General features: G+C 44.3%; 1 protein-coding gene across 1 annotated transcript; it reads left to right on the forward strand.

Annotated features, from left to right (window-relative positions):
- Positions 1–55,611: 55,611 nt before the first annotated feature.
- On the forward strand, positions 55,612–105,053 carry NAF1 (nuclear assembly factor 1 ribonucleoprotein). The gene is made up of 9 exons (XM_066573571.1): positions 55,612–55,730; positions 58,243–58,730; positions 64,646–64,784; positions 71,683–71,776; positions 76,193–76,275; positions 83,041–83,201; positions 97,235–97,286; positions 103,510–103,612; positions 104,152–105,053. The coding sequence occupies exons 2-9, from the start codon at positions 58,243–58,245 to the stop codon at positions 104,601–104,603; spliced, it is 1,572 nt and encodes a 523-aa protein (XP_066429668.1). The 5' UTR covers positions 55,612–55,730; the 3' UTR covers positions 104,604–105,053.
- Positions 105,054–121,896: the final 16,843 nt, after the last annotated feature.

Consider the following 121,896-nt stretch of genomic DNA (forward strand, 5'->3'; position numbering starts at 1 on the left):
CTGCTACCTAGAGTAGCCAGCGCCAAGTCTGGCTGTGGTAGTGCAATTGCTAAACAGGCAATTCCGAACACAAAAATGTTAGAGGAATTAAGCGTTATCCAAAATGTGTTTGTAAAAAAATTAAAGTTAGGTTTGAGAGGTTATATGGGAGAGGGGTGGGGTTTGTGGGATAGGGAGGGAGGTGGTGGGGGTTCGTGGTATAGGGAGGGAGGTGGTGGGGTTTGTGGGGTAGGGAGGGAGTTTGTGGGAGGTAGTGGGGTTTTTGTGCGATAAGGAGGGAGGGTGTGTATGGGATATTTATATGTTAAACTTGGCAATGTTTTAAGAGTATTCCGTTTCCAACAGGTTATCCCCTAATGGTGCCAATTGCAATAGTGCGCCCGCTTAATGTCCCCAATAGCAATAGTGCACCTCCTTAATGGCGCCAATAGCAATAGTGCTCCAATGGTAATATTGCACTATTATTTTTGGAGACATTAACTATAGTGGCCTGAATACTAATAGTGCACTCTCTTAGTGGCCTCAATAATAGTGCATCCCCAATAGTAATAGTATTTCCCCTTAGTGCCCTCGAGCAGCAATCATGAGAATTAGTTTTACTCACTGATCCTGATTCTGTGTGTTAAATCTGTATTGGCTCGCTGCTTATCTGAACTGATTACCCATTACTGACTCCGGGGCTTGTTGTTTTCTTTGTTGCCTGCTTACTCCACCAGTCAGCGACTGCTCTGGAGATGCAAGCTAGGGATTCGTAGCAGCGGAGTCCAGATCCCTGTACAGGGGTTAAAGGGTGAAAACCTACGGTCCCTAGCCTCTGCTACCTAGAGTAGCCAGCGCCAAGTCTGGCTGTGGTAGTGCAATTGCTGAACAGGCAATTCCGAACACAAAAATGTTAGAGGAATTAAGCATTATCCAAAATGTGTTTGCAAAAAATTAAAAGTTAGGTTTGAGAGGTTATATGGGAGAGGGGTGGGGTTTGTTGGCAGGGGAGGGAGGTGGTGGGGGTTTGTGGGATAGGGAGGGAGGTGGTGGGGTTTGTGGGGTAGGGAGGGAGTTGGTGGGAGCTAGTGGGGTTTTTGTGCGATAAGGAGGGAGGGTGTGTATGGGATATTTATATGTTAAACTTGGCAATGTTTTAAGAGTATTCCGTTTCCAACAGGTTAGCCCCTAATGGCCCCAATTGTAATAATGCGCCCACTTATTGGCCCCAATAGCAATAGTGCGCCCCCTTAATGTCCCCAATAGCAATAGTGCACCTCCTTAATGGCGCCAATAGCAATAGTGCTCTAATGGTAATATTGCACTATTATTTTTGGAGACATTAACTATAGTGGCCTGAATACTAATAGTGCACTCTCTTAGTGGCCTCAATAATAGTGCACCCCCAATCCCCCAATAGTAATAGTATTTCCCCTTAGCGCCCTTGAGCAGCAATCATGAGAATTAGTTTTACTCACTGATCCTGATTCTGTGTGTTAAATCTGTATTGGCTCGCTGCTTATCTGAATTGATTACCCATTACTGACTCCAGGGCTTGTTGTTTTCTTTGTTGCCTGCTCACTCCACCAGTCAGCGACTACTCTGGAGATGCAAGCTAGCGATTCGTAGCAGCGGAGTCCAGATCCCTGTACAGGGGTTAAAGGGTGAAAACCTGCGGTCCCTAGCCTCTGCTACCTAGAGTAGCCAGCGCCAAGTCTGGCTGTGGTAGTGCAATTGCTGAACAGGCAATTCCGAACACAAAAATGTTAGTGGATTTAAGCATTATCCAAAATGTGTTTGCAAAAAATTAAAAGTTAGGTTTCAGAGGTTATATGGGAGACGGGTGGGGTCTGTGGGCTAGGGAGGGAGGTGGTGGGGGTTTGTGGGGGGAGGGAGGTGGTGGGGTTTGTGGGGTAGGGAGGGAGTTGGTGGGAGGTAGTGGGGTTTTTGTGCGATAAGGAGGGAGGGTGTGTATGGCATATTTATATGTTAAACTTGGCAATATTTTAAGAGTATTCTGTTTCCAACAGGTTAGCCCCTAATGGCCCCAATTGCAATAATGCGCCCACTTATTGGCCCCAATAGCAATAGTGCGCCCCCTTAATGTCCCCAATAGCAATAGTGCACCTCCTTAATGGCACCAATAGCAATAGTGCTCCAATGGTAATATTGCACTATTATTTTTGGAGACATTAACTATAGTGGCCTGAATATTAATAGTGCACTCTCTTAGTGGCCTCAATAATAGTGCATCCCCAATAGTAATAGTATTTCCGCTTAGCGCCCTTGAGCAGCAATCATGAGAATTTGTTTTACTCTATGATCCTGATTCTGTGTGTTAAATCTGTATTGGCTCGCTGCTTATCTGAACTGATTACCCATTACTGACTCCAGGGCTTGTTGTTTTCTTTGTTGCCTGCTCACTCCACCAGTCAGCCACTACTCTGGAGATGCAAGCTAGGGATTCGTAGCAGCGGAGTCCAGATCCCTGTACAGGGGTTAAAGGGTGAAAACCTGCGGTCCTTAGCCTCTGCTACCTAGAGTAGCCAGCGCCAAGTCTGGCTGTGGTAGTGCAATTGCTAAACAGGCAATTCCGAACACAAAAATGTTAGAGGAATTAAGCGTTATCCAAAATGTGTTTGTAAAAAAATTAAAGTTAGGTTTGAGAGGTTATATGGGAGAGGGGTGGGGTTTGTGGGATAGGGAGGGAGGTGGTGGGGGTTCGTGGTATAGGGAGGGAGGTGGTGGGGTTTGTGGGGTAGGGAGGGAGTTTGTGGGAGGTAGTGGGGTTTTTGTGCGATAAGGAGGGAGGGTGTGTATGGGATATTTATATGTTAAACTTGGCAATGTTTTAAGAGTATTCCGTTTCCAACAGGTTATCCCCTAATGGTGCCAATTGCAATAGTGCGCCCGCTTAATGTCCCCAATAGCAATAGTGCACCTCCTTAATGGCGCCAATAGCAATAGTGCTCCAATGGTAATATTGCACTATTATTTTTGGAGACATTAACTATAGTGGCCTGAATACTAATAGTGCACTCTCTTAGTGGCCTCAATAATAGTGCATCCCCAATAGTAATAGTATTTCCCCTTAGTGCCCTCGAGCAGCAATCATGAGAATTAGTTTTACTCACTGATCCTGATTCTGTGTGTTAAATCTGTATTGGCTCGCTGCTTATCTGAACTGATTACCCATTACTGACTCCGGGGCTTGTTGTTTTCTTTGTTGCCTGCTTACTCCACCAGTCAGCGACTGCTCTGGAGATGCAAGCTAGGGATTCGTAGCAGCGGAGTCCAGATCCCTGTACAGGGGTTAAAGGGTGAAAACCTACGGTCCCTAGCCTCTGCTACCTAGAGTAGCCAGCGCCAAGTCTGGCTGTGGTAGTGCAATTGCTGAACAGGCAATTCCGAACACAAAAATGTTAGAGGAATTAAGCATTATCCAAAATGTGTTTGCAAAAAATTAAAAGTTAGGTTTGAGAGGTTATATGGGAGAGGGGTTGGGTTTGTTGGCAGGGGAGGGAGGTGGTGGGGGTTTGTGGGATAGGGAGGGAGGTGGTGGGGTTTGTGGGGTAGGGAGGGAGTTGGTGGGAGCTAGTGGGGTTTTTGTGCGATAAGGAGGGAGGGTGTGTATGGGATATTTATATGTTAAACTTGGCAATGTTTTAAGAGTATTCCGTTTCCAACAGGTTAGCCCCTAATGGCCCCAATTGTAATAATGCGCCCACTTATTGGCCCCAATAGCAATAGTGCGCCCCCTTAATGTCCCCAATAGCAATAGTGCACCTCCTTAATGGCGCCAATAGCAATAGTGCTCTAATGGTAATATTGCACTATTATTTTTGGAGACATTAACTATAGTGGCCTGAATACTAATAGTGCACTCTCTTAGTGGCCTCAATAATAGTGCACCCCCAATCCCCCAATAGTAATAGTATTTCCCCTTAGCGCCCTTGAGCAGCAATCATGAGAATTAGTTTTACTCACTGATCCTGATTCTGTGTGTTAAATCTGTATTGGCTCGCTGCTTATCTGAACTGATTACCCATTACTGACTCCAGGGCTTGTTGTTTTCTTTGTTGCCTGCTCACTCCACCAGTCAGCGACTACTCTGGAGATGCAAGCTAGGGATTCGTAGCAGCGGAGTCCAGATCCCTGTACAGGGGTTAAAGGGTGAAAACCTGCGGTCCCTAGCCTCTGCTACCTAGAGTAGCCAGCGCCAAGTCTGGCTGTGGTAGTGCAATTGCTGAACAGGTAATTCCGAACACAAAAATGTTAGAGGAATTAAGCATTATCCAAAATGTGTTTGCAAAAAAATTAAAGTTAGGTTTGAGAGGTTATATGGGAGAGGGGTGGGGTTTGTGGGATAGGGAGGGAGGTGGTGGGGGTTCGTGGGATAGGGAGGGAGGTGGTGGGGTTTGTGGGGTAGGGAGGGAGTTTGTGGGAGGTAGTGGGGTTTTTGTGCGATAAGGAGGGAGGGTGTGTATGGGATATTTATATGTTAAACTTGGCAATGTTTTAAGAGTATTCCGTTTCCAACAAATTATCCCCTAATGGCCCCAATTGCAATAGTGCGCCCGCTTAATGTCCCCAATAGCAATAGTGCACCTCCTTAATGGCGCCAATAGCAATAGTGCTCCAATGGTAATATTGCACTATTATTTTTGGAGACATTAACTATAGTGGCCTGAATACTAATAGTGCACTCTCTTAGTGGCCTCAATAATAGTGCATCCCCAATAGTAATAGTATTTCCCCTTAACGCCCTCGAGCAGCAATCATGAGAATTAGTTTTACTCACTGATCCTGATTCTGTCTGTTAAATCTGTATTGGCTCGCTGCTTATCTGAACTGATTACCCATTACTGACTCCAGGGCTTGTTGTTTTCTTTGTTGCCTGCTTACTCCACCAGTCAGCGACTACTCTGGAGATGCAAGCTAGGGATTCGTAGCAGCGGAGTCCAGATCCCTGTACAGGGGTTAAAGGGTGAAAACCTGCGTTCCCTAGCCTCTGCTACCTAGAGTAGCCAGCGCCAAGTCTGGCTGTGGTAGTGCAATTGCTGAACAGGCAATTCTGAACACAAAAATGTTAGAGGAATTAAGCATTATCCAAAATGTGTTTGCAAAAAATTAAAAGTTAGGTTTGAGAGGTTATATGGGAGAGGGGTGGGGTTTGTGGGCAGGGGAGGGAGGTGGTGGGGGTTTGTGGGATAGGGAGGGAGGTGGTGGGGTTTGTGGGGTAGGGAGGGAGTTGGTGGGAGCTAGTGGGGTTTTTGTGCGATAAGGAGGGAGGGTGTGTATGGGATATTTATATGTTAAACTTGGCAATGTTTTAAGAGTATTCCGTTTCCAACAGGTTATCCCCTAATGGCCCCAATTGCAATAGTGCGCCCGCTTAATGTCCCCAATAGCAATAGTGCACCTCCTTAATGGCGCCAATAGCAATAGTGCTCCAATGGTAATATTGCACTATTATTTTTGGAGACATTAACTATAGTGGCCTGAATACTAGTAGTGCACTCTCTTAGTGGCCTCAATAATAGTGCATCCCCAATAGTAGTAGTATTTCCCCTTAGCGCCCTTGAGCAGCAATCATGAGAATTAGTTTTACTCACTGATCCTGATTCTGTGTGTTAAATCTGTATTGGCTCGCTGCTTATCTGAATTGATTACCCATTACTGACTCCAGGGCTTGTTGTTTTCTTTGTTGCCTGCTCACTCCACCAGTCAGCGACTACTCTGGAGATGCAAGCTAGGGATTCGTAGCAGCGGAGTCCAGATCCCTGTACAGGGGTTAAAGGGTGAAAACCTGCGGTCCCTAGCCTCTGCTGCCTAGAGTAGCCAGCGCCAAGTCTGGCTGTGGTAGTGCAATTGCTGAACAGGCAATTCTGAACACAAAAATGTTAGAGGAATTAAGCATTATCCAAAATGTGTTTGCAAAAAATTAAAAGTTAGGTTTGAGAGGTTATATGGGAGAGGGGTGGGGTTTGTGGGCTGGGGAGGGAGGTGGTGGGGGTTTGTGGGATAGAGAGGGAGGTGGTGGGGTTTGTGGGGTAGGGAGGGAGTTGGTGGGAGCTAGTGGGGTTTTTGTGCGATAAGGAGGGAGGGTGTGTATGGGATATTTATATGTTAAACTTGGCAATGTTTTAAGAGTATTCCGTTTTCCAACAGGTTATCCCCTAATGGCCCCAATTGCAATAGTGCGCCCGCTTAATGTCCCCAATAGCAATAGTGCACCTCCTTAATGGCGCCAATAGCAATAGTGCTCCAATGGTAATATTGCACTATTATTTTTGGAGACATTAACTATAGTGGCCTGAATACTAATAGTGCACTCTCTTAGTGGCCTCAATAATAGTGCATCCCCAATAGTAATAGTATTTCCCCTTAGCGCCCTTGAGCAGCAATCATGAGAATTAGTTTTACTCACTGATCCTGATTCTGTGTGTTAAATCTGTATTGGCTCGCTGCTTATCTGAATTGATTACCCATTACTGACTCCAGGGCTTGTTGTTTTCTTTGTTGCCTGCTCACTCCACCAGTCAGCGACTACTCTGGAGATGCAAGCTAGCGATTCGTAGCAGCGGAGTCCAGATCCCTGTACAGGGGTTAAAGGGTGAAAACCTGCGGTCCCTAGCCTCTGCTACCTAGAGTAGCCAGCGCCAAGTCTGGCTGTGGTAGTGCAATTGCTGAACAGGCAATTCCGAACACAAAAATGTTAGTGGATTTAAGCATTATCCAAAATGTGTTTGCAAAAAATTAAAAGTTAGGTTTGAGAGGTTATATGGGAGACGGGTGGGGTCTGTGGGCTAGGGAGGGAGGTGGTGGGGGTTTGTGGGGGGAGGGAGGTGGTGGGGTTTGTGGGGTAGGGAGGGAGTTGGTGGGAGGTAGTGGGGTTTTTGTGCGATAAGGAGGGAGGGTGTGTATGGCATATTTATATGTTAAACTTGGCAATATTTTAAGAGTATTCTGTTTCCAACAGGTTAGCCCCTAATGGCCCCAATTGCAATAATGCGCCCACTTATTGGCCCCAATAGCAATAGTGCGCCCCCTTAATGTCCCCAATAGCAATAGTGCACCTCCTTAATGGCACCAATAGCAATAGTGCTCCAATGGTAATATTGCACTATTATTTTTGGAGACATTAACTATAGTGGCCTGAATATTAATAGTGCACTCTCTTAGTGGCCTCAATAATAGTGCATCCCCAATAGTAATAGTATTTCCGCTTAGCGCCCTTGAGCAGCAATCATGAGAATTTGTTTTACTCACTGATCCTGATTCTGTGTGTTAAATCTGTATTGGCTCGCTGCTTATCTGAACTGATTACCCATTACTGACTCCAGGGCTTGTTGTTTTCTTTGTTGCCTGCTCACTCCACCAGTCAGCCACTACTCTGGAGATGCAAGCTAGGGATTCGTAGCAGCGGAGTCCAGATCCCTGTACAGGGGTTAAAGGGTGAAAACCTGCGGTCCTTAGCCTCTGCTACCTAGAGTAGCCAGCGCCAAGTCTGGCTGTGGTAGTGCAATTGCTAAACAGGCAATTCCGAACACAAAAATGTTAGAGGAATTAAGCGTTATCCAAAATGTGTTTGTAAAAAAATTAAAGTTAGGTTTGAGAGGTTATATGGGAGAGGGGTGGGGTTTGTGGGATAGGGAGGGAGGTGGTGGGGGTTCGTGGTATAGGGAGGGAGGTGGTGGGGTTTGTGGGGTAGGGAGGGAGTTTGTGGGAGGTAGTGGGGTTTTTGTGCGATAAGGAGGGAGGGTGTGTATGGGATATTTATATGTTAAACTTGGCAATGTTTTAAGAGTATTCCGTTTCCAACAGGTTATCCCCTAATGGTGCCAATTGCAATAGTGCGCCCGCTTAATGTCCCCAATAGCAATAGTGCACCTCCTTAATGGCGCCAATAGCAATAGTGCTCCAATGGTAATATTGCACTATTATTTTTGGAGACATTAACTATAGTGGCCTGAATACTAATAGTGCACTCTCTTAGTGGCCTCAATAATAGTGCATCCCCAATAGTAATAGTATTTCCCCTTAGTGCCCTCGAGCAGCAATCATGAGAATTAGTTTTACTCACTGATCCTGATTCTGTGTGTTAAATCTGTATTGGCTCGCTGCTTATCTGAACTGATTACCCATTACTGACTCCGGGGCTTGTTGTTTTCTTTGTTGCCTGCTTACTCCACCAGTCAGCGACTGCTCTGGAGATGCAAGCTAGGGATTCGTAGCAGCGGAGTCCAGATCCCTGTACAGGGGTTAAAGGGTGAAAACCTACGGTCCCTAGCCTCTGCTACCTAGAGTAGCCAGCGCCAAGTCTGGCTGTGGTAGTGCAATTGCTGAACAGGCAATTCCGAACACAAAAATGTTAGAGGAATTAAGCATTATCCAAAATGTGTTTGCAAAAAATTAAAAGTTAGGTTTGAGAGGTTATATGGGAGAGGGGTTGGGTTTGTTGGCAGGGGAGGGAGGTGGTGGGGGTTTGTGGGATAGGGAGGGAGGTGGTGGGGTTTGTGGGGTAGGGAGGGAGTTGGTGGGAGCTAGTGGGGTTTTTGTGCGATAAGGAGGGAGGGTGTGTATGGGATATTTATATGTTAAACTTGGCAATGTTTTAAGAGTATTCCGTTTCCAACAGGTTAGCCCCTAATGGCCCCAATTGTAATAATGCGCCCACTTATTGGCCCCAATAGCAATAGTGCGCCCCCTTAATGTCCCCAATAGCAATAGTGCACCTCCTTAATGGCGCCAATAGCAATAGTGCTCTAATGGTAATATTGCACTATTATTTTTGGAGACATTAACTATAGTGGCCTGAATACTAATAGTGCACTCTCTTAGTGGCCTCAATAATAGTGCACCCCCAATCCCCCAATAGTAATAGTATTTCCCCTTAGCGCCCTTGAGCAGCAATCATGAGAATTAGTTTTACTCACTGATCCTGATTCTGTGTGTTAAATCTGTATTGGCTCGCTGCTTATCTGAATTGATTACCCATTACTGACTCCAGGGCTTGTTGTTTTCTTTGTTGCCTGCTCACTCCACCAGTCAGCGACTACTCTGGAGATGCAAGCTAGCGATTCGTAGCAGCGGAGTCCAGATCCCTGTACAGGGGTTAAAGGGTGAAAACCTGCGGTCCCTAGCCTCTGCTACCTAGAGTAGCCAGCGCCAAGTCTGGCTGTGGTAGTGCAATTGCTGAACAGGCAATTCCGAACACAAAAATGTTAGTGGATTTAAGCATTATCCAAAATGTGTTTGCAAAAAATTAAAAGTTAGGTTTGAGAGGTTATATGGGAGACGGGTGGGGTCTGTGGGCTAGGGAGGGAGGTGGTGGGGGTTTGTGGGGGGAGGGAGGTGGTGGGGTTTGTGGGGTAGGGAGGGAGTTGGTGGGAGGTAGTGGGGTTTTTGTGCGATAAGGAGGGAGGGTGTGTATGGCATATTTATATGTTAAACTTGGGAATATTTTAAGAGTATTCTGTTTCCAACAGGTTAGCCCCTAATGGCCCCAATTGCAATAATGCGCCCACTTATTGGCCCCAATAGCAATAGTGCGCCCCCTTAATGTCCCCAATAGCAATAGTGCACCTCCTTAATGGCACCAATAGCAATAGTGCTCCAATGGTAATATTGCACTATTATTTTTGGAGACATTAACTATAGTGGCCTGAATATTAATAGTGCACTCTCTTAGTGGCCTCAATAATAGTGCATCCCCAATAGTAATAGTATTTCCGCTTAGCGCCCTTGAGCAGCAATCATGAGAATTTGTTTTACTCACTGATCCTGATTCTGTGTGTTAAATCTGTATTGGCTCGCTGCTTATCTGAACTGATTACCCATTACTGACTCCAGGGCTTGTTGTTTTCTTTGTTGCCTGCTCACTCCACCAGTCAGCCACTACTCTGGAGATGCAAGCTAGGGATTCGTAGCAGCGGAGTCCAGATCCCTGTACAGGGGTTAAAGGGTGAAAACCTGCGGTCCTTAGCCTCTGCTACCTAGAGTAGCCAGCGCCAAGTCTGGCTGTGGTAGTGCAATTGCTAAACAGGCAATTCCGAACACAAAAATGTTAGAGGAATTAAGCGTTATCCAAAATGTGTTTGTAAAAAAATTAAAGTTAGGTTTGAGAGGTTATATGGGAGAGGGGTGGGGTTTGTGGGATAGGGAGGGAGGTGGTGGGGGTTCGTGGTATAGGGAGGGAGGTGGTGGGGTTTGTGGGGTAGGGAGGGAGTTTGTGGGAGGTAGTGGGGTTTTTGTGCGATAAGGAGGGAGGGTGTGTATGGGATATTTATATGTTAAACTTGGCAATGTTTTAAGAGTATTCCGTTTCCAACAGGTTATCCCCTAATGGTGCCAATTGCAATAGTGCGCCCGCTTAATGTCCCCAATAGCAATAGTGCACCTCCTTAATGGCGCCAATAGCAATAGTGCTCCAATGGTAATATTGCACTATTATTTTTGGAGACATTAAAGGGGTTGTCCCGAGGCAGCAAGTGGGTCTGTACACTTCTGCATGGCCATAATAATGCACTTTGTAATGTACATTGTGCATTAATTATGAGCCATGCAGAAGTTATAAAAAGTTTTATACTTACCTGTTCCGTTGCTGGCGTCCTCGTCTCCATGGTGCCGACTAATTTTCGCCCTCCGATGGCCAAATTAGCCGCGCTTGCGCAGTCCGGGTCTTCTGCAGTCTTCTATGGGGCTCCGTGTAGCTCCGTGTAGCTCCGCCCCGTCACGTGCCGATTCCAGCCAATCAGGAGGCTGGAATCGGCAATGGACCGCACAGAAGAGCTGCGGTCCACGGAGGAAGAGGCCATCTTCAGCGGTGAGTAGAGAAGTCACCGGAGCGCGGGGATTCAGGTAAGCGCTCCGGTGAGCTTTCTTTACCTCCCTGCATCGGGGTTGTCTCGCGCCGAACGGGGGGGGGGTTGAAAAAAAAAAAAACCCGTTTCGGCGCGGGACATCTCCTTTAACTATAGTGGCCTGAATACTAATAGTGCACTCTCTTAGTGGCCTCAATAATAGTGCATCCCCAATAGTAATAGTATTTCCCCTTAGTGCCCTCGAGCAGCAATCATGAGAATTAGTTTTACTCACTGATCCTGATTCTGTGTGTTAAATCTGTATTGGCTCGCTGCTTATCTGAACTGATTACCCATTACTGACTCCGGGGCTTGTTGTTTTCTTTGTTGCCTGCTTACTCCACCAGTCAGCGACTGCTCTGGAGATGCAAGCTAGGGATTCGTAGCAGCGGAGTCCAGATCCCTGTACAGGGGTTAAAGGGTGAAAACCTACGGTCCCTAGCCTCTGCTACCTAGAGTAGCCAGCGCCAAGTCTGGCTGTGGTAGTGCAATTGCTGAACAGGCAATTCCGAACACAAAAATGTTAGAGGAATTAAGCATTATCCAAAATGTGTTTGCAAAAAATTAAAAGTTAGGTTTGAGAGGTTATATGGGAGAGGGGTTGGGTTTGTTGGCAGGGGAGGGAGGTGGTGGGGGTTTGTGGGATAGGGAGGGAGGTGGTGGGGTTTGTGGGGTAGGGAGGGAGTTGGTGGGAGCTAGTGGGGTTTTTGTGCGATAAGGAGGGAGGGTGTGTATGGGATATTTATATGTTAAACTTGGCAATGTTTTAAGAGTATTCCGTTTTCCAACAGGTTATCCCCTAATGGCCCCAATTGCAATAGTGCGCCCGCTTAATGTCCCCAATAGCAATAGTGCACCTCCTTAATGGCGCCAATAGCAATAGTGCTCCAATGGTAATATTGCACTATTATTTTTGGAGACATTAACTATAGTGGCCTGAATACTAATAGTGCACTCTCTTAGTGGCCTCAATAATAGTGCATCCCCAATAGTAATAGTATTTCCCCTTAGCGCCCTTGAGCAGCAATCATGAGAATTAGTTTTACTCACTGATCCTGATTCTGTGTATTAAATCTGTATTGGCTCGCTGCTTATCTGAATTGATTACCCATTACTGACTCCAGGGCTTGTTGTTTTCTTTGTTGCCTGCTCACTCCACCAGTCAGCGACTACTCTGGAGATGCAAGCTAGCGATTCGTAGCAGCGGAGTCCAGATCCCTGTACAGGGGTTAAAGGGTGAAAACCTGCGGTCCCTAGCCTCTGCTACCTAGAGTAGCCAGCGCCAAGTCTGGCTGTGGTAGTGCAATTGCTGAACAGGCAATTCCGAACACAAAAATGTTAGTGGATTTAAGCATTATCCAAAATGTGTTTGCAAAAAATTAAAAGTTAGGTTTGAGAGGTTATATGGGAGACGGGTGGGGTCTGTGGGCTAGGGAGGGAGGTGGTGGGGGTTTGTGGGGGGAGGGAGGTGGTGGGGTTTGTGGGGTAGGGAGGGAGTTGGTGGGAGGTAGTGGGGTTTTTGTGCGATAAGGAGGGAGGGTGTGTATGGCATATTTATATGTTAAACTTGGCAATATTTTAAGAGTATTCTGTTTCCAACAGGTTAGCCCCTAATGGCCCCAATTGCAATAATGCGCCCACTTATTGGCCCCAATAGCAATAGTGCGCCCCCTTAATGTCCCCAATAGCAATAGTGCACCTCCTTAATGGCACCAATAGCAATAGTGCTCCAATGGTAATATTGCACTATTATTTTTGGAGACATTAACTATAGTGGCCTGAATATTAATAGTGCACTCTCTTAGTGGCCTCAATAATAGTGCATCCCCAATAGTAATAGTATTTCCGCTTAGCGCCCTTGAGCAGCAATCATGAGAATTTGTTTTACTCACTGATCCTGATTCTGTGTGTTAAATCTGTATTGGCTCGCTGCTTATCTGAACTGATTACCCATTACTGACTCCAGGGCTTGTTGTTTTCTTTGTTGCCTGCTCACTCCACCAGTCAGCCACTACTCTGGAGATGCAAGCTAGGGATTCGTAGCAGCGGAGTCCAGATCCCTGTACAGGGGTTAAAGGGTGAAAACCTGCGGTCCTTAGCCTCTGCTACCTAGAGTAGCCAGCGCCAAGTCTGGCTGTGGTAGTGCAATTGCTAAACAGGCAATTCCGAACACAAAAATGTTAGAGGAATTAAGCGTTATCCAAAATGTGTTTGTAAAAAAATTAAAGTTAGGTTTGAGAGGTTATATGGGAGAGGGGTGGGGTTTGTGGGATAGGGAGGGAGGTGGTGGGGGTTCGTGGTATAGGGAGGGAGGTGGTGGGGTTTGTGGGGTAGGGAGGGAGTTTGTGGGAGGTAGTGGGGTTTTTGTGCGATAAGGAGGGAGGGTGTGTATGGGATATTTATATGTTAAACTTGGCAATGTTTTAAGAGTATTCCGTTTCCAACAGGTTATCCCCTAATGGTGCCAATTGCAATAGTGCGCCCGCTTAATGTCCCCAATAGCAATAGTGCACCTCCTTAATGGCGCCAATAGCAATAGTGCTCCAATGGTAATATTGCACTATTATTTTTGGAGACATTAACTATAGTGGCCTGAATACTAATAGTGCACTCTCTTAGTGGCCTCAATAATAGTGCATCCCCAATAGTAATAGTATTTCCCCTTAGTGCCCTCGAGCAGCAATCATGAGAATTAGTTTTACTCACTGATCCTGATTCTGTGTGTTAAATCTGTATTGGCTCGCTGCTTATCTGAACTGATTACCCATTACTGACTCCGGGGCTTGTTGTTTTCTTTGTTGCCTGCTTACTCCACCAGTCAGCGACTGCTCTGGAGATGCAAGCTAGGGATTCGTAGCAGCGGAGTCCAGATCCCTGTACAGGGGTTAAAGGGTGAAAACCTACGGTCCCTAGCCTCTGCTACCTAGAGTAGCCAGCGCCAAGTCTGGCTGTGGTAGTGCAATTGCTGAACAGGCAATTCCGAACACAAAAATGTTAGAGGAATTAAGCATTATCCAAAATGTGTTTGCAAAAAATTAAAAGTTAGGTTTGAGAGGTTATATGGGAGAGGGGTTGGGTTTGTTGGCAGGGGAGGGAGGTGGTGGGGGTTTGTGGGATAGGGAGGGAGGTGGTGGGGTTTGTGGGGTAGGGAGGGAGTTGGTGGGAGCTAGTGGGGTTTTTGTGCGATAAGGAGGGAGGGTGTGTATGGGATATTTATATGTTAAACTTGGCAATGTTTTAAGAGTATTCCGTTTCCAACAGGTTAGCCCCTAATGGCCCCAATTGTAATAATGCGCCCACTTATTGGCCCCAATAGCAATAGTGCGCCCCCTTAATGTCCCCAATAGCAATAGTGCACCTCCTTAATGGCGCCAATAGCAATAGTGCTCTAATGGTAATATTGCACTATTATTTTTGGAGACATTAACTATAGTGGCCTGAATACTAATAGTGCACTCTCTTAGTGGCCTCAATAATAGTGCACCCCCAATCCCCCAATAGTAATAGTATTTCCCCTTAGCGCCCTTGAGCAGCAATCATGAGAATTAGTTTTACTCACTGATCCTGATTCTGTGTGTTAAATCTGTATTGGCTCGCTGCTTATCTGAATTGATTACCCATTACTGACTCCAGGGCTTGTTGTTTTCTTTGTTGCCTGCTCACTCCACCAGTCAGCGACTACTCTGGAGATGCAAGCTAGCGATTCGTAGCAGCGGAGTCCAGATCCCTGTACAGGGGTTAAAGGGTGAAAACCTGCGGTCCCTAGCCTCTGCTACCTAGAGTAGCCAGCGCCAAGTCTGGCTGTGGTAGTGCAATTGCTGAACAGGCAATTCCGAACACAAAAATGTTAGTGGATTTAAGCATTATCCAAAATGTGTTTGCAAAAAATTAAAAGTTAGGTTTGAGAGGTTATATGGGAGACGGGTGGGGTCTGTGGGCTAGGGAGGGAGGTGGTGGGGGTTTGTGGGGGGAGGGAGGTGGTGGGGTTTGTGGGGTAGGGAGGGAGTTGGTGGGAGGTAGTGGGGTTTTTGTGCGATAAGGAGGGAGGGTGTGTATGGCATATTTATATGTTAAACTTGGGAATATTTTAAGAGTATTCTGTTTCCAACAGGTTAGCCCCTAATGGCCCCAATTGCAATAATGCGCCCACTTATTGGCCCCAATAGCAATAGTGCGCCCCCTTAATGTCCCCAATAGCAATAGTGCACCTCCTTAATGGCACCAATAGCAATAGTGCTCCAATGGTAATATTGCACTATTATTTTTGGAGACATTAACTATAGTGGCCTGAATATTAATAGTGCACTCTCTTAGTGGCCTCAATAATAGTGCATCCCCAATAGTAATAGTATTTCCGCTTAGCGCCCTTGAGCAGCAATCATGAGAATTTGTTTTACTCACTGATCCTGATTCTGTGTGTTAAATCTGTATTGGCTCGCTGCTTATCTGAACTGATTACCCATTACTGACTCCAGGGCTTGTTGTTTTCTTTGTTGCCTGCTCACTCCACCAGTCAGCCACTACTCTGGAGATGCAAGCTAGGGATTCGTAGCAGCGGAGTCCAGATCCCTGTACAGGGGTTAAAGGGTGAAAACCTGCGGTCCTTAGCCTCTGCTACCTAGAGTAGCCAGCGCCAAGTCTGGCTGTGGTAGTGCAATTGCTAAACAGGCAATTCCGAACACAAAAATGTTAGAGGAATTAAGCGTTATCCAAAATGTGTTTGTAAAAAAATTAAAGTTAGGTTTGAGAGGTTATATGGGAGAGGGGTGGGGTTTGTGGGATAGGGAGGGAGGTGGTGGGGGTTCGTGGTATAGGGAGGGAGGTGGTGGGGTTTGTGGGGTAGGGAGGGAGTTTGTGGGAGGTAGTGGGGTTTTTGTGCGATAAGGAGGGAGGGTGTGTATGGGATATTTATATGTTAAACTTGGCAATGTTTTAAGAGTATTCCGTTTCCAACAGGTTATCCCCTAATGGTGCCAATTGCAATAGTGCGCCCGCTTAATGTCCCCAATAGCAATAGTGCACCTCCTTAATGGCGCCAATAGCAATAGTGCTCCAATGGTAATATTGCACTATTATTTTTGGAGACATTAAAGGGGTTGTCCCGAGGCAGCAAGTGGGTCTGTACACTTCTGCATGGCCATAATAATGCACTTTGTAATGTACATTGTGCATTAATTATGAGCCATGCAGAAGTTATAAAAAGTTTTATACTTACCTGTTCCGTTGCTGGCGTCCTCGTCTCCATGGTGCCGACTAATTTTCGCCCTCCGATGGCCAAATTAGCCGCGCTTGCGCAGTCCGGGTCTTCTGCAGTCTTCTATGGGGCTCCGTGTAGCTCCGTGTAGCTCCGCCCCGTCACGTGCCGATTCCAGCCAATCAGGAGGCTGGAATCGGCAATGGACCGCACAGAAGAGCTGCGGTCCACGGAGGAAGAGGCCATCTTCAGCGGTGAGTAGAGAAGTCACCGGAGCGCGGGGATTCAGGTAAGCGCTCCGGTGAGCTTTCTTTACCTCCCTGCATCGGGGTTGTCTCGCGCCGAACGGGGGGGGGGTTGAAAAAAAAAAAAACCCGTTTCGGCGCGGGACATCTCCTTTAACTATAGTGGCCTGAATACTAATAGTGCACTCTCTTAGTGGCCTCAATAATAGTGCATCCCCAATAGTAATAGTATTTCCCCTTAGTGCCCTCGAGCAGCAATCATGAGAATTAGTTTTACTCACTGATCCTGATTCTGTGTGTTAAATCTGTATTGGCTCGCTGCTTATCTGAACTGATTACCCATTACTGACTCCGGGGCTTGTTGTTTTCTTTGTTGCCTGCTTACTCCACCAGTCAGCGACTGCTCTGGAGATGCAAGCTAGGGATTCGTAGCAGCGGAGTCCAGATCCCTGTACAGGGGTTAAAGGGTGAAAACCTACGGTCCCTAGCCTCTGCTACCTAGAGTAGCCAGCGCCAAGTCTGGCTGTGGTAGTGCAATTGCTGAACAGGCAATTCCGAACACAAAAATGTTAGAGGAATTAAGCATTATCCAAAATGTGTTTGCAAAAAATTAAAAGTTAGGTTTGAGAGGTTATATGGGAGAGGGGTTGGGTTTGTTGGCAGGGGAGGGAGGTGGTGGGGGTTTGTGGGATAGGGAGGGAGGTGGTGGGGTTTGTGGGGTAGGGAGGGAGTTGGTGGGAGCTAGTGGGGTTTTTGTGCGATAAGGAGGGAGGGTGTGTATGGGATATTTATATGTTAAACTTGGCAATGTTTTAAGAGTATTCCGTTTCCAACAGGTTAGCCCCTAATGGCCCCAATTGTAATAATGCGCCCACTTATTGGCCCCAATAGCAATAGTGCGCCCCCTTAATGTCCCCAATAGCAATAGTGCACCTCCTTAATGGCGCCAATAGCAATAGTGCTCTAATGGTAATATTGCACTATTATTTTTGGAGACATTAACTATAGTGGCCTGAATACTAATAGTGCACTCTCTTAGTGGCCTCAATAATAGTGCACCCCCAATCCCCCAATAGTAATAGTATTTCCCCTTAGCGCCCTTGAGCAGCAATCATGAGAATTAGTTTTACTCACTGATCCAGATTCTGTGTGTTAAATCTGTATTGGCTCGCTGCTTATCTGAATTGATTACCCATTACTGACTCCAGGGCTTGTTGTTTTCTTTGTTGCCTGCTCACTCCACCAGTCAGCGACTACTCTGGAGATGCAAGCTAGGGATTCGTAGCAGCAGAGTCCAGATCCCTGTACAGGGGTTAAAGGGTGAAAACCTGCGGTCCCTAGCCTCTGCTACCTAGAGTAGCCAGCGCCAAGTCTGGCTGTGGTAGTGCAATTGCTGAACAGGCAATTCCGAACACAAAAATGTTAGAGGAATTAAGCATTATCCAAAATGTGTTTGCAAAAAATTAAAAGTTAGGTTTGAGAGGTTATATGGGAGAGGGGTGGGGTTTGTGGGCAGGGGAGGGAGGTGGTGGGGGTTTGTGGGATAGGGAGGGAGGTGGTGGGGTTTGTGGGGTAGGGAGGGAGTTGGTGTGAGGTAGTGGGGTTTTTGTGCGATAAGGAGGGAGGGTGTGTATGGGATATTTATATGTTAAACTTGGCAATGTTTTAAGAGTATTCCGTTTCCAACAGGTTATCCCCTAATGGCCCCAATTGCAATAGTGCGCCCGCTTAATGTCCCCAATAGCAATAGTGCACCTCCTTAATGGCGCCAATAGCAATAGTGCTCCAATGGTAATATTGCACTATTATTTTTGGAGACATTAACTATAGTGGCCTGAATACTAATAGTGCACTCTCTTAGTGGCCTCAATAATAGTGCATCCCCAATAGTAATAGTATTTCCCCTTAGCGCCCTTGTGCAGCAATCATGAGAATTAGTTTTACTCACTGATCCTGATTCTGTGTGTTAAATCTGTATTGGCTCGCTGCTTATCTGAATTGATTACCCATTACTGACTCCAGGGCTTGTTGTTTTCTTTGTTGCCTGCTCACTCCACCAGTCAGCGACTACTCTGGAGATGCAAGCTAGCGATTCGTAGCAGCGGAGTCCAGATCCCTGTACAGGGGTTAAAGGGTGAAAACCTGCGGTCCCTAGCCTCTGCTACCTAGAGTAGCCAGCGCCAAGTCTGGCTGTGGTAGTGCAATTGCTGAACAGGCAATTCTGAACACAAAAATGTTAGAGGAATTAAGCATTATGCAAAATGTGTTTGCAAAAATTTAAAAGTTAGGTTTGAGAGGTTATATGGGAGAGGGGTGGGGTTTGTGGGCAGGGGAGGGAGGTGGTGGGGGTTTGTGGGATAGGGAGGGAGGTGGTGGGGTTGTGGGGTAGGGAGGGAGTTGGTGGGAGCTAGTGGGGTTTTTGTGCGATAAGGAGGGAGGGTGTGTATGGGATATTTATATGTTAAACTTGGCAATGTTTTAAGAGTATTCCGTTTCCAACAGGTTATCCCCTAATGGCCCCAATTGCAATAGTGCGCCCGCTTAATGTCCCCAATAGCAATAGTGCACCTCCTTAATGGCACCAATAGCAATAGTGCTCCAATGGTAATATTGCACTATTATTTTTGGAGACATTAACTATAGTGGCCTGAATACTAATAGTGCACTCTCTTAGTGGCCTCAATAATAGTGCATCCCCAATAGTAATAGTATTTTTCCTTAGCGCCCTTGAGCAGCAATCATGAGAATTAGTTTTACTCACTGATCCTGATTCTGTGTGTTAAATCTGTATTGGCTCGCTGCTTATCTGAATTGATTACCCATTACTGACTCCAGGGCTTGTTGTTTTCTTTGTTGCCTGCTCACTCCACCAGTCAGCGACTACTCTGGAGATGCAAGCTAGCGATTCGTAGCAGCGGAGTCCAGATCCCTGTACAGGGGTTAAAGGGTGAAAACCTGCGGTCCCTAGCCTCTGCTACCTAGAGTAGCCAGCGCCAAGTCTGGCTGTGGTAGTGCAATTGCTGAACAGGCAATTCCGAACACAAAAATGTTAGAGGATTTAAGCATTATCCAAAATGTGTTTGCAAAAAATTAAAAGTTAGGTTTGAGAGGTTATATGGGAGACGGGTGGGGTCTGTGGGCTAGGGAGGGAGGTGGTGGGGGTTTGTGGGGGGAGGGAGGTGGTGGGGTTTGTGGGGTAGGGAGGGAGTTGGTGGGAGGTAGTGGGGTTTTTGTGCGATAAGGAGGGAGGGTGTGTATGGCATATTTATATGTTAAACTTGGCAATATTTTAAGAGTATTCTGTTTCCAACAGGTTAGCCCCTAATGGCCCCAATTGCAATAATGCGCCCACTTATTGGCCCCAATAGCAATAGTGCGCCCCCTTAATGTCCCCAATAGCAATAGTGCACCTCCTTAATGGCACCAATAGCAATAGTGCTCCAATGGTAATATTGCACTATTATTTTTGGAGACATTAACTATAGTGGCCTGAATATTAATAGTGCACTCTCTTAGTGGCCTCAATAATAGTGCATCCCCAATAGTAATAGTATTTCCGCTTAGCGCCCTTGAGCAGCAATCATGAGAATTTGTTTTACTCACTGATCCTGATTCTGTGTGTTAAATCTGTATTGGCTCGCTGCTTATCTGAACTGATTACCCATTACTGACTCCAGGGCTTGTTGTTTTCTTTGTTGCCTGCTCACTCCACCAGTCAGCCACTACTCTGGAGATGCAAGCTAGGGATTCGTAGCAGCGGAGTCCAGATCCCTGTACAGGGGTTAAAGGGTGAAAACCTGCGGTCCTTAGCCTCTGCTACCTAGAGTAGCCAGCGCCAAGTCTGGCTGTGGTAGTGCAATTGCTAAACAGGCAATTCCGAACACAAAAATGTTAGAGGAAGTAAGCGTTATCCAAAATGTGTTTGTAAAAAAATTAAAGTTAGGTTTGAGAGGTTATATGGGAGAGGGGTGGGGTTTGTGGGATAGGGAGGGAGGTGGTGGGGGTTCGTGGTATAGGGAGGGAGGTGGTGGGGTTTGTGGGGTAGGGAGGGAGTTTGTGGGAGGTAGTGGGGTTTTTGTGCGATAAGGAGGGAGGGTGTGTATGGGATATTTATATGTTAAACTTGGCAATGTTTTAAGAGTATTCCGTTTCCAACAGGTTATCCCCTAATGGTGCCAATTGCAATAGTGCGCCCGCTTAATGTCCCCAATAGCAATAGTGCACCTCCTTAATGGCGCCAATAGCAATAGTGCTCCAATGGTAATATTGCACTATTATTTTTGGAGACATTAACTATAGTGGCCTGAATACTAATAGTGCACTCTCTTAGTGGCCTCAATAATAGTGCATCCCCAATAGTAATAGTATTTCCCCTTAGTGCCCTCGAGCAGCAATCATGAGAATTAGTTTTACTCACTGATCCTGATTCTGTGTGTTAAATCTGTATTGGCTCGCTGCTTATCTGAACTGATTACCCATTACTGACTCCGGGGCTTGTTGTTTTCTTTGTTGCCTGCTTACTCCACCAGTCAGCGACTGCTCTGGAGATGCAAGCTAGGGATTCGTAGCAGCGGAGTCCAGATCCCTGTACAGGGGTTAAAGGGTGAAAACCTGCGGTCCCTAGCCTCTGCTACCTAGAGTAGCCAGCGCCAAGTCTGGCTGTGGTAGTGCAATTGCTGAACAGGCAATTCCGAACACAAAAATGTTAGAGGAATTAAGCATTATCCAAAATGTGTTTGCAAAAAATTAAAAGTTAGGTTTGAGAGGTTATATGGGAGAGGGGTTGGGTTTGTTGGCAGGGGAGGGAGGTGGTGGGGGTTTGTGGGATAGGGAGGGAGGTGGTGGGGTTTGTGGGGTAGGGAGGGAGTTGGTGGGAGCTAGTGGGGTTTTTGTGCGATAAGGAGGGAGGGTGTGTATGGGATATTTATATGTTAAACTTGGCAATGTTTTAAGAGTATTCCGTTTCCAACAGGTTAGCCCCTAATGGCCCCAATTGTAATAATGCGCCCACTTATTGGCCCCAATAGCAATAGTGCGCCCCCTTAATGTCCCCAATAGCAATAGTGCACCTCCTTAATGGCGCCAATAGCAATAGTGCTCTAATGGTAATATTGCACTATTATTTTTGGAGACATTAACTATAGTGGCCTGAATACTAATAGTGCACTCTCTTAGTGGCCTCAATAATAGTGCACCCCCAATCCCCCAATAGTAATAGTATTTCCCCTTAGCGCCCTTGAGCAGCAATCATGAGAATTAGTTTTACTCACTGATCCTGATTCTGTGTGTTAAATCTGTATTGGCTCGCTGCTTATCTGAACTGATTACCCATTACTGACTCCAGGGCTTGTTGTTTTCTTTGTTGCCTGCTCACTCCACCAGTCAGCGACTACTCTGGAGATGCAAGCTAGGGATTCGTAGCAGCGGAGTCCAGATCCCTGTACAGGGGTTAAAGGGTGAAAACCTGCGGTCCCTAGCCTCTGCTACCTAGAGTAGCCAGCGCCAAGTCTGGCTGTGGTAGTGCAATTGCTGAACAGGTAATTCCGAACACAAAAATGTTAGAGGAATTAAGCATTATCCAAAATGTGTTTGCAAAAAAATTAAAGTTAGGTTTGAGAGGTTATATGGGAGAGGGGTGGGGTTTGTGGGATAGGGAGGGAGGTGGTGGGGGTTCGTGGGATAGGGAGGGAGGTGGTGGGGTTTGTGGGGTAGGGAGGGAGTTTGTGGGAGGTAGTGGGGTTTTTGTGCGATAAGGAGGGAGGGTGTGTATGGGATATTTATATGTTAAACTTGGCAATGTTTTAAGAGTATTCCGTTTCCAACAAATTATCCCCTAATGGCCCCAATTGCAATAGTGCGCCCGCTTAATGTCCCCAATAGCAATAGTGCACCTCCTTAATGGCGCCAATAGCAATAGTGCTCCAATGGTAATATTGCACTATTATTTTTGGAGACATTAACTATAGTGGCCTGAATACTAATAGTGCACTCTCTTAGTGGCCTCAATAATAGTGCATCCCCAATAGTAATAGTATTTCCCCTTAACGCCCTCGAGCAGCAATCATGAGAATTAGTTTTACTCACTGATCCTGATTCTGTCTGTTAAATCTGTATTGGCTCGCTGCTTATCTGAACTGATTACCCATTACTGACTCCAGGGCTTGTTGTTTTCTTTGTTGCCTGCTTACTCCACCAGTCAGCGACTACTCTGGAGATGCAAGCTAGGGATTCGTAGCAGCGGAGTCCAGATCCCTGTACAGGGGTTAAAGGGTGAAAACCTGCGTTCCCTAGCCTCTGCTACCTAGAGTAGCCAGCGCCAAGTCTGGCTGTGGTAGTGCAATTGCTGAACAGGCAATTCTGAACACAAAAATGTTAGAGGAATTAAGCATTATCCAAAATGTGTTTGCAAAAAATTAAAAGTTAGGTTTGAGAGGTTATATGGGAGAGGGGTGGGGTTTGTGGGCAGGGGAGGGAGGTGGTGGGGGTTTGTGGGATAGGGAGGGAGGTGGTGGGGTTTGTGGGGTAGGGAGGGAGTTGGTGGGAGCTAGTGGGGTTTTTGTGCGATAAGGAGGGAGGGTGTGTATGGGATATTTATATGTTAAACTTGGCAATGTTTTAAGAGTATTCCGTTTCCAACAGGTTATCCCCTAATGGCCCCAATTGCAATAGTGCGCCCGCTTAATGTCCCCAATAGCAATAGTGCACCTCCTTAATGGCGCCAATAGCAATAGTGCTCCAATGGTAATATTGCACTATTATTTTTGGAGACATTAACTATAGTGGCCTGAATACTAGTAGTGCACTCTCTTAGTGGCCTCAATAATAGTGCATCCCCAATAGTAGTAGTATTTCCCCTTAGCGCCCTTGAGCAGCAATCATGAGAATTAGTTTTACTCACTGATCCTGATTCTGTGTGTTAAATCTGTATTGGCTCGCTGCTTATCTGAATTGATTACCCATTACTGACTCCAGGGCTTGTTGTTTTCTTTGTTGCCTGCTCACTCCACCAGTCAGCGACTACTCTGGAGATGCAAGCTAGGGATTCGTAGCAGCGGAGTCCAGATCCCTGTACAGGGGTTAAAGGGTGAAAACCTGCGGTCCCTAGCCTCTGCTGCCTAGAGTAGCCAGCGCCAAGTCTGGCTGTGGTAGTGCAATTGCTGAACAGGCAATTCTGAACACAAAAATGTTAGAGGAATTAAGCATTATCCAAAATGTGTTTGCAAAAAATTAAAAGTTAGGTTTGAGAGGTTATATGGGAGAGGGGTGGGGTTTGTGGGCTGGGGAGGGAGGTGGTGGGGGTTTGTGGGATAGAGAGGGAGGTGGTGGGGTTTGTGGGGTAGGGAGGGAGTTGGTGGGAGCTAGTGGGGTTTTTGTGCGATAAGGAGGGAGGGTGTGTATGGGATATTTATATGTTAAACTTGGCAATGTTTTAAGAGTATTCCGTTTTCCAACAGGTTATCCCCTAATGGCCCCAATTGCAATAGTGCGCCCGCTTAATGTCCCCAATAGCAATAGTGCACCTCCTTAATGGCGCCAATAGCAATAGTGCTCCAATGGTAATATTGCACTATTATTTTTGGAGACATTAACTATAGTGGCCTGAATACTAATAGTGCACTCTCTTAGTGGCCTCAATAATAGTGCATCCCCAATAGTAATAGTATTTCCCCTTAGCGCCCTTGAGCAGCAATCATGAGAATTAGTTTTACTCACTGATCCTGATTCTGTGTGTTAAATCTGTATTGGCTCGCTGCTTATCTGAATTGATTACCCATTACTGACTCCAGGGCTTGTTGTTTTCTTTGTTGCCTGCTCACTCCACCAGTCAGCGACTACTCTGGAGATGCAAGCTAGCGATTCGTAGCAGCGGAGTCCAGATCCCTGTACAGGGGTTAAAGGGTGAAAACCTGCGGTCCCTAGCCTCTGCTACCTAGAGTAGCCAGCGCCAAGTCTGGCTGTGGTAGTGCAATTGCTGAACAGGCAATTCCGAACACAAAAATGTTAGTGGATTTAAGCATTATCCAAAATGTGTTTGCAAAAAATTAAAAGTTAGGTTTGAGAGGTTATATGGGAGACGGGTGGGGTCTGTGGGCTAGGGAGGGAGGTGGTGGGGGTTTGTGGGGGGAGGGAGGTGGTGGGGTTTGTGGGGTAGGGAGGGAGTTGGTGGGAGGTAGTGGGGTTTTTGTGCGATAAGGAGGGAGGGTGTGTATGGCATATTTATATGTTAAACTTGGCAATATTTTAAGAGTATTCTGTTTCCAACAGGTTAGCCCCTAATGGCCCCAATTGCAATAATGCGCCCACTTATTGGCCCCAATAGCAATAGTGCGCCCCCTTAATGTCCCCAATAGCAATAGTGCACCTCCTTAATGGCACCAATAGCAATAGTGCTCCAATGGTAATATTGCACTATTATTTTTGGAGACATTAACTATAGTGGCCTGAATATTAATAGTGCACTCTCTTAGTGGCCTCAATAATAGTGCATCCCCAATAGTAATAGTATTTCCGCTTAGCGCCCTTGAGCAGCAATCATGAGAATTTGTTTTACTCACTGATCCTGATTCTGTGTGTTAAATCTGTATTGGCTCGCTGCTTATCTGAACTGATTACCCATTACTGACTCCAGGGCTTGTTGTTTTCTTTGTTGCCTGCTCACTCCACCAGTCAGCCACTACTCTGGAGATGCAAGCTAGGGATTCGTAGCAGCGGAGTCCAGATCCCTGTACAGGGGTTAAAGGGTGAAAACCTGCGGTCCTTAGCCTCTGCTACCTAGAGTAGCCAGCGCCAAGTCTGGCTGTGGTAGTGCAATTGCTAAACAGGCAATTCCGAACACAAAAATGTTAGAGGAATTAAGCGTTATCCAAAATGTGTTTGTAAAAAAATTAAAGTTAGGTTTGAGAGGTTATATGGGAGACGGGTGGGGTCTGTGGGCTAGGGAGGGAGGTGGTGGGGGTTTGTGGGGGGAGGGAGGTGGTGGGGTTTGTGGGGTAGGGAGGGAGTTGGTGGGAGGTAGTGGGGTTTTTGTGCGATAAGGAGGGAGGGTGTGTATGGCATATTTATATGTTAAACTTGGCAATATTTTAAGAGTATTCTGTTTCCAACAGGTTAGCCCCTAATGGCCCCAATTGCAATAATGCGCCCACTTATTGGCCCCAATAGCAATAGTGCGCCCCCTTAATGTCCCCAATAGCAATAGTGCACCTCCTTAATGGCGCCAATAGCAATAGTGCTCCAATGGTAATATTGCACTATTATTTTTGGAGACATTAACTATAGTGGCCTGAATACTAATAGTGCACTCTCTTAGTGGCCTCAATAATAGTGCATCCCCAATAGTAATAGTATTTCCCCTTAACGCCCTCGAGCAGCAATCATGAGAATTAGTTTTACTCACTGATCCTGATTCTGTGTGTTAAATCTGTATTGGCTCGCTGCTTATCTGAACTGATTACCCATTACTGACTCCAGGGCTTGTTGTTTTCTTTGTTGCCTGCTTACTCCACCAGTCAGCGACTACTCTGGAGATGCAAGCTAGGGATTCGTAGCAGCGGAGTCCAGATCCCTGTACAGGGGTTAAAGGGTGAAAACCTGCGTTCCCTAGCCTCTGCTACCTAGAGTAGCCAGCGCCAAGTCTGGCTGTGGTAGTGCAATTGCTGAACAGGCAATTCTGAACACAAAAATGTTAGAGGAATTAAGCATTATCCAAAATGTGTTTGCAAAAAATTAAAAGTTAGGTTTGAGAGGTTATATGGGAGAGGGGTGGGGTTTGTGGGCAGGGGAGGGAGGTGGTGGGGGTTTGTGGGATAGGGAGGGAGGTGGTGGGGTTTGTGGGGTAGGGAGGGAGTTGGTGGGAGCTAGTGGGGTTTTTGTGCGATAAGGAGGGAGGGTGTGTATGGGATATTTATATGTTAAACTTGGCAATGTTTTAAGAGTATTCCGTTTCCAACAAAAAAATCCCCTAATGGCCCCAATTGCAATAGTGCGCCCGCCTAATGTCCCCAATAGCAATAGTGCACCTCCTTATGGCGCCAATAGCAATAGTGCTCCAATGGTAATATTGCACTATTATTTTTGGAGACATTAACTATAGTGGCCTGAATACTAATAGTGCACTCTCTTAGTGGCCTCAATAATAGTGCGTCCCCAATAGTAATAGTATTTCCTCTTAGCGCCCTTGAGCAGCAATCATGAGAATTAGTTTTACTCTCTGATCCAGATTCTGTGTGTTAAATCTGTATTGGCTCGCTGCTTATCTGAACTGATTACCCATTACTGACTCCAGGGCTTGTTGTTTTCTTTGTTGCCTGCTTACTCCACCAGTCAGCGACTACTCTGGAGATGCAAGTTACGGATTCGTAGCAGCGGAGTCCAGATCCCTGTACAGGGGTTAAAGGGTGAAAACCTGCGGTCCCTAGCCTCTGCTGCCTAGAGTAGCCAGCGCCAAGTCTGGCTGTGGTAGTGCAATTGCTGAACAGGCAATTCTGAACACAAAAATGTTAGAGGAATTAAGCATTATCCAAAATGTGTTTGCAAAAAATTAAAAGTTAGGTTTGAGAGGTTATATGGGAGAGGGGTGGGGTTTGTGGGCTGGGGAGGGAGGTGGTGGGGGTTTGTGGGATAGGGAGGGAGGTGGTGGGGTTTGTGGGGTAGGGAGGGAGTTGGTGGGAGCTAGTGGGGTTTTTGTGCGATAAGGAGGGAGGGTGTGTATGGGATATTTATATGTTAAACTTGGCAATGTTTTAAGAGTATTCCGTTTCCAACAGGTTATCCCCTAATGGCCCCAATTGCAATAGTGCGCCCGCTTAATGTCCCCAATAGCAATAGTGCACCTCCTTAATGGCGCCAATAGCAATAGTGCTCCAATGGTAATATTGCACTATTATTTTTGGAGACATTAACTATAGTAGCCTGAATACTAATAGTGCACTCTCTTAGTGGCCTCAATAATAGTGCATCCCCAATAGTAATAGTATTTCCCCTTAGCGCCCTTGAGCAGCAATCATGAGAATTAGTTTTACTCACTGATCCTGATTCTGTGTGTTAAATCTGTATTGGCTCGCTGCTTATCTGAATTGATTACCCATTACTGACTCCAGGGCTTGTTGTTTTCTTTGTTGCCTGCTCACTCCACCAGTCAGCGACTACTCTGGAGATGCAAGCTAGCGATTCGTAGCAGCGGAGTCCAGATCCCTGTACAGGGGTTAAAGGGTGAAAACCTGCGGTCCCTAGCCTCTGCTACCTAGAGTAGCCAGCGCCAAGTCTGGCTGTGGTAGTGCAATTGCTGAACAGGCAATTCCGAACACAAAAATGTTAGAGGATTTAAGCATTATCCAAAATGTGTTTGCAAAAAATTAAAAGTTAGGTTTGAGAGGTTATATGGGAGACGGGTGGGGTCTGTGGGCTAGGGAGGGAGGTGGTGGGGGTTTGTGGGGGGAGGGAGGTGGTGGGGTTTGTGGGGTAGGGAGGGAGTTGGTGGGAGGTAGTGGGGTTTTTGTGCGATAAGGAGGGAGGGTGTGTATGGCATATTTATATGTTAAACTTGGCAATATTTTAAGAGTATTCTGTTTCCAACAGGTTAGCCCCTAATGGCCCCAATTGCAATAATGCGCCCACTTATTGGCCCCAATAGCAATAGTGCGCCCCCTTAATGTCCCCAATAGCAATAGTGCACCTCCTTAATGGCGCCAATAGCAATAGTGCTCCAATGGTAATATTGCACTATTATTTTTGGAGACATTAACTATAGTGGCCTGAATACTAATAGTGCACTCTCTTAGTGGCCTCAATAATAGTGCATCCCCAATAGTAATAGTATTTCCCCTTAACGCCCTCGAGCAGCAATCATGAGAATTAGTTTTACTCACTGATCCTGATTCTGTGTGTTAAATCTGTATTGGCTCGCTGCTTATCTGAACTGATTACCCATTACTGACTCCAGGGCTTGTTGTTTTCTTTGTTGCCTGCTTACTCCACCAGTCAGCGACTACTCTGGAGATGCAAGCTAGGGATTCGTAGCAGCGGAGTCCAGATCCCTGTACAGGGGTTAAAGGGTGAAAACCTGCGTTCCCTAGCCTCTGCTACCTAGAGTAGCCAGCGCCAAGTCTGGCTGTGGTAGTGCAATTGCTGAACAGGCAATTCTGAACACAAAAATGTTAGAGGAATTAAGCATTATCCAAAATGTGTTTGCAAAAAATTAAAAGTTAGGTTTGAGAGGTTATATGGGAGAGGGGTGGGGTTTGTGGGCAGGGGAGGGAGGTGGTGGGGGTTTGTGGGATAGGGAGGGAGGTGGTGGGGTTTGTGGGGTAGGGAGGGAGTTGGTGGGAGCTAGTGGGGTTTTTGTGCGATAAGGAGGGAGGGTGTGTATGGGATATTTATATGTTAAACTTGGCAATGTTTTAAGAGTATTCCGTTTCCAACAAAAAAATCCCCTAATGGCCCCAATTGCAATAGTGCGCCCGCCTAATGTCCCCAATAGCAATAGTGCACCTCCTTATGGCGCCAATAGCAATAGTGCTCCAATGGTAATATTGCACTATTATTTTTGGAGACATTAACTATAGTGGCCTGAATACTAATAGTGCACTCTCTTAGTGGCCTCAATAATAGTGCGTCCCCAATAGTAATAGTATTTCCTCTTAGCGCCCTTGAGCAGCAATCATGAGAATTAGTTTTACTCTCTGATCCAGATTCTGTGTGTTAAATCTGTATTGGCTCGCTGCTTATCTGAACTGATTACCCATTACTGACTCCAGGGCTTGTTGTTTTCTTTGTTGCCTGCTTACTCCACCAGTCAGCGACTACTCTGGAGATGCAAGTTACGGATTCGTAGCAGCGGAGTCCAGATCCCTGTACAGGGGTTAAAGGGTGAAAACCTGCGGTCCCTAGCCTCTGCTGCCTAGAGTAGCCAGCGCCAAGTCTGGCTGTGGTAGTGCAATTGCTGAACAGGCAATTCTGAACACAAAAATGTTAGAGGAATTAAGCATTATCCAAAATGTGTTTGCAAAAAATTAAAAGTTAGGTTTGAGAGGTTATATGGGAGAGGGGTGGGGTTTGTGGGCTGGGGAGGGAGGTGGTGGGGGTTTGTGGGATAGGGAGGGAGGTGGTGGGGTTTGTGGGGTAGGGAGGGAGATGGTGGGAGCTAGTGGGGTTTTTGTGCGATAAGGAGGGAGGGTGTGTATGGGATATTTATATGTTAAACTTGGCAATGTTTTAAGAGTATTCCGTTTCCAACAGGTTATCCCCTAATGGCCCCAATTGCAATAGTGCGCCCGCTTAATGTCCCCAATAGCAATAGTGCACCTCCTTAATGGCGCCAATAGCAATAGTGCTCCAATGGTAATATTGCACTATTATTTTTGGAGACATTAACTATAGTGGCCTGAATACTAATAGTGCACTCTCTTAGTGGCCTCAATAATAGTGCATCCCCAATAGTAATAGTATTTCCCCTTAGCGCCCTTGAGCAGCAATCATGAGAATTAGTTTTACTCACTGATCCTGATTCTGTGTGTTAAATCTGTATTGGCTCGCTGCTTATCTGAATTGATTACCCATTACTGACTCCAGGGCTTGTTGTTTTCTTTGTTGCCTGCTCACTCCACCAGTCAGCGACTACTCTGGAGATGCAAGCTAGCGATTCGTAGCAGCGGAGTCCAGATCCCTGTACAGGGGTTAAAGGGTGAAAACCTGCGGTCCCTAGCCTCTGCTACCTAGAGTAGCCAGCGCCAAGTCTGGCTGTGGTAGTGCAATTGCTGAACAGGCAATTCCGAACACAAAAATGTTAGAGGATTTAAGCATTATCCAAAATGTGTTTGCAAAAAATTAAAAGTTAGGTTTGAGAGGTTATATGGGAGACGGGTGGGGTCTGTGGGCAAGGGAGGGAGGTGGTGGGGGTTTGTGGGGGGAGGGAGGTGGTGGGGTTTGTGGGGTAGGGAGGGAGTTGGTGGGAGGTAGTGGGGTTTTTGTGCGATAAGGAGGGAGGGTGTGTATGGCATATTTATATGTTAAACTTGGCAATATTTTAAGAGTATTCTGTTTCCAACAGGTTAGCCCCTAATGGCCCCAATTGCAATAATGCGCCCACTTATTGGCCCCAATAGCAATAGTGCGCCCCCTTAATGTCCCCAATAGCAATAGTGCACCTCCTTAATGGCGCCAATAGCAATAGTGCTCCAATGGTAATATTGCACTATTATTTTTGGAGACATTAACTATAGTGGCCTGAATACTAATAGTGCACTCTCTTAGTGGCCTCAATAATAGTGCATCCCCAATAGTAATAGTATTTCCCCTTAACGCCCTCGAGCAGCAATCATGAGAATTAGTTTTACTCACTGATCCTGATTCTGTGTGTTAAATCTGTATTGGCTCGCTGCTTATCTGAACTGATTACCCATTACTGACTCCAGGGCTTGTTGTTTTCTTTGTTGCCTGCTTACTCCACCAGTCAGCGACTACTCTGGAGATGCAAGCTAGGGATTCGTAGCAGCGGAGTCCAGATCCCTGTACAGGGGTTAAAGGGTGAAAACCTGCGTTCCCTAGCCTCTGCTACCTAGAGTAGCCAGCGCCAAGTCTGGCTGTGGTAGTGCAATTGCTGAACAGGCAATTCTGAACACAAAAATGTTAGAGGAATTAAGCATTATCCAAAATGTGTTTGCAAAAAATTAAAAGTTAGGTTTGAGAGGTTATATGGGAGAGGGGTGGGGTTTGTGGGCAGGGGAGGGAGGTGGTGGGGGTTTGTGGGATAGGGAGGGAGGTGGTGGGGTTTGTGGGGTAGGGAGGGAGTTGGTGGGAGCTAGTGGGGTTTTTGTGCGATAAGGAGGGAGGGTGTGTATGGGATATTTATATGTTAAACTTGGCAATGTTTTAAGAGTATTCCGTTTCCAACAAAAAAATCCCCTAATGGCCCCAATTGCAATAGTGCGCCCGCCTAATGTCCCCAATAGCAATAGTGCACCTCCTTATGGCGCCAATAGCAATAGTGCTCCAATGGTAATATTGCACTATTATTTTTGGAGACATTAACTATAGTGGCCTGAATACTAATAGTGCACTCTCTTAGTGGCCTCAATAATAGTGCGTCCCCAAAAGTAATAGTATTTCCTCTTAGCGCCCTTGAGCAGCAATCATGAGAATTAGTTTTACTCTCTGATCCAGATTCTGTGTGTTAAATCTGTATTGGCTCGCTGCTTATCTGAACTGATTACCCATTACTGACTCCAGGGCTTGTTGTTTTCTTTGTTGCCTGCTTACTCCACCAGTCAGCGACTACTCTGGAGATGCAAGTTACGGATTCGTAGCAGCGGAGTCCAGATCCCTGTACAGGGGTTAAAGGGTGAAAACCTGCGGTCCCTAGCCTCTGCTGCCTAGAGTAGCCAGCGCCAAGTCTGGCTGTGGTAGTGCAATTGCTGAACAGGCAATTCTGAACACAAAAATGTTAGAGGAATTAAGCATTATCCAAAATGTGTTTGCAAAAAATTAAAAGTTAGGTTTGAGAGGTTATATGGGAGAGGGGTGGGGTTTGTGGGCTGGGGAGGGAGGTGGTGGGGGTTTGTGGGATAGGGAGGGAGGTGGTGGGGTTTGTGGGGTAGGGAGGGAGATGGTGGGAGCTAGTGGGGTTTTTGTGCGATAAGGAGGGAGGGTGTGTATGGGATATTTATATGTTAAACTTGGCAATGTTTTAAGAGTATTCCGTTTCCAACAGGTTATCCCCTAATGGCCCCAATTGCAATAGTGCGCCCGCTTAATGTCCCCAATAGCAATAGTGCACCTCCTTAATGGCGCCAATAGCAATAGTGCTCCAATGGTAATATTGCACTATTATTTTTGGAGACATTAACTATAGTGGCCTGAATACTAATAGTGCACTCTCTTAGTGGCCTCAATAATAGTGCATCCCCAATAGTAATAGTATTTCCCCTTAGCGCCCTTGAGCAGCAATCATGAGAATTAGTTTTACTCACTGATCCTGATTCTGTGTGTTAAATCTGTATTGGCTCGCTGCTTATCTGAATTGATTACCCATTACTGACTCCAGGGCTTGTTGTTTTCTTTGTTGCCTGCTCACTCCACCAGTCAGCGACTACTCTGGAGATGCAAGCTAGCGATTCGTAGCAGCGGAGTCCAGATCCCTGTACAGGGGTTAAAGGGTGAAAACCTGCGGTCCCTAGCCTCTGCTACCTAGAGTAGCCAGCGCCAAGTCTGGCTGTGGTAGTGCAATTGCTGAACAGGCAATTCCGAACACAAAAATGTTAGAGGATTTAAGCATTATCCAAAATGTGTTTGCAAAAAATTAAAAGTTAGGTTTGAGAGGTTATATGGGAGACGGGTGGGGTCTGTGGGCAAGGGAGGGAGGTGGTGGGGGTTTGTGGGGGGAGGGAGGTGGTGGGGTTTGTGGGGTAGGGAGGGAGTTGGTGGGAGGTAGTGGGGTTTTTGTGCGATAAGGAGGGAGGGTGTGTATGGCATATTTATATGTTAAACTTGGCAATATTTTAAGAGTATTCTGTTTCCAACAGGTTAGCCCCTAATGGCCCCAATTGCAATAATGCGCCCACTTATTGGCCCCAATAGCAATAGTGCGCCCCCTTAATGTCCCCAATAGCAATAGTGCACCTCCTTAATGGCGCCAATAGCAATAGTGCTCCAATGGTAATATTGCACTATTATTTTTGGAGACATTAACTATAGTGGCCTGAATACTAATAGTGCACTCTCTTAGTGGCCTCAATAATAGTGCATCCCCAATAGTAATAGTATTTCCCCTTAACGCCCTCGAGCAGCAATCATGAGAATTAGTTTTACTCACTGATCCTGATTCTGTGTGTTAAATCTGTATTGGCTCGCTGCTTATCTGAACTGATTACCCATTACTGACTCCAGGGCTTGTTGTTTTCTTTGTTGCCTGCTTACTCCACCAGTCAGCGACTACTCTGGAGATGCAAGCTAGGGATTCGTAGCAGCGGAGTCCAGATCCCTGTACAGGGGTTAAAGGGTGAAAACCTGCGTTCCCTAGCCTCTGCTACCTAGAGTAGCCAGCGCCAAGTCTGGCTGTGGTAGTGCAATTGCTGAACAGGCAATTCTGAACACAAAAATGTTAGAGGAATTAAGCATTATCCAAAATGTGTTTGCAAAAAATTAAAAGTTAGGTTTGAGAGGTTATATGGGAGAGGGGTGGGGTTTGTGGGCAGGGGAGGGAGGTGGTGGGGGTTTGTGGGATAGGGAGGGAGGTGGTGGGGTTTGTGGGGTAGGGAGGGAGTTGGTGGGAGCTAGTGGGGTTTTTGTGCGATAAGGAGGGAGGGTGTGTATGGGATATTTATATGTTAAACTTGGCAATGTTTTAAGAGTATTCCGTTTCCAACAAAAAAATCCCCTAATGGCCCCAATTGCAATAGTGCGCCCGCCTAATGTCCCCAATAGCAATAGTGCACCTCCTTATGGCGCCAATAGCAATAGTGCTCCAATGGTAATATTGCACTATTATTTTTGGAGACATTAACTATAGTGGCCTGAATACTAATAGTGCACTCTCTTAGTGGCCTCAATAATAGTGCGTCCCCAATAGTAATAGTATTTCCTCTTAGCGCCCTTGAGCAGCAATCATGAGAATTAGTTTTACTCTCTGATCCAGATTCTGTGTGTTAAATCTGTATTGGCTCGCTGCTTATCTGAACTGATTACCCATTACTGACTCCAGGGCTTGTTGTTTTCTTTGTTGCCTGCTTACTCCACCAGTCAGCGACTACTCTGGAGATGCAAGTTACGGATTCGTAGCAGCGGAGTCCAGATCCCTGTACAGGGGTTAAAGGGTGAAAACCTGCGGTCCCTAGCCTCTGCTGCCTAGAGTAGCCAGCGCCAAGTCTGGCTGTGGTAGTGCAATTGCTGAACAGGCAATTCTGAACACAAAAATGTTAGAGGAATTAAGCATTATCCAAAATGTGTTTGCAAAAAATTAAAAGTTAGGTTTGAGAGGTTATATGGGAGAGGGGTGGGGTTTGTGGGCTGGGGAGGGAGGTGGTGGGGGTTTGTGGGATAGGGAGGGAGGTGGTGGGGTTTGTGGGGTAGGGAGGGAGTTGGTGGGAGCTAGTGGGGTTTTTGTGCGATAAGGAGGGAGGGTGTGTATGGGATATTTATATGTTAAACTTGGCAATGTTTTAAGAGTATTCCGTTTCCAACAGGTTATCCCCTAATGGCCCCAATTGCAATAGTGCGCCCGCTTAATGTCCCCAATAGCAATAGTGCACCTCCTTAATGGCGCCAATAGCAATAGTGCTCCAATGGTAATATTGCACTATTATTTTTGGAGACATTAACTATAGTGGCCTGAATACTAATAGTGCACTCTCTTAGTGGCCTCAATAATAGTGCATCCCCAATAGTAATAGTATTTCCCCTTAGCGCCCTTGAGCAGCAATCATGAGAATTAGTTTTACTCACTGATCCTGATTCTGTGTGTTAAATCTGTGTTGGCTCGCTGCTTATCTGAATTGATTACCCATTACTGACTCCAGGGCTTGTTGTTTTCTTTGTTGCCTGCTCACTCCACCAGTCAGCGACTACTCTGGAGATGCAAGCTAGCGATTCGTAGCAGCGGAGTCCAGATCCCTGTACAGGGGTTAAAGGGTGAAAACCTGCGGTCCCTAGCCTCTGCTACCTAGAGTAGCCAGCGCCAAGTCTGGCTGTGGTAGTGCAATTGCTGAACAGGCAATTCCGAACACAAAAATGTTAGAGGATTTAAGCATTATCCAAAATGTGTTTGCAAAAAATTAAAAGTTAGGTTTGAGAGGTTATATGGGAGACGGGTGGGGTCTGTGGGCTAGGGAGGGAGGTGGTGGGGGTTTGTGGGGGGAGGGAGGTGGTGGGGTTTGTGGGGTAGGGAGGGAGTTGGTGGGAGGTAGTGGGGTTTTTGTGCGATAAGGAGGGAGGGTGTGTATGGCATATTTATATGTTAAACTTGGCAATGTTTTAAGAGTATTCCGTTTCCAACAGGTTATCCCCTAATGGCCCCAATTGCAATAGTGCGCCCGCTTAATGTCCCCAATAGCAATAGTGCACCTCCTTAATGGCGCCAATAGCAATAGTGCTCCAATGGTAATATTGCACTATTATTTTTGGAGACATTAACTATAGTGGCCTGAATATTAATAGTGCACTCTCTTAGTGGCCTCAATAATAGTGCATCCCCAATAGTAATAGTATTTCCCCTTAGCGCCCTTGAGCAGCAATCATGAGAATTTGTTTTACTCACTGATCCTGATTCTGTGTGTTAAATCTGTATTGGCTCGCTGCTTATCTGAACTGATTACCCATTACTGACTCCAGGGCTTGTTGTTTTCTTTGTTGCCTGCTCACTCCACCAGTCAGCCACTACTCTGGAGATGCAAGCTAGGGATTCGTAGCAGCGGAGTCCAGATCCCTGTACAGGGGTTAAAGGGTGAAAACCTGCGGTCCCTAGCCTCTGCTACCTAGAGTAGCCAGCGCCAAGTCTGGCTTTGGTAGTGCAATTGCTGAACAGGCAATTCCGAACACAAAAATGTTAGAGGAATTAAGCATTATCCAAAATGTGTTTGCAAAAAATTAAAAGTTAGGTTTGAGAGGTTATATGGGAGAGGGGTGGGGTTTGTGGGCTGGGGAGGGAGGTGGTGGGGGTTTGTGGGATAGGGAGGGAGGTGGTGGGGTTTGTGGGGTAGGGAGGGAGTTGGTGGGAGCTAGTGGGGTTTTTGTGCGATAAGGAGGGAGGGTGTGTATGGGATATTTATATGTTAAACTTGGCAATGTTTTAAGAGTATTCCGTTTCCAACAGGTTATCCCCTAATAGCCCCAATTGCAATAGTGCGCCCGCTTAATGTCCCCAATAGCAATAGTGCACCTCCTTAATGGCGCCAATAGCAATAGTGCTCCAATGGTAATATTGCACTATTATTTTTGGAGACATTAACTATAGTGGCCTGAATACTAATAGTGCACTCTCTTAGTGGCCTCAATAATAGTGCATCCCAAATAGTAATAGTATTTCCCCTTAGCGCCCTTGAGCAGCAATCATGAGAATTAGTTTTACTCACTGATCCTGATTCTGTGTGTTAAATCTGTATTGGCTCGCTGCTTATCTGAATTGATTACCCATTACTGACTCCAGGGCTTGTTGTTTTCTTTGTTGCCTGCTTACTCCACCAGTCAGCTACTACTCTGGAGATGCAAGCTAGCGATTCGTAGCAGCGGAGTCCAGATCCCTGTACAGGGGTTAAAGGGTGAAAACCTGCGGTCCCTAGCCTCTGCTACCTAGAGTAGCCAGCGCCAAGTCTGGCTGTGGTAGTGCAATTGCTGAACAGGCAATTCCGAACACAAAAATGTTAGAGGATTTAAGCATTATCCAAAATGTGTTTGCAAAAAATTAAAAGTTAGGTTTGAGAGGTTATATGGGAGACGGGTGGTGTCTGTGGGCTAGGGAGGGAGGTGGTGGGGGTTTGTGGGGGGAGGGAGGTGGTGGGGTTTGTGGGGTAGGGAGGGAGTTGGTGGGAGGTAGTGGGGTTTTTGTGCGATAAGGAGGGAGGGTGTGTATGGCATATTTATATGTTAAACTTGGCAATATTTTAAGAGTATTCTGTTTCCAACAGGTTAGCCCCTAATGGCCCCAATTGCAATAATGCGCCCACTTATTGGCCCCAATAGCAATAGTGCGCCCCCTTAATGTCCCCAATAGCAATAGTGCACCTCCTTAATGGCGCCAATAGCAATAGTGCTCCAATGGTAATATTGCACTATTATTTTTGGAGACATTAACTATAGTGGCCTGAATATTAATAGTGCACTCTCTTAGTGGCCTCAATAATAGTGCATCCCCAATAGTAATAGTATTTCCCCTTAGCGCCCTTGAGCAGCAATCATGAGAATTTGTTTTACTCACTGATCCTGATTCTGTGTGTTAAATCTGTATTGGCTCGCTGCTTATCTGAATTGATTACCCATTACTGACTCCAGGGCTTGTTGTTTTCTTTGTTGCCTGCTCACTCCACCAGTCAGCCACTACTCTGGAGATGCAAGCTAGGGATTCGTAGCAGCGGAGTCCAGATCCCTGTACAGGGGTTAAAGGGTGAAAACCTGCGGTCCCTAGCCTCTGCTACCTAGAGTAGCCAGCGCCAAGTCTGGCTTTGGTAGTGCAATTGCTGAACAGGCAATTCCGAACACAAAAATGTTAGAGGAATTAAGCATTATCCAAAATGTGTTTGCAAAAAAATTAAAGTTAGGTTTGAGAGGTTATATGGGAGAGGGGTGGGGTTTGTGGGATAGGGAGGGAGGTGGTGGGGGTTCGTGGGATAGGGAGGGAGGTGGTGGGGTTTGTGGGGTAGGGAGGGAGTTTGTGGGAGGTAGTGGGGTTTTTGTGCGATAAGGAGGGAGGGTGTGTATGGGATATTTATATGTTAAACTTGGCAATGTTTTAAGAGTATTCCGTTTCCAACAGGTTATCCCCTAATGGCCCCAATTGCAATAGTGCGCCCGCTTAATGTCCCCAATAGCAATAGTGCACCTCCTTAATGGCGCCAATAGCAATAGTGCTCCAATGGTAATATTGCACTATTATTTTTGGAGACATTAACTATAGTGGCCTGAATACTAATAGTGCACTCTCTTAGTGGCCTCAATAATAGTGCATCCCCAATAGTAATAGTATTTCCCCTTAGTGCCCTCGAGCAGCAATCATGAGAATTAGTTTTACTCACTGATCCTGATTCTGTGTGTTAAATCTGTATTGGCTCGCTGCTTATCTGAACTGATTGCCCATTACTGACTCCAGGGCTTGTTGTTTTCTTTGTTGCCTGCTTACTCCACCAGTCAGCGACTACTCTGGAGATGCAAGCTAGGGATTCGTAGCAGCGGAGTCCAGATCCCTGTACAGGGGTTAAAGGGTGAAAACCTGTGGTCCCTAGCCTCTGCTGCCTAGAGTAGCCAGCGCCAAGTCTGGCTGTGGTAGTGCAATTGCTGAACAGGCAATTCTGAACACAAAAATGTTAGAGGAATTAAGCATTATCCAAAATGTGTTTGCAAAAAATTAAAAGTTAGGTTTGAGAGGTTATATGGGAGAGGGGTGGGGTTTGTGGGCTGGGGAGGGAGGTGGTGGGGGTTTGTGGGATAGGGAGGGAGGTGGTGGGGTTTGTGGGGTAGGGAGGGAGTTGGTGGGAGCTAGTGGGGTTTTTGTGCGATAAGGAGGGAGGGTGTGTATGGGATATTTATATGTTAAACTTGGCAATGTTTTAAGAGTATTCCGTTTCCAACAGGTTATCCCCTAATAGCCCCAATTGCAATAGTGCGCCCGCTTAATGTCCCCAATAGCAATAGTGCACCTCCTTAATGGCGCCAATAGCAATAGTGCTCCAATGGTAATATTGCACTATTATTTTTGGAGACATTAACTATAGTGGCCTGAATACTAATAGTGCACTCTCTTAGTGGCCTCAATAATAGTGCATCCCAAATAGTAATAGTATTTCCCCTTAGCGCCCTTGAGCAGCAATCATGAGAATTAGTTTTACTCACTGATCCTGATTCTGTGTGTTAAATCTGTATTGGCTCGCTGCTTATCTGAATTGATTACCCATTACTGACTCCAGGGCTTGTTGTTTTCTTTGTTGCCTGCTCACTCCACCAGTCAGCTACTACTCTGGAGATGCAAGCTAGCGATTCGTAGCAGCGGAGTCCAGATCCCTGTACAGGGGTTAAAGGGTGAAAACCTGTGGTCCCTAGCCTCTGCTACCTAGAGTAGCCAGCGCCAAGTCTGGCTGTGGTAGTGCAATTGCTGAACAGGCAATTCCGAACACAAAAATGTTAGAGGAATTAAGCATTTACGAAAATGTGTTTGCAAAAAATTAAAAGTTAGGTTTGAGAGGTTATATGGGAGAGGGGTGGGGTTTGTGGGCTAGGGAGGGAGGTGATGGGGGTTTGTGGGATAGGGAGGGAGGTGGTGGGGTTAATGTCCCCAATAGCAATAGTGCACCTCCTTAATTGCGCCAATAGCAATAGTGTTCCAATGGTAATATTGCACTATTATTTTTGGGGACATTAACTATAGTGGCCTGAATACTAATAGTGCACTCTCTTAGTGGCCTCAATAATAGTGCATCCCCAATAGTAATCGTATTTCCTCTTAGCGCCCTCGAGCAGCAATCATGAGAATTAGTTTTACTCACTGATCCTGATTCTGTGTGTTAAATCTGTATTGGCTCGCTGCTTATCTGAACTGATTACCCATTACTGACTCCAGGGCTTGTTGTTTTCTTTGTTGCCTGCTTACTCCACCAGTCAGCGACTACTCTGGAGATGCAAGCTAGGGATTCGTAGCAGCAGAGTCCATATCCCTGTACAGGGCTTAAAGGGTGAAAACCTGCGGTCCCTAGCCTCTGCTACCTAGAGTAGCCAGCGCCAAGTCTGGCTGTGGTAGTGCAATTGCTGAACAGGCAATTCCGAACACAAAAATGTTAGAGGAATTAAGCATTATCCAAAATGTGTTTGCAAAAAATTAAAAGTTAGGTTTGAGAGGTTATATGGGAGAGGGGTGGGGTTTGTGGGCAGGGGAGGGAGGTGGTGGGGTTTGTGGGGTAGGGAGGGAGTTGGTGGGAGCTAGTGGGGTTTTTGTGCGATAAGGAGGGAGGGTGTGTATGGGATATTTATATGTTAAACTTGGCAATGTTTTAAGAGTATTCCGTTTCCAACAGGTTATCCCCTAATGGCCCCAATTGCAATAGTGCGCCCGCTTAATGTCCCCAATAGCAATAGTGCACCTCCTTAATGGCGCCAATAGCAATAGTGCTCCAATGGTAATATTGCACTATTATTTTTGGAGACATTAACTATAGTGGCCTGAATACTAATAGTGCACTCTCTTAGTGGCCTCAATAATAGTGCATCCCCAATAGTAATAGTATTTCCCCTTAGCGCCCTTGAGCAGCAATCATGAGAATTAGTTTTACTCACTGATCCTGATTCTGTGTGTTAAATCTGTATTGGCTCGCTGCTTATCTGAACTGATTACCCATTACTGACTCCAGGGCTTGTTGTTTTCTTTGTTGCCTGCTTACTCCACCAGTCAGCGACTACTCTGGAGATGCAAGCTAGGGATTCGTAGCAGCAGAGTCCATATCCCTGTACAGGGCTTAAAGGGTGAAAACCTGCGGTCCCTAGCCTCTGCTACCTAGAGTAGCCAGCGCCAAGTCTGGCTGTGGTAGTGCAATTGCTGAACAGGCAATTCCGAACACAAAAATGTTAGAGGATTTAAGCATTATCCAAAATGTGTTTGCAAAAAATTAAAAGTTAGGTTTGAGAGGTTATATGGGAGACGGGTGGGGTCTGTGGGCTAGGGAGGGAGGTGGTGGGGGTTTGTGGGGGGAGGGAGGTGGTGGGGTTTGTGGGGTAGGGAGGGAGTTGGTGGGAGGTAGTGGGGTTTTTGTGCGATAAGGAGGGAGGGTGTGTATGGCATATTTATATGTTAAACTTGGCAATATTTTAAGAGTATTCTGTTTCCAACAGGTTAGCCCCTAATGGCCCCAATTGCAATAATGCGCCCACTTATTGGCCCCAATAGCAATAGTGAGCCCCCTTAATGTCCCCAATAGCAATAGTGCACCTCCTTAATGGCGCCAATAGCAATAGTGCTCCAATGGTAATATTGCACTATTATTTTTGGAGACATTAACTATAGTGGCCTGAATACTAATAGTGCACTCTCTTAGTGGCCTCAATAATAGTGCATCCCCAATAGTAATAGTATTTCCCCTTAGTGCCCTCGAGCAGCAATCATGAGAATTAGTTTTACTCACTGATCCTGATTCTGTGTGTTAAATCTGTATTGGCTCGCTGCTTATCTGAACTGATTACCCATTACTGACTCCAGGGCTTGTTGTTTTCTTTGTTGCCTGCTTACTCCACCAGTCAGCGACTACTCTGGAGATGCAAGCTAGGGATTCGTAGCAGCGGAGTCCAGATCCCTGTACAGGGGTTAAAGGGTGAAAACCTGCGGTCCCTAGCCTCTGCTGCCTAGAGTAGCCAGCGCCAAGTCTGGCTGTGGTAGTGCAATTGCTGAACAGGCAATTCTGAACACAAAAATATTAGAGGAATTAAGCATTATCCAAAATGTGTTTGCAAAAAATTAAAAGTTAGGTTTGAGAGGTTATATGGGAGAGGGGTGGGGTTTGTGGGCTGGGGAGGGAGGTGGTGGGGGTTTGTGGGATAGGGAGGGAGGTGGTGGGGTTTGTGGGGTAGGGAGGGAGTTGGTGGGAGCTAGTGGGGTTTTTGTGCGATAAGGAGGGAGGGTGTGTATGGGATATTTATATGTTAAACTTGGCAATGTTTTAAGAGTATTCCGTTTCCAACAGGTTATCCCCTAATAGCCCCAATTGCAATACTGCGCCCGCTTAATGTCCCCAATAGCAATAGTGCGCCCCCTTAATGTCCCCAATAGCAAAAGTGCACCTCCTTAATGGCGCCAATAGCAATAGTGCTCCAATGGTAATATTGCACTATTATTTTTGGGGACATTAACTATAGTGGACTGAATACTAATAGTGCACTCTCAGTGGCCTCAATAATAGTGCATCCCCAATAGTAATAGTGCTCTCCCTTAGTGCCCTTGAGCAACAACCATGTCCATGGGCAAAAGAAGAATTAAAATCCGCATAGATAAATACCCGTGGATGGTCAATAAAAGTGATTTTTTTTTTAAATGGAGCATGAAAAAATCTGGACCATGCTCCATTTTCGTGCGGGTCTCCTGTTGAGAAGGATATATGTATATATACACTACCGTTCAAAAGTTTGGGGTCACCCAAACAATTTTGTGTTTTCCATGAAAAGTCACACTTATTCACCACCATGCGTTGTGAAATGAATAGAAAATAGAGTCAAGACATTGACAAGGTTAGAAATAATGATTTGTATTTGAAATAACATTGTTTTTACATCAAACTTTGCTTTCGTCAAAGAATCCTCCTTTTGCAGCAATTACAGCATTGCACACCTTTGACATTCTAGCTGTTAATTTGTTGAGGTAAGCTTGTGAAATTGCACCCCACGCTTCTAGAAGCATCTCCCACAAGTTGGATTGGTTGGATGGGCACTTCTGGCGTACCATACGGTCAAGCTGCTCCCACAACAGCTCAATGGGGTTCAGATCTGGTGACTGCGCTGGTCACTCCATTACTGATAGAATACCAGCTGCCTGCTTCTGCTGTAAATAGTTCTTGCACAATTTGGAGGTGTGTTTAGGGTCATTGTCCTGTTGTAGGATGAAATTGGTTCCAATCAAGCGCTGTCCACTGGGTATGGCATGGCGTTGCAAAATGGAGTGATAGCCTTCCTTATTCAGAATCCCTTTTACCCTGTACAAATCTCCCACCTTACTAGCACCAAAGCAACCCCAGACCATCACATTACCTCCACCATGCTTAACAGATGGCATCAGGCATTCTTCCAGCATCTTTTCATTTGTTCTGCGTCTCACAAACGTTCTTCTTTGTGATCCAAACACCTCAAACTTGGATTCATCCGTCCACAACACTTTTTTCCAGTCTTCCTCTGTCCAATGTCTGTGTTCTTTTGCCCATCTTAATCTTTTTCTTTTATTGGCCAGTCTCAGATATGGCTTTTTCTTTGCCACTCTGCCCTGAAGCCCAAAATCCCGCAGCCGCCTCTTCACTGTAGATGTTGACACTGGTGTTTTGCGGGTACTATTTAATGAAGATGCCAGTTGGGTACCTGTGAGGCGTCTGTTTCTCAAACTAGAGACTCTAATGTGCTTATCTTCTTACTTAGTTGTGCAACGCAGCCTCCCACTTCTTTTTCTACTCTGGTTAGAGCCTGTTTGTGCTGTCCTCTGAAGGGAGTAGTACACACCGTTGTAGGAAATCTTCAATTTCTTAGCAATTTCTCGCATGGAATAGCCTTCATTTCTAAGAACAAGAATAGACTGTCGAGTTTCAGATGAAAGTTCTCTTTTTCTGGCCATTTTGAGCGTTTAATTGACCCCACAAATGTGATGCTCCAGAAACTCAATCTGCTCACAGGAAGGTCAGTTTTGTAGCTTCTGTAACGAGCTAGACTGTTTTCAGATGTGTGAACATGATTGCACAAGGGTTTTCTAATCATCAATTAGCCTTCTGAGCCAATGAGCAAACACATTGTACCATTAGAACACTGGAGTGATAGTTGCTGGAAATGGGCCTCTATTCACCTTTGTAGATATTGCACAAAAAACCAGGCATTTGCAGCTAGAATAGTCATTTACCACATTAGCAATGTATAGAGTGCATTTGTTTAAAGTTAGGACTAGTTTAAAGTTATCTTCATTGAAAAGTACAGTGCTTTTCCTTCAAAAATAAGGACATTTCAATGTGACCCCAAACTTTTGAACGGTAGTGTATATATATATATATATATATATATATATATATATATACACCCTTGTAGGTAGAAAGGAGAACACTGGAATATATACATTTACATAGGTATAGTTATGTGCCTTTCTTTTTATGTATACTAACTTTATTCTCATTTGTACTAACTCTATGAAAAAACTTAATGCGTCGCCTTATACCAGATATGCCAAAGGCCTTGCCAGGCGAAGACAAAATGTATCTTGAACACAAGGAATAACCAGACAAGAAGGCCGCGTGTACTTGGCCGTTTTCCCAGAAGCAAGATATCAAGATGTTCAACTATGTACATAATTTTCACTGTCTCAGGCCGGAAATCCGGACTTCCCATATATGGTTATGAGCCCATCACACATTCCTGGTGATGGGACAAAAGGGTATAAGATCTCATGTAATCTGTAATAAAGCAGGAAGCGCAGTCATGTCCCGTGTGAGAAACGATACCAGACCTGTGTGTGGTGTTTTCTTCTTTCCGCCGGCAGCGGAGCAAGTGGGGTGGGCCTGATTGGTGCTGTACTTAGAATTACCCTGACAATTTGGCGCTCGAACGTGGGGCGACAAAGCCAGAGCCTACAACGCATTCCACCCGGATCCACGCCACGGAAAAGCCGTCCTGCTGCAAACCGAGCCTGATCAACTCACAGAACTCCAGGTAAGACCAGCATATATTTATGTTGTGTTTTACGCTGAGAGTCTTGCAGCAGGACTGACTATCTGTGGTTTGTGACCGGACGGGTTGGGTTAAGAGTTCTACACGGTAACTCGTGTGGGCTCCGGGTTTGCCGTCATGGACCACTGACCGTGATATGCGCACCAATCACTCACCCAGAAACTAGTCTGTAGTCTGTTTGTACTTTGAAGTTTTAACGTTTTAATAATAGTGGAGATTGTTGTATCTGCAGAATTTTTTTTTTCTCTTACTTTTCATTTGGTCTCACAGAAGAAGGAACCCTCGGTTATTTTAGTTGTTAATGGTTTAGTTAAGGAGAGGGAAGCACTCTGTAAGACAGGTCCCATAGACGAAGGAACCCTCCGTTTTAGTTTAGTTTAGTTGTTGATTGTTTAGCTGAGGAGAGGGATGCACTCTTTGGGACTGGTTCCATAGAAGAAGATGCCTTCGGTTGTTTTGCCATATATAAGGGGCTGACAATTCGGGTCAGAAGGATGCACTCTATGGAGCGTGTTATTATTATTGTTGTTGTTGTTGTAATATGCGTAAGACCTTATTAAAGAAGACAGAGCCCCTCAAGGGCTGCCGCCGTGTGGATGAATTTGTAGAATGTAAGAAAACTTATGAAAATGTGTGACATCGACCCGCACGGTAGATTACAAAAATGGTGTCTGGGAGGGAGGTCTTTAGGACCGAGAGGCGCCTTGAAAGACCAAGGTTTGCTAGAAAGTGCTGGAGGAGGAAGAGAGAGGGACAGTCAGAGAAAGTTGTATGTACACATTATTTGTTTAAGAAAGTATCCGTAAGTGAAATGTTGAAAAGTACAGTAAGTGATCAAGAGGGCGTCAGGAGAGTGTCTATTGAAGGTTATATTGGCAGCTAGGTAGGGGAGAGAAATAAGGGGAACAAGCAAAGGCGAACAGAAAGTTACAATGCATGTGATTTGTTGGTAGAGAGAAAGAAGAAAATGTGTATAATACAAGATAGATAATAGAGATAGATACATATGTGTGTATATATGTATATACTGTATGTGCAAATAGTTAACTGAGCTTGCTTTTAGGGGAGAAGAGTTTGTTGACATGTAGCTGCGAGTCTGTGTAAGCTTTTCAAGGTCAAGAAGATAACGAAGCGAGAGAAAATGCAATAACAACCCTGGATAATATCTCTGCTTGCTGTAAAGGAATGAAGGCTTGAAATGAATTTAATTAATTATACTGTCTTAGTAGGCAGGAAATATAGCAATTTCTAAGGTATATTCTTACTTATACAGGGGTTGAAAATGAATGTTGCAAGATCCCAGCATATGTGTTAATTATGAGTTCAAATGCAGGGAATAGTTAAAGGGGTTGTCCGGCCATAAACATTAGGTCTCATTACTTCTGTTTGCCCAATACAATGCACTTTGTAATATACATTGTGCATTGTAAATTAGGCAAACAGAAGTTATTCACTTACCTTTAGGGTTGCCCCCCCTGTGTTGCTCCTCGGTTGCCATGGTTCCTGGTTCCGACAAGTCTCTTCTCCTCTTCTTGTCGGGACGACCGGGGACGCGCCTCTCCAGCACAGCTCTGCGCATGTGCAGAAGAACTTCAGCCTGGGAAGTTCAGTTCTGCCTGCAGGGGAGGCGTGGCTGCTGGCTCTTCAACTCCAAGGTAAGAATGAGAGGAGGGGCGGGCTCTCGTGGGGGGGGGGAGGGAGGGAGGGAGGGGGGAGGATGGATGGATGGATGTGTGCAAGTGGCTGTCAGAAGTCCCGGGGGGGGGGGGCGGCAGTGATGTGTGTGTGTGTGTGTGTGTGTGTGTGTGTGTGCGTGCAATGTCAGGAGTCCCGGGGGGAGGGGGGAGGGAGGTGCTGTTAGTGTACTTGTGTGTGGGCACTGTAAAGGGGGACTCTGTGGGGGAGGTCACAGGGGGGGCACTGTATAGGGACGCTGTGGATGGGGGGCATGTGGAGGGGGGCTACTTTGTAGTGCAGTGGGGGGGACTCTGGGGGGGTGGCATGTGTAGGGGGGGTACTGCGGAGGGCACTGTGGGGGGGAATACTGGGGGGGGGGAACTGTTGAGGGGGGACTGTGGAGAATGCTGTGGTTGGGGGGAATGAGGGAGGCTACTTTGGAGGGCACTGTAGGGGTGACACTGGGGGGCATGTGTAGGGGGTACTGTAGAGGGCACTGTTTGTGGCACTGTGGGGGATCATTAGGGGGGCACTGTGGGAGAGTGCACTGTGGGGGGGGGGGTCATTGTGAGGGGGGGGGGGTCGCTGTGGGAGGGGCACTATGAGGGCATGTGTGTGTGGGGAAATGTTTTGTTTCACTTTAGCCTTGCAGTGGGGGGCTGCAGGAGAGTTCTCTCTCGGCTCTCCCCCACCCCTCTCCATTCACTATACACTGTTCTGCTGTTTACACTCATGCCAGGATTTTATCCTGACATGAGTGTATAACGCAGTCTCCCCTGGCCACACCCCCTCTGATTATAGTATGCAGCAGGGGGCGGGGCCTGGGCGGGGAGAGACTGTAGAGCAGTTTAATAGAGGTGGGCGTGTCATGGGCGGGGCTAGGACGTGAGCTGAGGGAAATCCTGCCTTTTCATGTCTCTTACTACCATCGGGAGCGCGCACACAGAGGAGGGAGAGCGCAGAGCATGTGAGAAGGCAGCACAGAGGCGCCATCTTTGAAAGCTGCAGTGAACATCAGAGTCTAAGGTAAGAAACTGACATTGCAGCTGATCTGCTGGCCGGTTTGAGCCCCTGTATGCTGTCTGTTACTATCCTTACTGAAAGGGAAGCAGCAGCATTATAAAAATTTTTACCCTGTGTGGCCGGACAACTCCTTTAAGCTAAAACAACTTATTCAGTCTGTGTTTCATATTCGTAGAGAGATAAGACATGTTTTGAAAAGGTGGGGGCTTTCAGACTTCACTTTTTGTTCAGGGTCAAATACAGAGAAAGAAAGACAAGGGGGGCTGAAAAATACCCACGCATTCCAAAATACTTCAGTGTTTAATACAGCATATAATAGCTTCAGTAAATAAGAAATATAGAATGTCTCAGTCACTCAGCAAATTTTTTTCACATAATTTGTCAAAGATAGCGCTCATTCACAATCTCATCTCAATAGAATCATGTACATTATTATAACATTATAGCACTCACCTCAATGTTTTTCAACTGATGTATGTATGTTTGTCAAACTTTTTTTGTCTGTGCATCTGTATGTACTGGGACACCTTCAATGGGGGGTGACGGAGCAGACTTGAGAGCATGGATGGATGAGAGTTAGTGACCCGTGTTCGGGCTGTGTGGAATGTGTGATGCAGGTAATGACTGGGGATAAAAGTCCTCCCCATGCATGGGACTTTGCTTGGTTGAGATGTGGACGTGTAGACTGTTAAGCTGAAATGAGCTGTGAAGAAAGACGCACGCAGCCAATATCGAAGGGGTGGAGCTAGATGATGTAATAGTACGTAATGTTTCATCCCTCTTGTCCACAAGGGAGGGGTGAGGAGCTTGAGCAGCTAGTAAAGGTTTTTGTTTTGTTTTTTCTCCTGTCTCAAATTTGATAAGACATTGCAGGCAGGAACAGACTAATAATGAATTCACTTAAAGGAATATCACATTTCAAATATTAGTAGATGTTTGTAGATTATTCTTCCCCGATGTAACTCATGTCTGTGTTATTGGTGCTAACATTTTACAGGCCTTATCTGCATCCATCAAATCTTTTTACAATGTTGTACTACCTTAAACCGGGTACTATTGTTCCAATTGCGTACCCTGGTTTAAAGGGGGGGAGGAGAAGGCATAGGTGATCTAGGTATTGCAAGTCAGCCATTTTTAAATTTTTTTGCAAGCCATTTTTACATTTTTAAATTTTTTGCAACAAGATTCTGATCTTTTTGAAATATAATATCAGCCTGATTGTCTAGCAGTGATGCAACAAGAAAATTTAAGTTTTAAAAAGTTACTGAAAGCCCTTGCTAACAATGCATATTTTGAGTTGTTTTTTATAGATGGTCCCAGGGTGATTGACGACTCCACACTGGATATACAGTGGTTACACAACAAGATGTCCTAAAAGCAGAATGCCTCCGCATGTCACAGTACAAGAAGCGGAACAAAAGGCCATCACTGAGGCATGTAGAGTGGAGGAAGGTAAGACGGTAAACATTTACACTGATTCCCGGTATGCATTTGGCATAGCTCATGATTACGGCCCAACATGGAAGGCCAGACAGCTTTTTACCTCAGCAGGACAGCCAATTAAGAATGATGCAGCGGTGCAGTCTCATGGAGACCCTACTTCTACCTGACAAGGTGGAAAGCTCACACCAATTCCTACACCGGAGAAACAAGAGGCAACGCCATCACAGGCCACACAGCAAAAGCAGCGGCCCTTAAGCCGTGGAAGAAAGAAGAAAAGAAGAATTTGACAATAACTTTGGACTTTGACTAAACCTTGGACTTTGATATGAACTTGGACTTTGATAATAACTTTGGACTTTGATATGCTAAGGACTTTACAGTTACAAGCCAGCAAGGAAGAAAAGGAAAAATGGACTAAAAAGGGACGGCGTATGGTGAACAGTCAACAGAACTTGCTTACCATAGTCCCTGTGCCCCATGATGGCCCAGCTGACGCACGGAAAGACGCACCTCTCAAAGCAGTAATGATGACTATGCTTGAACGAGGACGGGTGGCTCCTTGGTTTTCTGTAGCTGCTGCATCATTTGTCCAATTTTGCATGATCTTTGCCGTAAGCAACAGGGCAGAAGTAAATTTGCCACATAACACTTGCCTAGACCACTCTACCCATTTCAGGGATTGCAAATTGGCTACACTCAGCTCCCACTTGTTGGGAAGCATGAAAATGTGCTTGTTGTTGTTGATGTTTTTCAGGTTGGAGGCCTACTCTGTTACCAAAGTAAATAAGCAGGTAACTGCACAGAAGCTCATGAATGAGGTAATCCGCAGATACGGGGTACCGGAAGTGATTGAGTCAAACAAAGGTACACACTTCACAGGTGAAATAATGCAACACATCATGTCTGCTTTGGGTATATTCCAGGTTTTTCACACACCCTACCATCCGCAGAGTAGTGGGAAAGTAGATACAAAAGGCAATGGAGGAAATGGGTAAATCTTGAATTGAGTGTCTTCTATTAGTTTTTTTTTTCTTAGGAGGATACATGCCACAGTATCAGAGTTTGGGGAATGATTCTCTTGTTAATTTTGTCATAGGCCTCCCCAAGAGATTGTCAATAATGTATTCTGCAGTCTCTGCTTTTCTCCCAGGTCCTACAGATGAGTGTCACTATCTGAAACCAGGTGACAGGGTCTATGTAAAAAAGTTTGAGAGAGAGACCCGGTTTAAAGGTCCTTACCAGATGTTGCTCACCACCCCAACTGCAGTCAAGCTTGAAGGAAAGCCCACTTGGATCCACACTTCGCACTGCAAATACTCATGATCCTGTATATCCTTTACATGCTATAATGTGGTACAATTCCTCCAACACACACCTTTGACTAATGTACACTAGCCCCCTGTTTCAGAACAAATTAATACAATCAAATGTGCAATATGAAGACTACACTGAAGTGAGAATCTAACACCGCATTGTGCTAAGAGAGACGTTGACGCTCCAGGTGGTAACTTTGATCCACATGTATACATAGATGCAATAGGAGTGCCAAGGGGGGTGCCAGATGAATTTAATTCTAGAGATCAGGTTAAAGCAGGTTTTGAGTCCTTATTTGCTATTGTCACTGTTAATAATAATGTAGATTGGATGAATTATGTCTATTACAATCGGCAAAGGTTTGTAAACTACACCAGGCATGCTTTTGCAAGGGTTAGCGGACCAGTTAGGGCCCACTGCATCCATGACGTTCCAAAATAGAGTGGCCCTGGATATGATTTTAGCAGAAAGAGGTGGGGTATGTAATTTCCTGTATGTGTATTATCCCTTTGATCAAAAAGAGTATGAGTAAGAGAATGGATAATGTGACACCAACATTTCCCTTGTTTGAAAAAGATGAAGAGCCAGTTCCGATAATGCCAACCAGATACGTTACCAGAAGAATGGAGAAATGTACTAGTACTGCGCCTGTCCCGATCTTCTAAGATGGACTGTCAGTGGAATTCCCATTTGCCTAGGGATAGTGCAGAAGACCTTAGGTTCCGGCGAGGGCACACCCTGTGGGGTGTTAACTTGTACAGATAGAGGGTATGGATGCCCGGAAATAAGCCCAGGGAATCCATGGCCTCCTTCTGAGGTGGGGTAGGGATCCCCCCCTTTTTTAGGAATAGGGACTTACGGGCAAGTGGAGAAACCCTGACGTAAGGGAGAGGCGACCGAGGAAGAGTGCGAGGCCTGGTACTTGATCTCCATATTAAGTTTTTTAGGGGGGTTTGAGAAGGATATATATATATATATATATATATATATATATATATATATATATATATATACACCCTTGTAGGTAGAAAGGAGAATACTGGAATATATACATTTACATAGGTATAGTTATGTGCCTTTCTTTTTATGTATACTAACTTTATTCTCATTTGTACTAACTCTATGAAAAAACTTAATACGTCGCCTTATACCAGATATGCCAAAGGCCTTGCCAGGCGAAGACAAAATGTATCTTGAACACAAGGAATAACCAGACAAGAAGGCCGCGTGTACTTGGCCGTTTTCCCAGAAGCAAGATATCAAGATGTTCAACTATGTACATAATTTTCACTGTCTCAGGCCGGAAATCCGGACTTCCCATATATGGTTATGAGCCCATCACACATTCCTAGTGATGGGACAAAAGGGTATAAGATCTCATGTAATCTGTAATAAAGCAGGAAGCGCAGTCATGTCCCGTGTGAGAAACGATACCAGACCTGTGTGTGGTGTTTTCTTCTTTCCGCCGGCAGCGGGGCAAGTGGGGTGGGCCTGATTGGTGCTGTACTTAGAATTACCCTGACACTGTGGGGACGGCTCCTGCGGGCTTCTATTGAAGCCTATGGAAGCCGTCCGGATCCGCGGGAGACAAAAATCAGAATTTACTCACCCGCTCCGGTTCTTCCCTTCGCCGCGGCTCCATCTTCTCTCCGTCGTGGCCGGATCTTTTTTCTTTGGGCCTCATGTCCACGGGGAAAATCAGGCCCGCTACAGATTCTACATGTAGAATCCGTAGCGGGCCCCTCCTGCCCCGCGGACCTGAGCGCTGAAAATAGGAATTTAAAAGAATTAACTCACCCGCAGTGGGCCAGGAGGGTCTTCTCTTCCTTACGGCTGGATCTGCTTTTTCGGCCGGCGGATAAACTCGGCACGTCGGCGGCACGTCGCTGTCGTGCTGCGCGCATGCGCCGGGCACATCCGCCGAGCCGAAGCAAGAAAGATCCGGCCATGAGGAAGTTAATTCTTATTTTAGGTCTCCCGCGGATCTGGACGGGAGACCCGCACGAAAATGGAGCATGGTCCAGATTTTTTCATGCTCCATTTTAAAAAAAAATCACTTTTATTGACCATCCGCGGGTATTTATCTACCCGCAGGTGGTCAATGCATCCCTATGGGGTGCGGATCCGCGTGCGGGAGAAGAGTTAAAATCCGCTGCGGATTTTAATTCTTCTTTTGCCCGTGGACATGAGGCCTTAGGCCTCATGTCCACGGGTAAAATCAGGCCCGCTCCGGATTCTCCACGAAGAATCTGCAGCGGGTCCCTCCTGCCCCGCGGACATGAGCGCTGAAAATAAGAATAAATCAGAATTAACTCACCTCCTGCACGCTCCGGATACTTCCTTCGCTGCGGCGTCATCTTCTCTGCGTCGCGGCCGGATCTTCTTTCTTCGGCCCGGCGGATGTGCAGGATGACGTCGGTGACGTGCCCCGCGCATGCGCCGGCCCGAAGCAAAATGATCCGGCCGCGACTGAGAGAAGATGGCGCCGTGGCGAAGAGAAGAACCGGAGCGGGTGAGTAAAATCCGATTTTTGTGTCCCGCGGATCCAGACGGCTTCCATAGGCTTCAATAGAAGCCCGCGGGAGCCGTCCCCGTGGGAGACCCGCACGAAAATGGAGCATGGTCCAGATTTTTTCATGCTCCATTTTTTTTTAAATCCCTTTTATTGACCATCCGCGGGTATTTATCTACCCCGCGGGTGGTCAATGCATCCCTATGGGGTGCGGATCCGCGCGCGGGAGAAGAGTTAAAATCCGCTGCGGATTTTAATTCTTATTTTGCCCGTGGACATGAGGCCTAAAACCTATGATATTTCTGCGATTGCAAAGCGTTTTGCTGGAAAAAGGCATTGCACCACTGTACAGGCGATTTTCACGCACGTGAAAAAAAAATTGCATGTTGTTCCAATACTTACAATGGAAAAAAATAAGTTGCACTTGCAAGCTAATTGGATAACATAGATGCAATAGGATTTTTTTCATGCAGCCATAAGGAATACTGGACGACTCTTAACCCCTTAATGACATGGCCTATTTTGGCGTTGAGCACCAAACGATTTTTGGTATTTTTTCATCTCCATTTTTCAACAGCCATAACTTTTTTATTTTTCCGTCGACGCAGCCGTATAAGGGCTTGTTTTTTGCGTGGTGAACTGTAGATTTTTTTGGTACCATTTTTGGGTACATAGACTACATTGTAAAACCTTTTTAGTGTTAATTATGCAGCATAAATAACACACTACATTTTTTTCTGCGGGTCAGTACGATTACGATACCAAAATTGTTATATTTTTTTTAGGTTTTTCCATTTTTCCACAATGAAAGCCCTTTTTTTGGAAATTATTATTTTTTTCTAAACTCACTGCATTCAAAGTCCTGTAACATTTTAATTTTTCCATGGACAACGCTCTGTGAGGGCTTATTTTTTGCAAGACGAGCTGTAGTTTTTATTGGTACCATTTTTGGGTACATAGGTTTTTTTGATCACTTTTATTGCGTTATTTGGGATGCATAATGCTAAAAATTAGCATTTTGCCTCAGTTTTTTAGCATTTTTTTAAACACTTTTTGCCGTGCAGGATAAAAAGCGTGTTCAATGTATTGTACGCGCCGTTACTGACACGTCGATACCAAATATGTGGTATTTTTTCAAATAATATAATAATATAAGAAAAAGCATAAAAAGAGGGGTTTTAACTTTTTTTTTTACATTTTTATTTTTTGATCTTTATTTTTCTCTTTTTTTTACATCTGTGGCCCTCTGAGGGACTTTCACCACTGCACTCCAGATCGCTGCGATAAGGCTGCCCTGCCATACCTTATCGCTTATTACCGCGATCTTAGGCTATGGCAATACAGGACGCCGGTATCTGACGTCCTGTTGCCATAGCAACCACCCGGGCTCTCACGATGTTATCGCGAGAGCCGGCTGGTTGTCACTGAGGGAGCGCGCTCCCTCTGTGAACCCTTTCCCTGCCGCAATCTACTTAGATCGTGGCAAGGAAGGGGTTAACGGCGGGGTGGCGCAACTCTGATGCCCCCCGCCGCCGCAGCGGGACGCCGGGTATCACTGACAGCCGGCTATCACTGCGGGATAGCGCGAGATCTGCTATGATCTTGCGCTATCCCTATGACGTAAGGGTACGTCATTTTGCGGGAAGTACCCCGTTTCGATGACATACCCTTACGTCATGGGGTGGGAAGGGGTTAAACAGAATCGCCTAAAAATAGGACATGCTGCGATTTTTCTATCTCACACTATCGCTGCAAGAGAAAAATCGCTAGTGTATATTACCCTATTGAATATAAAGTGCTCTTTTTCACGTGCGGTTTCTGTGCATTTTGCAATGCAATGAAAATCACCTGTGCAAACACAGTCAGGCTAGTTTCACACGAGCGAAGGCGATATTGGGCCGTGATTCATGGTCCAATATTACACCTTCCACTATGTGAAAGCCCCGTGAATGCAAGGTGTTTTCATGTGAATGAAGGGATTCCCCCAGCCTTGGCTAAAGGGATTCCCCCAGCCTTGGCTAAAGAGATTACACCAGCCGCAGTTAAAGCGATTTCCCCAGCAACGGCACAGGATCGCGGATTTCTCCCATTGCTTTTAAGGAGCAATATCGCAATAAGATTGTACATGCTGCGATTTTTTTTCTACGCAACATCGCGTAAGTGAAAACATCGCAAAGGAGAATGAAACCATAGAAAAGCATTGGCTTCATAATTCTGCGTTTTTACTGCCTGTGTGAAACCGGCCTTATAGGGCATATATTATATGCACGTTATACGGACAGCATTGTTTTACATTGTTGTATTCTGACCTGCGATTGTCATAAGTGTATTTTGCAGCATGTCCTATTTTGGTTTCTATTACGGACCAAAACCGGCCATATAAGTCAATGGAAGTGCTAAAACAATACAGTGAACACGCATGCCACACGTGTATTCACTGCAGTTTTCATGCATGTTGCTAGGAGACAGTGTGTCTCTTTGTTCTGTGTATGAAAAACGCAGTGCATACGCATGTAACACGAGTGTAAAATAAAACACGCATAGGCATTCAAAAACACACACACATACACGCAGCTCATATAGTGTATTTTTCACGGACTAAATACGCAAACGGTCAAGCAAATTGACTCGTAGTCTGTGTGAATGGGCCGTAGTCAATGTCTGACCTTCTAGCACGCCTTGTAAGGCCTCTTTCTCACATGACCGTATGGTCCCTGTGTATTATGCGGTTTTCGCATGCGTAATATGCAGTACCAAACTCCCATAGACTATAATTGTGCCTCTCACACACAGCGTGAGAAATACGCATGCAAAAAAAAATCACGGCAGCCACTATCTTGGCATGTATTACACACGCATACACGCCAAGATTTTGTTTCTCCTTATGAGTGTTTCGCAGGTTTCGGGTGGGCTTAGTAAGAGACCTATGATGTCAGTAGGGAGGGGTTCACTTTCTCCCTGTGGAGACACCAAATAGGACTCGAGAAGTTTTTTAATGACAGTAAAAATCACAAAAAAAAATATTTTTTTTTTACTATGGATTCTACACTAAACTGTACTAGGAAAGTGATCCCAGAAATGGGGAAATGTTATAACTGAGGAATAGAATAATAGATGCCGAAACACCACGTGACCACCGGCCGGAGGCGAGCGATGACGTCACTGGAAGTTCAGCAGTGTCGTCCTAACAACGCCTCAACAGGTCGCTGCTCCAATGAGCGAGGAGGATGATGCCGAACGCTGAACAGGTAAGCCAATCACAGAGCAGGAAGCAGTGTGGCTCATAGCGAGGCTTGGAACGCAAAGCAGGACAGCGTGTGGTGCACGCGTGTTGTCCCTGAACCTGTTACTGCTGCTGTGATGCTGGAGGAGTGAGGGCTCCGGGTGGACGGGTAAGTGCTGGAATTACAGCCGCTTCTAGCTATCTGCGGCGTTAGTGGCCTCCATTGTTATTTCGGCCCCATGTGGATAAAGTCCTGCCTCACTGCTGTAGCAGAGGCTTGGGGCGTAATGGCACACTTCTAGCTGGTATGCCATGTTACTGACTAGTGCAGTAGGGATATTCCCAGCATCAGCTAGCTATTTTAGGATGCATGAATGCCCATGTAAAGTGGTGCCCTACATATCCTGGTCAGCTGACTAAATGGGGGGGGGGAAAAAGTTTAGCACCCATGATGTCATTGCAACATTGTCGCCCTACTGCACGTCACTGCAACAAGATAGTGTGTTGTCCTGGACCAAGGCACTGCAGCAGCTAATTACTAGTCATGGCGGTGGTGTTGCTCCTGTGTGGTGACAGCGCAATTCAGATCACAGCAGGTCCTATCAAGGTGCGCATTCCTCGCGCATACATGCCAAGAATCTCCAAAAAGCAATGGTGGTGAAAGCTTTTTTTTCCTTTGCCCCAGCAGAAAAAAGTATTAAAAGTTATTCAATACATAATATTTTAGCATATAGCACATGTATTTCCTCTGCGTGACATCGTGAATGGAGGCAATGAAAGTCTATGGGCTTTCATTCTTCCATTCACACAGCTGCGAGGGGACATCCGTATAAAACACAGTAGAAATAATCGCAGCATGCCCTATTTCTCTGCATTTCATACGGAGCCCTTGAAGAGATGTGTATTGAAATGCTGCCCCTTCGAGATGCCTGTGACAGGGCAGTGTTTAATACGGAGCCCAGCTCTGCACAGAGTAGGGGATTTGAAAAAAAGTCACCCTGCACATGTCCGTGACATCAGAATCCTGGGCATGCGCAGGTCCAATCGCAACCCGTACTCAATCTCTGCTGGCAGAGCGAGTGGGCTGCGATGAGTACAACGCTACAAGATACTGTGTCAAATATACAGTATTTACATGACATTAAATTCAAAATCTCCAATGAAAAAAAAGTGATATTTTTTTTGGGGGGGGGGGGGTCCAATTTTAACATGCCTGGTGAGGGTTAAAGGGCTTGCCCACTTCTACGCTATTGATGATCATTGAATTCAAAATGAACAGGACCTGCTATACCATACATGGCCATAGCAATGTGTAAGGCGCTATCAACTTCCTGCTCTGTACACACTGCCAGGAGAACAGCTGATTGGTTGGGTTCAGAGCAGCAGACCACTCTGATCAATTATCGATAACTTATCCTGAAGATGGATCATCAATAGTGTAGAGGTGGACAACCCCTTTAATGCAATTCAAGAAAAGTTAGGGCTTGTAATACAGTTTTCATAGTAGTCATGTTCTCTGTTAAGTGAATACAGTCGAATCACTTTGGACAGCACCTTCCCTGTTCCTGCAGGATATTAGAAGGGGGCTATGGCATAACTTGTAAGAGTACATTGGTGGATATCTTGTTTTTTTTTTTAATTACAACTGTTAATTTAATTATTGATTACCTCCCCGTCATTTTCAGGTCTCTTTCACACAGGGGACAGTGATATCGCCGCGAGAAAATCGCAGTGATATCTTAGCTGTGTTCTGTGCGATATCACTGCATTTCTCACGGCGATATCACAGTATTGTGTCGCTACAAAGTCGTGTGACTTTGTAGCACTCTTGTGCTGGAATTTTCAGAGGGGCTTGAAAAATAAGCCCTGGCTGCAGTAAAAAAGGGAAAAAACACAATACATCACCTAAGAGGCGTAATCCACTCCATCACAATTCTCCTCGCAGGTCTGGCAGACTTGCTTGTAGTTTTAACCTAGCGCTTCCTGGTCAAGGGTACAAAAACCCTGCCTCCAGGAAGTGCTAGCCCTGAGTTGCTGAGCCGCTGTGCTTGAGAACCAATCACAGCCATTGCATTGAATAGCTGTGATTGGTTCACCAAGCGCTGGCTCTGATTGGTTTTCGAGCACCACGGCTCAGACAATCAAAGCCAGCGCTTCCTGGAGGCTGGGATTTTGAACCTTCAAACCAGGGAGCACTGGGTGAAAACTACAAGCAAGTCTGCTTGAGCTGCAGAAGAGATGTGCGGTGGAGCTGGACAGCGCCTCTTAGGTGCTGCAATATATATTTTTTTTTTCTTGCAATGTAGCAGCCTACAAAACTTCGCTAATGTGAAGGAACCCATTGGAACGCATGGGCTTCACTTACATGTGATTTGTAGCACTGTCACACTGGCAAGAAAATTGCATAATTTTGTGGCCTGTGTGAAAGCGGCCTTAAGCTAGGAAAACCCCTTTAATATACGGTCCAGTATGAAGCTTTTTAGAAAGAAGGGCACTTTTCCCTAGTGCTCGATATTTGAGTGGCTGTTTCCTTTTGTATGGCCATCATTCATCCTGGATGAAGGCTTCGTTTGCTCTAGACTCTTGAGAGCCCTTATCTCCCTTCACTTTCAAAGGTTTTAGTTAATTGTTGAATTCTCCCTGCCTGCTTATTAACTATGCTTTTTCTTTGTGAATTATAGATGACCATGGAAACACAGGAGGAAATGGCGTTACCTGAAGAAACTGCTGATGTATTGCAAAACAGCAATAACCTTTCTGGAGGGGAGGACGAAAAGACCTCTATAACAGAGTCCCGTGCTCCTGGATGTAGTAATGATATCGTACATAGTGTCTCAGAGAAGGGCCAGGATGTATCCAGAGGAGATCCTGCAAATCCTAATGCTGGGGTACTCCTTTTGCCCCAAGCAACTGAAGTCTCAGAAGGGACTCTGCCGACTATTGTGATTGAGTCTTTGCCTTGTAACCTACAACCCCAGGAAAACATGGAGGTAGCTGAACAACTGGAAGGCTTACATTTCAAAAACCATACTATTGATGAACACGACGAGGGCCTTGGAGGAACCGACTGTGTCCTTGTTAATGATTGCCTTCCGGCTTCCATTAGAATAGAGGCTGCGGGAGTTTATGATCATGAAGAAAGTTCTTCTGAGGACTCTTCATCAGACAGGTGGGCTACTGAACCATTCATACAGAAATCTAGACTACATGCACATGTACTTTTTGGATGATTTTTCTTTTTTTATGTTTTTCTTAAAGTGCAGATTGACCAAAAACGGTTTATTCTTTTAAAATTAAGTACAGCTTACTAAAAGTCCTTTTAGACACAACAATTTTCGTTCAAAAATTGCTCAAAGCCAACTTTTGAGCGATAATCATTGTCTAACTACACTGACATCGTGCATTTTTCATTAAGCCTTCGCTGATCCTTCTTTTTCAGCATGCTGAAAGATCAGTTATCAGGAAATCACAGCAGGATACAGCTGATACTATTGTTTTAGCTGTAGAGTGCTCCCTTAAGACAGGCGGTGTATTAGGAACACAGCTGTCCACCTGTGTTCTTCATGCCCCGCTTGGAGCGCTTGGCTGTATAACAGCCGGGCGCTCCGAGCAGGGAACAGCTGGACGCAGGAGACAAGCGGCCCCACTTGTCTTCTGCATCCCCCGCTCGATTACCTTGCGCTTAAAGGCACACAACAATTATCGCTCAAAAGATTTTTTTGAGTGATAATCGTTGTGTCTAAACCAGGCTTTAGAGTAGCAAGTTTGGAATCTTGTATGTGTCTTGCTTCTCTGGACACTACTTTGCTATCCTCTGTTATAGGTAGTGGGTGCCATAAGGCAAAGAGCACGCACACTCAGGCCTGAAAGTAGTCAAGGGACTTTACATTCCTGCAATCCATATTGAGGTTGAATTACAGTCAAACCTCTCGTTTCCTTGGTAATCCGTCTCTAAAAGCAATCGGCGAAACTTGGAACTAATGAAACTCAAGGCAATTTTTTTTTCCATAGGAATCAATATAAACCCAATTAATTTGTTCTAGACATTCCAAAAAACACACCAAACTACCTTTTAATAGAGAATAAATATGGTTTTTAATACCAAAAACAATAATGAATATAAAAGACTACTGTAAAGAATAAATGAACATTGAACATGTTACTGTGTTTTATCTGTGCTGTTACATAGAACTGCAGGTGACATCACTGTGGTGTCTGGGTAATCATGGCCACTTACAGTACACTACAGTACTGTTTTACTAGCTCCCACAGCGACGCTGGAGAAAGGTGGGTAGAGTTTCAGTATCAGCAGGAGGAGACGCTGAGCAGGAGACCACGTGGGCCGCGTCACCATCGTGGCCACCAATTAAACTAGAAGCAGCCAGTGAAACTAGAGGCAAAATTCTGGCTTGAAAAATCTGTGAAACTGGAAGCTGACTAAACTAGAAGACAACGAAACTAGAGGTTTGACTATATATGAATGGTGTCTTTTTGCTTTAATGAAAGCTTATAAGGTAGTAATTTTGTGTTTCTGAGGCTAGATTCATACGCACATATTTGCGCATGGAAAGCTTGCTCTTGCAGTATGCAGAACATAGAACCTATTGATTTCAATGAGTTCGGTCACATGAGTGTATTTGGCGTGCACAAAAAAACAAAACACTGCATACTCTTTCCCTGAGCAGGTAGATGGAACACATTAAAGTAATTGGCCGTTTCAATGGCTGAGAGAATCAGTGTATGTTTTCTAGTGTGTGCAGTTGGGCACAACGTGTGTGCATAAAGAGTAATAATTGCTGTTGTGCATGCAAATAGACATACGCTTGTGTGAATTCGTCCTAAGTCACATACCCACTACTGAAATCGCATCAAAGTACCCCTCAAGGCTATGATTGTATGCTGTGCAGTATTGAAAATGCATAGCTTGAGAACCACGCACTAAGGTCCTACCGTGGCAATTCCCAACCAGTGGCTCATGGCCCCTTGCTATGTGGCTTGCCGTAGGATTTCTGAGTCATCACCATATGCACTGGCAACTGACGTTGGTCACTTTCTAACAATTCCACAGTGCCAATATGGATTATACACTCAGCCAAACAAAACCCCGCACCTAGGAGTTGTCGGAATCCAATGAAACTTTCTTTGTATGATTATAACATTGTTTCTCCCCTTTCTGTCCTTAAGAACATCCATCCAGTGAATCCTTCCTATTCTCTGTCTGAGCCTTTAAAATCTGTCTTTCTGAAATCCAACTTTGAGGTCTGAGTCCTCCAAGATTTTCCTCCCCCTGTGATCCAAACTTCAAGCATAGCATGATCCCTGCCCCCTAAAGTCCCAGCCACCCTTACTGCCTAAACCATTTTCTCCCTGTTATCATAGAATGGTAGAGCTGGAAGGGACCTCCAGGGTCATCGGGTCCAACCCCCTGCTCAGTGCAGGATCACTAAATCATCCCAGCAAGATGTCTGTCCAGTCTTTATAATGTAGAGAGAGGCAGCATGAGCAAAAATTATCCCAATAGGTATAACTTTATTCCAAATGATCCATATACAGCAATGTTTCGACTCCCCTCGAGTATTTTTATCAAGCTTGATGAAGACTCCTTAGGGGAGTTGAAATGTTGCTGTATATGGATCATTTGGAATAAAGTTATATCCATTGGGATAATTTATGCAATGCTCATGCTGCCTCTTTACAGTATTTGGACTTCATTCAGGATTTGGGTCTAAACCTCTACAAGGCGTGCATCTGAAATGCACTCCGCCCTGGGTGGGCTTTCTTGGTGAGTGCTGCTGACGAATTGTGTTTTCTATGTCTGTCCAGCCTTTGTTTGAAGATTTCCCATTGAAGGAGATCTCGCCACCTCCCGTGGCAACCTGTTCCACTCATTGATCACCCCTGACTCAGTTTTTTTTTCTTCTAATATCTAATTTGTGTCTCCTCCCTTTAAGTTTCATCCCATTGCTTCTAGTCTTTCCTTGTACAAATGAGGCTAGAGCAGATCCCTATGCCATTACTTTTGAAACTTGAATAACACTTAAGTGTTAGCTTTGTTCATATAATGTTGAAAAGTCCATTTTGATAAACTTGACAGTTCAGCATTACTTAAGATGGTTCAGGAATTCAACAAAATGGCTTCCGCCAATGCAGCCTGTCGGAAATCCATCCTTAGGACATGTGAATGCAACTCTAGACCAGAGGGGGCAGTATGGCGGCGAAACCTAGCGCATACTATTTGTTTCTGTCGGGCTTGCCGTTCAGCCTAAGAGGAATGGGCTTTACACCGGCCTTCATGATGAATTCTTCTACCCTAGGACTGCTTTTTCACAGGCTGAATGGATGGCAGCTATTTAGTTGAACCCCTTTAGGCTGGGTTCACACAGGGCTGATTTGCTGCGGTTTGCTGTTGCATATCCGCACTGCGGCAAAACCGCTGCGTTTGCAGTGCAATGCAGCACAAATGAGATTTGCCAAAAAGCTGTTCTCACAGGGCGGATTTTTTTCTGCACAGCCGCAGTGCGGAAATGCAACTGCGGCGCGGTTTTAAAGATGCAGCATGTTCATTCTAGGGTCTTTTCCGCAGCGCTTTTTTTTGTCCATAGATCTCTATTGACGCAGTCAAAACCGCACTAAATACACGGCAAAAAGTTTAAAAAAGCGCTGCGGAAAAAAACGCTTGAGGATTTTTCCGCAAGAAAATCCACAAGCCCAAATTAACCTTTGAAGCGGTTTTGCCACAGAAGCAGTTCTTCTGCAGAAAAACCGCAATGGAAAAACCGCGGCATATCAGCCCTGTGTGAACCCAGCCTTATACTGAAATCGCACATGTGGTTTTTAATAGTTTTATTTATTTTTTTTGTGCCAAAGTGCAAACCTATTTGTATTTGCATCCACACCTTTTGTTTTGGCTTAAATTTAAAAAAAAAATTCCACCAAAAGGTAAATGCTTGATTCTGCTATAGTACAAAAATGCATATTTCCTTTTTGACTTGCCAATACCAGTCTTTGGATTCTTGGTAATTGGAAGCACTAGTAAACATGGAGGTGAGTAGCGCACAATTTCAGATGTGTCCCTGCAGAGACTTTCTTTACCTGTGCATTCAGAACAGCCAGCGAGTTGAGAATAACTTGCCTTTCACTTATGCTCTATTTACTGTAGAAGTCCCTTTCACTGTACTATAAATCCTAAGTTTAGATGTAAAATGCATCTGCTGTTGTTTTTTGGTGTTTGAGTCACAAAAAAAATGGATTTTATTTATTTTTTCAATGATCCACTTATTCTTATGGATTTGCATTTAGTCACTTAATAGAACTGCATAAAGGTAATGTGGTTCTATTTGCCTATCAGTTCTCCATTAAATACATTTTGTATGTTGTGTTTTTGTGCCCATTTTGCCTGAATTGCTTTAGAAGATTAACCCTTTGCAATCCAATTTTGGATTCAGGGTTTCCTAGGGGGCTTTCTCTTTTTGCCATTATACAATGGCACCGTCTGCTGGCTAATGCCAGTACTGCGGTATGTGACATGCTGGAGAGGCCTCCGACAACAGAGCAGCCAGTAATATACAGTAAGAATACCCTGCCGGACGTCTTCTGTACAGCTCTGATGTCGGCCCTCAATCAAAATGTCTTTAGACGTCAGACAGTGGATTGGAAAGCGTTAACACATTCCTGGGCTCATCAGTTTATTTTTGACCGCAGCAACCCCCCATCAGTGATGGAGATGAAAGGGGCACCTTCATGGCTCTTTAGGAAATCCTGGGGCAGATTTATTAGCAATAAGGGTATGTTCACACTCAGTGGAAATGCTGCAGAATCTAAACGTTTAAAACTGCATCAAAATCTGCAGTGGATTTTAGCAGCTACAGCGCTCACCCCTGACCTTACACTGCATCTGACCAGCGGTTCGGCGCTCAGTAGAGGCCGCCATGTGACAAGGCGTGGTTTATTGCAAGGTGATGGGAAGCGCTGTAGCTGCAAAATAATCGGCTGCAAATACACAGCTGATTCCTAGTCAAAAAAATGCGCTGGACGTGTGAACTTTAACACTACTTTTTTCTGTCGAATTGCTACAGAATTTTCTGCTGCAGAAATTTCGCAGTGTTTTAACGATGTGTGAACATACCCTGATAGTTACACAGTGCAGTCTTGAGGCTCTTTTACATGCGACGATTATCACTCAAAATTTGTTGAAGCAGACGAAAGTGAGCGATAATCGTCACATGTATACTCGGGAATCGTTCACTTTTTGTTTGAACAATGATTTTTAAGGTGAACTTAAAATCCATCTGGGCCACTGAGAGATAAAGGAAACACATTTATCTGTCAATATGCTTACACTAAATGGGAGAGAGCAATGCAATCTGTTTGCAGCCACGAAAAAACAAAGGAATGTGTTGGTAGCTGTATGCACAGCCGGGTGTGTGTTTAAACACAAGCTGAGCTCTGCAAACAACTCCTGCAGGTCCTTTTACATGCAAATGAAGATGATAGTGTTAATGGCCATTAACAATTTATGCAAATAGATAGCTAAATCTTTCAGTCATTTAAAAGATTATCTTTGTGTCTAAAAGGGCCTTAAGACTAAACAGTCTTAAAGTGTGGCAGATTAATCCCTGTGGCTGTCGAAGCTTTAGTTGGTTTAGTCTGGTTTAACTTCATACCACATTTTTTAAATTGTTTCGGTTTATGCCAAAATTTGGTGCAGTTTTTGGGTTCATATGTCACATTCAGGCCCACATCCTTTTTTATGAAGCCACTTTTTATTGAGATTTGTAAGGTGTCCAGAAGTACCTAAAAACTCCTGATAAATGTGAAGTAAACCATGTTAGGCAGTTTCCTGCACAATTTGTGCCAGAAAACGGACATATTTCCAATAGTAAACCTGCCCGACTCCAGCTGTGATCACATCCACATAGTGCCTGGTATCACTACTGGCCCTCTTTCAGTAGGCATAAGCCACATTACCAGACACTGAGTATGGATGATGGTTGCTGACGACTCGCTACAGTAGAAGAGTGGTCAGGAAATATTACCTTTGAGTTTGTATGTGACAGAACAATGAAGTCTCTTTGTGTCTTTCAGTGACTCGGATTCAGATTCATCTTCCTCCTCTTCTACATCATCCTCTTCATCTTCACTGTCTTCAGTGCTCCAGCTTGATGAAGAACCACCGGAAACCATTGACCTTCCTATGAAGACTAGAGATGAGTTACTTGTGGATGTGAGTAAATCTCATCAGTTTTTGAGTCTAGACAGTTTTGAAATGCTCCATTAGGTCTCCTCATTCGCATTTGTAGGCTCATAGCAATAAAAAACATTGATTTGTTTTCAGACTTCTTTTTTCTTCGCTCTGTCTCTATAGAAAAGTCTATGGGAAACCACCTAAGGGGGAAGTCATACACAGCATGCTATGATTTGCAACAAAAAACTCCATCTCCCACAAAAAAATAAAATGTCAATGATTAAACACATTTAAGCCCGCGGCTGAGGACCATGCGTACCTGTCCCGGTCATCTTTTTTTCTTTTACTGCGGAAGCGTTGGTGCATTTGCGCAGTACAGTTTTATTTATTTATATATTTTATTTTATTTTTATTTATTTTCCCAAATCTCTGCTTTCCCGTGCAATTTGTGGTTGGGCCGCAGATTGGATGGCTACTATTGACTTTAATAGAAGCTGTTTATGCGGGAACAGCGCTGTAATGGAGCATGCTGAGATTTGATTTTCGCATCCAAAGATCCGCAAATCAAATCCGCATACCTTAATTCAGCTGCGGGCGCCCATATTTCCCTATGGCCGGCTTGAACTGTGGATCGTCCGTGCAGATTCCGCATTTCAAATCCGCTCGTGGACATTGGGCCTAAATTACATACCTTAATTCTCTATTGACCTCCAGCCAACATCTGGACACTGCTTTTGTGCTGTAAAAGAACGTCATCAAAAATCAGTGTTTTTGCAAAAAAAAAAAAAAAAGTGCATCTCCAACTAATAAGTTTCAACCTGCTGGGGGAGGGATTATCATCTTTCAATGCATGGGGGACAGGGGAGGCAAAATTTGCTCAAAAGCCATTTTCAGTGATGATTGTTGCTTGTAAGGGCCCCTGTCTACAGCCGTGACGGAATATCACCAGCAATATTCCGTCGTGGGGGACGAGGGGGAAGCGCTGAGAGTTCTCAGCTGTGAGCCTATCTGACAGATATGCTCACCGCGGAGAATCGTGGCATGCCGCAATTTGCGTCACGTGAGTGGAGAATTTCTATGATTCTCTGCTCGTGGACAGGGGTCTGCGCTTTCCATAGCAACGCTATGGAAAGCTTGCACTGCGTTACTCGCGGCCGGATTATGACCACGAGTAATGCAATGTACTATCTCCCGTGGACAAGAGCCCTAAATGTGTGCCCGCCATGCACTTTTCGTCCTTTTCGAAGTTCAGCTCTGCTTAAAATCTGTCCTCCCTGATAAGAGGGACCGCACGTGGGGTTCTCTGTAGGCAATGCTGATAACATTCTTTTCACTTCTGTCTGGCTGGATAACAATAGTGATTAATTTAGAGAACAGACTAGCTGCTGTTCTCTAAATACATGCAAATGAAACTAGTTAGCTACTAAATGGCTGATTAACCTATTAGTAGCTAATGCAAAATGATCGCTCAAAACTGTCAATTTCTGATGAATTTTGAGCGCTCATCTCTCTGTGTAAGTGGGGCTTTAGACTCCCCTCCCCTTCAATCGGACCATTATCCATCACTTTTGTGAATTCGGTGCTGCCTGTAGCCTGGCACTGGACAATTTCTAGGATCCAGTGTTCTTAGAAATCCATTGTTGGTTGCTAGGGTGTATAGTCCCATATCTTACTCATTGGAGATCTCTTCTTGTTGGAGACTGCCTTAACATTTGCTATAATTTCCTTTTTTCTATTTTTTTAAGTGTATATAAAAGCTGAAAGCATCCAAGTGTATCATAACTCTACAAAATAGTGGTATTTGTATGAAAATTCTGAGAACATTATTAAGCCATTATCACTTAATTATCCAATTAGGCCGTTTACACTTTACATTTGTTAATTACGGAGCAATGTAGTGGATAATAAAACTGAATGGGCGAACATTTGCTGAAGAGATCTGTCATTCTAAGGCCGGCTTCACACAGGCGCAAGCACATTTGCGCACACTGCGTTTTTGCAGAATAAACTATGCTTTTTTTTTTTTTGCAGTCACATTAACTTATTTTACTGTACTTTCTGAGCTTGGAAAGCATGTTTATTAGTGCACTGCAAACGCAAGCACTGTCGGAAATGGCTAATTAGTTCCAGATGCGTGTATTCCAGCACAATTAGTGTTTCACGCATCTTACATGTTGTGCCCCCCTCATTGATCTCTATGGGGACCTTTAGTGCACAAATACGCAGTTAAGTAGAACCTTCTTTTTTTTTTTTTTTTTTCACAACTGAAATTCGTGCGCAAAATTCGTGCGCAAAATTCGGAAATGTGAATGAACCCTTTGAAATCAATAGTTTCTATTCTCTGCATATTGCGTGCAAATTTTGTGCGCGTAAATGCGTCCATGTGAAGTTGGCCTAAGGGTAAATGCAGCAGATCAGTGGCAAATCGCACCCCATTACTTAGAGTGGGTACCCATGCATCATTCTATAGGATGTGGATTTGAAGTCTCTGTGTTTAAAAAAAAAATTAAGTGATATACCACTTTGACGCCTGATCCACTTTGGGAATTCGGCATGTGGACTTTCCCAATGTAAAGGGCTAAATCTACCTGCGGCTCCATGGCTATAAATGTGCGTAGCTGGCCAATAGCTGTGGCTTAGCCATCGATTTCTACCATGGTTTTTAGTGAAGGAATTCACATGCAATATCTGACGCAGATTCGCATTCCAACACTCCCATTGATTTCAGCGGGGCCTCGCAGACAGCGTTCAAAAATCAACGTGCTGGGTACATTTTGTGTGCGTATGTCGTGCAGAAAAACCTGCAAGCATGCTCACTTTAATTTCAAAGGGCAAATTAGGGTAATTAGTTTAGTACGTCCTTTTTTTTGTCTGCAATACTCACAAAAATAAAACATGCTGCAGATTTATTTTTATTTTTTTGCACAAGTGAAATGCGCTCATTAAATATACTCATGTGAACAAACCCATTATAATCGGTGCTATTCACTGTCTATTATGCGTTTAAATACGTTCATGTGAATAGACCCTTAAACCGGGCTCAAATGAGAGTGTCGGTATAGTGTATGCCACACGTGTTTTGAAAGTGGAATATACTGTACCAATCTCCCATAGGCGGCCAAGATACTGCTTACACTAATTGTGTAAAACGCACGCAAGAAAAGTCACAGCATGTTATATAAGCATATTTTGTATGCTTACACGCCCAGATAGTACATAGTGTTGTAATTGCGTACTGTGCATGAATATCTCGCAGGCTGCACGCTGTGAGCCCAGCCGAGTCTGTCACCATCTTTTCCAGGCGCACTGACTACAGTGATTTGTACAGTCTATACAGCTAGCACCGCCCTTCAGCCACTGATTGACTGCTCTGTGCATAGAGAGAGCCACCGATTGGTGGGTGTGGTTGGCCTGCATGAATGTGCAGGATTAGTTTTGTGTCTGGTTGCTACTAATAAAATGCAAGTTTCTCCCAAACTCCTGCACAGATGCACACAGCAGAGGCATCTGTTCAATCAGCATGACAGGCACTACCTTATGGAGCTCTCAGTGAGGACTGTGAAAAGATAGTGACAGATTCCCTTTAATACCCTCTTTGCTGCTGTTTTTCAGATGCAGTTTCATGTGGTTAAGGCCCCCAGTCCACGGAAGTTGTGGTATCCCGCGGCGGAGCTCCGCCGTTTGAGCCGCCGCCCGGGAGAAGGAGCCGCCGTCGAACCTCCGCTAGTCAGCCCTATCTGATAGGTTGACCCTGGAGTGGAGGAGGTGGAATGGATGACCGCAGTACCAACCTGCCATCCATTCCAAAAAAAAAACAGGCCCAGATATTTTTAAAGAACAGATCTCCAGCAACTGCTTGCTGGAGACCACATTACCCTCCTGGTGTCTTGCGTCTCCGAGAGCGGGACATGACCTTCCTCCAGTCCCCTTATGCATAGTGCCGGAACCTAGGGGCGAAGTAGCGACCGTCCTCCATATTTGCCTATTCCTCCCCAGGCAATCTTCTTACCAAACCTTCACCTCACCGATCTTCTCCTGGCTCCTCCAGTCCCCCTGGGTCACCTCACTTCCAGCTGGACGGATCCTCTTCTTCCTGTGATGAAGCGTACATTGCAGGCAGTCTCCTTTCTGCAGGGCAATGTACGCTACGTCACTAGTGACGTAGTGTTCGCTGCCTAGCGGGGAATGCCGAATCCTAGGCAGCCTGCTTTAGCATGATTTCGCGATATTTTGCTGCTAGTGTCCTATACCGTGTTTCCCCGAAAACAAGACCTTGTCTTATATTAATTTTTGCCCCAAAAGAGGCACATAGTCTTATTTTCAGGGGTGGGGGGGAGCCTTATATTTGCCTAGGCACCCTTCGGGTCTCCCCCGCTGAGTACAGCACTCTGGCAGGCTTCTGTGTAGTCCTCAATGCCTACGGAGCATCTCTTGGTGGTAACGGGGCTTGAATTCCCTGCCTCCAGCAAGCGATTGGTCCAATTTGGCTCTGGTGGCGCTCTTGAACCAATCGGAGCTGGTGTTCAATGAACAAATCACAGCCCTTTATTGAATGTCTGTATATGAAACACTAGTGGTGAGACGCGCTAAAGCAGGCAGTCGATGTATCGGCATTCCCTGCTAGGCAGTGAACGCAATGTCACTTGTAGTGTTCACTGTCCTGCAGGAAGTAAACTGCAGCTAATGGACACTCCAAAACAGGAAGAAGAGTATCCGGACGGCTGGGGATGAGGTGACCTGGGGGACTGGAGGAGCCGGGAGAAGATGCGGTAAGAAGACTGACAGGGAGGAATAGGTAAGTATTGATTTGGGTTTTTTTTTCTTCTAATGACAAAACTCCTTTAAGGCACAAAATAGGCTGGTCAGGAAGGGGTTAGAACTGGCTGACCTACTTTATCAGATCAGGGAAAGCACAGAGCAGATCTGACAAAATGATCGTTCTCTATGCTCTTCCTCTGTTCTTGCAAGCAAGAACTCACCCGGGGAGAATTTGCTGCACTTACCCAGCCTGTAAAATACTGGCGTCTAACTCTTGCAGCTAGCTCTTAAATCTGGCTGTGGTTTTGTTGTGCCCTGACTTTAGTAACTATAGTAAGTACAATGAGAAGGTAAGATATTCCTAACTTATCTTATTTACTGTCACTTTTTCCTATAGACTTAAAGCCCATTTAGACACAATGATTAGCGCTCAAAAAAGCCGTAACTGCATTGACATCGTGCAGTTTTCTTTAACCAGTCGCTGATCATTCTCTTTCAGCGTGCTGAAAGTCAATGATCAACCTTATCAGGGATTCACAGCAGGATACAGCTGATACTATTGTTTAAGCTGTATCCCGCTCCCTGATGACAGGCTGGGTATGAAGAATACAGCGGTCCCGCTGTGTTCTTCATATTCCACACGGAGCGCAAAGATGTACACCAGCTGAGCGCTATGTGAACAGCCGGGGTATAAAGAACACAGCGGTCCAGCTGCGTCCTGCATACCCCGCTCGGAGCGCACAGCTGTATAACGGTCGGGCGCTCCAAGCAGAGAACAGCTGGATGCAGAAGACAAGCCGCCCGCTTGTCTTCTGCCTCCCCTGTTTGGAGAGCGCAAAGTGATCGCTCAACGTTTGAGCTATCACCTTGCGTTTAAAGGCACACAACAATTATCGCTCAAAAGTTGCTTGCGCGACCTCTTTTGAGCGATAATCGTTGTCTAAATGGGCCTTTAACTACTTCAATCTCTTTCCATGACAGCCAATTTAGTGTTCTTTTTGTTTGTTGTTTTTTTTCCACCCCTGCCTTCCAAAAGCTATAACTGCTGTATTTTACGTTCAAGATAGTCTTGTAAGGGTTAATTTTTGCTGCTCAACTCTGTCCTGTATGCATGCAGTACGAGATGTGCTATTATAAGTGTTTTGTATTCATGCCCTATGCTTTTTCTCATGGTCTCTTTTGCTATTGAACTTTATTGATGCAAGTTAGTGGCAACTGCACTAATTTTTGTGGAGATTATGTATCAACAGGGGTCGGAGAAGAAAGGGGGGGGTGATTGTTGTAAAATGTTTGTTTTCTTTTTGAAAAACTCAATTAACAGTGAAAGCAATAAAACATATACAAGGAAGGGGGAGGAGGTGAGCTGTGATCATCTATTTTGAATAGTGGACAATTTGTTATCTAGAACAGGTGTAATCTTGCCTGCGATGAGATGACTACATAACAGGAAGTGTGTGTTTGTGTATTCTTTAGTTTAAGCCAAAGTTTCATGTTAAGCTTTTTTCGTTCTATATAGCCAGAAAAAGCTTAACATGAGACCTTGGTTTAAACCATAATGGGTCATTTTCTGCTTACACGGCCCCTCTAGTGTCACTTTCACTGATCTGTAGTGTTTAAGGGTCAGTACAAGCTGCTATACAACCCGCCGTGCTTTGACTAGCTGTAAACTTCAAGCTGTGCTTCTGATGGCTTCGCACTTGATCAAGTATTGGGAGACCCGCAGAGATGTTAGTACGTGCTTTTAATGATTTTTCTGGAGAGCTTTTGGCTCGCATGGATTTTTGTCTGTATGCCAATAAAAGTTTAGATGACATTTTCTAAGATTAGCACAATTGTGAGCCTGCTAAATCCTCCAGTCCTCTATTTGCTGCAAATATGAACTTGACCTTTACATTTTCTGCCAGAAGTTGAGTATTATAAGGTCTGAGTTCTCCCAAGTTCATGATATCCCCTAAGATTAGAAAATGATGTGTTGCTGTTTATGCCATTGCTTTACCTTTAGCCCCCTAATCTGAAAGATTATCCACATAAATATAATTGGTCAGTGGCTGGAAACCTTTATAACATCTGTGGTTAACCGCAGGCTTCAGAGTTAAGAGTTGTCTGTCTTTACTCTTTATGTGAGAGTTCATGGATCGCTTGCATTAGTAAAATGCTTTTTCTTTTCCTTCTTCTATAGGAGTTGCCCACTGTTGAAGAATTGTCCATTAGCTTGCCAGACCACGTTGAATTAAAGCCATTTGGAACAGTCTCCAGCATTATTGAGCAATTGGGTATGAATTAGAAATCTTGGAAATGTAATTAATGCTGGATTTCTCAAGCAGTCATTACTATACATTTGTTGCACTATAGACCAAAGACTGTGTGTCTTTATGATTTAAGGAATTGTCTGAGATCAGTAATAAAAGAGGAAAAAAATTACTTGTTAAATCTCTTCCACGCTGTTGCTTCGCATTGGTCCTTGTTTACTGTGGTGCAGCAATAACTTGTCATGTGTAAGCACTGCAGCCATTCGCTGGCCTCGGTGGCTTTGCTGCAGTGATCACATGTTGATATGTACTCGAAGCAGCACTGTAAACAGACCATTGGAGAGCAGCGGGGTATTTAACAGGTAAGAGTCCTTCTGTTATTTTATGCCGTTCCCTTTTTCTTGGCCCATTTTCTTTTGATTCCGGACAACCTTTTAACCTGTGCTTCCTACCTGGTTATGCCCGTCTCTTCCGTAATTCTGAAACAATCACCAGGTACCATTAGAGTAAGTAACATGTTTGATAATAAAGAAATGACCATTCAAAGAATGTCTTTTAGAGGGTCCTCTCAAGGAACATGAAATGTATACCTAGATTTTCAGTTCCATCACATACTATCACAGAAAATCTGGTCTAATTAGAGGTGGTCTTTTGGAAAGGTAATATGCAAACCAGGTAGCCCACCACAGCAATTTATCGCCTATCTACAGAATACGTGATCATTGCCTGATCATAGGGGCTGACTGCTAGGACCCCCATTGGCCACCAGTACGATGTTCCCGATTCTCCTCTTGTGAATTAAGCAGTAGTCACACCTGCTCCGTTCCCCTCTGTTGCACAAGTGACAACTAAAATAACTTCCGATGCAGGTCATATACTTTTGGCTCCTAAACTTTTAGACTTGGGAGCCAAAGGCACCCAAGTGGTGGTCTTTCTTATTTTTTTAACCTAGAGCCCTGCTATAAAGACAAACATTTAAAACACACCGTTCTGGTTTTCTGCAGCTACAACCAAGAGAATGGAAGTTTATTGGATAAAGTTTTATATTGAGTTCAGTGCAGTATTCAGCTTGTGGCTCCTTCTAGTGGTAGCTGCAAATAGTCAGAATATTGAGCACAGGCTAGTAGTGTACATGTTGTCAGTTCACAGTCTAATGTAAATGCTTTCTTTTAGGCTGGCTGTCCATGGGCGAGGTGTCATTGCGAGATCTGCGGCGATAAATCGCACCCGGAGCTTGCATGACACGCTTTCCATAGGATAAATATGGAAAGCGCAGCCTACTGCACACAAGCAAAAAATCATAGTGATTTTTCTGCTCGCGTGATTAAAATCACTGCATTCCGCGATTCTCCGCAGTGAGCCTATCATTAATATAGGCTCATCAAAGAGACCTTTTAGTGCTCACCCCTCCTCCCCCACGGCAGAATATCGCTAGCTATATTCTGTCGCGGCCGTGGACAGGCTTCCTTACATGTAGTAATGTTACTTTTATTTTGGTGACCAAAAAACTTACTTTGACTCCCATATTTTTAGACCTGATAGCCAAAGCTGCCCAAATTGATTGTTAGTTTTTTTTCTTGGCATGGAGCCCTATGGAACTTCCAGAGCTATTGGAGCACTGTATTCAGTTGATAGAATGTCCATCTTCACGCATCTTTGTGAATAATTTTTATAAGACCAGCTTTACAATGTATATTTGCATCAAAAACTCGCGGTGTCCAAAGTCAATATATATAAAATATTAGAAAAAAAATCACAGTGGTAGGGAAGTCTATATAATTATTAATCTAGCCCTTCACAGATATAGACTAAAATCATAACTTTATTACTAATGTTAAAATACCGGGCTAAGAAAATCCTTAGGCTGTGCTGGATTACCAGCCTTATAGGGTATAACGGACAGTCTTTAATGAGTGTCCTAGATGCACACAGTAGGATGTAGTATCACCTACGTGAGTGTGTGATATATACGAAGAATTATATCAGTCATAGAATGGAATGTATGGCGCCATTAGGTGATTCATACAGTAATAATGCAGATCATCATTTGTCCAGCAATATTACTGTGTGCAATTATTTCCCAGACTCAAGTGAGATAAATTTCAGAGAAATCTCAGTAAACCTAACTGAGTTTTCATATGAGATGAGAGATCTTGGTGTTCATTAGAGATGAGCGAGCGTACTCGGATAAGCACTACTCGCTCGAGTAATTGGCTTTATCCGAGTATCGCTGTGCTCGGGTCTAAAGATTCGGGTGCCGCTGCGGCTGACAGGTGAGTCGCAGCGGGGAGCAAGGAAGAGCGGGCGGGAGAGAGGGAGAGAAAGATCTTACCTCCGTTCCTCCCCGCTCCGTGCCGGCACCCGAATCTTTAGACCCGAGCACAGCGATACTCGGATGAAGCCAATTACTCGAGCGAGTAGTGCTTATCCGAGTACGCTCGCTCATCTCTAGTGTTCATATATTTTTTTTGGAAAACTCAAAGATTCATCCTTTGTTTAGATTTTTGGAGTTAGATTCGTACTCCTTAAAACTGGATTATTGCTCTAGAATTGGATTCGTACTCTTTTTAGAACTGGATTATTGCTCAAATCATACAGATATATTTCTCAGATCTTAGTATGAGCATAGGTTGTAACCAAGGGTACGGATATTCATGTTACTCTTTATTCCTGTCGTTTGTTTGATAGTGATAGCTTGGCAATATGCTGCTAAACAAGAGCTAGCCCCAGATACATAGATTTCAGTGCTTGGGACCGTCACAGCAATATACCAGTTATGCTATCTTCTCATAATGACTGGCAATCACTCGAAAGAACGAAACAAGAAGTGAACGATTCTCTGACTAAATGGGCTGCATGAGCGCGACAGGCTGGGAATGAGTTAGCGATGACGCCACTCAGACGAGAATCATGTAGAAGGAGCATTAGGGAGGGCCTTTAGTAGTAATGGCTTATCTCCTCCCTACGAGGATGTATGAGATGTGTCCTTGGTGGGCAAAGGGTTGTTAATGGTTTTTACGCTGGGCACTTGTTGCAGTTGGTAATGCATGGATTGCAGTGAGTTGATCTGTAAGTGGCCTTGATAAGGTATCGCTTGCACTCTGTAGAGGGAATGTAGACTCTCATAACAAGTTGTTATTGCACTTCTCATTCAGAGGAACACCCCGGTATGTTCCTGTTCGTTGAGTGCTAAGGTGTGTGTTCTCTGTAACTCTAGATATTATTGCTTCTTCTGAACAGATTCCTTAAAAAAATATATACATTTTTTATTTTTTTTGAAAGACGGCAGCAGTTTAACCCCCCACAGTTGTTTCTTAGCAACAGTGCGCTGGGAAAATGAGCCTTCCTGAGTGAACTTTCCTGCCTCTGTTTAGATATCTGATTTGTTTTTAACGCTTGTTGCTTGATGGAGCTTGTAAACGCCATCTGACAGGAACCATGCGTCCCCTGCCTTACTTTTTTTTTGTTCACCCCATAATTACTCATTTAGCAGATTCTTAAAATAATAGATGGACACAGAGCTGAAGTGGTTTAGCAAGCTTTTACATAAAAGCCTTCTAAATTTATCCGTACTTCAGAGCTTCAAGTATTAATTATAGATTGCAATAATGACTTGGAACAGGGCGATGTAAGTACTGCATGTTGGCTTATTTGTGCTGATGGCTTCCGTTAGTACATCGCAGCTTCTTAATTGGTAGCACCTTGCAAAGCATGGAATGCTGCCTTGCATTAGCGAAGTTCCATAAGTTACATTCAGACAGCTGTAATATGGCTCTCTGCAGGAGTGAGGATTTAGTGCCATTAACCAGATCAGAGAGGCTTTTTGCGTGTCTGTACATGGCTCTGTATCTGCAGCTGCTGTACAACTCCATGTCGAATATATAGGTGTGCTGTGGGGACAGTCTACTAACTGATTTGAGCAACTCCTTCCTATCTCTATTAGGCCTCATGCCCACGGCCGGGTCGGATTCCGACTGTGAAATCTCGCAGTGGAATCTGACCCTGTGTCCTTGCACTGACCCCCGTGTACCTGTCAGTTATCTTCTCTCTCTCTGCTCTGCGGATGTGCCAGCTGCCGCGCATGCAGAGAGTCATGCCGGCAATCGCAGTTGACTTCCACTCGTGGACAGGGAAAAGCGTTTTCCTTGCATGTCCTATGGGAAGTATTTGCTGCGGGATTCGGAGGCGGACACTCGCTCCAGATCCCGCAGTGCAAATAACGGCTGTGGGCATTGGGCCTTAAACAGAAAAGACTGATGTAAAACTTTGTGTCTCACCCTAGAGGTCTATTGGTGGTTGAAATCGGTGGACAGCCATGTAATACACAAGTGAGCAGATTAACTAGCCACCTGAAGACTTCTTCATGAAATGCATTTTTCATGGTTAAAACCTCTTTTAAACCTGACTGTTTTAGAATAAATGATTTGCTTTCTTTTTCAGTAATTATTGAGTCATTTCGTGACACTCTTCCTTTAAATGAAGATACTATTGTTTTTAAAGAGGATCGGAGTGCTGTTGGCAAGGTGAGGATTTTAGAAATGATTAAATCTGATTTGTAAAAGACCAAGGAGGTCTTGTTTCTATTGACATAACTTTATTCTGTGCGTCAGTACAAGTACTGTGATACCAAATTTATGCAGTTTTATTTTGTTGTTTTTTTTTGCCGTACTACTATTAAAATATACAATATGTTCAGGGGAAAAAAATTCTGCCACAATCTTCTGACAGCCATAAGCTTTTTCTATTTATGTTTCCATCGACATAGTTGTGTGAGGGCTCACTTTTTTTGCAGGACATACTATAATTTCTATTGGTACCATTTTCGAGCACCTATGGGTTTTTGATTGCTTTTTATTACATTTTTTTCCTTAGAGATCGGGTGACCACAAAAGTGCAATTCTGGCAGTTTTTGTTTTATTTTTATTTATTTCTGATGACATTCACAGTGCGGAGTAAATAATGCGTAAGGCCACCTGCACACGGGCGGAAATCCCGCGGCGGGATTTCCGCCACTGAAAGTTTGCATAGGAGTGCATTACAATACGCACTCCTATGCAGACGGCCGCGGTTTGGCCGCACGAAATCTCGCGCGGCAAACAAACCGCGGCATGTCCTATTTTTGTGCGGGGCTCACACTCACCCGGCCGCCGGCTCCGGTCTGCGCATGCGCCGGCTGCGCGGCAGCCTGCACATGAAAGAGCCGGGGCCGCCAGGCGCGGGTGAGTACGCGCTCGTCTCTGCAGGCTCTCGGGTCGGGTCCCGCGCGCGAGAATTCTCGCTGCCGGATCCGACCCGCTCGTCTGCAGGCGGCCTTACTTTGATAGATCAGACTTTCATTTACAGATCAATACCAAATATGTGTTTTATAGTTGGGGGGAAAAAAAACCATTTAATAAAAAAACTCCAAATATGGCAAAAGGTGTGTTTTTGTTTGTTAGTTTTTGATCCCATAGGGGACATGAACTTGTGATGGTTTGAATGCTACTGCAGCATGATGTAATACCATAGTATTACATTATACTGCGTTCGGACAGGCATTCTAGCAAGCCACGCCACAAGCATGGCTTGTTAAGCAGTCTGCAATGGCAGCCCTGGAGGCTTTCAGAAACCCCTCTGCTATGGTAACGGCACAGCACCCTGTGATCTCATCGCAGGGGGCTATCCAGAACCCCCATACATCAATCCTTTAAATGGCTCTGTCAGAATTGACTGCAGCATTTAAAGAGTTAATAGCTCCGATCAGCGGTGGTGACGATCGGATGCTGATTTTATTTTATTTTTTTGCATTTTTAGTCACATTAACATAGTGATTGGTCCTGCTTATAATTCAATGGGCTTCTTAAGCAAACTGATCATTTAAGCTCCGTCATATCCATCATGTAAAAAGGGAACCATTCACGAGGGTGAAGAGTTTGACACAATATATAAAGTTTTACTTGAGGTGAATGTTGAATTGCAATCCACTAGCTCCAGCCTCGAGTTTAAATAACACCCTACATGGAATTCTTGTCCCAAACAAGGCAGAACATTAATCATGTAAAGCGTCCTGACATTACATATTACACGGGCATGTGGTTTTTTTGTTTTTTTTAAATGATTGCTTGACTTAGTGAAAACAATGTATTTTCCATCTAACATGTGCGTGTTTACTTTACTTTAAGTGCGGCAGACAAAGTAATAAAGTAGTATTTATTATAGGCTAGTAGGTAACACTTGTACATCGTAGTGTGGTGACTAACTTATTTACTTTAGTGAAGAGCCCACAGACTTGCAGCAGATTTTAAATTGCTGTCCTCTTGAGTTTCTAGAAACGTACATGCTATTGCAAGGAAAGGAACATAGGCTCTGTGAAGTAGTAAACGGTGGATCCTTGTTCTGATGAGGATCTTCGTTTTAATAATAAACCTGCTTGTTTGTGACACATCTAGTTTTTTTCATTTTGAATGTTTGTGTATTGTGTGATCTCTTGTCTCCGCCTGCTGAGAAGTGTCCATTCTAGCATTCGGTGGAGATCCTTGCTTACATACTACTACTAATGACCTCTTATCACATGTCCAAGTCAGTCATAGGCAGAAAACATAAAGATGAGGAAGTGAAAGAAGCTCCTGCGCTACTATGTGTTTGACCAACAAACTGTTAATAAATTGACTTCTCAGAGGAGACCTGAAGTCCGCCAGGTTTCCTCTAAATCCAGGTTCATGTATCAGTCACAAATGGATGGGAAGAATGGCTTCTGACAATTTATTCCATAAGACAGTATTAAACACAGGTAAAAAGACAGACAAAAAAACCAAATGGCTAGGCAATGCGTTTCAAAGGTCACAGTTAAAGGTGACTGTTCTCAGTAAGAGAGGCCAGGTAATATTGTAGATATGATACCTTTTTAATAGCTAACAAAAGAACATGATGTTACAGCAAGCTTTCGGGTTCCTCTAAAGACCCTTCATCAGGCTGTGGAAACAGGTTTGGATGGGACACAGATATAGCATACAAATGCAGAGTGGAGGTGGGACACCTTTCTTGATCTAAATAAGTGTTCACGCAGAAATTTGAGGCTTAAAATAACACCAGACAATCTGACAGAGATAAATACTTAATCAGTCCACTGAGATGAGGAATGTGACAGTTTTATGATGTCTGTTATCTCTACTTTACAAGCTGCATATAGGAGATGGAAACAATACCTCTGCAGCACCATCTATTGGATGGCAACATTCTTGCAATCAAAAATCCTGATTTTTTTTTTCATGGAGAAAAAAAAAATAAAAAAAAATAAACAATGATTGGAAAGAGGACAACAGTCTTGATCGCCTTTCATATTCTCCACTTATGCAAGAATCCCAGGCTAAGGTTCATTCCATTCTTGAGGGTATCCAACATGGCCATAAACTTATACTCCCAAATTCCTCTGACGCTGTGATTTGAAGTTGCTCTTCAGTATGATAACTTTCAACTGCTCTATGCTATGTCTATGACAAAGTGCCATAATTGGCAGACAGCACTTACCAATCAAAAGTTACCACCTGGACAAATAATATCATTGATCATTAACCCTACTGGAACAGATAGATAATTTTTCAAAATGGCAAAAGGACGCTGCTGGCCACCATTCAAGGGTTGGTGTGGCGGTTTCCGGAAGAAAATAGCCACCGCTGAGTGATAACCGATGGCCGGCTGGAAGAAAATGGCTGCTGACATCCAGTTCATCCAAGTAGAGCCAGCAGTCACGTGCACGAGAGTGTCACAGCGAAAGCGTATGCGGCAGTCTTGCGCTACGGCATAATAAATTACCGTATAGGACCGGAAGAAGATGTTGGGACCACACTGCTAAGGAGAATTGCAATAAATATGGACTGTTCAGCTAAGAATGAGCAGGGGTATAAATGAGTAAAATACAAGTCATACGGAGTCTTTCCACATAAAACTTTTATATATAAATCTTCTCCGCTCCTCCTGCTTTATAAGATGATGCCTGCAGTTTGCACAGTATGTTCATGCTGGCAGACTTAAAATTGCCTGTTCTTTGGAAAATAAAGGATATAATTTTAACTTGACAGCTGCACTTTAAAAAAAAAAAAAATTAGAAATATTTTTTTTTTCTGAGATTAAAAAACATTCTAGCGCACAAATATAAATGATCAAGCATTGCTAGATATTCGTTTTTAACCTCTCCTTTGGCAGCACTCGTGTCTGCCATCTCATGGCGTTACATTTTCCATACTTTTCTGCTTATGTCAGTTGTTTGTTAAATGGTCCTAATACAGAGAATTCCAAAAATTGGATAATGGTAGCAATTTAAAAATATCCTCCCTGTCTTATCAGTCCCCCTGTAACAAAAGTTAGTTCTGAGATAAAAGCTGGGTCATATTGACTATTGCTGTTAAAGGGAGCCTCATCGCCAGCCTGAGACTGTCCCTAATAAATGCATGTAGACATGGCTACACAGTGTATGTTTGCTGAATGGTCTGATGGGCTGGCCCGGACTGCCTCTGCTGTGCTTCCAATCCCCAGCTGTCCCCTCTGTGATTGATTGGGTGATGTGGAAGGCGTCTCCTACATTCTGCAGAGTCCCTTCTACATCTCGCGCACACTCAACCACGGACCTGCATACGTGAAGGAGTCAGTTGAGTCTGCCCATAATAGGGCTGGATGATGTGTGCATGTAGAAAGGTCTGTGACTGATATAGGAGATGAGGATAGCCAGACATTGGAAGGCACTGCTTGTAGCAGAGACTTTCCAGTGATTTTAGTGGTCTTTACATGCCATTGGTGTCACCAGTTCCAAGTTGGTTGCCTTTTGAAAATTTCGTGATCATTTAAACAACTTGTGCTTATGATTGCCAGTGTCGTCAAACAGCCAGCACCCGCAGACCCGCTTCATACCCAGCTTGCACCTCTGTGATGTAGGTGGATGGATGATACAAAAATATAATATTTTTTTTAAATCTTTTCTTAAGGGGGATGCCTTTTTGGTTTTGAAGCTTAGTTGACTGTGCTTTTCCTTAAAGGGGTTGTCCCGCGCCGAAACGTTTTTTTTTTTTTTTTAACCCCCCCCGTTCGGCGCGAGACAACCCCGATGCAGGGGTTAAAAAAACAAACTGCTCAGCGCTTACCTGCATCCCGGCGGTCCGGCGTCTTCATACTTACCTGCTGAAGATGGCTGCCGGGGTCTGCTCCCTCCGTGGACCGCAGCTCTTCTGTGCGGTCCATTGCCGATTCCAGCCTCCTGATTGGCTGGAATCGGCACGTGACGGGGCGGAGCTACACGGAGCCGGCATTCTGCACGAGCGGCTCCATTGAAGAGAGCAGAAGACCCGGACTGCGCAAGCGCGGCTAATTTGGCCATCGGAGGGCGAAAATTAGTCGGCTCCATGGGAACGAGGACGCTAGCAACGGAGCAGGTAAGTAAAAAACTTTTTATAACTTCTGTATGGCTCATAATTAATGCACAATGTACATTACAAAGTGCATTAATATGGCCATACAGAAGTGTATAGACCCACTTGCTGCCGCGGGACAACCCCTTTAATGTTTACTAAATGGCATACATTTTATACATAGAAGCCTAGGGGTGATGTATACAACGGTTTGTTTTACATTCTACGCTTGTCTGGTGATGTCACCAGCGTCTGAGTTTGCAGACTAATTATGTGAACTCTCACCACCCAACCGCAGATATCAGAACTTATTAATTGGGCAAACACTAGCTCTGCTTTTTTATTTTATTTATTTATTTTTTTTTTATAATGCAAAGATTTTCGAAGGATGGTAACAGGACTGTTTCTGTTGTAGCAAAATGTATTCCTTTTATTCTTCATAGTAAGCTTTCCCTTAAAATCGCCACTTGCTTAGAGTACATAATAAGCCAAAGGTGCCTTATTATGGAACAATTATTCAAAAAATCACTGGAATGTTCGAATTTAGCGATTACTTATTCTGCGTTAACGTAGCCAACGATGGAACGTGGAAAGCTAATTCGTTCACTTATTGTTCATCATTCATTTCATGTAAGCATGAATATAATCATTGGCTCGTTCGCTAATCGTTCAATCTAAATACCGATCATTCTGTCCTCATGGTTACAGTGATTTGTGAATTATTGAATAATTTAGCAAGCAATCAATTTATTTAACCTGTAAAAACAGTCTGCATGAGCAAACTGACATTGTTCGCTAGGGAAATAAATTTTGTAAAAGCCTAAAGGCCCATTTACACGTATTATCACTCAAAATTCATTTAAATCGCAGAAAGGGATGATTGTTACATGTAAACGCGGGCATCATGCACTTTTCGTTTGAATGATAATTTTAAAGTGAACTTAACTCTTTCCAATCCACTATCTGATGTCTAAAGACCTGCTCATTGAAGGCTGTACAGTTCCGATGTCGGAAGACGTCCGGCAGGATATTCGTACTGTTGATTACTGGCCGCTCTGTTGTCGGGGGCCTCTCTGTTGTCACATATCGCAGTACTGGCTCTAGCCAGCAGATGGCACATTGTATAATGGCAGAAAAAGAAAGCCCTCTAGGAAAGCCTGAATCCAAAATTGGATTGCAAAGGGTTAAAATCCATTGTTTAGCTATTTAGAGGTAAAGCAAACACCTTTTATCTCTCAGTAGACTGCAGGCTGTTATCTCCACTGCAGATGGTGGATAACATAATCTTCAGATGGGAGCAGAACAATGCAGCTGTGTGCACAGCTGGGCGTGTGATTAATCGCACTCTGGGCTCTGCAAACAGCTCATGGAGGCCCTTTTACATGCAAATGAAGATGCTAAATTGTGAATGGCAATTAACACTTTATGCAAATGGAAAAATCTTTTCGTGGTTTGAAAGATTATTTTTGCATGTAAATGGGCCTTTACAGTTGACATCTGTCACAGTGCAATGCCTCACAGCAGGGGGGAGTAAGACTGCTTTCACGTCTGTTTTCCTGCTCTGTTATGGGAGTAAGAAAGGGTAATCCCCTGGCCAAACAGATCTGTCTTATGATTGAAACGAACAGCGCCAAATGGACTCCATTGACTATAATAGGATCCCTTCAGTTTTACCGGACCTAAAAATTCGGTATGCAGGACTCTTCTTTCGAAATTTTGTGCCAGATCTGTGATTGACTCTTTGAATAGAGGTTCCAGTGCAGATGCTTATAGACGGAGCAGCAGAGAAAGGGATTTATTCATGTAAGCAAATAAAATGCTGTTCAGAAAAACAAAACCCTGTTTCTATTGCCGCCTATAGGTGGCTATTAGAGCAACCCATTAACAATTATATATTTATTTTTCCCACAGATATTTGAGATATTTGGACCTGTGCCACACCCTTTTTATGTGGTTCGCTTTAATTCTAAAGAACATATTGAATCCAGTGGAATCAAGATGAAAGATGCCGTGTGTTTTGCCCCTTCTGTTGATGACTTTACACAGTATATAATACCAGATGCATTGAAAAGGTATGTAATCCTTTGAGTGATGGAGCATAGGGTTGTGCCTGCATATATGCCAGATTCCTTTTTTTTTCTAATAGGAAAACCCTTTTTAACTTAAGGGCACTGCCTGTTTTGGTACGTAATGGCACTGTAATTGTTTTGAATTTTTCATATGTGCATTTCATTTAAAAACCTGTAAACTTCTTCTTATTTTTTAGTTGACCTAGCCATGTAAGCGCTTGTTTTTTATAACCTAATTTTACTACACTGTGAGCGCTGTAAATATAAATTGAAGAAAAAAAAAGTGAAATAGTTGCTTTTTCCACCGCTTTGCAGAAACAAAAATCTGTATTCAATACATTATATTTTCCCAAAATTGTTTCCTATAAAAACTAAAACTCGTTCTGCAAAATTAGGTTTCATTCAGCTACTTTGATGAAAAAATAAGTTATGACTGTTGGAGTACAATAGGGGAACTATTTACTGGCTCTGGAGGCTAAAATGAGTTATGTTACTAAGAGGTTAAAATGCATTTAAAGTGATTGAATTTTGCACAAAATATATTTACATGAGACATTACATTCAAAATCTACAATAAGAATGTGACTTTTTTTTTTCTGGAAGTTTTTCCAGACAGTTGCTCCGAAGGTTAAAATTTTTGAAAAGTATAGGATAAATCGTGTGCACGTGTGTGTAAAATACAATATTTGTATTGTGACTGCATCCAAAGACCCATAACGCCTATATTTTTTTTTCACCGACGGAGTTGTGTGAGGGCTTGTTTAATTATTAGACAACTTGTAGTTTATATTGAAGTCATTTTTGGGGTGCATATATAACTGACCACTTTGATAACCATGAATAGTTTGGTGTTTTGGTTTTTTTTTTTTGTTTCCTCTCCATTGACGTAGCACAGCAGCCGTTCAGTACTGAACAGCCGCTATTTTCACTGAATGATCAGCTCATCGTCCATCGTTTATGTTGCATAAACGAACGATCGTTCAGTGTAGCCGCCCTGCCTTCCTACTGGCCACTCTGTGAGCAAGCCAGCACAACTAGCTCCTGTGCAGGAGCACGGGAGTGAAGACACACAGGGACAAGCGTCAGGAATCATTTGCCCGACAGTCGTCCCATCTAAATGGCCCTTAATAGGTAAGGTTGGTTTCTTCTAGGGGAGAGAACTTTTTTTTTTTTTTGTTAACTGATGTACCTTTTTATAATTTTTCAGTGGACAATTTTATCCTTCTTGACTTGATTGTAATTGTCTAATTAGCGGTTTCCTGTGTGTTTTTAACAGAATTTGCTGCAGTTTAATTTGACGTTTTATTTCCATGTAGTTATAAAAGCTGTGATTAGAATACGTTAGATAATCTTCCATTTAAGACCCTGAACATGGTACACAGTTTTTGTAGATGATACTAATCCATAGTCAGATTTCAAGTACACGGCGTGTTTACAGGTTACTGTGATAATGTACATTGTATAATGCTGCCTGCACACAGGCAAATTTTACATTGCAGAATCCCCCAAGTTCTGTAACAAATGCCATCCCTAGCATGCTATGGAAAAGCGCTTTTTGCTGCACGAGAGCGAAAATCAATTGTGATTTTTCTGCCCGCAGAGGAAAAATCGCAGCATGCTCTATTTTATTGCGGTGTCCGCATGGACTGTTTTCAATGAAGTCCATTGAAGCTGTCCGACCTGCGGCCCTACCACAATTAACATTGCATAAAGGTCGCATTACCCGCATCATCGCCTAGCGACAGCACGGGCGATCCGTCCAGACCATCAGCAGTACAGATAAAGAAGAAAGACAGGTACGCGGGGTCACTGGCCGGGCACAGAGTCTGATTCCAGTGCGGGATCCCGCATCTATAACCCGACCCGTTCGCATGCAGCCGGCCAAAGTTGTCTGGATTTATTTAGACAGACTATTATAAGGGTACAGCTGAACTATGCAGGTTTAGTGCAGATTTACCATTTGGAAAGCCTGCAGCATTAACATTGGCTCAGCAGTGTGGCTGAAGCTTGCCTAAATCTCATCCACTTTGTTTCTAATCTGTCTCAAATCCAGAGATCGACAAGCGATGCGTGTTTTAAATCCGCAGGACCTCCCTTTATGTTGTGAATTCAACCCATTGTGATGCATTAGCCGGGTTGGCTAAAAACTCATAGGCAATCCCATGCACATTAGCAAAATGCTAGATTCTTCATTAGCTTCTTGAGCATATTGGCTATTTGCGGGCAAGTGAAAGTGAACTCGGAGATAATTGTTTGGAATCTGCGTTTCTCTTTTCACCTATCCACGTTAAACTGCAGTAGTTCCAGGGATTTCTAAACCTGCTGTGTCTGCTCTATGCAGAGTTTTTGGGCTTAGTGACCATATTGCAAACTGCAAGATTTTAGGATTTTTTTTAAATTTTCTATATCACAATCTATATTTAAAAATGCTGTTGTATTCCCTCTCAAGCCCTACCCCGAAAATAAGCCGTAGCTGAAGAAAAAGATAAAGAATACATCACCTAGAAGCGCTGTCCGTGGTTCCGCTGCAGCTTCTCCCTGGGTCCCGGGCACTGGTAGTCGTCTTCTCTTCTGGCCGGGGATTAAAAAATCCCCGCCTCCTGGAAGCGCTGGCTGTGATTGGCTAGCACTTAGCCAATCACAGCCTGCACTTGAATGTTTGTGATTGGTTCATCGAGCGATAGCTGTGATTGGCTAAGCGTCAGCCAATCACAGCCAATGCTTCCAGGAGACGGGGATTTTTAAATCTTCGGCCAGAAGATGAAGAGAAACGGTGCCTGGACCCATCGAGAAGACTTGGCCGGGCTGACAGAGCTTCTAAGGTGGTGTAGCTGTTTTCTTTATTTTTTTTTCCCTGCAGCTAGAGCTTGGATTATAGCTTTCACAGTATGATTTCCTACTGTCAAAGTTGCACCGCACGAAAATCACATTTTCATGCGATGCAACAAAGAGGAAGGCTCCATAGGGAAACATGGGCTACAAAACCTCACGATTCGCTGGCATATCGCTAGACCTGCAAGGTTTTTGTGTCGGGATGTTGCATGCTACAAAACATTGCACGTGTCAAGTAACCCATAGGAAAGCATGGGCTCCACATACATACGGTTTGAAGCAGCGTGACTTGGTCGCCCGTGTGAATGAGGCCTTATCCACATGCTGTAGTTTTTTTTTCTGCATGAATCCACAGCATGAATTGCAACAGGGGTGAAATCTGCAGCAAAATTCACATTACACATTTGGTCTCGCTGTGCTATGTGGTTTATGTAACTCCAATTGACTATGGGAGTTACAAAAATAGCCCAGCGGCACTTGGCTCTTTCCATCCTTCTACATAATGAAAAGTTAATTTTTCTTCCTAGTTTTTAGATGTCTAGTTACTGTCTGCCCTAGGGAAAAGTATTTCACCTGTGGTGTGTGTTTGTATGTGTATATAACTTGACATACTTCTGGTGTCTTTCTTGCAAAGCAAACAAAGTGCATTTTAGAATTTTCTGTGGTCCATTCTAAAATAATGTTCAAATTTAGTAATTTTTTTGTTTGTTAGTAAATTAGCCTCGAGTTTTAATTTATTCGTTGACTGCACCTGGAACTGGTGGAAATGACTTTCGCCTAGTTGTCTTTAAAATCATTGCGCAGAATATTGTGTACAGAACACTTCTTTTTTTTTTTTTTTTTTCTTCTCCTCTCCGGAGATCCAGGAAATAAAGAGAAAAGCAGCACTCATATAAATCAAGAGCCACTGCTATGTGAAACACTAAATTGCCTTTTCGTATTTCCATTTTATACTTGCTCTTGCCTGTGCCATATAAGAGCCTTGAAAACATTCCTGGCAATGTTCACACAGCAGATGCCAAGTAAAAGACGAATGCTCTAGTCTATTACAACCTCGCTTCAGTTAGCACGCAGTTGACTTGGGTAGCTTATTGATTCCATTTTTTGAACTATAGTCCAAACTATATAATCTGTACCTTTTTAAAGATTTTCATCGTCTGAAGCAATTTTCATTGCTCTTTCCAATTGTTTTGCTGACCAGTTCAGTTTGTGTAACCTTCTTACATATATGAAGTACGCAACAGTATTTCTCCGGTAACATCTGGTCAAAAACCTCTCTTTCCCCATGACATCATGACAGCATACGCTGGAGGTTGCTCACCTGCTGACCTGAAGGGACAGGAAGAGGCAGAGTATAAAAAGAACCTCCCCTCCACCAACACCAGTGTTTTTCCTGTCCCTTCAGGACAGCAACGGCAGAGCTCTAGCGACGCTGTCCCATGCCGGAGGAGGACTTACCGGCGAAGCGGCGGCGTTTTTCTTCGGGCAGCCCCGGCAACCCCAGTGGGAAGGACCCCATCTGGGCGCTTTCCGGGGACTGCGTGGGCCGGGGTCCAAGTACGGGCTGCCGGCACCACTGCGGCCGTCATTTCAGGCGGCGGCCGCCATCTTCGGGTCCAGGGCCGACAGGAGCGCTCCAGGGGGCGTGGTCTCGGCGGAATACAGCACGGTGACATCAGACGCTCCACAAAGGGGGTGTGGTCTGCGAAGGGGGCGTGGCCTGGCGCGGCCGGCGCCGAATTTAAAAATCTGCTGCCCCTGCATCAGCTGGTGGTGTTTCTCCACGCTAAGGAACGATCCTAAGTACAGGAAGCGTTCCTGCAAGACGCAAGATGTCGGCCAGAGAGGACCCAGAGACCCTCCAAACTGTAAGTGGTCCGGTGGACCAACCTACACCTGCACTACATACACTTCCCGACTAACAGAGTTTCCCTTGTCTTACAGGACAGGGATACTCAAAAACCGAGGGAGGCTAGACGAAGGAGTAAAAAATGTCCAGTATGTCTAACCAAACTCGACGACTCCTGCACAAAAACGTTATGTGCTACCTGTTCCGCAAAAGTTATGCAGGAGGAAAAAACTTCCCTTATGGCTGAAATTCGGTCAGTCGTCCGGGAAGAAGTGCAGTCCTCCCTCTCGGACCTCCAACCTGGGCCTTCCGGGGTTGCACGCAGGTCGGTTCCGGCGGTGTCTGAGTCCGACTCCGACATAGCGGAAAATATGGATTTTGACGGGGAAGTGACGCAGGAGGACAAAAAATATCTTTTCTCTACCTCAGACATGGATCAACTGCTAAAAGCTGTACGCAGAACCATGCAGGTGGAGGAAGACGTGCAGCAACCCCGCACAGTCCAGGAGGATATGTTCGCGGGGTTACTCCCGCAACGGAAATCTTCATTCCCCGTAAACGCCACGCTCAAGCAGCTGATTCTAAATGAGTGGGAGAGCGTGGATCAGGCTCCGCTAATCCCTAGGGAATTCAAAGAACGCCTGCTATTTCCGGGAGATGAGATGTCCTTTTTGGACGAGATACCAAAAGTCGATGCGGCAATTGCCATGGTATCCAGAAAGTCCGGGTTACCCTTTGAGGATACGTCCCACTTAAAGGACCCGTTGGACCATAAGGTGGACACAACCATGCGTAAAGCCTGGTCTACCTCCGGTCTGATCATAAAATCCAACATCACGGCCACTTCCGTGGCTCGTTCCATGGCAATCTGGTTGGACCAATTCGCAGCCCTAGTCGACCAAAAAGCCCCTAGGGAGGAGTTCGCAAGTGGCATCCCTCTGCTACGGATGGCAACAGGGTTTCTGGCGGATGCTTCAATGGAAACAGTCCGCTTCGGAGCCCGCATGGCAGCACTATCGAACACCGCCAGAAGGGCAGTGTGGGTAAAAGAGTGGTCGGGGGACTCAGCTTCCAAAAATAGGCTATGTACCCTACCGTTCCGGGGCGGGCGCATATTTGGACCAGACCTGGATCGTCTGCTGGAGAAAGCAGCTGGCAAGAGTCACGGACTGCCGGCCACCAGACCACCCAAGAGACCCTTCACTCCTCGCCCCTCGTCCACGTACGCCGGGAAGGGGAAGACCGGAAGATGGTCTTATCCGAAGGGCGGAAGGGGTAAGACTTTAACTTTTGTCCCTCAGCCCATACTTTCGGGCCCGGTAGGGGGTAGACTGGCTCGCTGTTCCAATAGCTGGCGTAGTATTACAACTAACGAGTGGGTACTGCACCTAGTGGCGGAGGGGTACAGGATCGAGCTACTATCTCGCCCCCCGGACAGATTTATGATAACCCCAACCCAGTCTCCAGGCCTAGAACAGGCTCTGTTGGAGGGCGTACGGAACCTGCAGGGTCTCGGCGCGGTTATCCCGGTCCCCAAGAAGGAACAGGGAAAAGGTTTCTATTCCCCCCTCTTTCTGGTTCCCAAACCAGATGGCTCCCACCGCACCATTATCAATCTCAAACAACTGAATAGATTTATTGAATATAGGAAATTCAAAATGGAAACCATTAGAACTGCAACTCCTCTAATTGCCAGGGATAACGTAATGGCTACAATAGACCTTAAGGATGCCTATTTTCACATCCCTATTTACGCCAACTCACAAAAGTTCCTGAGGTTTGAGCTGAGGGTGGAGGGGGAAATCTGCCACTTTCAGTTCGTCTGCCTCCCATTTGGAATCTCCTCGGCTCCGCGAATTTTTTCCAAGGTCGTGATAGAAATGGTGGCCTTCTTACGAAATCAGGGTGTCATGATCATCCCCTACTTGGACGACTTCCTATTGGTGGCAGATTCCCCGTCTACTCTGAGATCACACTTGGAGTCCACATTGCAATTATTTAAGGAGCTTGGCTGGATTATTAACGAGTCAAAATCCAACATGGAGCCAGAAACCAGGAAGAAATTCCTGGGTGTCATCCTGGATTCCAGCCTACAAAATTCGTCCCTTCCTCCCCTAAGAAAACATCTTATCATAGAGGAATGTTCCAACCTCTATAAAAAACATAGGGTAACGATAAGAGACGCAATGCGGATCCTGGGACTAATGACTTCGTGCATCGGCGTGGTCCCCTGGGCCCAGTTCCATAGTCGCGGACTCCAGTCACTAATTCTCCAGAATTGGGATAAGTTGCAGGCTTCACTTGATCAGACAATCCCTATTTCTGCGGATGCCAGAGCTTCACTCCGTTGGTGGGTGTCGTCGGACAACCTGTCTCAGGCATCCGATTGGAATTTGGACCCGGCACTAATAATCACGACCGATGCCAGCGCCAAAGGGTGGGGGGCCCACTTTGAAGGCTGTTATGTACAGGGGGCCTGGGACGTTCACGAGAAAGCTAGCTCATCGAACGTTAGGGAGCTTAAAGCGGTATGGAAATCCCTGCGTAGCCTGCAAACACAGTTAGTGGCGAAGCATGTGAGGATCTTCTCCGACAATATGACAACAGTATCACTCATTCGCCACCAGGGTACCACCAGGAATCCTCCACTACAACGACTGGCGGGGCGGATCCTTCAATGGGCGGAAGGCACAACAAAGTCCCTATCGGCCTTTCATATAAAAGGAGCCGAGAACTCAGCCGCGGACTTTTTAAGCAGAAGGAAAGTGGACCCAGGAGAGTGGGAACTCCATCCAGAGGTGTTCAGCCTTCTTGTGGAGAAGTGGGGGGTACCAGAAGTAGACCTCTTTGCGTCAAGCGCAAACACCAAATGCCGGCTTTTCTTTTCCAGAGGCGCAGAGAAACAGGCCTTGGGCACGGACGCTCTCTCTCACCCCTGGGACCTAGTGTATGCCTTTCCCCCTCTACCACTAATCCCGCTCCTGCTAAGGAAATTACTGCAGTCAACCCTAACAGTAATTTTTGTAGCACCATATTGGCCCAAAAGACCGTGGTTCCCCCTCCTGAGATCCCTGTCAGTGGGAGAGCCCTTCCACCTTCCAACAAGACCGGACCTACTGTCGCAGGGCCCTCTTCTTTACCCGGAAGTTCACAAGTTCAGGCTTACGGCCTGGAGCTTGAGCGGGTAAAGTTCCTAGGGAAGGGTCTTTCCCCTAATGTTATTTCCACCATTAGCGAGAGCCTTAAACCCTCGACACGCAAAATCTACTCCAAAGTCTGGAAAAAATTTTCGGAGTGGTTAGGCCAGGACATCCAGCAGCTGGACCAGCCAGACGTCCGTAAAATCTTAGATTTTCTCCAGGCGGGCCTGGATAAAGGTTTGAGTCCGAATACCCTCAAAGTCCAAATTGCGGCCTTGGGGGCTTTCTACGATCTCGCGCTAGCGGAGCACAGGTGGATTAGGAGATTTCTTAGAGGGGCGAACAGATTACATCCATTCACACGGCCCACGGCACCACCCTGGGATCTGACCATAGTCCTTCAGGCCTTCTGCGACCCCCCCCCCCCCCCCCCCCCCCATTCGAACCGATTACGGATCTATCCATCGCCTGGCTGACATACAAGGTAGCCCTGCTTGTGGCAGTTACGTCGGCCAGACGCGTGGGGGAAATCCAGGCCCTCTCACGAAGGGCCCCATATATGACTATCCACCCAGACAAAATAGTTTTTTCTTTAGACCCGTCCTTCCAGCCTAAAGTATTGTCAGATTTCCACAAGGGCCAACCAATAGTTATTCCAGCCTTTTGCCAAAATTTCAAAAATGGAAAAGAACAAAAGCTTCATAATATAGGCGTCAAAAGAGCGGTACTAGCGTACCTTGAGGCAACGGAAAGTTTCAGGAAGTCTGACAAACTTTTCGTTCAATTTCAGGGGCAGGCCAAAGGAAAGGCCGCTTCTAAAGATGCGATCGCCAGGTGGCTCAGGAGAGCCATCCAGGAGGCTTACAAGGCCACGGGCATCCCCCCTCCAGAAGGATTGAAGGCCCACTCAACGAGAGCGGTGGCATCCTCCTGGGCAGAGAGAGCGCACGCGTCGATTGAGCAAATCTGTAACGTAGCCACATGGACTTCAGGCCATACTTTCATTAAACATTATAGGCTGGACTTTAAATATAGTCAGGACGCATCCTTCGGTAGGAAGGTGCTCCAAGCCGTAATCCCTCCCTAAAAAGCCCATGCCACTTATTTGGTATTCCTCCAGCGTATGCTGTCATGTCATGGGGAAAACGGGAATTTTTTCTTACCGATAATTCCCTTTCTGGAAGACATCATGACAGCATACGGGCTTTTTTCCCCCCCCCTTACCAACATGGTTACCCTAGTTTGTCCAACACATGAGGTAATGTGCATATCCAGGTTATTCTGTGTTCTTGTAGCAACTGCAAGATTCTATATATTGAAGTAAGAAGAGATTTTCATTTATGTCTAGAGATGAGCGAACCTACTCAACCACGCCCCTTTTTCGCCCGAGCGCCGCGATTTTCGAGTACTTCCGTACTCGGGTGAAAAGATTCGGGGGGCGCCGTGGGTGAGTGGGGGGGTTGCAGCGGGGAGTGGGGGGGAGAGGGAGAGAGAGAGGGCTCACCCCTGTTCCCCGCTGCTACCCCCCGCTCCGCCACGCCTCCCCCCGAATCTTTTCACCCGAGTATGGAAGTACTCGAAAATCGCGGTGCTCGATCGAGTAATTACTCGAAATGAGTACGTTCGCTCATCTCTATTTATGTCCATGAAAACCCCTATGAGAGCCCAACTCCCTCAGAACAGGAAACGTGAACCTCCCTGATCTCTTTAAAGGATGGAACACCCTTACCGCCTCCGTTCCAGTTTCCTATCCATTCAAGCAAGAAGTATAAAAATTTCCTACGCTCCTAGTGACTGAACACAAAATTTAAATGTAACTGTTGACTTACTTATACACCTAGGATCTTCAGAACATCTTTAATCAATATAGGGAGACATACAAGAAGAGCCTCTAATGTTTTTTGCTTGATAAAGAGGGCTTTGGTACCCCCGAAACACAGTGCAGTTTTTCTAGCATCCTTTTGTATGTTTCCCTACATTGATTAAAGATGGTCTGAAGATCTTATATGTATCAAGGAGTCCTTTCCCTACATTCACCTGGATCTGGAGATCTACTAATCCCAGGAGGTCTCCTTCAGGTAAGTCAACTTTTTAATTTTATTTTCAGTCACTAGGAACGCGGGGATTTTTTACACTTGTTTAAATTATCTCGACCAAGGTACATCTTATCCTGGGTTTTTCTTGGACGCTCTCCCTACACCTGTGGACTATAGCCAGGGATTTGGTGACTAAACAGCATTCTGAGGGCATGCTCGGATATAGTATATGTGGGTCTGTCTAACAGCAGACCCTTCACATCAGGTGAGTCCAGTCTTTTTCAGCTCTTCCCATATACCTATATCCTACTAGACCTTTTTCTGCAGTGCATTCATGTTTGCTGATTTTATTGTTTCCGGTGCATTCGACAGGTTGGAAAATGCTTAGGTAGCTACTGCTTGGCTATTTTGGCTCTTTCAATGATTCCTCCAGATCTCTAAAGGTAGTGGACTGTAGCACTGAATCATTTTTTTTTCCATTTGTTCAATTTTTATGCAATGTGATAAATTTGGAAAACTAAACTTGCATAAAAAGATATGTCTTGCAGCTCTGCCTGAGGATGTGGTGATGGCAAAATCCATAGAGAACTTTAAAAGGGGACTTGATGTCTTTCTGGAGAGGAAGGATATTATAGGTTATAAATCTTAGGTTAATTGTTAATCCGGGTATACAGGCAGGTAGGAACTATTGGGGGTTGATCCAGGGATTAGTCTGATTGCCATTAGGGAGTCAAGAAGGAATTTTTTCCCCAAAAGGGCTATTTGGCTTCTGCTCTTGAAGTCTTTTGCCTTCCTCTGGATCAACACAGGAGGATAGACAGGCTGAACTAGATGGACATTGTCTTCATTCGGCCTTACGAACTATGTTACTATGTATGACAACACCAAATATGTGAACTTCAACATATTTCATCACTGGAATACCGAAGAACAGTGGTCCCCATTTTTATTTTTTTGGTATCTCCTGTCATTAGCTGCTAATTTGGTTCGCCCTGGCTGCTATGCCCATCGCTTTTCACGGTTGAGAGCTGATCACTTCAAGTCCCTATCGCTTCATTAGAATCAATCTGACAAATATCTTACATACTCTTCATACTCTCGTCCTTACTGTTCTCATTATGGCGATGACTGGTCCACCACTGGTCTTCACTTCCGGCTGTAGAGTAGTGACATCTCAACAGTAGTACATGTGACTTGTCAAAGTGAGCCAGTGATTGGCTGCAGTAGTCACATGGTCCTGGTGTAAATGAAGTAACCTGTGGATCACTGCAGCCCGGAGTGAAGACCAGAGGCAAGTAAAGTAATTTTTATTTTTACTGCAGCCTGAGCAGCACTACAAAAAAAAATGTTTGCCCACAGATAACACCTTTTAATGCCCATGGGTAAAATAGCATAATATGCTGTACCATGGGCGTTAATTGTTAGTTTATTTGAGCACCAGATTGTGACTACAGGAGCATTTCAGAGCAGTGAAGCTATAGACCATAATGGATTGTTCGTATCCTTTCTGAAGAAATGCTTGGCAAAGTAATAACCAAGAGCAATTCTCCCTTTTTACCAAATGATTGCAATTGCACTATTCCTTATGAACGTACTCATTAGTTTGTTATCTTGATTTATCTACATGATTAAAAGATTTTACTTGAGATGCGAAATGAGAGACTGATCGTTGCTGCATCTGTGGTGGGGCTGCACGTGCGTCTCCGGTCTCTGGGGTCAGGTTTTTCAGCTCATAACAAATTTTAGTGTTGTTCAGTTTGCTCTCAATCCCGCTCTGCCCTATTAACCCCTTAGTGACGGAGCTTTTTTGCGATATAAATTGTGAAGAAACAGCAGAATTCTATTCGACATTCCGTTGTCTAGGTGATGAGCGACTGTTAGTATTTTGGTTTACTTTGTACTTTAGCAATTTTTGGAGAATGCCTTACCGGGCTTCACTTAAGAGCTGACATTAATGTGACCTTCACCAACCCAAAAACCGTTTCATTGTTTGCTGATTTTTTTTTTCCCCCCTGTAACAATATGAAATGTAAAGTTCATGCTTGGTGTGTGTAAGAGAATGTTAATCTGCCATGGTGCTTTTGTTAGCTCTTATTAATATTCCAAGAGCAGTTTTATAATTAATATTGTGCGAGATCAGCAGTACATTAAGCCATTATGTCCCTAGATGCCAGCTTATCTGTAGCGGAGGCCTTCAGTTAAGTACTTCATGTTTTTGTCATGAAATCAGAAGCCACTGGTTGATATGCAATGTGCATTAAATTCATTAGCAGTTAACTGTACGTTTTCACACCAAATGAAATTGGTCATTGTTTAGTAGTGACCATGGTGGAATGCTGATGCCCTCCATCCTTGCTCAGAAGGAATTGAATGTGTATTTCTATAGGCTAGTTCTCCATCGTGTTGTCACAGTTTCTCTCCATGTTATGCCAGCGACAGAAGCCTGCCTGTACTAACCTTCCAGTAACTCAAGGACCTCATTGTCATGCTCCTATTTGCTATAGAAAGCTTACCTTTTTCATTCCAAATCTCATTTCACAACCACGTTTAACCTTTCACATTGCAGCCAGTTTTGGCCGCAACTTTATCTTTCATCCCCGCTTTCCAAGAGCCATGGCTTCAGTTTTTCTGATGACATTGCCATATGATATGCTTTTTCGTGTGTGTGTGTGTGTGTGTGTGTGTGTGTGTGTGTGTGTGTGTGTGTGTGTGTGTGTGTGTTCGTTCTTGAACGGCATCCTTTTACCGTAACATAGGATATATTGAGAAACCTTTCCAACTGGTGGTGGTAGTGTGCTACCTTCATCATCACAATCCATTTGGGTGATATAGGGTGCGTCCCCTTTTGTCTAACATGTTGGATATGGTTTATGTTATAGGTGGGCATTTGCTGTACAACAAGTGGTGTTTGCTCCTTATGTTAGTTGTTGGGAAGGGGTTAACGCCATATTTACTACCTCCTGCAAGTTGTGCTCATGAAGTGGACGTACAGCACACGAAGGGTGTCTGTGTGATGTTCCAATTTGCTATGCAGTGCATGTCCTACGTCTGCCTATTAAAATGAATGAGAATCGGACATCAGTTCATGTAAAAGATCTGCCATGGGAATCTCCCGATAGGCATGTGATGTACGTGCCATCCGCGGGTGGGTACCACATGGCCTAAAATATACAGCCATGTGAATAAGCTTACCACAGGTGTGGCCATGCCAAAATGTATTATCACTGTATATCTCTTTTTGCTTTTTAAAGCAAATGTGCTCGTAGCAGTGAAATAGCTACAACATTAAGTAAGTAAATCTGAGCTTACTTAGCCTGGCAAAGGCCTATATATCAGGGGCAACTGGCATATGATGGCTCCTGTCAATATTGCCTCACCAGCCTCACTTTGTCAACTGATAGATGACTCTCACAACTTGGCACTGGCTTACACCAATAAAATGTAGTTGCATTATAGAGCAGGTCATACTGGTCTGTGATGAGACTGACAGCAGTAGATGACTAGTAGTAGGACTATACACAAAACCTAATTGAGGTGTAGCCACCATAATGCTAAAAGCCTCTGTAAAGGCGTTTTGTTCTTAGTTGAAAATTTGCAATGAATATGCTGCAAAATTTACCTGTTACACACACAGTTTGGTGCAGATTTTGGCCCCCTGCACACGGGCGGAAATTCTGCGGCGGGCTTTCCCGCAGAATTTCCACCTGTGCCTGCCTGCATAGGATTGCATTACGAAATGCAATCCGATGCAGACGGCCGCAATTTGTCCGTGTGAAAATACACGCGGAAAACAAATCGCGGCATGTTCTATTTCTGTGCAGGTCTCACAGAGGCCCGCAAAGAAATGTCACTCCCGGCGCGCCGGCTCCGCTCTGCGCTGGCTGGCACATCACAGAGCCGAAGCCGCGAGAGTAGGTGAGAGCTGCACTGGTCCCTGCAGGGTGCGGGTCGGGTCACGCTGCGAGAATTTTCGCAGGGGACCTGACCCGGCGGTCTGCAGGCGGCCTTACTGTGGATATCATTCTAAGGGTGGAAATCCACTGCATAATTTGACAAGCTGCAGATAAACAAAAATAAAAATGTGTTGGAAGCAGGCTGCAAAAAAATTTTTATTTTTTTTTAATTTAAAGTTTTTGCCTTTACCTTTTCTTTTAATTCTTTGCTGTTTTTGTTTTGTAGAGAAAAAGGTTCTGATGCTTCATGGACAAATGATCAAGAGCCCCCAGTAGATGTAAGTAAGCATTTCAATGGGATAAAAATGGGTATTGTGTAATGTTACTGCAGTGGTTAGCTTTTTTCTGTTTATATTTTGTTAGATTATTTTTATTTTATTTTTTTACATATCGTAAAGTAAAATGCATTACCATTAGAGATGAGCGAGCACCAAAATGCTCGAGAGTTCGTTTCGCGTAACGAACCCCATTGATGTCAATGGGCGACTCGAGCATTTTTGTATATCGCCGATGCTCGCTAAGGTTTTCATTTGTGAAAACCTGGGAAATTCAAGAAAGTGATGGGAACGACACAGAAACGGATAGGGCAGGCGAGGGGCTACATGTTGGGCTGCATCTCAAGTTCCCAGGTCCCACTATTAAGCCACAATAGTGGCAAGAGTGAGACTTCCCCCCCCCCCGTACTGTCAACGTAAAGATCGTTCTCCTCTGCCACAGCTGTAACAGCTGTGGCAGAGAAGAACGATGTTAGCCCATTGAATTCAATGGAGCCGGCAATACAGCCGGCTCCATAGAAAGCAATGGGCTGCCGGCGATTGCGGGATGAATTGCCGGGAAGGGCTTAAATATATAAGCCCTTCCCTGCAATTCATCCAGAAATGTGTAAAAATAAAAAAAATATATATACTCCCCTTGAACTCACATTCAGCTGAGAGCTGCCCCTGAGCCAATCAGAGGCAGCACTCACTCACCCATTCATGAGTTCATGAATGGGTGTGAGTGAGACCTGCCCCTGATTGGCTTAGCGCTGAGCCAATCAGGGGCAGGTGTGACTCACACCCCTTTCACACCCACTGCAGGCCGGCCGCGCGGAACTCCGTCTGCCGGGACAAGGTGTGTATGTATGTGTGTGTATGTGTGTGTGTGTATATATATGTGTGTGTGTGTATATATGTGTGTGTGTGTGTATATATGTGTGTATATATATATATATATATATATATATATATATATATATATATATATATATATATATATATATATATATATATATATATATATAATTTTTTTTTTTTTTTACACATTTCTGGATGAATTGCAGAGAAGGGCTTATATATTTATTCATCCCGCGATCGCCGGCAGCCCATTGCTTTCTATGGAGCCGGCTGTATTGCCGGCTCCATTGAATTCAATGGTCAGTGCTCGTTTAATCGAGACGAGTACCGCGTGGTGCTCGTCTCGAGTAACGAGCATCTCGAGCACCCTAATACTCGAACGAGCATCAAGCTCGGACGAGTATGCTCGCTCATCTCTAATTACCATATTTCACACTAGCTACATTGCTTAAGGTGATTTTAGATGGGACAACTGTCGACAGCCACCCCAGCAACTATTGCTCCTGTGTTTTCCCATAGGAGCAATACTGGTACAGTGAGGGAGGTCTTCCGGCTGCTCTCCACAATTCAATGCCAAGAAACTATTCATAGATGAACGGCTGCCGGTTTATACTGAGGGGGTCGCTCACTAGTCCTTCCGTTTTCAGTGAGACTTAACAGAATGACTAGCAACTGCTGAGCAACTTTTCACTCAGTACCCTTTGAGTTGCCGTGCTATGCTTTCCCCTCAGCTTCCAGACACAACAGACGCCTGGCAGAAGAGAACCTTCACAGAGCCTTAGGCAAAAGATTAAGGCCCACATTTGCCAAGACTGCTGTGAAGGAGGGAGTCATGCCAAATTTATTAAAAGGCGCACACTGCTTTAGTGCTTTTGGGACTGTCTAGTAAAAAATCTGTATCGGCTCATAGCAGTCGTAGATTTGATTTGCTCTGTTTTCCGTCTTTTTTTACTTATTGGATTTGTTTAAAACAGTTAGTCATCTTCAAAACCACAGCCACTTTATTGCTTTTCAGATTTGGCAAGTGACAAGAAAGTCACAGTTTTTAGTATAAATTATATGCATATCATTTGTGGCTTCTTCGGGGCAGATTTTCCACCAAAAGCTGGTAGAAAACTGCTTTGTAAATGTGGGCTTAAATACATTATGGCTGGCATACATGTACACCAATTATTTAGAACAAAAAAGTGTGGAGGTTTCAATTTTGTACATTTTTCTACTGTTAGCCACACCCTTTCCTAAAAGTGGATCTGTCGGAGAATAAAATCGACATGGCTGGCTGCATAGCCCCGCACCCCCACTAATGCTAGCTGCCTTTTTTCTTGTCCTGTTCATACTGACCTTCCTCTCTCCCAGTCAGGCTCTTAGATCCAGCTCCCAATGCTGTTAATGTGTCAAGTGGTTGGTTCTTACCGCTCGCTCTCAACGGGTGACGTCAGACTGTCGCTCGGTGAATGATAGGGAATGCTCACTTGACAGATTCAAGAAGTCATACCGAAGAAGAGCGCATCCAGTCAAAGGGAGGAATGTATGAAAAAAAAATAGGGGCGAGCTAGCGGGGCTGTGGCTGCAGAGCTATGCACCTACCCTGTTTTTATCCCGTGACAGGTTCTCATTAAACACTCTCTATTCAGAGTTTGTCCAATTTTTCTCTTGCCTAAGTGAGCAACTGATGCATTTTGCTAAAAATAATTACAGTACAATGTCAAATGTCATAGCAGTCGCATCATGCAGTGCAATATTACATTGCAGCCAATAGACCAAAAGAGTCTGTGCTGCGTCTATTGCCTACGATCTGTAGTTTTTTGTATAGCGCTGGTCAAGCAGCTTTGTTCTTGGCAAACAATCTGTTTCTAGAGTATTTAGTTGCCAGATTGTCAATGAGCTGATGAAGGAAAATAAATGCCTGTCAGTACTTAAATTTTAACCAAGGCTGCCTTGATTTCTTTTTCTAACCAAGTCTTAAGGCCCATTTACACTGGACGATTATCGCTAAAAATTCGCTAATCGGCGATCGTTTTAGCAATAAGCGGTGTGTGTAAATGGGCGCGGGGCACCCGCATTTCGGGCACTTTTTGCTGATCTTTAAAATCAAGCTCTTTTGATTTTAACAATCACTTTTAGCAGTCGTTCTCCACTGGGGGAGTGCTGATAGCATTGTTTCCCCGTGGAGAACAAAGGATTTGAGCACAGGTAATAGCTGCTGGCTTAAATTAGCCTGCCTTCAGGGAAGGCTTCATTTACATACATAATCGGTATTTAAGTAGTTGAGTAGCTACTTGAATACCAATTCTTTTTTATGCAAAATAATCGCTCAAAGCTGTCGCTCACACTGTCATTTGAGCGATCATTGAGCGATTATCTGCTCATGTAAATGGGCCTTAAATTGCTTTCTATCAGTCAGTTGAGCAACTGCCTTTAACTCCTTAATGACACGTCCCTTTTTTTTTTTTCCCATTTTCATTTTTTCCTCCCCCTTTAAAAAAAATCATGACTCCTTTACTTATCCATCGACATCGCTGCATGAAGGATTGTTTTTTTGCGGGACAAGTTGTAGTTTTCAATGGTGTTATTTAAAGTACCATATAATGTACTGAAAAACTTAAAAAATTATAAGTTGAGTAAAATGGAAAAAAAAAAAACACATTCCGCCATCTTTCAGTGCGTCTTGTTTCTACGGCGCACAAACTGCAACAAAAACGACATAACTTTATTCTATGGGTCAGTACGATTGCTCCGATTTTTTTTTTTTTTCAAAAGACCTTTTATTATAATTTTTTTTCAATTATTTTCCACGTTCATCTTGTGCGCGCAATAACTTTTTTATTTTTCCGTCAACGTAGTTCAGTGAGGGCTTATTTTTTGCGGGAAGTCCTGTAGTTTGTTAGTACTTATTTGGAGTACATACAACTTTTTGATCGCTTTTTATTGCATTTTTTCTGGGAGACAGGGTGACTGAAAGTGCATTTTTGTCGTTCTTTATTTGTTTTTTTATCAGATGATGTTCATCGTGCGGGGTAAATAATGCACTACTTTGATAGATCAGACTGTTATGGACGCGGCAATAACAAATATGTATTTTTGTTTTAGGATTTAGATTTTTTAATTACAGATATGGCAAAAGGGGGGCGGGGGGGGGTTAACCTTTTATTACACTTTTTTTTTTTTTTTTTTTGCTTGATGGGCAGTCTCCCAAGGTTGCCCTGAGACCTCTCTTCATACATACCCAGACGCTCTAAGACGTAAATGTACATCCTGGAGCGGGAAGGGGTTAAAAAGAGCTTTGTTTATAAAGACTTTAGACATGAGCTGGTATTGGTCTGAACACCGGGATCTTCACTGTTATAAAGAAGCTACTGTATCATTATATAGAGCACCATGGCCCTGCAAATTCCAGTGATTTTCCTAGCATTCACTTGGGAGTAGCTCAGAGTCTCAGACTTTGACCAGCTGTTGACTAATAGGAGGATCAAGTCACACTTTTAGAAGTGCTGATTGTTGGGCGATTAACCACCCAACAGTCGTCCCAAAGATTGTTCCTCCTGTGCCTTTACACAGGAGTGATGATCTTTCACTGAATGGAGACGGAGCAGGACTGAGATTGCTTCCACCCGCTCGTCTTCATTCACAGTCGTTTATAGATGAAGAATTGCCTGTTTACATGGGCTGATCGTAGTTTGATTTTCAGGCTTGCCTAAACTACATGATGAACGCTAACTCATTTGCTTACCGTTTTAGTTTTTATGCCTGCCTAAACCGATAATTTTTTAATGTAAAACGCCCCTAATTGTAGTTATATTTGCCCATGTAAAATTTACGTGCGCAATATGCAGAAAATAGAACTCATTGATTTTTAATGAGTTCGGTCACATGCACTTATTTGGAATGCGTAATTCTGTTGCTCAAAAAAAATGCAGCAGGCTCTATTTTTCTGTGAATTTGCGCAGTGAAAGAACACATCGTAAAATCCTAAAACTAATAATTAGCCATTTTATGTTTTTGAGGTTTTTTGCATGCACAATTTTGCATGACTTATTCATGCAAAGTACAGTAAAAACGCTGTTGTGCACTCAAATATGCAACGCCTGATATGCAAAAACACCCCTAACCCCCCACCACCACCACCACCCTCTTCCTCCCCTCCATGCTAATGGCTTAAAGGGGTTGTCCCGCGGCAGCAAGTGGGTCTATACACTTCTGTATGGCCATATTAATGCACTTTGTAATGTACATTGTGCATTAATTATGAGCCATACAGAAGTTATCAAAAGTTTTATACTTACCTGCTCCGTTGCTGGCGTCCTCGTCTCCATGGTGCCGACTAATTTTCGCCCTCCGATGGCCAAATTAGCCGCGCTTGCGCAGTCCGTGTCTTCTGCTGTCTTCAATGGGGCCGCTCGTGCAGAATGCCGGCTCCGTGTAGCTCCGCCCCGTCACGTGCCGATTCCAGCCAATCAGGAGGCTGGAATCGGCAATGGACCGCACAGAAGAGCTGCGGTCCACGGAGGGAGCAGACCCCGGCGGCCATCTTCAGCAGGTGAGTATGAAGACGCCGGACCGCCGGGATTCAGGTAAGCACTCTCCGGTTTGTTTTTTTAACCCCTGCATCGGGGTTGTCTCGCGCCGAACGGGGGGGGGGGTTAAAAAAAAAAAAACCCGTTTCGGCGCGGGACAACCCCTTTAAATACTGTGGTCAGGATTGACTGCAGCATCCAAGTAGTTAAATGGCTGTGATCTTAATTACTTACTTAATTAATTACTTAATTCCTTAGTGCCCAGCCAAACCGTGGCCTAGTTTAAGGCTGGCATGGAACTCACCAATCCTGGGCGTTGAATGCCTTGCATTCCACGATCACGCCATGTAAGTGGTTGACGGGGAGAAGGGGCTCTGACTGTGAGCCATCAGCACCCTGCAGTGCCAATGTTAGGTGCTGACAGGATTCCCTTTCAGGTTGGCTTGCATGGCAGACCCAATTAGACCCTGGCTCTTTCAGGGTTTGATAGAAGAGCTGTTAAAACTATACTAAACTGCAGTGCATAGGTAGTGATATGTAGAATAGTAGCAATTAAAGTAACATATTTGGTATTGCTGCGTTTGGAATACATTATATCTGATATTCCACATTGTGAATTTTATAAAGTAAAAACAATATTAGAATTGCTATTTTTCATTTATCTACCTTGCAAGAAATGCAATAAAAATTGATCAAAAATTTGTATACCATAGAAATTATAACTCGTTCTGCAAAAAATCAGAATACAAGTCCTATAATATTCAGTAATAGTTAATTGCTCATGTGCACACATACATGACCGCTTATTCTGAAACAGGTATGCTTTAGCTCCAGAGCATTTAATTTACTAAACGTTCCTTTTTTTTTTAAAGGTAGTAGATTACAGTGATGATGAGAAGGAGCGAGAAGCAAAACAGAAGAAAAAAGCACAGAATCCAGGAAAAAAGAAGCAGAAGTTTGATCAGGACAAACCATGTAAGTTTGGTTAACTTTTATTCAGGTTGCCTACATATTTTTCGCAACATAGAAATACTGAGCTGAAAGTGGTAGAAATCATCCTTTCAGTAAACGGTTGCTGTTTTTAAAGACTTGTCTGTGCGCCTCACATGCCAGGCTCCACAGTTGGCAGGTCTCGGTATAGAGCAGCTTGATGTGCCAGTGTTCGGGTTTGCTAACCGTAAAATAGGTGAAGATTTAAACTTTCTGCTAAATTTGTAGGTTCTTGGCTGCAGAAATGGAAGGAAATGATTGGCAAGGCTCCTCCCACCACATAAACTAAACTACTGTATGGGGATTAAAATAATTTGGCTGTATAATATTAGGCTCCATCTGTGCTAGACACTAGATGTTTTGGATGCATAGTTAGCAAAATAATAATTTGCATGTATCTGTCTACTATCATAGCATTTGTAATAAACCCTGGGTTTTAGCATTGGGATGAAATGCCATTATAAAGAGGAAGGCCATGCTTCTCTGTATTTTATTTTTTTTAACTATTCTTATTTCTTTTTAAGCAACAAGTGCCCAGATGTCTCATCAGTACTCTGGTGCTCAGATGGTTTCAAGACCTTATGCCAAAAATGGTTCCGCACCTCTCTTCTCTCGAGCGCAGGGTTCACAGCTACACGAAAATGCATATGGACAACACCACCAACCGTATTACCCTTTAGGATTTCCAGGACAGCATATGATGCAGCAGGCATATACTTACCATAATACTAATCCTCAAGAGTATACAATGCCGCTGTCGAATAATGGTTACCATGTCCCTATGCCAAATTTCTATGGACATTATAGTAATATACAAGCATTCCCGCCACCACCTCCAGATATGAATTGGCCTGCACAAAACTTGCATTATCCTTACATGCAAAATGCACACTTGTACAATCTGCCACCCCCACCACCACCTCCTCCTCCACCGCCACCACCACCTGCTCATCCAAATTCAGGAGAACCTAGCTAATGAAGCATTATGTTGACCTTTTGCAGATTTAAAAAGTTATTTTTAATAGTTTTTTCAATTTGCACTTACGATATTAATAGTGCAATTGCTAAATCTGTGATGCATTGTAAAAAAGAAAATTTGTATGCAAACAACTTGAGTAAAGTGTATCGGATGGCAAATATTTCTATAGTGATATATCTACAGATTGTTAGGACTTGTGTTTAGATGGACACGTCTTATACTATTTTGTAACGAGGCTTCTTTTGTATAAAGTTGATATTTTTAAGATGATGTTGAATCATTGACTTTTGCTTTTTTTGGAAGAATGACTGACTAAATCTTATTTTCTAATCTTTTTACTTTTATTTGGATTATCAGATATAAAACATTACTATTAACTTTAACTTATGTTGTCTATAACAAAGTAATACACAATGTTGTAATGTACTAAATAAATTTGTACAACTACTCATTTTTTAAATGCTTTGCTGTCTCAGTCCATTACCAGATTGTCTGTGTGTGCACGCATGTTTGCTTTCCCGTAATAAACTATAAAGAACAACATTTTAATTTTCGATTTAAGCAGACCTACCATATATACTAGAGTATAAGGCCTCCCTCACACAGGGCGTTTTATACAGCGTTTAGCGCTGCCTTTTCAGCCCAGCGCTAAACGCTGTACAACACTCCCATTCATTTCAATGGGGCTGCTCACACAGGGCTGAAAACGCAGCGCCTTGCAACGCTGCGCTTTGACAGCGATGCAAGTTCTATTTTGGGGCGTTTTCAGCCCTGCGTCGCCCATTAAAATGAATGGGCAGCGGTTTTAGCACTGCTGAAAACGCGGCAACACTCGGCGCCGCGTTTTTGGCAGCGTTAACCGCTCGCCGATTTTCGGGGTGAGGGCTTGCAATAGAAGCCCTACCCCAAAAATCTGCCCCAGCTAGGTGTAGAGAGAAAAAAAGTTAATACTCACCTAGCCGCTGCAGTCCGGGTCGTGGCCGCTGGTCTCTGCCGCAGATCCGGGCTTCCCCTGCATTCACAAGTCTATTGCCCTAGGCCAGGTTTGAGAACCCCGCCTCCGGCAATAGAGTGCTGTGATTTGTTATCGGCACGGTCGATGCCCAAGCTCTGATTGGCTGAGACAGTCAATGAAGGGCTGTGATTGGTTGTCTGTGCTTGCTCGATGCCCAATCACAGCACTCCATTGCCGGAGGCGGGGTTCTCAAACCTGGCCTCCGGCAATAGACTTGGGAGTGCCGTGGAAGCCCGGATCAGCGGTAGAGACCAGCGGCCACAACCCGGACTGCAGCGGCTAGGTGAGTATTACTTTTTTTTTTTTTCTTTTCAGCATTCTTGGCTGCGTTTTCAGCCGAGTTGAAAACGCAGCCAAAACGCTGGCATAAAGTATGCCAGCGCTGCTGAAACGGGGCGGAATCTGCAGTAATGCAGCGTTGAAAAACGCTGCGTTTCTGCAAACGCCCTGTGTGAGGGAGGCCTAAGCCAAGTTTTTCAGCTCATTTTTTTTTTTTTTATGCTGAAAAGCCCCCCACGGGGCCCCGCAATGTTCACCTCCCAGCTGACATCTGTGTCCCCGGCACGATGCTCTCCCCGGCGGTGCGGCAAGCTGCTTCAGAATTCTGCCTGCTGTCATCTCCCTGCTCAGGTTTGAATTCCCCCCCGCCGTCAGCGCTGTGTAAGTAAGCTCTGCGATTGGATCAAATGCCAGCCAATCGCAGCCGGTGCTCGATCATTCAGTGAATGACATCACTGAATGGCTTTGATTGGTTCATTGAGCGCCGGCTGTGATTGGCTGGCGCTCGATCCAATCACAGCGCTTACTTACAAAGCGCTGACGGTGGGGGAATTCATGAATGGGTAAGTAGTGTTTGTACCAAACCGTTCTTTCTGTTCATTTTAGCACCTTAAATAAACCTAAAGAAGTTTTCTATGGTTAAATATTGGATTAGACTGTTAGATCATGTAAAACACAATTGGTTGGAATCCTTTAAGAATGGTTTCCCTTAGGCCTCATGTCCACGGGGAAAATCAGGCCCGCTACGGATTCTCCATGGAGAATCCGTAGCGGGTCCCTCCTGCCCCGCTGACATGAGCGCTGAAAAGAAGAATTAATAAGAATTAACTCACCCGCAGCGGACCAGGCACCTCTTCTCCTCTTCACGGCCGGATCTTCTTTCTTCGGCCAGCGGATGTACTCGGCACGTCGGCAGCGTGCCACGCGCATGCGCCAGTCACATCCGCCGGCCCGAAGCAAGAAGATCCAGCCATGAGGAAGAGAAGAGGTGCCCGGTCCGCTGCGGGTAAGTTATTCTTATTTTAGGTCTCCCGCGGATCCGGACGGCTTCCATAGGCTTCAATAGAAGCCTGCGGGAGCCGTCCCCGCAGGAGATCCGCGCGAAAATGGAGCATGTCACGTTTTTTTTACATGCTCCATTTTTTTTTTATTCCCTTTTATTGACCATCCGCGGGTATTTATCTACCCGCGGGTGGTCAATGCATCCCTATGGGGTGCGGATCCGCGGGTGGGAGAAGAGTTAAAATCTGCTGCGGATTTTAATTCTTCTTTTGCCCGTGGACATGAGGCCTTAGTCTATAAACTACTGTTGGATACTTGTGATGGTGCCATCTGGTGGTATTTTGGTTCCCTCTCAGAACGCCCACCTAATGTTTCCAGTGTTGGTGGTCGTGCATGCTCAATAGCTCAGCTCTAACGCATAGAACCTGCTCTACTCGGAGGGGCAATAGTTCCTTCTATTGTGCTGCTTCTCATCAGCACTAACTATGTTAGGGTGCCCCTTAGTGTTTTTTTGATTCACACCTAAAACCTCCACCTAACAAGTATGTAACATCCATATTCCTATTTTAAACATTGTTTTTGTGCAATCTAACACAACTGTAATGTTATTGCAGGCTAACCTCTCCGACCAAAGGGATAAATTGGCCGCAGCAGCTATTTATTATGAAATTGTAAAGAGATTCTTAATTGCCAATAATTCAAGTAACTGGAGCCTACCAGCATTATACAACCAACCATATATACTAAGGCACACAAATAACATGAGTAACGGGGGAAGATTGTGGAGCCAAAATCACCTGGCGAAAGTCTGCCTACCCTAGCCATGGGTCCAGCTTGCTATCTCCAAAACCACTTGCAGAACACTAAGTCGTAGCATTAGAACTATTGAGAAGTGACGTAAATAAAATTGGTCATCTAGTTACAATGGCACCTGTTAAGAGATTAGATATATTAGGTAGTAAACAAACAAGCAGTTCTTGAAGATGATGTGTTGGAAGCAGGAAAAATTGGCAAGTGTAAGGATTGGAGCAACTTTGAGGATGAATTTGTGATGACCAGATAGCTTGGATGTATAGAAGCATGGATGTCTACATTCCAAAAAGGCAAGCTTTATTAATAGGGTGATGGATGCCCAAGGTATGCCGTATACTAGGGCTGAAGGCTAGCCCATCTCTTCAAATTTCTTAGAAAAGCTACTCTAACACAACATGCTGAAAAAAATTGATTGATAAAAAGGTATCAGAACACACCATCACAGCCTGCTGTGTAGTCGCTGACTGATCATGGTGTCCATGCGGATTCCTGTCTACTGCTGAAAGCACCCACAATGGGCAGGTTGGCATCAGATCTGCACCTTGAAGCAATGAAAGAACATGGCTTAGCGTGATGCACCACATATTTTACTTCATGTGTACAGCTTGGTACGTGTGTGTGTCACCTAGTGAAGAAAAATGGCACCCAGATGCTTTATGTAAGGTAAGCCAAGCTGCTGCAGGCAACGTGATGCAGTGGCCTCTTTCAGAAGCATATTACATCTGCTACAATGCATGGATTGTTCAGGAATGATTCGAGAAAGATGGCAAAAAGCTCAGGATGTTACTTCGGCCTCTAAATTCTGCAGATCTTAAATGAGCATTTCAAAAATGTGCTGGAAGAATAAGTCTGATTATCGCAATGTGCTGTTAACATCTTAATACCAGATACCTCAAAGGGTCTTGTGGTATGCAGCCCCAAACTCCGGTCAAAAATATTGCAAGGGGGTTCACTGGCCTCTCGGATCGGAAAATGGGTACCATACATGTGTAAATGGCTCCAGACACATGGATACTTTAACTATGGCGACTGCCAGTTTTATTCCATAGCACAGCAAATACAGTATGTCACACAGTCCATTACAACCCACAGGGCCACCATCACTAACCCCACCCAGGGTGTCCAGAGAGCGGCAGCGTCTGTCAGACTGGTGTGACTGTTCACCAAACAGGTCCACACAGGACCTCACTATCTCCTTTAGCAATTTTAACACCAACTTCAAGGACTCCCATTTTAAATAGATTGTGTCCGCTTTCCCAAAATCACTGTGAACGGAGTTCAAGTCCTAATGACGCACACATACTTTACAATCCCATGCCACAAAGCAAAATGCCCTTTGGGTGTTTGGTTTTTTTTTTCAAACCAGGTCTATTTCATAATTGCTAAGATGGTTCAGTTTCCCCATTATAAGGTGGAATCCCTCTAAAACTAATCCACGAAAATCTTGCTTAAAGGGGTTGTCCCGCGAAACAAAGTGGGGGTATACACTTCTGTATGGCCATATTAATGCACTTTGTAATGTACATTGTGCATTAATTATGAGCCATACAGAAGTTATTCACTTACCTGTTCCGTTGCTGGCGTCCTCGTCTCCATGGTGCTGTCTAATTTTCAGCGTCTAATCGCCCGATTAGACGCGCTTGCGCAGTCCGGTCTTCTTCCTTTCTGAATGGGGCCGCTCGTGCCGGAGAGCGGCTCCTCGTAGCTCCGCCCCGTCACGTGTGCCGATTCCAGCCAATCAGGAGGCTGGAATCGGCAATGGACCGCATGGTGCACCGTAGGTGAAGATCCCGGCGGCCATCTTCACAAGGTAAGTAAGAAGTCGCCGGAGCGCGGGGATTCGGGTAAGTACTGGCCGGTTTTTGTTTTTTTTTATTCCTGCATCGGGTTTGTCTCGCGCCGAACGGGGGGGCTATTGAAAACAAAACCCGTTTCGGCGTGGGTCAACCCCTTTAATTTTAGGATAGGGCTACACTGCAACTTTTCATAGTGCTACTGCTTGCAGCTGATACTTAATTCTTAAAATCAGTCGATTTGTATACAACTCAATGAATTTGTTGGACTGCATTTGTAGCTTGATAGTTAAAATCAATTTGTAACACTGCAGCAGTCACAGTGTAGCCCAGCGTCTATGCTGTACTCCAGAGTCGCATCTTATCTGCTGCCAGGGGGGCGCCAATTGTAAAAAGGGCAGGTGTTTTTAATAAAGTAGGCATTCAGTGTATAAGTTGAACCTTAGTGTTTGTCATTAACCAATTTGCTGTTCCCATGCCTCTTCAAGATCCCAATGAACTGCCTCTATAACAACCCCATGCAAGATGAATGTGAAGAGAAATGATCAACAGTAATGCCCCCTTCATTACAAAATTAAAACACAAGCTTAAAAAAAATAACAAACTATGAGAGAAAATAAAACCTCACTGAGGGCCACATCGGCCTTATGGTTGTTTTCAAAGAGCCAATTATAACTGTATAGTACATATTACGCATAGCATTAGGGAATTGAAGTGAATGGTCCAGAGAAAATACACAGGAAACTTGCATATTCACTACATATTTGTGCACAATTTCAATGAGCCTGTATGTGTTTTTTTTTTTTTGCATGTGCTAATACAAAGTGTATTTGCACACACAAAAGCATGGCAGAGTAGCTAAAAAGATCGAGCATAAGCGATTTTTGATTGTGCAAAAAAAGCAGCATATTTTACAACTGAAATGTGCATACACCCGTGTGACTGAGCCTGAATAGTGGCCTCAGTAGGAACAATGCCTCCGTTATGGTCCCAGTAATAATAGTAACCCCCACTCCTCCCCCCATAGTTTCCACAGTAGTGATAGTGATCCACGTAGTAAGTGTCCCCTATATTGGCCTCAGTAGTGGTGACGCCCATAATAGTGCCAAGGATGCTGTGGCCTCTGGCCAGGTAGCATCCATGCAGGCTTTACACTCACCCCTCCTGCATGTCTGGCAGCGGCCGGTGCTGTTAAGTCTAACCTCTTACCTCTGCTTAGACGTCACTTGCCAGAGACTGCACAGTGCTGCTGGACCAGAGCTGCAGGTGGAGTAAGCAGAATTCCTTTGAAGGGGTTATTGAGGCAGTGCTTGCTGGAATACATTGGGGTCTGAGTGGAAGCTGCTGCTCTGCCTCCTGTTTAGTGGCTGGCTTGTAATTACAGAATGGGGTCCTAATGATTTCAGAGAGAGCTGCACCTGCAATTACGAGCATCGGCCACTACATAGGGGTCAGAGCAGTGCTTCCGCTCCAACCCCTAAGTGATCCCGGCAGGCGCTACGTGGATAGCCACTTTTAGGTTTCATTCACATGAGTGTATATCGGCCGCGCTTTCACGCTCGACCGATGTACGCTGCCCATCTGATGCATTGGTCCATCAGTGCAGATGGGCGTATTCCTGCAGTGTAAAAGTTCCCCTGCCGTCAAAGAGAGCGCATAGGAGAGTTCATCCGGGCACTTTTACGTTGGCCAGGAAAGACCGTTCAGGAAATATCTTCCTGGCCGGAATACCGCGACTGCTCCCATAGACTCCTATTGTAGCTGTTAGAAAAGGGAGGTGGGAGGGAGTTTAGCAGCGTGTCTGCTAAACTTCCACCCCCTTCCCTCCTCTCCGACCCCTGCCTGGCTGTATGCAATGGGACGGGGCGGGAGCCAGTTGCTAAGCTCCCACCCCCCCCCCCATTGCTGTCAGCCGACAAGGGGTGGGAAGAGAATGGGAGCTTAGCACTCTAGCTCCCGCCCCTTCCCTTGCTAAGACGGGGCGGAAAGGCAGAGACAGTTTAGCAGAGCCCGACAGCAATCCCGGGCTGTCTGAACAGCCGCACAAATGGCAGAAAATGGGCGGCAAAACAGATTTCACCCGCGAGCCTTATGTGTGACATGTATGTTATAGGGGATTTTGGCTCCTCTCACTGCAGAGCCTCCAAAAAAAGACCAGTAAAAATACAGAACAGTCAAGTCACTTAAAGGGGTTGTCTCGCGGGGTTATACACTTCTGTATGGCCATATTAATGCACTTTGTAACGTACATCGTGCATTAAATATGAGCCATACAGAAGTTATACACTTACCTGCTCCGTTGCTAGCGTCCACGTCTCCATGGCTCCGTCTAATCTCGCTGTCTTCTGGCGTTTTTAGACGCGCTTGCGCTGTGCGGTCTTCTGCCTGGTGAATGGGGCCGCTCGTGCCGGAGAGCTGGTCACCGTGTCGTCATCATAGCTCCGCCCCCGTCACGTGGTGCCGATCAGCCAATGAGGTGGCTGTATCGGCAGTGGAACGCAGAAGACAGAAGAAGAAACTCCACGGTGCACCATGGGAAGACCCGCGGTGCACTGTGGGAGAAGACCAGCGGCGCCATCTTTAAAAGAAGAAAAGAAGAAGCTGCAGAACGCTGATGCAGGTAAGTGCAATGTGCTTGTTAAAAACTAACACATGCTTTCTTTTTCACAGGGCATAATGCAGGGGTCCATTTAAAAAAATGGACAACCCCTTTAAGGATGGGCAAACCTGGCCCACGAAGAACTTTGTATCATCCACTACCTGCAAAGATGAGAGGTGGCAGGTGTTTTTAATGGGGAAACAAGAATTAGAGTGGCCATACGCAGGTGTCAGCTATCTCGCCTGATGCTCCCATATGCTCTCGGCCAAGTGTACATGTGTTCTGAATATAATTAGTGGATAAAACTGCCTGACTACTGGCATTAGCTTACCTCCCTGAGAGAGAAAAAAAAAAGATTGAGTAGTTGAAATCCAATTGCCCATTCCTTATCTTCCCAGTCCAGAGGCTACTATACATATTAGATGATAGGTGAGTTTGGCTGGTATATATCTAATGTGTACAGCCACCTAATCTGCTGCAGCATTGGTATCCGTGCATAAGTTTTTGAATCTGTTAAACAAAGCTTCAATTTAATTAGACATAGTGCTTCATAACCACCCTATCTCCTGACATCAATGCTCACATCCTGGGTGCCATGATGCCTCTGATTGGCTGCCGCCGTCAGGTGATATCCGGTGCCATCACCTTTCACAATAGAGGTCGGAGGTACAGTGCTGGATTCCCATGGCAGAGGACAGGTAAGTATAGCTCCTTTTGTTATTTTAGCACAATTGGACCTACCCCTTTTAAAGCAAGTGCACATCACGTATCAAAACTGAGTCATACAGTAGAAGCAGCAAAATAAGTAGTTGCAATATGAAAACCTATTTCTGCAAATATGCTTTAACCCTTTCCAATCCAATGTCGGGCCTGCCCGACATCATCATTTTCCTCCACAGCTCCAATGTCGGGGCAGGCCCGACACTGCAGTACAGGAGTGCATCTGCACCCGATCGGCAGACACATCGGGTGCAGATACACTTGTGCACTAGTCCCCATCGAGGACCCCCTAGGAGAAGGCAGAAAGGGTTCTTAACCCTTTCTGCCTTCTCCTTTACACATTACATAGCGCTCAATTAGTGCTATGTAATGCATAGAGATTCCAGCGGGCCGGCGATCATGTGACCGCCGGTGTTACCTGACCCCCGGCGGTCACATGAACTCTGAGCCGGGAGCCTGCACTGTGGGACCTGCTTACCTGAGCGGCGTCTTGCGTGTTCTCCTTCTGTCTCCCGACCCAGGGGATCAGGTGACCGCCATGTGCCACCTGACCCCAGCGGTCACATGATCGCCGAGCCGGGAGGCAGAAGGAGAATAATAAGACGCCTGACAGGTAAGCAGGTCCCTCCACGGTGCAGTGACCACCTGCACCCTCCTGAACTCTGTCAGTTCAGGAGGGTGCAGGGAAAATGTATTTTTTCTCACCCATTTTCCCCAGCTCCAATTTATTTAGAGCTGGGGAGAATGGATGAGAAAAAATAAATGGATTGGAAAGGGTTAATCGTTGATCTTCCATCTCATTGATACATTACATCTAGAATTGTAATGTCACATATAATGTAAGCAGCATGTACCTGTAGAGCTGTACTCATAATATAGGGTGTGACATACACGTTATGCTGCGCGTATTGAAAAGAAGATTGGACAGAATGGTCTTGAAATCTAAGCTAAGAAGCCAAAGCAGCAAGTTTGTGGATTTCGTGCACTGTTCAGTTAAATACAAAAGTAGAAATTTTAGGGTGCTACACATCCAAATAGTTGCCTAACTGCATAAACGTCAGGCTATTCATATGCCAAGTCAGTGCCTCTGTATAATGGCAAAGGTCTGATACCAAGGTACTTTCTGGCAAACCAACCATTTCCAGGTCTCTACTGATTTGCTGCACATATTGTGCTATATGAGTTTGTTCACATTCAGATAATTGCCAAACCATTACTGCACTTCAAAAACCATATTTAAAAAAAAAAATTGTTGTACTTTTTTAACTAATTGATTTTGAAGCATTATCATTAGAGTTGAGCGAACATACTCTGCCGAGCTTGATGCTCGTTCGAGCATTAGCATACTCGATGGTGCTCGTTACTCAAACGAGCATCAAGCCGTGTTCGACCCTGCCCCAGTTTTTGGCTCCTACCTGCTGGGACGTGCCTGTTTTGGCCCCTCCCCGCCGAAGCTCGCGCCATTGGCAAATATTTTGTCTGGCAGGCAGGAGAGAGAGAGAGAGAGAGAGAGAGACGAACCTAGGGGGGGGGGAAAAAAAAACCTGGTGTCCCACATACAAAAATGCTCGAGTCTCCCATTGTAGTCAATGGGGTTCGTTACTCGAGTAGAGCTCTCGAATTTTACAAAAAGCTTGACTCGAATAACGCAGACTCGAGCATTTGGGTGCTCGCTCATCTCTAATTATCATCAATCTAGGCACATTTTCACAATAACCAGCTGTGTACAATAATTAGTTTAGAGTCAACTGTAATTACATTCTATCTCACCACCATGTTACCAGCTTCTGGAGAGGCATTCTACCTGCTTTGGTGTTCCCTCACACTCAGCAGCACTGCACCCTCTTCTTAGCCCAGAAGTCTGTGCCTGCTTCCTATGAACTAATAGTGTCCTGGTTGAACTCCCCATGCACTTTCAGTCTCAGTGCTGTAATCCATCACTTGCTTCATTATGAGACGTAAGAAATGGAAGCCTTCCGACTCTCCACAACCCCACTTAAAACATTGGAAATATGTCTGTGATAATCCTTTATATGGCCCGATGATTGAGCGCTAAGGTTTGTCTCAAACATCCATTTACCTGATCATAGAGCTGTGTAAGAATGTCCACAATACTTTTATTCTTACATTCACTTTTGATTTATGTAACAAAAATGTTTTTAATAGAAACAGTTTTTTAATAGTAGTAAAAATGCTACAAAAATAAATGTAAATATGCATTTTTTTTGTAATTATTTTAGACTTAGGTTGTTTTGCGTTTATTGTTATACTATAAAATCTAATTAGCAATTAGAGGGATTAACAGGAAATTTAGACTTTACTTTTTATTTCTATAATTTAATCAATTAAAGTGAAATGTTGTAGTTACCCTTATAGAGATCATTATGTATGTACCAGTGACACCTTTTAACTATAAATTGTACACAGTAGGCTATCGTTTTATAATTGTACAATTAAGTCAGAAGAAAAACCCAGGAGGTATTTCACAAATTCATTTCAGCTCTTTTTAATGTTTTGTTAATCTCCTGCTTTGCTGCAAGATTAAACATTTATAAGGTAATCAAAAAATAATGTTTGTGGGAAGTAGCGATTATGATAAAATTAAATATATATTTCTGTATCATGTTGTGTTTAAATCATTCTCTAAAAGAAGGTCCTGTAAAGTTTACAGCTGAAACTCTCTTCTAAATATCACAAATTTAAATGACTAAAACTATATTGATAAAAATTTAGGTAGGATTAATTAGGAAGTTTAAAGCTATTTAAAACATTGATGGCTCTTTAAAATGGAATAAGGTAAGAGTTGTAGAAGGTGATTGAGAAGAAACAAAATCTGTTAAATGTTTTTTTCTCCAGTATATTCACAGAGGAAAATGATTTGTGAGGTGAAATACAGAGTCACAAAGTAAACTCTCCATTAAATATCACCAGTCTAGAGGAGGAAAAAGTACAGAGTCTCCTTAAAAAGATAAATCGATCAGCCCCAATGGCATACACCGCCAGATTCTGAAGGAAATAACTAATGCAATAGACCGTTGTTTCTTATATTTAAGGACTCTCCAGTGATTGGGTCTGTTCCTCTAGATTGGTGTATAGCAAATGTGGTGCCAATATTCAAAAATGGGTCAAAAAGTGAACCTGAAAACTATAGGCCGATAAGTCTAACTTCTATTGTGGGTAAATTGTTTGAAGAGTTTCTGAGAGATGCTGTCCTGGTGTACCTCAATGAAAATAGCTGTCTAACTCCATATCAGCATGGATTTATGAGCGTGTCACTAGCCAAAACTAAGGGGGGGGATGTTCAAAACTGTCTAATGAAAAAAATAAAACCTACAGCCAATAATCACAATTTAAGTTTAATTGCTTAAAGGGGTTGTCCCGCGGCGAAATCCAATTTTTTTTTTTCAACTTACCCCCGCATTCTGCCCCGTTAAAATCAATTCCGTTAGTTATTTAAAAAAAAAAAAAATCACTTACCTGCATCCCCGTTCACGCAGCATCTTCTTTTCTTCTTTTAAAGATGGCCGCCGGTCCTTTCCCAATGATGCAACGCGGTTTTCTCCCATGGTGCACCATGGATTGTCTTCTCCTTCCTTGCGTTCCACTGCCGATACAGCCACCTAATTGGCTGATCGGCACCACGTGACGGGGCGGAGCTACGATGACGACGCGCAGACCAGCTCTCCGGCGCGAGCACACAGCAGAAGACCGGACTGCGCAAGCGCGTCTAAAGAAGCAAGAAGACACCGAAATTAGACGGATCCATGGAGACGGGGACGCCAGCAACGGAGTGGGTAAGTGAATAACTTCTGTATGGCTCATATTTAATGCACGATGTACATTACAAAGTGCATTAATATGGCCATACAGAAGTGTATAACCCCACTTGCTTTCGCGGGACAACCCCTTTAAACTCCTCTGGAAAAAAGAAAAGCTGCACTGATTTGTTGCTAACTGTTCAAATCAGGCTAAGCATACAGTTATTGGCCAGAAGTCCATTTTTTCTTTTTAGGTTTAATAATTCTTCCCCTAGTTTTGGCCAGTATGCCCTTTTGGCACTCTTGTTTCATAACTTTACTACAGACTTAGAAAGAGGTTGAAGATTTCTCACAGACTTCTTTCCCCAAATGCCAGTGTGAACACTGCCTTAGATGTAGCCACAAGAATAAATTAATGATGAATTTGTCAATATTGAATATTCTTGTTAATATTTAAAATATGTAACCTCTTTTTTTTACTCTAAGATTCCATAACCGGCTCACTGTAACAAGTACTGTCAGCCATACTGTACTTTTTAGTTTTTATGGCAGTTTTAGAAAATAGTGGATGATTTTTTTAGAATCTAATGTATGTGAATATTCCATTACAATATCATCCAAGTTAAAATATCTGCGTAATCTATATAAATAATAATACATTAGTATAAAATGTTCTTTGATGTTTAATTAAAACAGTGAAGTGACTTAGCTTCCTAAATAGTCAAATGATTCTCCATAGGAAACATTTAATCACAAATGTCTCAGAAAGAAAAAGGGCACCATAACATATTCATAAAGCATAATTGATCCTTAAGGTCTCAGCAGTAAAGTTATGCATTGTGAAGCCTTACATAGAGGTCACAGTCAGTTAGAAATACAATTTTGGAATGAAATAAAATAACACAACTTTTAACCCCTTAGTGGCCCAGCCTGTTTGCGCCTTAATGACCAACTAACTTTTTAGTTATTTTCATGGTCGCATTCTTAGAGCCTTAACTTTTTAATTTTTCAGTCAACATAGCCATATATAGGGCTTGTTTTTGACGGGACAAGTAGTTTTTTTTAACGGCATTCTTTTTGGGTACATATAACGTATTGTATAACTTTTATTATATTTTGAAAGCCGGATTGAGGAAAAAAGATTCTGCCATTTTTATATTTTGTATTTCATTGTTGCAGCATTCAGTGTGCAAAACAAATAATGTGATAACATTATTCTCTAGGTCAGCACGATTCCGCTGATACCAAGTTTATACAGTTGTTTTTGTTTTGTTATTTTTGTACAGAACAACTTTTTTTTTCAAAGATTTGCTTTTGCGTTGCTGTATTCCAAGGGCCATAGCCTTTTTATTTTTCCCTCGACAGAGCTCTATAAGGGCTTCTTTTTGCTGGATGAACTCTAGTCTTCATTAATCTATTTTTTGGGGAACATATAACATTTTGCTTGCTTTTTATTCCACTTTTTTCTAGAAGCAAGCTTTTAATAAATTCTGCAATTCTGCCATGTTTTTTTTAAATTTTTAATGGTGTTCATTGTGCAGTATAACTAATTAATGGTAAAATTAATTCTGCAAGCCAGTACAATTTTTGTAGAATTACATCTGTGTCAATACCAAATTGATAGTTTTTTATTTTTTGCAACTTTTTCACATTTAGGCCTTAGTCAGACGGGCGTTTTTTCGCGCGATTTGCGCATCGCATGTGCATGCGCAAATCGCGTGACCAAAGGCGAAAAATCGCGGGAAAAATCTGCACCTAGCCGCGTTAATCGTCGCAGCAAAACGCCTGTCTGACCGGAGAAAAATCGCCGTGCGCATCAAAATGCGCATGAAACTTCGTCTGACCGGCGAAAAAAATGATTTAGGTGCGCACATAAAACGCAGAACGCAGATAGGCGCGATCTGCGAATCGTCGTGTCCTATAATTTTTCGCATATGCGCATAAAAAGCGGATATGTGACCGATACCATAGCGAACCATTGGTTCTATATATGCGCAAATCGCATGCGCATGCGCAAATCGCGCGAAAAAACGCCCGTCTGACTAAGGCCTAAAAAAAAGATGTAGTTTTATGGCTGCTTTCAAAGATCCCTAACATTTCTCTTTTTTTCTCAATGGTGCCATTTAAGGGTTTGCTTTTTTGTGTGGGCTGAGCTGTACTTTTTAATGCACAATTTGTTTATCCATGCGTAGTTTTGATCACTTTCTCTTCCATTTTCTGTAAGGCGAGATTGGCATGTTTTTGTATCTTTTCCATGACGTGCACTGTGTGGGTTAAATAATGCACTAACCTTTTTTCTCTGGGTTATTATGAACACAGAGATACCACATGTGTGATTTATTTATAATTATTTTTTTTTACATAGTACAGCAGGAAAGGTGGGGTTTCTCTTTTTAATTAATTTTTATAGATTTTTTTTTTTTATTTTATTTTTGTTACACCAGGGGAACTTCACTATCGCCATCTTCTATCATTCTTATAATCCACTACTATACTTCAGTATGGCAGTGTATTAGAAAGCCTATGAAAAGGCTGAGAATCATATGCCACTTATGGTGACAGAGCCGGAGACTTTATTAAAGCCTCCGGGAGCCATAGCAACCCATCGGGGTCTCGTGATGCCTTCACGAGGATCCGATAGGTGAGAGAGGGAACCCTCTCCCTCTGGCAGAATTTATTTGTCGTGGTCACTCTGAAAGGTGTAGGTGATATTGAAGTGAAATTACAATAAATTTAGTCTTAACAGCTGTATGCAGATGTATCAACAAGACTGTCTGAAACAAAGTTTCAAATAGCAAATAAAGGAGTTGGCATACATATTTTTTGCTATCATGATCAGTTATTACCTTTCATCTGGTATAGGCTTAAAGTGAGAGACAAACATCCAAACACAGCATCAAATGTAAAAATGGCAGGACATAGGCTTTTTTCATTCAAAATTGCTGTGTGGCTTCAACCTTGCCAATTTTGCAGATTATGTCATATTTCATTTTATAAAGTATTTGCTAAATTCATCTTGGCACTTTATGGAGAGGTACAAATCTGGTAATGATGCAAACTTCCAATTTATGCAACTCAAGAGACAGGATAAATAAGTCCCACTTCTTTTTTATTAATTATAACCCAGCAACATTGATGTGTTTGGGGGGCAAAGCTCGTTCCTCATCTATGCTGTGGGTGCACTGTAGAACAGACATATATGCAGCCATACTGCAGCTGCAAGACCTCTGTTCTTCACTGGTCAATGGAACCAATTGGAAGGGCTGTAAAGAGTATAGTGTACCTCTTCAGCTAACCAAATAGATGTCAAGGCCTATATATGCTCTACTCTGGGTGGACCTCCCGACTGCCGAACCCTAGATAAAGCAGTTTGGTATTAGACCTCTATTTATAGGGTTAATCCTTTTTTGACTCCATCTATCCAGGGTTGCCATGTTTCTTTAAAGCTGGAGGCTCTATTTTGTCTTGTTGCAAATAGTTTTTCAAATGAACAATGTTCGGCTATTATATTTATAAGTTTTTGTGTTGTGGGTATCCTAGAGGAATTCCATTCTCTAGCTATCAATAACACTTAGTAGGATGTGAGCAATAAGCTTCCTATTTTGAAGGGGGGGGGGGGGGGGATTTTCCATGCCTATCAACAACATAGCTGTTTGCGGTTTTAATTTGAATTTTATCCCCAGTACTTGAAAGATAATTTTAGAAACAAAGTTCCATAGGGGGCATATATAGGGACATTCCCAAAATAAGTGTAACAAGGAGCCGACCATTCCACATCCCCTCCAACAAGTTCCAGATGAACCCGGAAAGAGTGTTGCTAGTCGCATGGGGGAGAAATACCATCTTGTTAATACTTTTTGATGGACTTCTAATAATCTGACACTAGCTGTACTTTTATGTGCCCAGTTACATGTTTTTGCCCAATAATCCAAGTCATGTGAAATTTTTAGATCTTTTTCCCAATTGAGGAGGTGCGCTTTTTTTCTGTTTGTTTGCCTCTTCTTAAGCTTCTCCATTAAGAATATCGTACCAGTATTTTAGCTTAACTTTTGGAATTTCTTGGGCATACAATAATTTATGTAGGTATGTAGGTATTGTTAATGGAAGGTTTGTTTTAGTCGACAGAAAACTCTTTACTTGTAGGTATTGAAATAAATCATCACTATTAAAATTCATTTCTCTACACAGCCTGTCAAAAGAAATAAGCTCTAAATTTTCTTTTTATATCCGACAGTAGGACAACTCCGTTTTCTTTCCAATTTTTAACTAATAAGTTAGGGATTAATACTTCTAGTATGTCAATAGGTAAAGACATCTGTTGTCTAGGGAAATGTGATTTAGAGATTTTAAGTATGTGTAGCCATGCTTCTATTGAGGCTTTTATAGTTGGGCATTTTGAAGTATTTGTATTTGGGTTTATTATGGCAGCCAACAAAGTTGTTCGGAGATTTCTGCCCCCTCCTAGATATTGTTCGATTGCGGGCCAGCTTATGTTGTTTTGAGGCACGCACCAGGCTTTTAGTTGTTGGATTTTGATAGCTCTGTAGTATGCTGTGAGGTTTGGGACGCCCATACCACCTCTTCTTCCAGAAGAGTACAAAATAGAAGCCGCTAACCTTGTTTTTTTCTTTTGACATATAAATGCTAACATTTGGTTCTGGAATTTTAAAAAATATTTCTGGGGGATGAGCAGTGTCATAGTCCTGAAAATATAGAGAATTTTTGGAAGTACTATCATTTTATATAGTACTATTCTCCCTAACCATGAGGGCTCTGTTTTATCAAATCTATCCAAATCTTTTTGTAACGAGTTAATCAGTAGATTAAGATTTGTTGCAAGCATACTACTAATAGGAAGGGTAATCTTTAACCCTAGGTACGAGATTGGTTCTGTGGCCCATGAGAAAGGAAACTCTTTCCTAATGTCCTCTTTGAGGCTTTTAGGTGTATTAATCCCCAATAATTGGGACTTGTGGGAATTGTTTTTGTAATATGAAACTTGTCCAAAACTATTTATGATCTTTGTTATTGCCCTAAGGGAAGATACCGGATGTGTCATAAGCAACGCGACATCGTCTGCAAATAGACTTATTTTATGTTCACGAAGTGGTAGTGGAATTCCCCTAATTTCTGGTTCTGTTCTTATTTTTTCTGCAAATGGTTCCATTACTAAAACAAACAATAAGGGTGACAGTGGACAACCCTGGCGAGTACCATTAGTTATCTGGAAGAAACTGGAAAGGGTTCTGTTAACCAACACTCTCGCAGATGGGGATGAGTACAAAGCTCGAATAGCTCTGAGAATCTCTCC

Source organism: Eleutherodactylus coqui, chromosome 7 (assembly GCF_035609145.1).
Source record: "Eleutherodactylus coqui strain aEleCoq1 chromosome 7, aEleCoq1.hap1, whole genome shotgun sequence".
Taxonomy (NCBI): Eukaryota; Metazoa; Chordata; class Amphibia; order Anura; family Eleutherodactylidae; genus Eleutherodactylus; species Eleutherodactylus coqui.

Coding starts and splice junctions, on each gene's coding strand:
- NAF1 (XM_066573571.1), top strand. CDS start 58,243: ATGACCATGGAAACACAGGAGGAAATGGCGTTACCTGAAGAAACTGCT. Junction 71,777..76,192: donor CAGCATTATTGAGCAATTGG/GTATGAATTAGA, acceptor TTTCTTTTTCAG/TAATTATTGAGTCATTTCGT. Junction 103,613..104,151: donor GTTTGATCAGGACAAACCAT/GTAAGTTTGGTT, acceptor TTTCTTTTTAAG/CAACAAGTGCCCAGATGTCT.